At 38.2% G+C, this 144179-nt stretch overlaps 2 protein-coding genes and 1 long non-coding RNA gene across 7 annotated transcripts; 2 read left to right on the top strand and 1 right to left on the bottom strand.

Annotated features, from left to right (window-relative positions):
• The first annotated feature begins 37595 nt into the window (after positions 1–37595).
• TMEM196 (transmembrane protein 196) lies at positions 37596–88815 on the top strand. 4 transcript variants are annotated; one of them, XM_059171314.1, is made up of 5 exons: positions 37596–38696; positions 77466–77522; positions 81661–81915; positions 83067–83140; positions 85793–88815. In XM_059171314.1, exons 1-5 carry the CDS (start codon positions 38550–38552, stop codon positions 85797–85799), a joined length of 540 nt encoding a protein of 179 aa, XP_059027297.1. In that variant the 5' UTR covers positions 37596–38549; the 3' UTR covers positions 85800–88815. The 4 variants fall into 4 exon arrangements, with proteins under 4 accessions (XP_059027297.1, XP_059027296.1, XP_059027300.1 ...); XM_059171313.1 differs by having other exon boundaries at positions 37596–38714; XM_059171317.1 differs by lacking the exon at positions 83067–83140 and having other exon boundaries at positions 85793–88814.
• On the bottom strand, positions 68585–94123 carry LOC131829480 (uncharacterized). Its single transcript, XR_009352866.1, has 6 exons — positions 94067–94123; positions 93886–93965; positions 87255–87310; positions 86006–86113; positions 80477–80681; positions 68585–68713 (listed from the first exon to the last, which is right to left on the bottom strand). It is a non-coding gene; the product is annotated as an uncharacterized LOC131829480 (long non-coding RNA).
• A 3443-nt stretch (positions 94124–97566) lies between these two features.
• On the top strand, positions 97567–121863 carry POLR1F (RNA polymerase I subunit F). Of its 2 annotated transcripts, none has more exons than XM_059171312.1 (4): positions 97567–97743; positions 114959–115100; positions 118790–118998; positions 120076–121863. In XM_059171312.1, exons 1-4 carry the CDS (start codon positions 97664–97666, stop codon positions 120470–120472), a joined length of 828 nt encoding a protein of 275 aa, XP_059027295.1. In that variant the 5' UTR covers positions 97567–97663; the 3' UTR covers positions 120473–121863. The 2 variants fall into 2 exon arrangements, with proteins under 2 accessions (XP_059027295.1, XP_059027294.1); XM_059171311.1 differs by lacking the exon at positions 97567–97743 and adding an exon at positions 101381–101679.
• Positions 121864–144179: the final 22316 nt, after the last annotated feature.

Here is a 144179-nt window from a genome sequence, read left to right as displayed (position 1 = left end):
ATCCTTTGATGTCCTACATATTATCTAAAGCAAAATTTTTGCACCAAGGTACACTTTTTTTTGCTATGAAGTTCTCTGAGTTTTGACAGATGTCCAATGTCCTGTAGCCACCCATACAGTATCACACACAATACGTTTTTCCAGCAGCTTACTGATAGACTTCTGCTGCAATCCAGAATGCAGTCATCGGGAGCCACATCCCTTTAATGTACAGCTCTTCTTTGGTCTTGAGCCTGCCAGCTGTCAGACTGGAACTCACACCATTTGTTCTCTCAGTTCTCAGGCCTTTGGACTCCAACTTCACGTAAAGTTTGACTTTCCTGAGTCTCCAGCTTGCCTACTACAGGTCTTGGAATTTCTCAGACTCTATAATCACATGTACCAATCAATACCTTATAATATATGATTATATGCATATGATCATATAATAAGTCATATATAATTTATTATAAGGAAATATAATTCTATCTTATGTCTTCTAATTATATTTATACACATGTCTATCTCCTTCAATAAGATGATTGTTTATATCTTTTTTTTTTTAAAGATTTTATTTATTTATTTATTTGACAGAGAGAGATCACAAGTAGGCAGAGAGGCAGGCAGAGAGAGAGGAGGAAGCAGGCACCCTGCTGAGCAGAGAGCCCGACGTGGGATTCGATCCCAGGACTCTGAGATCATGACCTGAGCCGAAGGCAGCGGCTTAACCCACTGAGCCACCCAGGCACCCCCTGATTGTTTATATCTTTAACTGGGTTGTTTGTTTATCAGATATATGGTTTACAAACTTTTTTTTTAAAGATTTTTTTTATTCAGTTGAGAGAGGGTGGGGGAGGAAACATCAAAGGAAGAAAGAAAGAGAATCTCAAACAGACTCTGCTCTCAGCACAGAGCCCAATGCTGGGCTGGATCTCATGACCCTGAGATCACGAGCAGATCTGAAACCAAGAGTCAGACACTCAACCAACTGCACCACCCATGATTTACAATTTTTTTTACTCTTTTTTTTTTAATTAACATATAACATATTAATTGTTTCAGGGGTGCAAGTCTGTGATTCATCAGTCTTACACAATTCACAGGCTTCACCATAGCACATACCCTCCCCAATGTTCGTCACCCAGCCACCCCATCCTTACAATGTTGTTAACCCACAAAGTGCCTAAAGGAGAGTGATTCCAGGCCAAGTCAGATACTTTAGTAGGGGATGGAGGTTATGGTTTATTGGCCCTGGAAGAGAAGAAAAGGGCTTTTTCTGTTGATTCAGGATCATGTTCTATTCAGGTATCGCTAATGATACATAGAGAAGTCATTTGGATGTTATATTGGTGAAAATCATGGTAATGGGTTTTAAATGCAACATTTTAAATACTTCAGTGAGAGGGGTGCCTGGGTGGCTCAGTCAGTTAGGCCTCAACCCTTGATTCTGACTCAGGTCATAATCTCAAGGTTATTAGATCTATGCTGTGGACTCCACACTGGAATCCTGCTTGAGATTCTCTATTTCCCTCTTCCTCTGCCCCTCTCTCTCCCTACTCAGGTTTATGTGTGTGTGCACGCGCTCTCTCTCTCTCTCTCTCTCTCTCTCGCTCTCTCTAAAACAAAAAACAAAAAACACCCTGCTGTGAGAAAGAAAGACAGCCTTAGAGTCTCACTTTAAGCCTTAAATACATTTTTTTAAAATATTTTATTTATTTATTTGACAGACAGAGATCACAAGTAGGCAGAGAGGCAGGCAGAGAGAGAGGAGGAAACAGGCTTCCTGCTGAGCAGAGAGCCCAACGCGGGGCTCGATCCCAGGACCCCGGGATCATGACCTGAGCCGAAAGCAGAGGCTTTAACCCACTGAGCCACCCAGGCACCCCAAGCCTTAAATACATTTTGATCTTTCCCTGCTCTCAGGAAATAATGCAATAAGAATAATTTAGGGAGCTTCAGAACCACTATGAAGAAATACATCTCCAACAAGACACAAACTTTCTTTACCATCTCCATTCCCTGCCTGCACAAAGAATAAGAGTCATAACTCACTTTCAGACACACAGGCAAACCTATTACATATATATATAAAATATTCTCAGGGTGTAGGATTTTGTAGTGCCTCTGGAGGGATGGGGCCTAGACTCCTTACTGTCTTAAATGAAGGCAGGCATTCTTCCCCCCCAATATCCTTGAAGGTTTTACATTTAGATTATTGGAAACAAAATAGAATGGAAATTGTCTTTGCTCATATCTACCCAGACTTCCCATCCTCTAGAACTAATGAGGTGATAATCTCCATACTTTCACTGCCCCATCTGAGAAAACAACATCATTACTATGGTATAAATTATAACACAGTTAGAAACTAGGTAGCTCTTATTCATTCCCTATTCTCCACCTTTTCCTTATGAAATGCAAACCAAATCCATGATACCAGTCATTGCATTATTTAGAGACAGGTTTTCTGACTTAGAGCTGAAACCTCATGGGTAGATAGCCATGACACCTTCATTCATGGCTTATGTTTCTCTTTTTTATGGGACAAGTAGGGGAGAGGTGTTCTTTTTTGTAACAACAATGGAATAAAGCACTTCGTGCATTACTAGAATGCTTTCTGCCATTATATGTAATTTAATTATTAAACCCATCAAAAAAATAGCTTATGACAAAATACTGCCTTAACTAGAAACTGCTGTAAGAAGCTCAGTATTATGAAGTGTTTTCTAAGAAAATTGAAAATCAGTCAATACAAATAGCTAGAATACCGAAGACTAAATTATTCAAAATTCTCATCATAATATGCCCCCCCCCCAAATGCAGCTGAGTTAGCCAGATCTTGATGACACACAGGGGATTCCAGAGTCAGCACGCTCATGCTGTGTGAGTTTTCCCCAAATGCCCAAGCCTAAGCATCCAAGTCCAAACGAGGAAATTTGGAGTCTTCAGCGAAACTTCTCTCTGAGAGCTGCTGCTAGACCATTAAGATTTCATGTTTTTTCTTACGCATTCTGTGAATACTATTCACCAACTCTTCTTATATGACATGTTAGCAAAGTTTCCTTAGCACAGCAGAACTGTTTTGCTGAACAGAAAGGGGGAAATGCAAATCATGTGGAATGCAGAAACTAATTTTAAGACTGTCCAAGAAGGTCTCAAACTCCCAGGAGAGTACCAGCCATCTCCACACCTCGGTGTCATAAAATTTCATGTCATTGTTTATGCCAAGATGCAATCTGAGCTGAACGTGGGCATTTCAAGATTTAGCAGCCACCTGGGACAACACTGCTGTAAAGATAATTTTTGGAAACTGTGTTCACTGACTTTTTGCCACTGTCTTCTCACAAAACACCTGCCTGTGGCCACTACTTAAATGAGAACACCTTTAATTTAGTAGGAGGAAGTAGGTTCTACCATTGTTTTCAATATATGAAGTCTTTAATAAAGTGAAAAGAAAATTAAATAATCATCTTACGAATTCGAGCATAGTAGATATGAAAAACTCTGGCTAAACAGCACCTCCAAAGGGCTCAGTCGGAACATGTAACTTAATGGGTGGTTAAGTTTACTAACAACACTTGCCCAGCAAAAAAAAAGAATGTATGGGGGTGCCTGGGTGGCTCAGTGGGTTAAAGCCTCTGCCTTCGACTCAGGTCGTGATCCCAGCATCCTGGAATCAAGCCCCGCGTCGGGCTCTCTGCTCGGAAGGGAGCCTGCATACCCGTCTCTCTCTCTCTGACTCTCTGCCTACTTGTGATCTCTCTCTGTCAAATAAATAAATAAAATCTTAAAAAAAAAAAAACTTAAAAAAAAAAGAATGTATGTAAATAAGGGTTTACTTTCCAGTTTCACTCCCACATCCTCTGTATGACAATGTTTTCAACTTCGAAAAATGATTCCCTTCAGGGAAGCATCAGAACCTTGAAGAGGTGATATATAGCACATATAACCTATTCAATTAAATTATTCATTCCAATTAAATTATTATAATTTTGGAAAAAATAACTCTTGTTCTTTTGAATGCAAACAGATAGTAATTCTTTTTTTTTTAAAGATTTTATTTATTTATCAGAGAGGGTGGGGGGAGAGAGCGAGCACAGGCAGACAGAATGGCAGGCAGAGGCAGAGGGAGAAGCAGGCTCCCCGCCGAGCAAGGAGCCTGATGTGGGACTCAATCCCAGGACGCTGGGATCATGACCTGAGCCGAAGGCAGCTGCTTAACCAACTGAGCCACCCAGGCATCCCAAACAGATAGTAATTCTTAACAAAACATACCCTATTGCCTTCACAAGGGGATACTTAAAAATCTCCTGGGGGGAGAAACAGGGTATTTTTATATTATCATAATATACAGACAAGGGCTTAAAAAAATTTACTGCAAGGTATGACTGTTTTTAAATGGCACCTTTTAAAAATAGACATATCTCATTTTATGCATTTTCTTTTATATATATATTTTTTTATTTTATTTTTTATAAACATATATTTTTATCCCCAGGGATACAGGTCTGTGAATCGCCAGGTTTACACACTCCACAGCACTCAACCAAAGCACATACCCTCCCCAATGTCCATAATCCCACCCCCTTCTCTAAACCCCCCTCCCCCCAGCAACCCTCAGTTTGTTTTGTGAGATTAAGAGTCACTTATGGTTTGTCTCCCTCCCAATCCCATCTTGTTTCATTGATTCTTCTCCTACCCACTTAAGCCCCCATGTTGCATCACCACTTCCTCATATCAGGGAGATCATATGATAGTTGTCTTTCTCTGCTTGACTTATTTCGCTAAGCATGATACGCTCTAGTTCCATCCATGTTGTCACAAATGGCAAGATTTCATTTATTTTGATGGCTGCATAGTATTCCATTGTGTATATATACCACATCTTCTTGATCCATTCATCTGTTGATGGACATCTAGGTTCTTTCCATAGTTTGGCTATTGTGGACATTGCTGCTATAAACATTCGGGTGCATGTGTCCCTTTGGATCACTACATTTGTATCTTTAGGGTAAATACCCAGTAGTGCAATTGCTGGGTCATAGGGCAGTTCTATTTTCAACATTTTGAGGAACCTCCATGCTGTTTTCCAGAGTGGATGCACCAGCTTGCATTCCCACCAACAGTGTAGGAGGGTTCCCCTTTCTCTGCATCCTCGCCAGCATCTGTCATTTCCTGACTTGTTAATTTTAGCCATTCTGACTGGTGTGAGGTGATATCTCATTGTCGTTTTAATTTGTATTTCCCTGATGTCGAGTGATATGGAGCACTTTTTCATGTGTCTGTTGGCCACCTGGATGTCTTCTTTGCAGAAATGTCTGTTCATGTCCTCTGCCCATTTCTTGATTGGATTATTTGTTCTTTAGGTTTTGAGTTTGCTAAGTTCTTTATGGATTTTGGACACTAGTCCTTTATCTGATATGTTGTTTGCAAATATCTTCTCCCATTCTGTCAGTTGTCTTCTGATTTTGTTAACTGTTTCCTTTGCTGTGCAAAAGCTTTTGATCTTGATGAAATCCCAATAGTTCATTTTTGCCCTTGCTTCCCTTGCCTTTGGCGATGTTCCTAGGAAGATTTTGCTACGGCTGAGGTCGAAGAGGTTGCTGCCTGTGTTCTCCTCAAGGATTTTGATGGACTCCTTTCTCACATTGAGGTCCTTCATCCATTTTGAGTCTATTTTTGTGTGTGGTGTAAGGAAATGGTCTGATTTCATTTTTCTGCATGTGGCTATCCAATTTTCCCAACACCATTTATTGAGAGGCTGTCTTTTTTCCATTGGACATTCTTTCCTGCTTTGTCGAAGATTAGTTGACCATAGAGTTGAGGGTCTATTTCTGGGCTCTCTATTCTGTTCCATTGATCTATGTGTCTGTTTTTGTGCCAGTACCATGCTGTCTTGATGATGACAGCTTTGTAATAGAGCTTGAAGTCCGGAATTGTGATGCCACCAACTTTGGATTTCTTTTTCAATATCCCTTTGGCTATTCGAGGTCTTTCCTGGTTCCATATAAATTTTAGAATTATTTGTTCCATTTCTTTGAAAAAGATGGATGGTACTTTGATAGGAATTGCATTAAATGTGTAGATTGCTTTAGGTAGAATAGACATTTTCACAATATTTATTCTTCCAATCCAGGAGCATGGAACATTTTTCCATTTCTTTGTGTCTTCCTCAATTTCTTTCATGAGTACTTTATAGTTTTCTGAGTATAGACTCTGTGCCTCTTTGGTTAGGTTTATTCCTAGGTATCTTATGGTTTGGGGTGATCATTTTATGCATTTTCAAAAACCTTCAAAGTTTTCAAAGAACTATTACTTAAATGTTACTATTACAGTGTTGCTCAAAATATTTGGAAATTTTCTAATGTAACTGACAAGCAACACAAGAAAATCCATTGGTTTAATTTATAGTCATATGTACCTTTGTTCCGTATTTGTATAACTGTTCATAACCACCAGAATTGGCCCCACAGAATTCCATATGTTTACCAAATCATGCATTTTTAAAAGATTTTATTTATTTATTTATTTACTTACTTACTTACCTACCTACTTACTTACTTATTTATGTAGAGCGTGCAAGCAGGGGGAGAAAGAAAGGGAAAGAGACAGAATCTCAAGAAGGCTCCATTCCCATCATGGAGCCCATGGAGCTGGACCTCACAACGTTGAGATCTTGACCTGAGCTGAAATCAAGAGTCAGATTCTTAACTAACTGAGCCAGCCAGGCATCCCCCAAATCATCTTTTTTTTTTTTAATAAACATATAATACATTTTTATCCACAGGGGTACAGGTCTGTGAATCACCAGGTTTACACACTTCACAGCACTCACCACCCAAATCATCTTTTAATGCAGTAGTTTATTGAGAACCTGAAAAGCCTCCAAAAATGCAACCCCTGGGCCCTAACCTGAGAAATTCCTATTCATGTAGCCATATTAGATGATTCTGAGACAGCTTATGGGGAACCATATATTTTGATAAATATTCCATTAATGGATTAGAATCTCCTACCATTAAGGAGAGCTAAATGGACATACCAAAGGTTCTGAAGGTTTTTGCAAAAAAATTCCAAAAGGTTTTGGGTAATCACAACAATATTCCAATAAATGCATGGTCTCCCATCTTAACAACCTTCAAAGGCAAAATTTTCTTGAATCTATAAACTGTTACAAGTTTATTTTTCTAAGAAATCCACAGTGTTATCACTTATGTTATATTCTGGAGTATATGCTATTTCTGGCTAGCTTCTGGTTGCCTTTTTCCTCTCTGCCAGAAAACTTCCACACTTGGCTTGTCATCCCTATATGGACTATTGTCATCTTTGATTTTTGCTCTCTGCTCTCTGTCCAGCCTTCTTCCTCAGCTCTACAGGAATGATGGATTATTCCCCACCCCTGATTTGGAGTTTCCAAACTAGCATGAGTTAGATTACCATGAGCAATGTCCACCATCCTTTGAATAACAAGCAGGGGAGCAACTAAATAATAATCTTCCAGTACATGTCACCTCCTAATATAGCATGTTTCCTGGAAGTAGAAGAAAAGGAAGTAGTTCTAAGGATTTTGTCAGTCAAGCATTTGCATTAGATGTAGAAAAAAAAATATCTTGACACTAAAAAGTTGATGTGTAATAGCTTTCTCTGGAAGTTTCTAGGATGGTTAACACGAAATTCTGCTGGAAGTCAGAAAGATAATTAGGGTTGTGAGAGTTGTGTTTTCTTCTACTTATTTCCCTTTATCCATTGGGACTCATCTCTCCACCTGAACTTCTTTAACTTATCTCTAAAAGCCAAACATCCATAGGTCCCTTAAGTATGACAGTAAGGAATGAGAGAGAGAAGGTGAAGGATTGTGGTGTCTAAAATCCAAAATTTTATCAGACATCCCTGTGATCTTCAGGAACACCTAAAATGTAAACAGCCCTTCATTCAAGCCAGAATGTTTATACTTTTTAATGTACATTTTTGGGACATGTATATGGGACATATATAGGTACAAATGGATAAATTAATTTATCATTTTAATTTATATCATTGAGCTCAACAAAGTCATAATCTGAAATTGATTTTTAATTCTTCCCTCTACAGAATATTAAGTCAACAACCTCTAAAAATATTTGGGTTTTTGTTTACACAGAAAATAAGCATATTTGTTTATTTCTAGAAGTGTTTTAGAATATCAGCTTTGTGTGTTGCAAAATTATATCACCTTATTGCATTCCTTAGTTTAAAAATAAAGCTTTTATATTTCATACAATTTCACAGGTAACAACACATACTGAATTATTTCTAGCATCCTTTCTGCTAATTAACACACTCCTAATAACAATTTTCCTAATTATATTTATAGTTTGAAGAACCACCTTCAGAGTATTGACTCCTAATTAGGATAATTTGGATACTAAACACTACTCCTTGTGTTTAGATTCAAGTACACCAGCATGTTTATTCTGAAGCATTTTAAAATAAATCACTTTATAGACAATATAATACATCCTAAGAACATCAGCTAGTTAAACTTAAATTATAGAACAACAGCTATTTGATATTTTAAAATTTAAGTGTCACCATAGGCATCTTCAGATTATCAGATAATTAACTGAATATTACTGCTTGTATTTTGAGGTATGCATGATTGTCAATTTTAGTTAAATTATAAAGAGTGTTTTTTTTATTTACATTTAAATTATAAAGAATGTTTTTATAAAGAAGTAGAATGTGGGATGCCTGGGTGGCTCAGTTGGTTGGGCGGCTGACTTCGGCTCAGGTCATGATCCCGGCGTCCTGGGATCGAGTCCCACATCGGGCTCCTTGCTTGGCAGGGAGCCTGCTTCTCTCTCTGCCTCTGCCTACCACTCTGTCTGCCTGTGCTTGCTCTCTCTTCTCTCTCTATGATAAATAAATAAAATAAAATCTTAAAAAAAAAAAAGAAGAAGAAGTAGAATGTACCATTATAAACACATTTTCTTACTGGTAGTAGAGTTTAGTAAATAAATAAATAAATAAATAATACAGCTAAATAAATAAATAGAGTTTAATAAATAAACCACATATAATATATCCCTTGAATAATGTATTTTATTTAACCTTTCAATAGTTAACTGATGCCCACTGCATCCTTCTGAAGTACTTTTTTATATTTCCTTAAATGCCACCATATCCTCTCGGTTTTCCTTTCCTTAGGTTCCTGGCTTCTACTGCTCAATCTTCACTGTAGACAGTGCTTCCTCTGCCTGTTCATCGTGTATTGGCAATTCCCTGGGTTCTTTCTATCTAGGGCCGTCTTCTTTTATTGGACATTTCACCCATTTCTTAGTCTTCAGTTACAACATGACGCCCAAATCAAAATCCCCACACCCCCCTCCAAATGTAGGTGTATCCACCCAGCTCTCCATTAGTACACTTACTGGATTGTTCCATAGCAACTCAAAATCCTCATTTCCCAACCAGTCAGTCCTGTGCTCAGGGCACTGATATAGGCATTGTATTTAATTCTTTCTTCTCCTTCAACCCAATTTTCAACAATTTCCAAAATGCATTGATTCTAACTCTTAAACATAAACATCCATTCCCCCTTTCTGTTCTCAGATATTCTCTTAGTCCAGGGTTTCCATAGTATCCTTCTAAACAAGCCCCTGCATCCAATATAATCTTTCAAAATTATGCTACAATCCCAGTAAACTCACCAAGTAGAAATCTCATCCTGTCACTCTTGCACTTGGACCACTTTAACCAACTTTGAATAAAGTACTGAGGCTTAAGAGCCTTTATGATCTCACTCCTGCTTACTTCTCTAGCCTTGAGTATCTTTACTTCCTACTTGCATTTATTTAAAATTTTTTTCCAGCTTTATTGAGATATGATTGACTTATACTTTTCTGTTAGTTTAAGGTGTACAACATGATGTTTTGATATATGTATATATTGCAAAATGATTATACAGAAACATTTGTTAACATGTCCATCATCTCACATAATTACAATTTTTTGTGATGAGAATATGTAAGATTGACTCTCCTAGCAACTTTCAACTATATAATAGTTAACTAGAGTCACCGTGCTACAGATTAGATCCCCAAGACTTCTACATTCTTCACCTTGAAGTTTGTACCCTTTGATCAACATCTCCCAACCCCCAACCCCATCCCCAGCTCCCAGTAACCACTATTCCACTCTGTAAGTTTAGTTGTTTGTTTGTTTGTTTGTTTGTTTTTAGTTTGTTTTGATTCCACATGTAAGTGAGACCTTACAGTATCTTTCTCTAACTTACTTCACTCAGCATAATGTCTTCAAGGTCCATCCAGGGCTCGGTTGCTCTTTTCCATTTAGTGCCGAATGTTTCTCGTTGTTGCATATACTAAAGTTTATGTATCCATTTACCTACTGAAGGACATTTTGGCTGCTTTCATGTTTCAGCAATTATGAATAAAGGTACTAGAGGCATCATACAGGGGCTTTGATGTGGACAAAAGTTTCCCTCTCCCTTGGGTAAATACCAAGAGGCACAGTTGCTGCATCACATGGCAAGAGTGTGTGTAGTCTTGAAAGCAACTGCCAAACTGCCAGAGTTCCTGATGCTCTACATTCTTTCCAGCATTTGGTATTGTTAGTGCTCTAGATTTTGGACATTCTGATGGGTGTGTAGTGGAATAGTTCATTTTAAGTTTCATTTTACAATTCATAAAAGCTGCCTCTTTTCATGTGATAATAGCCTCTAAGTCATACACTCAACTTATAAATAGCAGCAAATACAGTTCTGTCTTAAGACTTGAAACTACCAAATAAATGAAAATATGTGATTTTATTCAATGTGAAGTATGTGCTTGTATGAGTATTCTATTTTTATAATCTTCACAGATTTTCAGATGAACATGTCAATTGTAAAAGCGTAATTTACTTGTATCAGAAGGGTAATGCATCACTAGTCTACTTAAAATACATAGGATTTGTCTTTAAGCACATTTATAACATATTCAAACATCCGATTTTTATCAAAGAATACTGAAAATATGTGTGAGGAAGAGATGGCAGTACAGGAAGTTTTAATGCTTGAAAGAAAAAAAATTTTAAAGGAACTTAGAATCTACAAAATTGTAAGTTATTTCTTATAATACCAAAAAACGTCTTAACTCCTAACATTATAAAACGGAAAACTCAGAGAACATAGGCAATAGCCAAAGTATCAAAGGCTTGAAAATTCTTCAATATCTGTTTAACTCAGGTGATAGTTGAAAAGTAAAGATGCCTCTTTAAGATTCTGTGGCATAGAAATGGCATACACTCTCTAAAAAGACAGAGTCCACACTTATTGCATATCCTGAGGGAAAGAGGTGACCTCAAAGTCCTAGAAATAAACTTAAATGGTAATGGATACAGTATGTACAATGAGACCTAGATAAAGTATTTCTCCAAGTTTTTGTTTATTTCGTGTATTGTATGCCGGCACTGTGTCAGGCATTGTGGGAGGACAAAAGTGAATCAGCTACAGATCTTCTTTTCTAGGTGCTAAAAATGTCTCACAGAGAAGCTAAAAATTCCTAAATATAATCTAATGAAGAAAGTGACAAACGTCATCAGAGGGATTAAAGACAAAGTACTGGAATAATTTAGAGCAGGAAGGGTTACTTCTGCTTGCAGGAAGTCTCTCTAGATCAGGGCTCAGGAGCAGGGCCTGTCAGCTTGGGTAGATGTAGATACAGACAGATTATGAGGAAGTTAGGTCAGGGAAAAGCAACAACTTAAGCAAAGTGAAAAGAATCAAGTGGGAAAGTGTGGGATGTGGATAGTGAAGAGCAAATAGTTCAGGAGATTTAGAGCATAGAATGACTGAAATGCAATAGGAGACAACATTTGGAAATACAGATTGGCTCCAATCTTTAGAGGACTTTGAATAGCATGGTAAATGTAGTTCTATTCTGAAACATTGGCTAAAATTTAAATCACATAATGAATTTGATTGAGAACTACTTTTAAGAGTGTGTGAGAATATAATATCACAGATCAGGATAAAGGATGGTTCTGGGTTAAAGATGTAATAGTCCTCTTCAAAAGAACTCCAAAGATTAATGCTTTTCAAGCCAGCATTGGAAGGGACCTGGGATATTTGCACATAACCCTTTGCTTTCATTTCCTGTTTCTCAGTTTACTAAAATAAGAATGTATCACCTCCAATTATTTGACATTTCTTCCCCTGTAAGAGGAATTTGTTTATATGGCCAAGCCAAAATTTGTCTTTCAAAAAAAATAATTTCATCTATTAATAATATGATAATAAAAGTATGATTCATAGAGTGTCTGTAATATCCCAGACACTATGACAAGCCTACTAAAATACATCATTTAATTCTCATAACAAGTCTACAATTACAGTATTATTGAACTAATTTTACACGTAATGAAACAGAGGATCTGAGAGACAAAATCACTTTCATTACCTTATAACTGCCATGTTAAGAAAGATAAGGTTTGAAAACAGATTCTTTGACTCCAAAATAAGCATAGTCTATCCACTATGATAATAATTGAAAATGTAATAAGTTCTACCTCTGATGTTTCTTGAATAAAAGCCCTATAGATTTTATTAGTATAGATTACATCAATCAGTTCTGTCTTTTGAATTTCCATAATAGAGATCTCAGACAAAATTTCTCCTCTCCTTTTTTTTCCTCTGCATATAACATGACTCTTTTCTATATTTCCCATGATTAATTATCGCAGACAGTACCTGACATGATATTCGTCGTTCCCACAGGAAATATTTAAAATACTTAATAACTAATACCACAGGGCAGCAGCCAATAAGAAGAGACCACCAATAAATCAGGCTCAGTCATAAAGAAAATGGCAGCTCCGATATAGGCCAACTGAAATATACTTCTTGTCAGTACCTCACTGGAATTGATAAACCGTATTGTCATCCAAACATATTCCTGGTTGGCGGCATCTCTCATCTTTTATGTACATTGTCATAGCAAATTCTGACTCTTGAAGTATTCATTCAAGGAGTAGTGGGCCAATTGTGAAGAAATCTGTGCTTCATGCTCCTTGCTTAAAGCTACATGCCCTTCTCTCTTACCTCTCTGTGTGTTTTCTCCTGTGGAAACAGTGGTCACAACACCTATTATTCAGACACTTACCAGGACTAAATTAACGTGTGCCTAGGGCCTCGTGGCTGCTGACACAGAGGAAACATGATCCTGGATACTGTCCTTCACTCCTCATGGCCCCTACATTGGTTCTCTTCCTACTGTTTCTCCACCCTCTCTTTCACGAATGAACTGATCTAAAGAAATGGTACAGAGTAAAAAGAAAATCTCTGTTCCAAAATGAACAGGAGAGCAATATATTTTTCTTTGTAAATTATTTTCTATTAACACTTTCTAAATCCTGTTTTCTGCTCTCCTTCTCTAAACTTCGCATTTGTGGCTGATTTTCATTGTTCTTATGTATCTTGATACCTCAAGAAAAGTCAGGACCTTCAGATGTCTTTAGATAACAGTCAGGACCTTCAGCCTTAAAAATTAAATCTGCAGTGGAATTCCATTGAAAAAATCTTTTATTTTCATAATACCTAGCTCTTATAGGATCATTCTTAGAGGATATGTTCTTAACCATCTTCTTTCCTCACTTCATACTCTTAATTCACACCCATAACTGCAAGGGAATATGTCCCAAATCTACATGTGCACCATGCTGTCTTCTGAGATCCATACCCGTGTCTCTCTTTACTGTTTATTTCATCCTGAATATCTCAACAGAATTGTTTCCCCTTCCATTAAACATTTCCAGAACTGTGTATCATCCCTCCCCCAAATCCTACTTTTAATATCCATCTAGTTACCAAATCAGAAACCTGGGAACCACACAAGATACCACTGTCTCTTACCACATCTGTTCCCAGGTAAACCTGTCCTTTTTCTCCTTTATTGAATCATTTACATATTCATTCATTCAGTTATTCAATGTGTATACACTGAGTAGCAAATATGTTCCAAATATATTGAGGAAAATAAGAGACAAAGACAGGCTTGGTCCCTGTTCTGAGGGAGAAAAGGGAAAAATCAAGGTAAAGGACCGGGTTATGTACTTAAATGATTCTTTTGTGAGACCCAGACTGGACAGATAAATAAAAATTGGGCAGCATTCTCTTCTGTCTTATGTTAGAATTAGTGGTATATATGTCTGTCTTTTTTATTCTCCAGATTACAAGTAAAAGAACCATGTGTTATTTATCTCAGCAGAGTGCCTTCCACTTGGCCCATGATTAGTAAATGTTCACTGAATTAAAAGGGTGTGATGGAGTGAATGGTGAGGTTCTAGTGACTTGATACAATTAATAATCTCCTTTGAGAAACATATATACAAACTTTCCACTTCAGGTGTTTAAAAGTAAATTGTAAATTATTAATAATCCATTTTGCTGCATTTCCAAGCATCCATAAATGGAGTCAAACAAAGATTTAATGACTCATGTTTCATTGAGGAAGAGTCGAGAATGGTGAGCTGAAATATACCTTGAAACAACACCTGGTTTGGGAAAGAGAAAATACTCCATTTCAGTACCCAAACTCTTCCCTGAATGGTTGGTTTTTTGTTTTTGTTTTTGTTTTTTGTTTTTGTTTTGTTTTAGGTATCTATTAATTTGAGAGAGAGAAGGGTGCATGGGTATAGGAGGGGCAGAAGGAGAGCGAGAGAGTCCCAAGCAGACTCTGCACTGAGCGTGAAGCCTAGTGCAGGGCTGGATCTCATGACCCTGAGATCATGACCTGAGCTAAAACCTAGAGTTGGACACTTAACCAACTGTGCCACCCAGGTGTCCCCTAAATGGGTTATTTTTAACAGACTCTCTCCCCTGTGATGTGTCCTGGATCTATTCCTGAAAGGCAGCATAGTCAGCAAGTAGCTGAGAGGAAGACTGGTAGCCTCTGTAGATCCCACAGTAATAGCCTCCTAGAAACATGGCATTCCAGACAATGGAAAGAAGCTACATCATTAATAGTCATAACAGGGTAAGGTTGTTATCTTCCCAAGCATAAGGTTCAAGCCTAAATCCAGAAAGGAATATTTAATGAGTTAAAAGAATCACTTTTGCATTCTTTGTACCTGTCAGGATATATTATAATTATGTTTCTATATATGAAGTATCAGTGTGGACAAAGCGTTGAAATAATGCCAAGAGAACAAATAATGTATGTGTTCCATTTCAGATCACTGCTGATTTGTAAACTGTTCTGTAACCTGCTTATTGCTTTCTGGACTGTTATAAAAATAGCACATTCAGTGTGTTCTCCCTCCTAAGGATACTGGAGGGTTTCAGTGAGAGTGAAGAGAATAGAATGAGAGATGAAATGTTTACCATGCAAAGTTCAACTCAACAAATAGTGTGATGTTTCTTCTCTTGACTAATTCACATTTTATGAGAGCTATTTTTGAATATGTGTCTCCTTCTCTATTGACTTTACCTATGCTCTAGGGAGTCTGCCACACACAGAAAACATATGTATTGAGATTTCTAAAATGAACTTGTTCATTCACTTGATAGAGTATTTCTAATTCATCCATATATGCTCTCTTAATATATAGCAACACTACTTTGATTAGATATCAAAGTATTAGATAATTGAGAAAGCTGCTCTGTCTCCTACTACACATAGGAACTTTATGATTGCTTATGGAAGGAGAGATATTTCCCATCTATGTTTCCTCTGTAAAGGAAGAATCGACTAAGCAAAGTTTGTTTTTAAAAATATAGGTCGGTGTACCAGGTGGTGGGTATTATAGAGGGCACGGATTGCATGGAGCACTGGGTGTGGTGCAAAAATAATGAATACTGTTATGCTGAAAATAAAAAATAAATTAAAAAAAATATGCATAGTGAAATAAGTAAGCCAGAGAAACACAAATACTATATAATCTCACTTACCTGTAGAATCTTAAAACAAAACAAAACAAAACCTCACAGATGCAGAGAACAGACTGGTGGTTGCAAGAGGTGGAGTCCGGGGGTTAGGGGTGGGCAAAATGGATGACAGTGGTCAAAAGATAGAAATTTCCAGTTATAACATAAATCAGTCCTGGGGATGTAATGTGCAGCTTGATTACTATAGTTAACAATACTGTATTGTATATTTGGAAGTTGCCAAGAGGGTAGACTTAGATGTTCTCATCACAAGAAAAAAAAAATTATAACTATGTGTGGTGATGGATGTTAACTAAACTTACTATAGTAGTCATTTCACAATATATGCAAATATCAAATCACTGTGTTGTACAATGTTATATGTCAATTACAATGCAACTAAAAAAACCTCTGACCTTAACCTGCTCTATAAGAATAATAATTTATACATAATGAATATAAATGTGGATGTTTACTATGAAATCTAGGTCTAAATGATACTCTTTTTTTTTTGGTAGTTTCAAGTTTTTATTTAAATTCCAGTTAGTTTCGGATGTAGAATTTAATGATTTGTCACATACATACAACACCCAGTGCTAATTACAAGTGCCCTCTTTAATACCCATTATCCGTTTAACCCATCCCTCTGCCTACCTCCCATCCAGCAACCCTTGGTTTGTTCTCTACAGTTTTATGGTTTGGCTCTTTCTTTTGCTTCTCCCCTATGTTCATCTGTTTTGTTTAAGTTCCACATATGAGTGAAATCATACAGTATTTTTTTTTAAAGATTTTATTTATTTATTTGACAGAGAGAGATTACAAGTAGGCAGAGAGGCAGGCAGAGAGAGAGAGGGAAGCAGACTTCCTGCTGAGCAGAGAGCCCGATGCGGGACTCAATCCCAGGACCCTGAGATCATGACCTGAGCCGAAGGCAGCGGCTTAACCCACTGAGCCACCCAGGCGCCCCAGTATTTGTTTTTGACTGACTTCTCTTAGTGTAATACTTCCTACCTCCATCCACATCATGTGTCTGAGTAATATTCCTCCGTGTGTGTGTGTGTGTATGTGTGTGTGTGCCCTATCTTCTTTGTCTTCATCAGTTGATGAACATTTGGGCTCTTTCCATAATTTGGATGTTGTTGATAATGCTGCTATAAACAATTGGGGTACATATGCACCTTCAAAGCTGTATTTTTGTATCCTTTAGGTCAATACCTACCAGTACAATTGCTGGGTGGTAGGGTAGTTCTATTTTCACCTTTTTAAGGGAATGCCATACTATTTTCCAGAGTGGCTAAACCAGTTGGCAGTTCTACCAACAATACAAGAGATTTTGCCTTTCTCCACATCCTTGCCAACACCCATTGTTTCCTGTGTTGTTAATTTTAACCAATCTGACAGCTTTGAGATAACATCTCATTGTAGTTTTGATTTATATTTTCCTAACAATGTGTGCTGTTGAGCATCTTATCATGTGGCTGTTAGCCATGTGGATGTTTTCTTTGGAAAATGTCTATTCATGTCTTTTGCCCATTTTTAAAAACTGGATTAGTTGTTTGAGTGTTGAGTTATATTAGTTCCATGTATATTTTGGATACTAACCCTTTATCAGGTATCTCATTTGCAAGATGTGTACCCTGAAAACTTTAAAACACTTATGAAAGAAATTGAAGATGACACAGAGATCTGGAAAAACATTCCATACTCATGGATTGGAAGAGCAATACTCTTAAAATGTCTGTACTACCCAAACCAATCTACACACTTAATGCAATCCCCATCAAAATACCATCAGCATTTTTCACAAACCTAGAACAAACAATCCTAAAATGCATATGGAACCACAAAGAATCCGAATAGCCAAAGCAGTCTTGAAAAAGGAAAGCAAAGATATAGTTATATTATAATGCTCTAGTGATCAAGACAGTATGGCACTGGCACAAAAACAGACACATAGATCAACTGAACAGAATAGGAAACCCAGAAATGGATCCACTACGATATGGTCAACTAATCTTCATCAAAGCAGGAAAGAATATCCAATGGAAAAAATCTCTTCAACAAATGGTGCTGGGAAAATTGGACAGAAACATGCAAAAGAATGAAACTGAGCTTGAACAATACACAAAAGTAAACTCAAAATGGATGAAAGACCTAAATGTGAGATAGGAAACCATCAAAATCATAAAGGAGAACATAGGCAGGAAACTCTTTGACATGAGCAATAGCAACTTCTTACTAGATTTGTCTCCTGAGGCAAGGGAAACAAAAGCAAAAATAAACTATTGGGAATAATCAAAATAAAAGCCTTCTGCACAGCAAAGGAAAAAATCAACAGAACAAAAGCCACTCTTCAGAATGGGAGAAGATATTTGCAAATGATATATCTAAAGCATATTCTTTAAGAGCCCAAATTTTGTATAGTCTTTTATAGGTGGATGAGTTAGAGCCTCTTTATATAAATTGGCTCTATTTCCTTCATTTGGGCTCGAAGCTCTTTGAATTAGCTAATCCTCATTTCTCAAGTTCATTTCTATTGGAAAACTTCTAAAGGCAAATTGTCAGGAAAGCTGGGTTATGAATCAAAAATTAATCATGAACAGATAGAAATCTAAGACTATATTTTACAGTGGTAATTGAATCAATTAAGAATAGAAAACTGCCAACTAGTTGTTTTTTGTCAGCCACCATAGTAACTGCTTTCACCCACTTATTTCTGCTTTACATGGGCACAACCCAAATCTCTTTACTATCAAAACTGCATATGATTAGATTTGAACTAGATGTTAGACCTCCTTACTGTAGGACTCTTGCTTGGCTAGCGTTAGTAATCCCTGCTCCATTTCTGGTCAGTTTTCCTTTAGAGAACCAATCTTCTCCCACTCTCAGTCTTTGTGATTGTAATTGGATTGACCTCATCTCCTAGCTTCATTGACCAGTTAGGGTAATAGTGACTGGTTCAGAATGAACATGCGATACAGCTTGGGCTCCAAAGTCCCACCCTAAACTTTCACTATTGGAAAAGGCGTCTCTCCTGAGGTTGCTAAACTTCTTGAAAATAAGTGAATTTTCCAAGGTCATTTCTTGGAGAGAGCTAACTTGAGAATAGATCCAATACAGAAAACACAGAAGTCAAGTATGGAGGAACAGATATTTTCCTGAAGTCATTGCTAAGTTCCTAGATCTACTTGTGACCAGTGCTGCAGAAACCTGTACAACTCTGATTTTAAAAATAACAGATTTAAATAGATGAAGAGATAGTGCATGAACATGGGCTGAAAGACTCAATCAATCTGAAGATTCAAGTGATTCAGAATCTTAGGTCCACACAAAAACTTGTACATGTGTTTATAATGGTGTTGTTTATGAGTGGCAGAAGATAGATGCAACCTCCAGTAGGTGAATGGATGAACAAACAGGGACATTTATGTAATGGAATGTTATTCAGTGATAAAAGAAGTGAGCTGTCAAGCCACAAAAAGACATGGTTGGATTTTAAATGCATATTGCTAAATATAAGAAGACTGAGAAGTTTTATGATTATATTATTAAATGATTACAGTTATATGACATGGAAAAGGCAAATTATAGAGGCAGTAAATAGGTCAGTGGTAGCTATAGGTTAGGGGGAGGGGAGAATTGAATAAATGAAAGGTGAGAGTTTATTGGGAGCAGTATACATATTCTGTATGATACTCTGATGGTAGATATGTAACATTGTGAATTGCTTGAAACCCACAGAACTTTATAGGAAAAAGAGTTAATAATGTTTAGGTTATAAAAACATTATAAAACATTATAAAAATCATTTAGGTTATTGGGTAATCCAAGAAGGAATGCCAATTGTGACAAGAAAATCTAACTGTATTACAAATATAGGAAACAACTTTACTCAAGGGGGTGGGGATAAAGTGCTGACCTAAGTAATTCAAAGTAAGTGGATTCTCCAAGAATAAGGGCAAAAGGAACTGTAAATAATCACTGTACTTTTGTTGATAAAGTTAATTCCCACAGGAGTATTGGTTAACATTTATGATACTGCTATAAATATATACTAAAACTGAACAATTAAGTAAGTAGAAAAATGGATGGTGAGAGTCCTGTTTTCTTAGGAATTTATGAATAAGGATAGGGAGAAGCCTAGAAAGATTTATGTGTGAATAGATTAGAGTTAAATATTAGTGTGAACTCATGTTTAGATTAATATTGACATTGAAGTCTACATATAGAAATATTTATAAATGTGTATATAAACTTGTTGGTATAAACACCATTTTTTTCCCTAAGAAAGCCTACAGCAATGACATCCCCATAGCAACCAGACACCAAATATCCAGAGCTTGGCTTCTAATACTATACTCTAATACCATACCATGCTCCATACATCCTTAGATAAATGGCTGATTCCTGGGCTGGAACCACTGAAAGAGCTCTTACTGGCCAAAGGGAGAACAATTTGAGCAAATTAAGTCATATTGTATTATCACCCAAAGTATAAAATAAATATCAATAAGGTTATACTGATACAAACGAATGACTGAATGAATGGATAAATAGGGGAAAAAAACCAATTTCTTTTTTTTTTTTAAGATTTTTTTTTTTTAATCAGAGAAAGAGAGGGGGAGAGAGCGAGCACAGGCAGACAGAATGGCAGGCAGAGGCAGAGGGAGAAGCAGGCTCCCCGCTGAGCAAGGAGCCCGATGTGGGACTCGATCCCAGGACGCTGGGATCATGACCTGAGCCGAAGGCAGCTGCTTAACCAACTGAGCCACCCAGGCGTCCCCAATTTCTTATACAGAATAATTTAAAGTATTTATGAAGGTAAGCCACCTTCAAAGAAGAGTATATACTCCAACTTCAAGGAGTATATGGATTATTATTGTATATATGTGTTGTTTATTATATGTATATATGTATGTATATATGTATGTATATACATATATGGTACTTACATATCGCATTGTTTGTATTTATATGCATTTATAATTATATTTCATCACATATGTTATATATGTTTATTATATATCATATAAATATTATATATACATATATATGATGTGTGTATGTATGTGTGTGTGTGTATATATATATATGTAGTGCTTAGCATAGTACTTGACTCATTCTCATTATTCAAAGACTAATGATGATGGTAGGAGTCTAACTCAAGAAATAATCAGTAATAGTAATTATTTAATAATAATAAAAGGCACTGGTCGAACCATTTTGGATACCTGTTGGACAGTATCTGCCAGAGTTGTATATTTGTATAACCTATGTCTCAACAATCTTATTCACAAAAGAGGTGCGTGTGTATGCATGTATGTATATGTGTGTATATGTGTGTGTGTATTTGAAATATGCACTTATTTCACCAAATGGCATATCCTAGAATATTTATAATATTACTGTTTGTAATATCTAAATGCCCATCAGCAGTAGAGTGGATAAGTAAGTTGTGGTATATTTACGATTTGTGGAATAGCAAACAGCAATTAGAAGAATAATATAGAACTATAAGCAAAAATATGGATGAATTGCACAAGCATAATATTATTAAAGAAGATAAATATAAAAGAGAGTATAATATATAATTCCACTGATAGAAATAGAAAAGCAGGCAAAAATATATATTGTTAGAAGTCAGGATTCTGGGGCACCTGGGTGGCTCAGTGGGTTGAGCCTCTGCCTTCGGCTCAGGTCATGATCCCAGGGTACTGGGATCGAGCCCCACATCGGGCTTTCTGCTCAGCAGGGAGCCTGCTTCCTCCCCTCTCTCTCTGCCTGCCTCTCTGCCTACTTGTGACCTCTGTCTGTCAAATAAATAAAAAAATTAAAAAAAAAAAAAAAAAAAAAAAAGAAGTCAGGATTCTGGTTAATCTTGGAGTGTGGTGGCCTGGCTAGTTAACTAAAAGTGGGCATGGGGAAATGTGTAAGACTCATGATCTGGTGCTAGTTACATGTGTTTAATTTGCAAAACCCCGTAAATCTATACACTTCATGCATTTTTTTGTTTCTTTATTACATGTCCTCTCAAAAGCAAAAACTCTGAAGTAAACCTGTGTTTGTAGACACCACATGTCGGTTTTGTTTTTTGTTTTCATTTCCTCTCTGCACCTCTTACCAGTTTATCCAACTTCTTTTCCCTACTCAAAAATAGATCAAGGCTGCAATGCAGCTGGTGCTGTTCACAGTAAAAAACAAAAACAAAAAATATCGCATAAAGTTCATTGAACTTATGGAAGCTGTCTGTAATTAGCTACAAGAGCCTGAGTTACTTAACTTCCGAAACGGAGTTTATCCAGTTACAGTATATCAGAGGGTTATCGTGAGGAGTAAGTAAAATCCAAGTATGTAAAATCATCACAAAAGAACTTAACAAGTATTGACCATACTTACTTATGTAATGGGTTTCAGACTACTGGATTGTCAGTATCACTGAAGGAGAAATGAGTGATGTACTCCTCATTTTCAGTTACTCTGTGTATTCTTTATCTAGAGTATGATTACCTCAAGCTCAGTCATCAAGGGGGTCCTATGTGAGCTTGTGTCACGTGGCATGAGTGCCAAGTGGATATAAAGTGAAATAAGATAATGCAAAATTTGCTTCCTCACAGTGTCGAAAGATGCCAATAGCTATTTTGGGCAGTGTATCATGGTAAGAGGATTATTATCACTTTCCCTATGACTGTGTTAAGTTTGCACCTGGAAAATGAGTTTTTTAATGTTTGGCTGCTCAAGAGTCTCCAGCAGTAGACTAAGTGGTGGGGAGCTTAGAAAGTAGTACAAAGAACCCGTGAAGATCTATGCCTGTAAGAAAAAGAAAAATGAGGGGCACTGGGTGGCTTAGTTGTTAAGCATCTGCCTTTGGCTTAGGTCATGAGTCCTAGATTGAACTCCCTGCATCAGGCTCCCTGCTTGGCGGGAGGCCTGCTTCTCCCTCTCCCATTCCCCCAGTTTGTGTTCCCCCTCTCACTATCTCTCTCTCTGTCAAATAAATACATAAATCTTGAATGAATGAAAGAAAGAAAAAAAGGAAGGAAGGAAGGAAGGAAGGAAGGAAGGAAGGAAGAAAGAAAGAAAGAAAGAAAGAAAGAAAGAAAGAAAGAAAGAAAGACAAAAGATGATAGGTTAAAAATGCACATTGTTTTGCTTTGTCGGTGAGAATGAACATAATAGCTCCTAGATAGGAGAAAGGTGTAAATTCTAAAATAAGAGAAGGATAAATGACTATAGTTGAGTGTAAGAAGGTATATCTATGAGTAGTAGACATCATTGTTTAAAATACAATTTAGGTTAAACATGAAAGAAAAGTCTCCTGAGAGTAATAACTATTCAGCTATGGAATACTCATTTCAGAGAAGCAATGCGAGCTCCATTTCTCAAGACGGTGCAAACAAAAGTAGTCTGAGCAGCTAGAGGGTGAGTTATGGGAGTAATGCTTTGCTGACAAGATTTGGTTTTGTTTAGCATCCAAAATATGAAAATTTGTCTCCATATATATTGGGTCTTAAAATATACTAAGAGTTAACTAACTTCAGATGCACAATTTTTCCTTTGTTTTTAGCTTGTTACCAGTTGTTTGTCTCTGAGTGGGTGGATAAGAAAGATAAAGGATCTGTTTTATGAAATATATTGATGTGTCTGTAATTTCATTAAAACTAATGATATTTTAAATTTTTTGAGCAAAAAAAAGAATAGATTTTTCCATTCTCAGCTCATAAAACAGTTCTTTGTAGGCAGGCAGTAAATATATTTTTGAATAAATAATAAAAAGATTGAACTCAAAGGAAAATGTCCATGCCCAAATTTGGCTTAGTATTTATATATAAAATGGACAAATTATTATGCTATGCCAAATCCAATTATTGGCACCATATTGAATCCAAATTCTATTAGGGTATTTAAGTGCTATGGAATAAGTTCAATCCTTACATATTTAGAAATCGATCATTTTATATTTTCTTATCCCTTAAAACTCTTCAAAGTTCAAAGAGTAGTACAGTATTACAATGAAGTTACAATAAGAATGTCTGAATCTGCCAAACTCTACTTACCAAATCTTTTGTATCATTGATCATATAGAACATTAAACAAAACCGTACTTGATGAAATGGTCAGGTTACTGTTTAGCTGGGATACCACTTTTCCTCACAGAGGAAGCCTGTTTCATCAGATTCTTCTCAATCTTCTCTAAGTGTTAAACATGTAATGCAAAATACAATGATAAGAGTCTTAGACTAAGCCGTACCTCTTGGGATGATCAAATTCTCATGAAAGCGGCATTTGTTCACTCTTCTGCTGTCTTCTGATTTATAATTGTTTATTACATAAAATTGGCATAAACATTCTCCTGAAAACATATATTATATGAAAAATCACATTGTTTTTAATTCAAATTTAAATTACTGATTTCAGAGTTTCTCATAAAAGTCAGTATGGTGGAGGGCCAGGGAGATATTTTCTCCACCCACGAATTGTTGTATAAGAGCTCAAGAGATCATACACAATCCAAAAAGTTGGAGAATAATTTTGTTCTGGATCCATCATGGTCTGTCCTGAGAGGGTTATTGTCCAACTCAGCCCTTCTCAACCAAGGGTTCCATAAGAGTTAAGCCCTACAGCCCTAAGGTATTCATTATATATAATGAATTATCTTTTCTCCTATGTTCTTAAAATAGTACTACCTACAAACCATCCTTGCTAAAATTGACAAAATATTCATTTCCTGTTAATTTTTTTTTTTTTTTTTTTTTTTTTTTTTTTGCAGAACCTTGGCTGGGAAAGGGTGGCCTAATTCATATGTGATCCATTTTAGGCCTATTCCTTGATGACTTAGTACTCTAAATGAATAGTATCCATTCATCTCCTCTCGGCTAGTGGGACTTTTTGACATCTCCAAGGATCTTTCCTGTACCAAGAATCAGATATAATAGCTCCATCAGATGTCCTTCCACCTCCCAAAATCCTGCATGAGCACAGGGACCAGATTTTATCACTCACAGGGAAATGACTTCCTCCAATTGTCCCTGAATTCTGGGAAATTCGGTCTTCCCTATCTTTTCTTTCAACCCTACCAAAGACCTCCAATTCTTTTCCTTCTACTAAAACAAAGCTTTTGGCTTTCTCTTGAAGCAAAGCAAGTCTCAAGATGAGTTTGCTCTTTTGAAAGAAAAGATATTACCCCAATTCTTTCTGAAAGAGCCTAAAAAGCAGTAGGGCCAGGTAAGTTCTCAGTTTATCTAGACATGAGCATCTGAATTATCTCCAGGTTCTTAACTGTTCCTTCCTGAGGTACAGTATTAAGTGAGTTTCCTGACCTTCCTCAAATCAAGGCACATAGAGAAGATGATGGAAGATGTATGGCCTACTGGGGAAAATTGGTGGGAATTTGGGGACATTCCTATGAGGTTTGATAAATCATTACATTTTCTTTAGATGGTATAATTACAATTAAAATTACATAAAGTATTAGAGAAAATATTACATTTTGAATTTGTATAAAATTTCCAAATATAAGGTCATAAAATTATGAAAATAAGATTATATCAAGTTTTTTCCCCATACATCATCCCTAATCAAAACTTTGTCAAAATGGTCTTTTCAAATTCTTGACAAGAATCTATATTTGGATCAGTAGTTGATAATAATTTTAGGTCATTACTATAAATCATCATAAGTAATATTTGAAATGTAAAAATTATAACACTATTTCTTTTCTGTAATTTATACATATACTTGTGAAATTTGTTATAGTAACATGAATATTCCTCAAATTCAAGAAGATATTTTTATATCAAGTGCTTCCTAATAACCATCTATAATTGCAAGACTGCTTGCAACTGGCCTACATGGAATTAAAAGGGCACAAGGGTCTTAAAACTTATTTTCCAATGGGGCACTTGGGTGTCTCAGTTGGTTAAGCACCCAACTTTTGATTTCAGCTCAGGTCATGATCTCACAGTCATGATCTTAGAGTCTGGGATCAAGCCCTTCATCAACCCCCATGTGGAGTCCCTCATGGAACCTCACATGAAGCCTCATTTTGGGCTCTGTTCTCAGTTGGGAGTCTGCTGGAGGTTCTCTCCCCCTGGCCCTCCCCTCTGTTCCCTCTGTCTCTCAAATAAATAAATAAATCTTTAAAAAAAAAATTTTTTTTTTTTCAGAGCACCTCAGTGGCTTCGGCTGCCTTCGGCTCAGGTCATGATACCAGGGTCCTGGGAAGGAGCCACCTTCAGGCTCCCTGCTCAGTGGGATGTCTGCTGTTCTGTCTCCCTCTGCCCTTCCCCATACTCATGCTCTCTCTGTCTCAAATAAATAAATTTTAAAATCTTCACAAAAATAATTTTTTCCAATATAAAATAAAGACACTACCTAAGGCTGTGCCCTCTAGAAGCTTTCATCTGGCCACCTATCCCCCTTCCCCTGACTCTGTCACCTTGTGCTGCTTCAGTGATCCTTAGGCACCAGTAATCCTTTGGGTCATCTCTTTAGCCACTTAATCCATGGAAAATGTTTGCACCTGACTACTGAAGTAGGTGCCCCAAAGAAAGAGTATCTCCTTGGCAATGTTCAGTATCACATATCATACCAGCAAGACCTGAAAGGTATTGAAGACTCTTCTGCCTATAGTGATTGCAAATTCATCCAGCTGTGAGACAAATCCATTGGTGGGTATGTCACCAATGAAGGTAAGGAGAAAGGACACTGTAAACAGTTGAATGCTCTTTTTTAAAAGATTTTTTTAAAAGATTTTATTTATTTATTTGACAGAGAGAGATCACAAGTAGGCAGAGAGGCAGGCAGAGAGAGAGAGAGAGGGAAGCAGGCTCCCTACTGAGCAGAGAGCCCGATTCGGGACTCGATCCCAGGACCCTGAGATCATGACCTGAGCCAAAGGCAGCGGCTTAACCCACTGGGCCACCCAGCACTCCCCCTTTTTTTTTTTTAAGATTTTACTTAAAAATAATCTCTACACCCAACATTGGGCTTTAACTCAATACTAAGATCAAGAGTTACATGCTCCACCAGCTGAGCCAACCAGGTGCCCCCTTGAATGCTCTATTTATTTTTTTAATTCATATTTTCTCCCTTCCACAATATTGTCAAAATGTCCTTTTCACCACCTACAGCACTACCTCTCTAGTTCCAGCCTTCATTTATAATATAGTAGATTCATACTTCTATTCCTACCCCATCCCTCAGTGGATTGTATCTGGAGTTAACAGATTCAGAAATAGAATTTTTTTTAAATATAAATCATCTTATGTCACTCGCCCTTAGAATTTATCAACTTAGAATTAAATACCAAATATTACCACAGTCAAGCTGCCTTAAGCAATCTAATCCCTGGCTACCTCTTTAACCTCATTTCCAGCTATTTTCTGCCTAACTCACTAGGCTTCAGCAATTATAGAAACATTCAGTGCCCATTTCTGCCCTTTGCCTGCTTTGCTTTTTCTCCAGCTCTTCGTCAGGTTCTCCCGCTCACTGCATTCAAGTTTCTCTGATCATGTGTCACCTACTGGACACTATCACTTCCTTCCCATACCTTAACAATTTACTTCACCATCTGAAATTATGTCATATAATCACGTATTGACTTGTTTGTTGTATGAATCTCCCACAGAGTGTAAACTCTTTAGGGCAGATATTCTGTCGTATTTATGGTCTATCTCCAGTAGCTAGAACAGTGTCTGGTGCACAGTAGGCATTCCATGATGTTTACTATTATTCATCGTCAGTATTTTCTCATGAACCAGTACTGCCCTATCCTGCTCAGAAAATGTTTCCAGGATCTGAGCCCATACACAGTCAAAATCTGTGTGGGGTTGTGGGTAAACTAATTACAATAATTGAGAAGAAAAATTAATTTAATCTAACTTGTTTTTGATATTACATAATTGTGTTCTTCCTAACTCCAGAAGCCCTTCAAAAGAGAGGTTGACCTACTTCTTTAAATCTTCTTCTGTAATGGCAATGCAACTGTCCAGTTAATTGGTAAACCTAAAATTTTTAACTGCTGTTTGCTATGTACAGAGTTCTGAACAAAGAACACTCCTAAGTTATCAATGAAATGGAAAAGCTGCTTTTATTCTTCAAGATCTTACTAATTGAAGAAGCAGGAAGTAAAATAAAATACTAATTTTATTTGTGTCTCAGTGACCTCAGAAAGTGAACCCAACTAATGATGTTTCTTACTTATTCCCAGCAACTGGCATACAAGCTAAGAAGATAGAGCGTCAGCTGAACAAAAAGTGTTTGCTTTGAATCTCAGAAACCTTATGCTTACTCAGTCCTTGTGGCATATGATCTACCACAGTTAGGGACTATCACTGGAAGAATAAACTCTTTCTTCTCATTGTAATTTCCCTATTCCCTTATTATTCCTTAAGGGCAGAAGAATGTATATTTATTTTAATTTTAAGATTTATGATTAAAAAAGTTATTTTTAAACTTCTGATTTCTTACCCTAGCTTCTTAAGCTGGGAATATTTAATATAACTTTAATTTTCAAACATTATCATTACCTTAGAATTTTAAACTAAATTTACATATAATGGCATTCTGTGGAGGGATTGAGATTCATAGATATTTTCCCACCCACATTAAGCAACCCCAGACTGCTGTGCTTTTTAGTTCCTGTTTCTCATTGTATAACTTTTTCTGATTAAAAATTAATACAAGTTTTTGTTCACAAATTGAAAAGTACAGAAAGTATAAGGGAGAGAATAAAAACATCTATAATCACCACCTAGAGCACTAATAAAATGTGTAATTCCTTGCAGTGTTCTTTATATTCATATTTGTTAAGAAAATTAGGATTGTTTTGTTTACGTACGTGACTTTTAAAGTGCAGTTTCAAGTCATTTATTGCTAGATAATATATTATTTTAAAATATAATTTTAATGACTAAATTATCCTATTTTATAACTTTATAGTTCTTTAGTTTTAGTCTTTAACTGGAAATTAAGCTGGTTTTAGCTTTTTTTTTTTTAAGATTTTATTTATTTATTTGACAGACAGAGATCACAAGTAGGCAGAGAGGCAGGCAGAGAGAGAGAGGGAAGCAGGCTCCCCGCTGAGCAGAGAGCCCGATGTGGGACTCGATCCTAGGACCCTGAGATCATGACCTGAGCCGAAGGCAGCGGCCCAACCCACTGCGCCACCCAGGCACCCTGGTTTTAGCTTTTTTCTTCAAATGATACTGTTATAAACATTTTCATATGTAATCCTTTTGATTATCAATAATTTACTAGAATAAAAATGCAAAAGTCAAATTACCAAGTCCTGAATTATATTACTAAATATCTTTTAAAATAGATAAAATGTATAAATATATTACTAAATACCTTTTAAAAATATTGTACCTATTTAGATCTCTACAGTATTTATGAAAATAGCCATTTAACTTCACCCCAACGACACTAATTATCATTTTTTTAAAAAAACTAGCCATTTGTTATATTTGTTTGAGTATGAACATGGTTTGTACATACACTGGACTTGTTCATACATTGTGGTATTTTCAATCAAGTTGCTTTCTTTATGGCTGGAAATAGCTATTTATATGTGAAGAATGAAACTGTCATAATTGTTTCTCACTTTTTTTCCAGGTCATTATTCACTTTTTACATTTTATTTTTAAATGAGTCAGTGAAGGAAGCAAGTAGAGGGATTACCATGTTGATTTGATTTTTTGTAATAAACATAAGTAGTTGAAGTTGTGGATAAAGTCCTGGAAAAATAACATCTCTCTGTTTTCAATCATTCTTTTTTTATTTTTATTTTTCATGTATTCAACAGATATTTGTTACATATTTATTCAGTGAGTTTATAAGCTAGTGTCATTCAAGATAGGGGAAACAAATATTGATCTAGTAAGATATATACCCAAATTTCTACAATTTATAAGAAAAGCCCCTAGCCAGATACTTCAGCTATCTGATAGCTGAACTGGACAGCAATCTCTTAAAACCAATCTGATTATAACTATAACTCCCCATTTAAGGGACAAGAAAAGGGTAAAAATCATTAAATCTTGAACCTGTCCAAGAACTATTCAGATAAGCATATATTTGAGGGAAATATGAAAAGCTGAAAGTTGGGATGTATACATGATGATAAAACCTAGAGTAGCCGAAATCTGGAAATAAAGAGCAAAGCAAAGCGTAAATGAGCAGAAGTTGTTAAAAATGCCAAAGACAACAAAAATGACATTTTTAGAAATGTTCAGAACAAGAAGAATGAGGCCAGAAGAGGCCCACTGCTTGGGGGCATATGACATATAATTCTGGAAGGACAAGCTAGTGCATGCCATGACAGAAAGAGCATTCAAAAAGATCCAAGCAAGAAAAATTTATGGGCCAAAGCCAACAAGATGAAATTAGATAGTGATAAATGAATGAACCTGCCCTTAGGTTAAAAAAAAAAAAAAAAATCAACTGTCTGAGTACAAGATTGGGGAAACAGGACAGTCCACTGGAAAAATAATCTGGAGTTTTAATTGGTTGAAAATTTGGCCTAAATCAATGGTTCAGAGGGCACATTTACAAAAATATAGAACTACTGAGAAAATTATCCTCCACTACTTGGTTCTTATTGGATGGTATGCACACGTTATTCTTCAAATATGTATTTTCACTTTAGAGAAACAGGAACAAGTTAAAACTCCCTATTATCAATGGTCTGGGTCATTTTTTAGTGATCTTGAAGGGACTTGGAAATTTCTCCTGTAAACACTAGATGTGACATAGTCATGAAAATTGAAAGATATTTGCATGATTATGACAATAAAAATAGTGTTTACTTGTTTTTTGTTATTCCAGAAGATAGAATTGAGTGCAGTGGATAGAATTCACAAAAATGTAAATGTTGGTTTAATATGCAGAATTTTTAAATTGTAATCTGTTCCTGGTGACAGGAAGAGTTGAGGAAGAAGTTAGGAATGTGGTAGAAAGGATCTAAATATAGAATGAAGTCGAACAAGAGGGTTTCTCAGGGTTCTATCACTTCTACCATTCTGTGCTAATCTACTTTTGTGTTTATTAGTGCAACCTAAGAGCTTGTTCTTATCAATTTCTTTGCCCCTGGAGTAATCATACAAATGGCCCCCAGTTGAGATATATATATCAGAAGTATTATATCTTATCACTCATTTTTTAAATATAAGAGTATCAGAAATTAGAAATGGGTGTAGGTTGAGAAAAATCGATATTAACTCTTCCTTCAGTGTTTGGTAGAATTCCCCTGTGAAGCCATCCAGCCCTGAACTTTTATTTGCTACAAGTTTCTTGTGTACTGATCCAGTTTCATTACTGATTATCAGTCTGTTCAAGTTTTCTAGTTTTCCTGTTTTGGTTTTGGTGGTTTATATGTTTATAGGAATTCATCCATTTCTTCCAGGTTTTCTGATTTGCTGACATACATAGTAGTGTTTCATAATATTCTCTTGTAATTGTATTTCTACGGTGTGAGTTATGATTTCTCCTCTCTCATTTGTGATATTATTTATTTGGGTCCTTTCTCCTTTCTTTTTAATAAGTCTGGCTAACGGGGGCGCCTGGGTGGCTCAGTGGGTTAAAGTCTCTGCCTTCAGCTCAGGTCATGATCCCAGGGTCTTGGGATCAATCCCCACATCAGGCTCTCTGCTCAGTGAGGAGCCTGCTTCCTCCTCTCTCTCTGCCTGCCTCTCTGCCTGCTTGTCATCTCTCTCTGTCAGATAAATAAAAATAAAATCTTTAAAAAAAATAAGTCTGGCTAAAGGTTTATCAATTGTATTAATTTTTTCAAAAAACCAGACCCTGGTTTCATTGATTTGTTTTATTGTTTTTAGCTTCTGTATCATTTAATTCCACTCTAATCTTTATTATTTCCTTCCTTCTGCTGGCTTTAGGTTCTATTTGTTCTTTTTCTATCTCCCTTAGGTATAAGGTTAGGTTGTTTATTTATAAAGAACTAATAAAGCTCAACACCCCAAAATCAAATAACCCAATTAGAAAATGGGCAGAGGACATGAATACACATTTCTCCAAGGACATCCAGATGGCCAATAGACACATGAAAAGATGCTCAATATCACTCATCATCAGGGAAATACAAATCAAATCTACATGAGATGTCACCTCACACCTGTCAGACTGGCTAAAATTAACAACACAGAAAACAACAAGTATTGGCAAGGATGTGGAGAAAGGTGAAACCTCTTGCATTGTTGGTAGGAATGCCAACTGGTGCAGCCACTCTGGAAAACAATATGGCATTCCCTTAAAAAGTCAAGAATAGAAATACCCCATAATCCAGCCAACTGTACTAGTAGGTATTTACCCAACGAATACAAAAATACTAATTCAAAGGGATACATGCATCCCAATATTTATAACAGCATTGTCAACAATAGCCAAAGTATGGAAACAGCCCAAGTGTCCATCAATAGATGAACAGATAAAGAAGAAGTGGTATATTTAGAAAAAATATAATATTACTAAGTCAATATAAAAGAATGAAATTTTGCCATTTGCAATGACAAGAATGGAGCTAGAGAGTATTATGCCAAGTGGAATAAGTCAGGGAAAGACAAATTTCATATCATTTCATCATATGGAGAATTTAAGAAACAAAACAAATGAGCAAAGGGGGGGAGGAGAGAAATAAACCAAAAAACAGATTTTTAACTGTAGAGAACAAACTGCTGGTTTCCAGAGGGTAAGAGGGTGGAGGGATGGGTGAAATAGGTAATGAGAATTAAAGAGGGCACTTATTATCATAAGCACCAGGTGTTGTGTGGAAGTGTTGAATCACTATATTGTACACATGAAACTAATATTACCCTATATTGTAACTAACTGGAATTTAAATGAAAACAAAATAAAAAAGAAAGGACGTGGTGTGAAACCTGCATCTTTTCTGGCTGCAAGAATTTGGGCCTTCTCCTTTGTTTTAGCTGTTAATTTTCCTGGCTGTGCTAGAATTGGAAACTGTATCTTGCATGGCATCTCTGGTCTTGATTACAGAAGCAATGCAAAAACACTGCTTCTGGTTACCAACATATCTACCATTATGATGCGCAGTATTCCTTTGTATAGACCCAAGTTTCCTTCTGGCATATTTTATAATTCTGCTTGAAGAATATTTCTTTTAGTATTTCTTATGGTGAATATCTTATGTCTTTATTAAATAAATTTACTAAGTAAATTCTTTCAGCATTTGGTCTGAATGAATCTGTTTTCCTTTCATTTTTAAAGCATTTTTCTGTGCATAAAATTCTGGGTTAATAGAGGATTTTTTGTTTTTAAATTTCAGTACTTTAAAATGTCATTCTTTTGTCCTCTGGATTGAATAATTTTAGATGAGAAGTCTGGAATTCCTGCATCTTTTCCTCTGTACATATTTGTCCTTTTTCCTCTGACTGCTTCTAATTGTTAATCCTTATCACTGATTTCCAGCAATTTGATTGTAATTTGCCATGTTGTGTTATCCTACTTGTGGTTTATTAAACTTCTTGGATATGTGAGTGTGTAGTTTTCACCACATTTGGAAAATAATAAGCCAGTATTACTTCAAGTATTTTTGCTTGCCTCTTCTTCTAGAATTTATATTACATCTGTGCCTCACTTCTTGTATTCCCCTACATGTTAATGAGTCTCTCTCTCTCTCTCTTTCATTTTTAGTTTTTCGGTGATTAATTTATATTGTGGGTTTGGGTTTTTTGTTTGGGGTTTTTTTTGGCTGTAATTCTAATTTCTGTTGTTGTATCTTAATGTTCACTGATATTTTCTTCTTTAGTGTCTAGTCTGCTATTACTTTCAAATGTACTTTTTTAAAATTTCAGATATAGTTTTTCATCTGTAGAAGCTGTACTTTGTTGTTATATCTTCAATTTATATAGTATCACATTAATGTTTTCCTCTTCATTTCTGAACATATTTCTAATATTTATAATAGAGATTTTAAAGTGTTATCTAATTTTATCATCTCTGATATCTCAGTTATTGATCACATTTTCCAACTTTTTTTGTATTTCAGATAACTGGATGGTGTATACTCTGACTCTTACACTGTTGAGTGATGGTTTATCATTTTCTTTATGATGTGTTAAACTTTATTAAGTTACTTACAGAATAGACCGATACTTTAGAGGCCTGTTTTGAAGTATTTTCAGGTCAGATATAGAGTTGCCTTTACTCCAGGTGTAGGTTAGCCCTATTACCTATGTGTGCCCCACCTGAGTTCCACTGAAGCCTGAGTGTTTAACGAAGAGTCTTGTTGGCTGCTATAAATCTCAATGTTCTGTGACATCTTGTAAGCTTCAGATTTTAGTTCTCTAATCATTCTGCTTGAGGGCTTATGGAGTTGTATCCCGTGACTGTGTGGCTAAGAATTTAACAGCGGACTCAAGTGATCCCTATGGAGATCTATTTCTCCATGAAATACCCTCCTTTCTAATACTTTGTCCTGGAAATAGCCTCCAGAAACTCTGCTATATGCCCCAGAAATTCAGTAAGACCACCATGTTCTGCTTGGTACTCCTTTTCTCATAGAAAGACCAGAACAGAAAACCTTGCTTATTTCTCCATTCCTGGAGATTACAGTGCTGTACTGCTTGTCATACAGTATCTGAAGTTTATTTGAATACATTGTATATAGTAGGGAAGTAGTCCAATCCATTTACCCTGTAATGGCCAGGAGTAGAAATACCCACCCATACTTTATTAAGAGTAGAAATACTGTGAAATACACCATTTGGGGGATTTTTCATGATAACAGTTGTTAGTAATCAAAGAATATTTCAGACATAAATGAAAAATTGTGTTATAGTACTAAGTACTACTGTGCTTTCTCTAATTTTTGTAAGCACTGACAATACTATTAGATAATGACTTCTAAGATCTACGATCTTAGTAGGTAATAGAAAAGAAAAGACAAAATCACCTTTAATTATCTCTGCTTCCTAATATTTGAATAAGAAAAAGTATCTTCAAAATATTGTTTTCTTTTCCCCCTTTTTAGCAGTCTCTATATCAAGTCCTAAGTCTTTAGATACAATCATTTCTAACAACATTGACTCTAGAGTATTAAGATACAGACTTGTAACACTTAAAAACTGCTAAATTGTTTGTAATGATTTTGTGTTTTGTTTTCTCTTTTCCTTAATCTTTAGACTTCATTAGTCATTCAGTCTAGTGCTTGGGTCACCATATAAATTTAGTTTATAAAAGCTTGAACAATTTAAATCAGATTCCAAAGCTGATCAGTTTAAAATTTTGACCTTTCAGTTACTAAATCTGTATTAGTGATTGAGTTGCTTATTTCATCTACTTGATTCATTATATTAAGACAGGTGGTATTTTTTTTACCAACTCTTATAATTTCTGTTACCCATATATTAAAATTTCAATAGGTCTTATTTGGGAAGATGAAGGCACGAGTTTCTCAGAACTCTTAAATACTTATTGGCAGAACGTAGGTCCTTAAAGAGGGTGATTATGAAGGATTTTTTTTCTGATTAGCTAATAAGTTTAATAAGAATTATTTTAAGTTGCCTACACATTCATGTTCACTGTATCATAAACAAGCCAGCAGGTGGCAAACTTGAGATATTTCAAACTATGGCTTTTATTAAAAATGTGCAAGTATTGAGCCTTGTATCGCTGGATCTCATGAATAACTCTTATGGTGTAACATGACATTAAAAAAAAAATGAAACGTTTTTATTGTAGAGCCCTTGGTATTTGCATAACAATGTACCCTATTTATGCATATATTTATTTAGTCTTAATTCGATTTGCTGTTTTATCCTATAATTCTTTCTCTAACAAATAGTTTTGCATGATTATGAGTAAATTTTAGTGTTCCTTTTGTTTACTTTTATATCATTTAAAAAGGTATGCAAAATAGACTTTTTCCCCCAGAACAGGTAATATTCTCTTAAAAGACTAATAATATCGATCCCATGTTTTTAAACACAAAACATAACTTCCTATGGATAATTATTATTTTTCATTTTATTCCTAGAAATGTTTCTGTTTAAGTGTGACTCACTTGTAAGTATTGGTAAGTGAAGATGGCTATAGTTTTTTCCATATGTTTTTGATTTTCATATGGTTTGGGCTTTGCATTAATGACCCAGGATCACTCAAGGTTAGTTATATTCAGGCATATAACTAGGCTTTGGGGTATTTAAGTAAACATATTTCTAGCCATCACATTCAGGGATATTCAAACATAATATGTGACTTACTCATTTCTTTCTCTCTTTGAAATCCACCTATTGTTAACACTACCTGTATGTTTCCTATAAAATTAATTTCCCTTCCTATAAGTTACACTCCTCCCAAATGTCTGCATTAACCAATCTGTTTTAGTAATTACTGTAGCTTGTTATTCTCTTTCAAATGGTGAAGAATTTGAAAAAAAATAAAAAAGGAAAAGATATAACTAAAGGCAGACCAAAATTAGGCAACCTAGATACTTCATTATTTCTACATATAAATTGGACCATTTCGATGACTTCTACAAGATTTAAATAATATCAATTGTACTTCATTAAAACCCAAAAAATATTTGAAGGATTCTAACAATTGGCTGTCTGGCAGACTGAGTTTTCAAGATATGGAAAATGAATTCATTAATTAGCATAAATGTTTAAGTTCCCCAAATTTCACAAAACCTGAAGACTCTTTAAGGCCTAATAAGTTATAATTCTTCCTGCTTTTATATTTTTAAGAGAAGAGAGAACTCAAGTTTTTTAAAATGTAGAGTATAAATATAAAGAAAGTATATTATAGTATAGAATTGAATTTAAACTATTAAACAAACCCTGAACCAAATTTTAAGAAAGCTGAAATTGGCACTTATGCTGTATAGATTGTATATCACTCAGCTTTAGTGATCTCAGCATTGAGGCTTTAAAAAAAGAAACTTCTAATCAGAGAGATGTCTGCATTCCACTAGTTTGCATGTATTCAGAGGTAAAGATGTCCTGGTTTTGTAAAATGTTTCTTAACTCAACCATCCTTTCTTCTATTTTCCTTCAATTTATCTCCAACTGTGAAACCCAGTTTTTGAGAAGGATGGCTCATACCCCCAAAACACCTTCTCATCTCCCTGCTTCCTGAGTCTCCCTGATGAACTACCTTGCGATTTTTCAGCAATTCCTAGACTTCTGGAGTCCCATATGCATCAGACTACAACACAAAACACCCAAGCTAGTGTTGGCTCCTGCCCTAATGATTCTGAATGACTGTCAGTTGTTCAATGAGCCAGATTTTTGTTTTTAATAATGCCCTTTCCAATGAAATACCTAAATGTATACATTTCTTGAATTCAAAAACACAGGGTCCCAGTTGTGCTCAGTCTGATAAAGTATCCCAAACGTGGAGCATTGCTGCTGGGTAAGAGTAAGGGTCTGCCGGTTGGAGAGGCACAGCGACCAATATCCCCACAGAAGACTGTCCCTCCAGTTGCGTCTCCACACCATTCTGCCACTGACACACAAGGGACAGGTCGTGACAACGGAGAGTAGGCGCTCCTTAGGAACAGGCTTGAGTCTCGCTCTTTAGAAAGAGACGTTCCTGGGTGAGAGTCCTTAGGAGTCCTAGGGAATTTAGGAGTCTGGCCTTTCTCCACCTCACTGCTCTTTCTGCCTTTCTTTGCCCAGGGCGCCCCCACCCTACCCCGTGTGCACGCAGAAGAAAGTTTCACACAGAATGAGCCCCACGTTGACGTAGGCATCCCTCCCCTTCTATCTGGATAAAAGCCCCGTAAGGGCGCGAGTAGGGGAGATGAAGAGGTAGGGATCCTTTGGATCACTGTGGTCAGGGTCCCGAGGCGGGGCTGCTCAGGAGCCAGCCAAGAGTAGACCCACATCAGCTTTTCCTGCCTCCATCAACCTCTCAAATCCCAATGAGGTCACTGAAATGAAAGAGAATAGGACTAAGAGAGAGAGGGAGGAAGAGGACGACGACGAGGGAGAAGAAACCCAGACGGGAAAAGGCCATCAGACAAGGTCGCTTTTTCTGGCGACACAGCAACAGCGAGGAGCGTGGTACTGAATATATCCGCCCGCTCAGCCTGGGGACCGAAGGACTCGCAGAAGCACTTTGTATTACCACGAAAACAAAGGAGAGGAGACGAGGAGGAGAGAGCGGGAGAGAGAGAGGGGGAGAGAGAGAAGCTCTGAGCAGTTCCGCTTTGGATCTCCGGGAAGCAAGGTTCATCTCCTCCGCCAGGAAAGAAAGGGGAGCCTGAGGGGTCTGGGAGGTTAGAAGGGAGCAGGTTTCCTGCGGAGACTTGGGAAGCGGCAGAACTCTGGACAGCGCCTCGCGAGCGGGGCTCCTGGCTCCTGGCTCCTCCAGGTTTCTGGCTGCCTCTTGAAAGCCCTTCTATCGGTGCATTCTCTTCTCCTGGACTCCGACCTCCAAACCCAGGAAAATTCTACGATTCCTACCTGAACGTGCCAGGGGGTGGAACGACTCTTTTTTGCTCTGGCCCAGTCCGGGAAGAGGGTCTCCGGTTCTGGAAATCTAGTCCTTGTGGATAATGCTTCGCTGGTGAAGAAAGAAAAGTTTTGGGGTCTGGTAGGGGGCGGAAGGGGTAAGGAGGATAGTGGAAGGAAGAAGGTGGATGGTTGGTTTCCCTCTCTGATCTGGAAGGAATGATGACCGAGGAAGGATGTGCACCAGCGGCCAGATTATTGGGAGCCTCTTGGTGCTCTCTGTGCTGGAGATAGGGCTGGGGGTATCCAGCGTGGCCGTGGGGGCGGTCAGCTTCAGCCTGGCCCTCCGAGAGCACAAGCCGCAGCTCGGAGACTCGTCCCCGGTATGGAGCGGGGTGTGTGTACGTTGAGCCATTTCACTCTCTCTTTACCTCTTTACGGTGATGGTCAGTGTGCGTGCGTTAGTCACTCCCTCCCTGGGGAAGAAAATCATAAATCTCCTCTGGCTTGCATGTGGGTTCTTGTTGGCAGACTCTGCCTCTTTATGTTGTCCTTTTATTTACTAATTGGTATTTTTTTCTCTTACCTTGGCTTAAGACCAAATTAAATGGCTTTGTTTAAAGTTGGGGGCGGGGGATGGGAGTTTCCACTAGCTGAAGCTGCATAAGGCTGCCTAGTGGTGCTGATTAGGGAGTCACACCTGTCAAGGGCAGACTCACTTAGCCTGTTTCTTTTACAAGGAATAACCAAAATGAACGTGTTACATCATTTTCTTGTATCAGAAACAAGCAAGGGTAGATTTATGCATTTATTTCTGGGCAACAGTGTCCAAGGTACACTAAAGGCAACACTGATAGAACAAAAATGTGTGAGTGTAAAAGGAGTATTTTATCCCAGAAAACATTGCTCTTAATCTCTCTTTGCTAGCTTTCTGATACTTCACATCTAAAAACTCTTTTGTAACTTCTAGGCAGTAAGTTGAACAATGAATGCTATGATATGTAACAACATTCTAATTGGAAAATAACTCAGCTTAAAGAGTACCTAATGCTCAGAGAAAAGGTCATTAATTTCCTCTAGGTCAGGTGTCAGACCCAATGACCTTCTTGTTTGCTTTGGGGGAATCTCCAGGAAAGACTCAGAGACCCAATTCTTCCACCAACAATAAATAAAATAACTGTATTATTCCTAGTGTGGGCCTAATAGTGAAAATAATTTTTTCTTCTCCTTTAAGTTCTATAGCTGGTTTCTTGGTTTCTAGCTTGTTTTCAGTTTCCAAGATAATTTAATAGGATGCTTTCTGTCACCGATGATCAATAGGTGTAATTAACAATCATGGTTTGGTTATTTGTGCTTTGAGTCACTGAGAGGGAAAAATGACTAAGTTTAAGAAAATCCTTTTGAAGTAATTCATTCCTGAAGGAAGTTCTAGCATTTAAAAAACCGGTACAATTGTGCTGTGGAAAAATAGTTTTTTTTTATTTTAATTTTTCAAAATGAGGCAAATGTTTTTAAATTGCAAAAGTTAAAAGGAAAAGTAAAGGTGGTACTCATTTTTAACACTGAGTTTTTCCCTAAGAATCCTTGTTCTGAATTCAGTAAGTTACTATAACCTGCAAATAATTGCCCTTTTCTTTATTATGTAATTTTTATCAATATACACTTTAAATATGAAAGGCTAAAAGGCAAACCTTAAATTTGGTCATTCTATATCTTATGGTTATTATTATTTAAACAGAAATAGACTTCAAAACTTCTGTGAGACAATTGTCAAATTAAAATATAATATCAAAATTTAAAACAAAGGTGAGAAAAAGTGACCTTTTGATGGCTTGCAAGAGAGGAGACACAAATAACTCTTCAAATCACTTCCCCTCTTAAATGTGAGAAATTGGGTGAATAAACGAAGGTTGTCTGTAAATGGTATTAAAGTATCCATTTTATCTCCAAGAATTAAAAAAGTGGTTATATTTGCTTGGCATATTTAAGAAAAACAATTATTTTTTTTCTTCCCAGAGAATTTACCATTATCAAAATGAGTCAACATATGTATTTGTACAAAAAAAATTAATTTTTGAATCAGCTCCATAAAAAGCAAGTAAAAAATTAATTTTTGAATCAGCTCAATAAAAAACAAGTAAAAAATAAATTTTTGAATCAGCTCAATAAAAAGCAAATAAAAGCAAGTCGTGATAATGACTGTATATATAGTCATTACCATGAAGAATTAGTTCCATTTTCAACTGGTTCTTTAGAGTAACCAAAATTCCCCTAGGATCCTTGAACAATGTTTTGAATTCTGTTTAAAAAAATTTTTTAAACGTATATAATTGAATGAATGAATTTTGAAACTGGGATGCCCAAATGGATCACTTCTTGATCATTCTTATAAACTTAAGTTAAAAAATCAAATTTGTGAAGAAATACTCAGTCTTGATCATTACTTATTACATTATAGATGTGCTAAATTGATTTTTTTAAATTGTTTTTCAGAGGTCATTTTTGATATAGTCTGAATTATCTCATATCTGTCAATGATGAATTCACTTAACCATATCAGTAAAGGGCTTACCATTGCACATTTACTCTTTGACACAAAGACTATTAAGATGAATCAAAATACCTAGTGGAGGAAATGAGAGGCGTGCATCACTAACTTTATCAGTGGTGAGAAATTAAGGTTTGACTCAGAGAGATACAGGGGCAGATATAGTGGAGAGAAGTTGGGGAAGTCAGTGAAATATCCATGGGAGAGCAATTGTTTTCTCTAGACCTTGACAGTTTACTGGGACTTGTAATTTATGTATCACAGTGTTAATGCATCACAGGTGAAATCTGAAGTCTACCTGGGTGCAGATCCCAGATCTGTCATTTACTATCTGGATGACTACCAAAGTTTCTCATATTCTGTAAAATAGGGTGGTTAAAGGCACAAATGAAATAATGCTCTTAGTAAATGCATTGTGCGTAGTAAGCATTGAATGAATGCAAGCCACTAATACTGGCTGCTCAGACTGACAGTGAAGGGCATGAGAAATGAGAGCCTTTCAGGTAGCCTGGATGAAGGCATGAACTGGGATGGTATGGGTTATATTCCAGATGGAATAGGCTCCTCTATTTTTCTGGTGCGTATGTGTGAGGGGAAGATAAAATGGAAGGAATGGTTGGGGACAGACCACAAGAGGCTATGTGCCAGTTGGAGGCAACAGATTTATTTCCTCAGCCTTTTAATAATAATAATAATAATAATAATAATTATGCCAGTTCTCACTTCCCAGAAACATTCAAGGAAATGCAAAGGAAAACTAGATCAACATTATTGATCTCTTTGGTATTTTAAGAATTTAAAAATCTGTATTATCTATGAACACTAGATGGGATTCTATAATAATTAACCTGTCATGATAACCACAGTCTATAATCAGTGTGTTTTGATTGGTGTCATGAAGTGTTTTTCAGCACATTATTGCCATTATTATAAGATCTTTGAATTAAATTTTTGAAGTCAAATAAAAGTGTACTATGAAGGTATTACTTTTTATGTATGTATTCTGACATCATAAGCTTTCTATCTAGGTCAAGTGCACTAAGAATTCAGGCAACTATTTTGATCTTTGAACCCAAATACACACATTTTTTTAAATGTGGCTTAAAAATAAAATAGTAAAATAAAATAAAGAGCTTAAAAATCCATGGGATGGGTGCTTATATTTCCAGTCACTATTTCATAGTCAGGCAAGGGTGCTCCCTGTGATCAGTTAAAGGTGTGGACAATTAGGAAAAAAAAAATTATTTCACTGAAATTTTATAGAGAAAGAAAGCCGTGAATGCCTTACAGGGTTTTAGCTTCTTCTTAGTCACTTGTTATAGCTAATAGAGTCACCTGTTGGAAGCCTAAAGGAAGAAAATACTTTCAGATAACAATGAGGGAACCATTGGGTCAACTGCTTTGGAAAAGACAGTCATGTAAAATATAATTGATGTGTAAGATTTATTGACAGAGTTAAACAGACAGGGCTGTTTCCAAGTTACTATGCAATAGTCACTTTTCTCTGTCTCCAGTGCATCATCTCTCATGGAAATGGACTATAGTTAGTGGTACACAGATTAATGGTTCCAAGAGGATAGATTCTTTTTGTTGTTCTAGATTGACACTTAGAAATATAGAGATTCAGATTGTTGTGTCCAGAACAACATCTGGTGCTAAGTTGTATTTGATATCTACCATCCCAAATTCCATCCATCTATATCTAATAATTATTCTATAAATTAAATGTGTTAAAAGGAAGTGTTCTCTTAAAGATTTTATTTATTTACTTGTCAGAGAGAGAGAGAGCACAAGCAGGGGAAGCAACAGGCAGAGGGAGAAACGGGCTCCTTGATGAGCAAGTTGCCCAATGCAGAACTCGATCCCAGGACTCTGAGATCATGACCTGAGCTGAAGGCAGACACTTAACCGACTGAGCCGCCCAGGTACCCCTCAGAGGAACCTTTCTTTTCTTTCTTTCTTTCTTTTTTTTTTTAAGATTTTGTTTATTTATTTTACAGACAGAGATCACAAATAGGCAGAGAGGCTGACAGAGAGAGGAGGAAGCAGACTCCCCATGGAGCAGAGAGCCTGATGCGGGGCTTGATCCCAGAACCCTGTGATCATGACCTGAACTGAAGGCAGAGGCTTTAACCCACTGAGCCACCTAGGCGCCCCATCAAAGGAACTTTTCTAAGCCTAGTTTACCCCACATATAAACATGGTCTTCTTAAATAATAATCAAAAAAATACCTAAATCATATAAAGTTTGAATGATTTTTATTGCTTATTTTTCTAGACAATACTTTATTTGTATATTATAGCTTTCTCCACTTAAGAAATCTGATACTTTAGGTAAGTGAAATTTATAGCATAATCAAGACCACCTGTTATGTGGATTCCTGGTTCACCATGGCAACAACCCAGCCATTTGTAGGTTTGTGTTGAAATCCATCTACTGTACATTCTGATCCATACTATAGCAATATAAGAGAGGTGTTATACATAAATGAGAGCTGCCTCAAAGTATTCATTTTAATGAGTAAATCTAGTCCAACTCATTTAAGGAATAACATACACAACAAGGTCAAAGAAACCTCTCAAACATTTGACATTACTTCAAATATATAAAATTTGAAGTTAATATGTCTCTAACCAGATGGTATATCACTTTTTTCCAGATTCAAAATATATAACATAAAAGGTTCATATTTCCTAGCATGAGATGAAATCATTGCCCCATCTTCATAAAATATTACAAATATACATTTATAACCAATTTTGGAGTTAGTTTTAGTCATATGCTATTCATGCACAAATACTCATTTCAAAGGGTAAAAAGAATCAAAACTAAAAAGAATCAAAACTAAAGTTCTCTACCACCTCATCAAAATTAGTCACCATTATAAATTTAGTGTGTAATTGCACAGATACTTCCCCACATAGAAATAGTATCATTTGAACATACAGATCAATTTTAAATTCTTGGTTATATTAAAGCCCATTTGTGGACTCTGTAGACCCCAGATAAAGAATCTTCCTTATCTGATTCATACTGTTATTCTTCAGTGCCACTTTTATCTACTGGGGTTAAGGCTATTAAATACTTGGCAATTAAATCAGTTAGACAAGCCAAACTACTAGGAAGTGTAGTTATTATTCAAGAAACTATATTGTGTGCCAAAGAAATACATGTAAAATGTCTATATCTGATATCGATTGGTAATGCTATAAAAGAAGAAAAATGGTCACTTCTGCCATTATCTGATAAGATGTGGTTTTGTTTTAGTCTGTATTTCATCCACATATAAGTGACATGTGTTTGAATTTCTGTCTAGAGCCTATGACAAATTCTGTCTCAGGATTTTGGCTGGTATTCAAGGGTATAACTGATCTTGAAGACTTTGGCATAGAACTATTAGGGAATAACTGATAATAATTGCTTGGTCACCCAGTTGTTGACAAATTGCTTGATAGAAACATGATCTGAAGAGTCACATCCCTTTATTTGTATGATTTTCCTAAAATACTCACGTTGGCTTTTAAATATTATCAATATTTAAACACACATCATCCAATGTGTGTTTCAAATATGGCCAAGAAATTTAACTTTTTGTATATTCACTTAGCCCTCAGATAATATTTAATTCTGTGGTTAGATGGGAAGCATAGCCCAGCTATCCAAACGGAAATGCTTGTCTTCAAAATCCCACAAAAACTAGAATAGAGTTTGGTGAATATGTGTGTATACACCCACTGAAGGGGAGAAAACCCCAATAATTTTATGTCCAAATGATATTGGATCATTTACTTGTGAATTCAACAAAACTTCATTCTACTACTGTACTATATATATCTTTATGTAATCTTATTCATTTAAATGTCATTTTGATGTATGAATAACTAAGGTCAGAGTCTTCAAATATATTTGACTTTACTGTTTTGGTAATTTAGTAAAATTACCAGGTGGTCACTCTGCAGATAGATGTTTATTTCAACATGCCAAGTGGACAATTCCAGAATAAATGTATGATAGACCCTCATTCAGCATATTTCTAGGAGAGAGAAAGAGAGGAAATTGTCTGACTGCTTTCTTCTGTGATATAGGATACTATGTAGTTCTTCTCATGAATGTAGATCTAATCTATATATACTTTATTCAAATTGAATGACAGATTGGATTCATATATCTCACTCCATATAACTGTGGTACTGGATCACTTATGTTTCTTCATGAAGTCCAGGAGAGAAACACAAGTACCAGTTTCATGGGTTACTCTCAGTACCAAGCCTGGCATAGAGTGTTCAGTGAGCATTTGTTGCTTCTTCTCTCTACTGTCATGTTGTCCTATGTCTGCCTGGGACCTAGACCACACTAGTACTGGTTCTAAACATTTCTCTAGCACCCTCAATCAACTCTACTCTAACTCATCTTTTTAACTCCTCAAAGTATGTGTCATTTGCTTTTGATTTAATTCATGTATATATGTTGGCAACTACAAAAATGCACCAAAATATCTACACTTGAGAGGTCATGTAAAATATTCAGCTTAAAACTGAATGGGGAAACAGCTGCTGCTATAAGACACATAAAAATATTCAATAATGAGATAAATTAGATAATTATCTAAGTTAGGCAAGTCAAAAAGTGGGGATATAGGAACCACTATTTATGGCACAAACAAAGTCCTTGAAAACATTTAAACTATAGGAGCTCTTGTCATTAGTCAAAATAAAAATACAAATTAATACTTTTAATAAAGATACTTAATATCTTGGAGACTTCTAAGTTTTGCTTAAACTATCCAAGTACTTTTGAAGCAATGTTTATTACATGTTGTATTATTAACAGATGCATCAATGAAATATCTAGATTTCAACAATAGTTCTTATAACATTAATTAGTGCTCATGGTTTTTAGCATCAGTATCAGAAATCATAAGTTCTATTAGTTCATGATCTATTATTAAATACTGAACAAAATTATGTGGTCAAGACGAAAGAAAATATTAGCAGTTAAGAAGACCACCGTGGGAGACAGAGTGCCTTGAGCTATTTCTCCTATAGGAATAATACAAGATGTGATTTATTATTAGTTAACTGTGTTCCAGATGCTTTTATATACATTATTTTTTCCAGCCTTAATAACTCTATGAAGAATGTAATATCTTATAAAATTTATGAAGGGAAAGGGATTTACCTAGAACCCACTATTGTTTAATCAGCTGAGTTAGTATTTAAAGCTGACAGTCTTATTTTAAATCTGTACTTTTTCTATTGCATTGTGTGGAACAAGGAAAATTGTCATGAAAAATTCATTCACTGAGGTCTGACCTCATTATTTGCTTTCACCCTGAATATATAAATCAGGTAAAATGGCATAAAGACAAATCCCTATCACTGTTTGTCTCTGTTTCCCAGAAGAGAATGGCATAGTCAGCTGATCAACAAGCACAACCTTCATATCCCCGAAGAGTGTGAAATATTAGACTAAATTGTTCCTACCTTTAGAGCTTAGGCTTTAACCTTAAAAAGTAAAACAAAATTATGCATCTCAAATGATCATTAAATATTATGAGAGCAAGTCAGGAAGATAAAACAACATATGTAAACATAGTTCAAGATGAGAGTTATCCGTGAGGGACCAGGGTTGACTCCCATATGGAGGGAGATCTTTATCCAGCCCTTGGAGATTGGGCAGCTTTCCAGTGGGCAGAGGAGAGAAGATGTGCTAATCAGAGCTATTAACATGTGTAAAGTCATGGAAGGAATAATAAAATGGAGAATTTGTGGAGTATTGAGGAGACGGGACTTGTTAAAGCAAAGATACGTTCACATAATAACTGGCGAGTGAAGATCTAATTCGTCGAAATGCAATGTGACCAGTTTTTTTAAATGTCCTAAAAGAGTAAGACTCTTCTGCCCTTGATTCCTAACTAAACTTGGTGAATTCTGCAGGGTAGAACTTGGTGATCAGGAGGCCAATGCGGTTGGGCTAGGCATTGCTGCTCAAATTCAAGGCAAAACACCAGCCGATGATTCCACAATGGGTGTATTCTTTCAAAGGAAAGACTTGGAAATCTTGGGACTTGAGGGAAGTGTAAATCAACCATCACAATCCTAACACCATTTCAAGTGACTTTCCTCTTGATGGTGCATTTGTAAGATCATAATTTCCTTGTGTTGAATTATTCTTACAGCTGCCTGACATATAAAAATAATAATGTATTTATTTAATTGGAGAAATCAGCATGACATTAAGAAATGAAAATAGATTTTGAAGATATAAAGACTTGGGTTCAAATTCTAACTCTAGCATTTGATAGTTGCTTTAAGTTTGAGTGAGTTACATTTCCTCCCTGAGCAATCAGCTAACTTATCTGCAAAATAGCCATACTACTATCTATCTCATGGAGTTCAAAAATTTAAAAAGTAATATTTATATAAAAGGCTTTATACATATCAAGTGTTTAATAACCATGACTAGCCCACAGCAATGACTACATGCTAGTGCTGTATTTCTGGAAAATCAATTTTCTGTATGTGGTTTCTATTTGTATATTAATAGACATTTTATTTTTATACATTTCTGAGGGAGAGCTTCTTGTAAGGCCATTGATGAGATTGATCTTGGACTTAAGGCTTGGTAACAGTTAAGTCATATACCCTGTCTTAGAAAATATGTAATTTTCATAACCAATTTTGAACATTAATAGTTGTGATTTAGTGTGCATGTCCCAGGGTCCTAGAAATATTTTCTAGGTCAATATTGGGATAAAAAGGTATACTTTTTTTTGTTCTACCAAATGAAGATGTGTATTCATTATTTTTGGCTGGGCTGTTGGAATTCCTAGTTATTTCTACTTGTTTCCAACCAACTATTTTTGTATATCGTTTACACTGAGGAATTAAAATAATAATGATAATAATGATATTAATCATAGTAACAATGGCAGTCTATATTCACAATATACTACATCACCTAAAAATTCCAACTGCTTTGTTGTACCATTTATCTCAGCAGATGAATTTCTTCACTTAAGGGATGAGAACCTGAAGGGTTTAGGATTTAGCGATCAAAATCACCTGCAGAAAGAGTGCATTCATGTGTTTGTGTGTGCGTGTGTGTGCACATGCATGTGCTCTTATGTGTGTGCAGGGGAGATGAAGAGATAAGAAACTCATACAAGGAAGTTGGTAATTGTCACTGATATGCAACGTATGCTGCATGTAGGCTTTTGTTTTCCTGATTTGGGCACAAGTTCATGATGTTGTGATCCTCTATGAGTTACAACTTATTTCCATTACTGGCTGGCTTTCAGAAACTGCCAGGCATGTTGGATGGACATTCTTCTGTGCTGTTGACAATTCTTGGGAAGAGCATAACTTCTACCCTCTAGTCCCCTGGAGTCCCTGGCTGTTTTCAATTCTATGAGAACAGGTCACAAATCATAGACTCAAAGCTGGCACATACCCAAGGGAATACTTATTTTGGTTTCATCCTCACCAAATTCATCTTCTACATTATAAACTTTGTTGTTTTCCACATGTATCAAGTTGTGGGTGTTATATTTGGAGTATTGTCCAAATATAATACAGCATCTACATTAATTTTACTTAGAAGAGATAAGAATTCTTAAACATATAAATAGAAATAATGCAAATTGGTATAACCCATACTAGGTTAAATTATCTTAAACCATATACAAGTACTTACTACATTATTACCATGAAATAGATCGTAAAGAGGTCCTGTATAATATATATAAACTAAATGTATATATATACATAAAGTATATGTGTATAATATATAATATACATATTATATATACATACATATTATATATATACATATAATAATATACATATTATATATATATATATAAAGTTGTCTTAATAAACAGAATGTTATTGACAATATTTCCATAGTTGGGTGTTCAGTATTGATTGCATCTTTTGCTTCCCTCCAGAAATAATCATTTCTTAAATTTTTTATTAGTTTTAATTTTAAAATTCATTTATTTATCACAATTGGCTAAAATAACAGAAATTTGGGCTCAGGAAACAAACTCCTCGGATTTTGTTACTGAAATCTATGAGATGGTTTTGTCTCATTTTAAAGATTAGCATGAGTAATGACTATACATAAAAATTATTTGGACAATTGACACTTAAATGTACTGCAGATTCAAAGTCCTTCTGACCCCAAATTCACAAGTTTAGCTAAAATTCCCCTTTAGTTAAAATTTCCTCCTATTTTTGGAGCAGAAACAGCTCTAACATTAAAAAGCCTTATTGACTCAGCATACTCAAAATAGTCAACAAATTATTTTTTTTTAAAGGAAAGACTGTCACAAAGCAGAGGTGAATAGAACACAATGTATAATGCATTAGATACAAGAGAGACTGCATTTCACAAATATTGAAAGAGAGATGTAAAGGAATGGCATTCTGAGAATTAAGGCTTTTTTGTTTTTGTTTTTGTTTCCTGTACACTGAAAGAATTGGGTACTGGGGCTGTGGGAAGTTTCTTAGGTTTTTGAACTTGGATTCATGTAGAAGAGTTTGACATGCCAATCAGCTACATACGATGTTTGATGATATCTTCTGGGATTCATTCTCGGGATTGTTGGTTTCATTCAGTTGCTTTACAGTCTCTGAAAAAGGTTTCTCTCACTACCTGCTGTGCATTCCCATTTACCACTGTGGGGTTTTTCTTTCCATCTCTCCCCTGAGTGCCTTTGGTTTAGTTTCTTTATTCACTATGGTTGTCTCTTATGCCATGCTATCTGTTAAGCCACCAAGATGGCCTGATGCTTATCACAACAGTATATCTATTGTACATCTTAGCCTCTTGGTTTTTTGTTTGTTTGTTTGTTTGTTTTTTATTGAGAAGATAATCATATTTGTGAGAGGTCATGGCTTTATTGATAAAAATGTACATTTACCAAGTTGAATTTTTGAAATATTGAACATTTCAACATTTTCTGCAGTAGAGGAAGTATGGTATTACAGATCTATGTGCCTTGCTTTTTTCAGTGCTCCGTTTTGGGGTGGCAAATAAGAAATTAGTTCTAGCTTAAGGGAAAAAATAACACTGCATAATTAGCAGGGTTTTCCATGGACTAAGAAAAGAAAGAAATATAAATAGGAAAGTGGAAAAGTGACTTCTTTAAAAGATGAGCACTATGCTAAAAATGCAAAAGAAATCGGGAGAGGGGAACGCCAAGGCCATTGAGATCTGTAAATCTAAAAAAGGCAGAGAAATCTCAGGGAGCAGTGTTGTGGGAGAGCATAGCTCAGGGCCTGGGATCCCTAGGGGTTAGGCTTATGGAGATGTTGTTGAGATCGGTGGTAAAGACACTTAATGGGCCTGAGCAACGCTGGGTTGGGATGAGTCAAGAGGAGGAATGACAATGTAGTGTGAAGAAAGTGCCACAGTAAATCAGAAGAGTCCTAATTCAATTCTCATGAGTCAGACGCTCATTCTCCTGAGTTCTCTTTCCTATAAGATTTAGTCAACAAATACTGATTCTACAGCTACAGCATTTTACGGTCTGAGTAAGGTTTGGAGGATCTAGCTAGGAATAAAATAATCATGATCCCTGAACTTCTGAAACTTAATCTTGAAAAATATATAGACAATGAACAAATAATGCACAGATTAATAATTACAGGTTGTGACATGTTAAACAGGAGAAATGTCGGCTTGTGAAGAATATAACTTAATAATAATGGGAGAATTAAAAAAATAATGGGTGAATCAGCAAAAACATCGCTGAAGAAGCAAAATCTTATAAAGGATACTGAGGCACTATCCAGATGAAGCTGGGGGGAAATATTGTTCAAACTGGAGGAAATAGCATAGGTAGAGACCCTCAGACAAGAAAGGTTTGATGTGTTTGAAAATCTGAAAGAAGGCCAGGGTGACTGGTTTATGGCAAATGAACAGGAGGAGACAGAAGGTCCTCACTGAGGTGAAGGGACAAATAGGGGGAGAAATCACTTAAGGCTTTATATACAAGCTACAGTGCTTTGATCCCCCCTTAATTATAACAGGAGCCTATTAAAAGTAATACAATTTAGGCAGACAAGTGACAAGATTATATTGGCACTTAAAGAAGCTCGCTTGGGGCTGCATAAGTCTCAGCTGCCTCGGTGGCTCAATCAATTAAGCATCTGCCTTCAGATCAGGTCATGATCCTGGGGTCCTGGGATCAAGTCCCACATCAGGATGCTTCTCCCCCTGCCTGCCACTCTCCCTGCTTGTGCATGCTCTTTCTCTCTCTCTCTTCCTGACAAATAAAATCTTTAGGAAAAAAAAATGAAAAAAGAATGAGTCTCAGATTTGGGAACTAAGCAACTGATAGGATCCCATGTATTCTTTGGAGAATTAGATGATTAGAAAAGGAAAACCTGTGTGTGTGTGTGTGTGTGTGTGTGTGTGTGTGTGTGTGTGTGTCTGTGTGTTGATGCATCTGTGTGTCTGTGTAGGATACAGTTGTGTAGGGTAGGAAGGGTGGGAAGAGATCAAGAATCTACTTGTGATCTGTTAAGTTAAAGTCACCTGTGAGATTGGAGACATACTGTGAACTATCAGATGGGTCTACAGTCCAGAACACAAGACTGTGCTAGAAAGCTAAACAAGGGAGTAGTCTGTTAATACATTAAGCACATTTAAAGATATTTTTAAAGCCACATTACTGGTTGAAATCACCCAAAACAAAACCTTTAATATAAAATTCAGAAGCTGGATCCTGATGAAGAGGTAGAAAAGAGAGACTGAGAAGTTGTGATCAGAGAAATGTGTGGAAAACCAGGAGACTATGGTGTCAGAGAAGTCCAAAGGAGAGAGCTTCCATGTAAGATGAGGGTTGTAACGTGGAAGTCATTGCAGATCTTAGCGAAAGCAGTTGAAGTCATGGACATATACTCCAGTGTGAAGTCTGCTAAAGATAGAGTGAGAAGTAAGAATATGGAAACAGTAAGTAAGGTGGTGAAGGGTATGTGTAAACAGAGCAATTGATATAAAAGGATTTAGAGTCAAGGAAGGTTTTTGTTTTGAAGGGAGATTTTGGAACACTTTTCCTTGCTGAGGTCAATAATGGAGGAGAAAATCTGAGTAGATGAAGGGTGATTGAATTTAGAGATGAAGTGCAGGTTTTGTGTTGTTAAATTTTATTTTTGTATATTAAGAAAAGAAAGCAAGATGACTATGACTGAAGATACAGTTTGTCACACTTAATGGCAAACAGTGAGTGGAATGTCTGATGGCTCTTGTGTTTTCTATCTCATCTGAGTAGCATAGCTAAGGGTAAAGAAGAGAACACCATTAAAATGTTTCCTCATTCGGTTGAGAATTATAATTAAGTCACACAGTATAAACTGGATGGAAACATAGAAATAATTCATCCTTTTATAGATAAGTAAACTAAAGCTCAGAGAGTTAGCCCTGCTGTCTGACTGTAGAACCAGGACAGTAGGGCAAGTCATCTAATTTTTACAGATGCCTCAAAATAATAAGTAATCCCTAAGAAAAATGCTCAACCAAAAGGAAAATGCAGTTATTCGGTCACTGCCTCATACTGAACAGGAATGATCTCAAATTATTGGCACTGCTCAACTATCATGAGGATATAAGGATTTTAACAAATTTTAAGGGACTCCTCCCAGTTGGGAGTTTCAAGGAAACAGTTTTCTTCAGAAACTTTGGCATGTTCTCTCTGGTGCTTTTCCAAAGCAACAGGGAAACTGAAGGTAATTTTTAAAGGTTAGCTAGTATTTCTAAACCCACAAGAGCTATTCATCAATTAGGTAAGCAAGCAAGAGATTCCAAAGCTCATTTATCAAACTATACACATTTGAAGAGCTTGGACAGGGAATGTCAAGGTCCTGTTGTTCTGAATATTTTCTGTCTGAGGGTTTACTTTTTAATTTGAACATATAGAAATCCTAATTAACAATCGTATTTAGTACATAATTTGCCTGAAGCAAGTAGGAACAAATGTGTGTGTGTGTGTAGTATGCCTTCATCCAATACTGTTTTTAAAAATTGTCAAAATATTTTATAAAAATAGATGACTTTTAAAAGGCTGTATTAACCTATACCCCTGAAGCAAATAATACCTTATGTGTTAATTAAAAAGGCCATATTAAAAAAGGTACACTTTTCCATAAATGCATCCTTGACTATAGTTATAGCAGAGTGTATTTACTAGTGATAGGGCAAGCTGAATTTTCTATTGTGACGTTAAGACATTTTCCTTCTTATGAAAGAAAATCAGTATTCACCACCTTTATACCCTAATCACTTATAAAGTAAATGGTTTTCTCAAAGGGACAGTTTTTTTTGAGAAAGAAATATAACTTTAACTGATTTTGCTAATGTCTTTTCAGCTGTAGCTGGAGGTATCACCAAACATCTTAGGGACACAGACATGCAAAATAGTCTTGGATATATGAAGAGTTAAGGAAGTTTCAAGGTAAAAGTATTAGATGAGGTAAAAGATAGAAGTTTGGCAGACATCCCCCAATGACTTATCAGGAAAGCCAGGCCCTTGAAAGTAAATTGCCTCTAGAGCTCACACATAACTGAAATTAACTAATTTAGGAAGACTTCCTGTCTTCTGGGTGATTAGATATTTGGGAGGGAGGAGTGCCTGAGTAGCTCAGTTGGTTAAGCCTCAGACTCTTGATTTTGGTTCAGGTCATGATTTCAAAGCCCTGGGATCAAGCCCCATGTCGGCCTCTATGCTCAGTGAATGAAGAATTTGCTTGAAGGTTCTCTATCTCCCTCTGCCCCATTCCTCTGTTCACAGGCTCGCTTGCTCGCTCTCTCCCTCTCTCTTAAAAAAAGAAAGAAAAAGATACTTAGGGTGGAAACTGTCTTCTTCAACTTGTGACCATAACTAGAATTAGGTATCATCTAGATTTGCACAAATAGAGTAGCCATTAGCCACATATATCTGTTAACCACTTTATTTTTTTTTTTTTAAAGATTTTATTTATTTATTTGACAGAGAGAAATTACAAGTACACTGAGAGGCAGGCAGAGAGAGAGAGAGAGAGAAGGAAGCAGGCTCCCTGCTGAGCAGAGAGCCCGATGCGGGACTCGATCCCAGGACCCTGAGATCATGACCTGAGCCGAAGGCAGCGGCTTAACCCACTGAGCCACCCAGGCGCCCCCGTGTTAACCACTTTAAATGTAGCTGATCTAAGTTGAGATGTCCCATAAGTATAAAATACACACTTGGATTTCAAGGATTGAGTATGGAAAAAAGAACTATTAAATATTTCAGTTGTTTAATGTTGAGTCCATGGAGAAATGGTAATAACTTGAATATATTGAGTTGAATAAAATATATTATTTTTCATCTTTTTCTTTTTTTAAGGTAACTATAAGAAACTGCAAAGTTGTATAAGAGACTCAAATCTTTGGCTTATGTTAGATTTCTAATTTCTCTCATCTAGATACATTTTTCCTATGAAGAGAAGTAATTATCTAGTCAGAAAATCTTCATGCTTTGTTTATCTAAGATGGATGAGGAAAGCCTTCAAGACAATTTGAGTTATTAGTGAACTGGAAGGCTAAACTGAGTTAGTTGACCAGTAGAGACAGCAGAAACTGCTAAGCTTTCCATTGGTATTTCCCAAAATGGACACCCAAGTTACTTGCCCCCATGACAAAGTGTTTCAGTCTCTCTTGTTGAAATGGTGAAATCCAAGTCTGCGGGTGACTTTTCATTAAGAAGATTACAGGTATCATTTGCCAAGTACCAAAAGTGTTTTGATAGAAGAGAGGCTTTTCCCACTTCTTCTACTAACTGGAAATTCAATCATTCATTCATCCATTCATCAGCAAGTATTCATTGAGCTTTTTGTACGTGTGAGGTCCTGTGTTAGTGCTAAAGTTTTTAAAGATTACAAATCTGACTAACAGTTCAGAACCTTTTGGAATGACAGATGGGTAGTGAATAATTACCATAGAATATGATCAGTACATCAGTATTACAAGAGACTTGAATATAATATATTTTGTTAGGTTCTGACTAGGAGTGCATTGAGGGGTTGAAAAGGCTTCACCGACCAACTTAATATATTTACAGGATCTTGAGGTTTAAGAAAAAAAATTCCAATTAGGGGGAGAATATAAACTTTTATCGGCACCCACCATGTACCATAGGAAGAGCACTTTCACCTGGACTGTTTCTTTTGATCCATAACCGTATGATATTAGTATTAGTCTCCTCATTTCTGTAAAGGGAATGGAGAATATCATTTCATTACAAATGGCATATTCTGTGTCAGAGAACTGTGATAGTGTCATGGTAGATACTTAAGAAATACCTCATAAATACTGGGAAATGTCTGCTAAAAATGAGTGGAGGGAGAAAACAGGGCCACTTAGATTAGTGATCAGAGAGTGTCAGAGCAAGAAGGAACGCAGGAATCCCATCTAATCCAACTCCCTCACTTTAAAGGTTAAGCCCAGGAGAATTCAGTTGAGTTGCCTAATGCAGTTAAAATGACAAAGGAGGACTGAATGGGAGCATAGGGTTCTGTTCTAAAGTACAGATTTTTCTCAAGAGTGTCTGATCATAGCCTCTCAGCCTGGGAATTACAAAGAAGAGTTCCATCAAAAGATGCACTTTGGTAACAACACTTACCAAGCCCTACTATCATTTACTTTAAGTCTTCAGCTTCTTTATATAGTATTCCTTTGTGTATTCTCCTGTTTAGAATTGCAATTACAATATTTTTGATAATGTTTTCACATCATCTCCCCTTTTTAAAAATTCTAATAATTCTCCCTAACCTTTCCTTGCTTTCCTAAATATTTGCTACTTTAACAAGACCTTTAACAGGATCTTCTTGAGGCAGTTGTGGTAATACAAAGCCTCAAGATATACAGGACCCTAGAGCTTCCCAATTAATCAATTTGACAATTACTGGTTTTACTTTAAATGAAGCACTTTGTTGATAATTTGGAGGTAGAGATAATTGTCTGTACTCTGGATCCAGGAGCTTTATAGCCGGTAGCACAGACGTATACAAACAAAACAAAACAAAACAAAATAAAGAAACAGATATTGAACATTTAAATTTTCTAAGTGCTTTGCCCCAATTGTTTTATCCAGTTATTTACAGCAGTTCTATGAAGTATGTTCTCTTACGCATTCAATTAAAGAGAAAACTGTGGCACATAATTTAAGAAAATTCCTCAAAGTCACACAGATTGAAAATGATGAAACCATGATTCAAACTCAGCCCATTTGACTATAGAGAAGCCATTCTTATCCCTAAACTATATTGTCTCCTACTAAATCCAAATAAATATGGCTAAATACAGAATGCAGTGTAGGAATATCCTGTGGATACACAAAGGAAAGAGAGACAGAAGACTTCATGGAGGATGTGCCTTTGGTGGCACGTCTGAAAAAATAAAGTAGTGACCGCTTATTGGGAAGGGAAGAAGGAAAGGCATTCCAGACTGGCCCAGACATGATGCACAGAGAGCTTGAGAATGGTTAAAAGCATGTTGGCTTCAGAACATACAATATGCAGAAAGAAGAGAGTATAGAGAGGTAGGCTTGACCTAACTGTAGGGAACTTGAGGAATACAGAGTATACTATGGAATTTGTATTGCATACTTTTTAAGAAATAGATGGTTCTAAGAATGTTTTAAAGGTTCTGAGGATAGAAGTAACATGAGTCAACATGTATTTTAGGAATAATCACCTAGGCAGCAGTGTGAAGAATTAGAGCCAGGGGGATTATGTACATCTTTCAGGTTAAAATTTAGAATCAGAAGGAAGCTTACTTTAGGCACAATGGAAATAAAAAGGGCATACATGAGAAATTTTATGGAGGCAGATTCAAGATGACTTGGTGGGAAACAGCTATGAAAAATAAGAGTTGAAGAGATTGGAAATTAAGGCTGACTCTCTGCCCTGGTTAAAGAGAATGAGAGTATACTGTGCTCAGAAAAACAAAAACAGAGGCAGGTCTGTAGGGCAAGAAAACAAATTAAGTTTAGACAAGTTGTGCATCTTTGATTCATTTATTCATGAAATATTCATCCATCAATTTATAATAGACCTTATGTTATATTCTAGAGTTACTGTAAAGAACAAGAAGATAATGTTCCTGCCTTCAAGACACAGTCTGTGGTAGGGATGCAAACATTAAACAAATAAATATACAAGCAAGTATTTAATCATGATGCTACAAAGGGAAAAAGTCAGAGTGCTGTAAGAGCTTAAAATGGGAACTCAGTCAGACAGTTAAGAGGGGGTCATCTATGAAGAAGTAGTATTTAGGTAATATTAAAATTGGAATAATAGTTAGCCAGTCATAGATGAATAGTAGTATTTCAGGCTATGAAAACACCAGATGTCAAGTCTTTGAGGGAGAAGAAATTTGATGAGTTCCAAGAAGTTAAGAGAGAAATCAATGAAGACTGAGGCTGTAGAGGAAAGCAGATTATGAAACACTTCGTAGACCTTGTAAAGATTTTGAGTTTTTTCTTAAAGACAATGGAATAAAATTGAAATATTTGAAATGTGGAAGTAACAAGTTCAGAGAAAAGTGGGTTTGATGAAGGCAAGGATGAAAAACAAACTTGGAAGCTTTTGCTCTAATACAGTTGAGAGATGATAGTGGTTTAGAGCAGAGTGAAAGCAATGGGAGTGAACAGAAGCAGATCTGTTTCAGCTATATTCTGAAGACAAAAAGAATACTGTGTGGTTAACTGACATACATGAGAGTTTGAATGAGGTGTCATTAAGGAGTCCCAGATGTCAAGAGTGAGAACTCAGTGGATGGCTATGCTATTTCCAGAATTGAGAAGTTTTGGAGAGGGATAATATCTTCAGGGGGATGATAACAGTATTTTCAGGAGAATATTTTCACAGTATCTTCAAGAAATGATTAGGACGTTCTGAATGCCAAGTATTTTTGTGAGGCACCTCAGTGCCTGATTTTTTCTGGTTGACTAGCAGTTCTTGGATCACACCATCACCATGCCTAAGCCAGTGGAAAAGATAGTCTGCTTCCCTGAATGACGAAATAAAATTTCTAGAATTTATTCTCATTCCCTCTGGTTGGCCTTACTTGTATCTTGTGGTCATCTCTGAAGCAATCACTGTGACGAGGAGGACAGAACATCCAATTCATTAAAGCTGGTTCACAGGGCTGTGGGAGGTAGGAAACACATGACTGGAAGTGAGGGAGAGTGACTTCCTCAGCAGAAAAAAGAGGTAGGATTGCCAGAAAATGGGTAAATAAATTACAAAGACCAAAATAATGGCCTTCTGCCACCAAATATAATAACTGAAGCAGTAGAAGTTGAATAAAGAAAGATAAAAATGTGTAGTTTGATATTGGGGGAGGGCATCTTTGTGAAAAATACAGTTAGAACTCTGTTTCTGAGTTCAGATGGAGGCCAGTACTTGATGTATAAATGTGAGTTTTTGGCAGAAAAGTAGTAGTGAAAGCTGCGTAGAGTACAGAGTGAGAACTGACCCTTCAGCAATACCAGCAGAGAGTAAGGGTAGGAGAAAATGAACCCAACGGTGGGACTGATGACTGAAGGACAGAAAAGAGAGAGGGCAGTCAGGGGTGTGGAATGGAACCCTGTGCAGAGACTATTCCAAAAATAAAAGAATAGTCAGTAGAGTATCATTGATAATCTTGGAATGAGCAATTTTACTGAAGGTAGGAATAAAAACTGTATGTATTACTTTATTCAACAAACAATTAGTGAGAACCTACTGCTTGATAAGCACCATGATCAAAGACCTTCCTCTTCCATTCCAACAATTTCCTAAGTGTGTACTGTGTGTACTGTACACCAGGGACCATTCTAAGTATTCTATTTGGGAGCAGGGTCTTGGTGGTAGTTATAAATATGAAAAACATCTCTCAAGGAGCTTAATGTCTAGTGATACAGGTAATAAACATGAAAATAACTGAGTCAAAATGTAACAAGGTCCAAAAAGATGCACACAAGATGCTATGAGAAATCAGGAAAAAAGATGGAATCACATCTGGTCAGAAAACTTGAGATGGGCCCTGGAGAATAGGTAAGAATAAGAACAAAATTTTGTAAGTGGAAAAGTGGATATAAGCAAAGATGATACAGTGAATATATAGAAGAATTATTAAATCCAGTTTGGCTGTAGGCTATCAGCAGGGGACCAGTTTGCAAACTGTATTGGAACTAGCCATCTAGGCTCTGATAACGAGCCAAGACATTTGATGAGTCATTTAAAAAAAAATTTTATGAAGGAGTGAGATACTAAAAATCATGCTTAGAATGGACTTCAGATGATGTTCCAGAAAGAGAGGCAGAGAGGCTCTCTAGAAAGCTCTTAGATAATCCAGGGGATTATCTGGCTGGCGAGGGCCTGAATGAAATAAGAGGTCCACTGTGGGTGTGGAATTCATGGCACACAGTTACTGGAATGGTAGAAATGATACAGAAAGGGAGGGAATCAAAAGTACCTCTGAGTTTTGTGAAAATAGTAGTTAGAGTGATAGAAACAAGAGAGGAATGAGGGGAAGCAGATTTGAAACTCCTATTTTGTGAGCGTAATCTCCCTGCTGGATCTCTTTTGTTGACTCCCATGCATCTGGCTGTGAGCACACTGAGCTGTAGAATGATTGTAGGCTGAGCTAAAAATAGATGACGCTTTCATGGTGACCAACATCCTGTATTATTCTCTGGTCTCTTGGAACATGGACCCACTTTAGACATGACATTTTGCTTTGAAATACCACGTTCAGCAGCAAACATTATTGGGAACACTTAGAAGACTTTCTCTACATCAAATAGAAATTAATACATCTGATAATTACTTTCTAAAAGATACTCCACTAGTAAGCCTTAAAATCTTGTTAATTGCTGCTCATCATATCACTGCTGGAAATTAGAGAAAATAATAGTGCATACATCAGTGGGTACATACTCATTTGATATGGAACAACCCACCTCCATGAGGGAGGGAACAAGAGCAAGTTACACACAGTTTTTGGCCCATGGCAAGATTCTGTGAATGAGAACAAAACAAAACAAAACAAAGAATGAATATCTAAAATATGTTTTTATAATTCCTATCAGGAATTCAGATACTGGTCTGTACTTATCAGAAACTATATATATATATATATATATATATATATATATATATATATAATTTTAATAATTTTATTAATAACTTCACTTATTTGTGGTATATTGGGTACTAGAAATTATACCAAGTGTATCATAAACATCATAAACATCATTTCATTAATCCTTTTAATAGCACTGCAAGGTAAGTTTTAAGATACTTGTAGCAGTGTGCCTATTTTACAGATGGGGAAGTTGAGATTCAGAGAGTTTAGTAGATGCTAGAAATCCCACTAATATGTGTGGCATAGCAAAATTTAAAGCCCATGTTTTCCTTACTCCAAAGTCTGTACTCTGAACTGTTATGCTATATATATAAAGATACGCAGTGTCTTAAGCTCTGCCCATAAAGAACAGTACTGATTCTAAATCCCAGACCCTAGTTGACAGCACCCACCAACTAATCTATCCCCAGATTGAGAAATGTCCTGGGGCCTACATATGACTCCTCTAATGTTCCAGAGTACCCAGCAAATTCAATATGAAAAGCCATCACAAATGCCTTTTTCCTACTTGTAATCTCATTCTGCCAGCTGATGCATAACCATCACACTATCTATCTTGTCAGGGCAAAGGGGTTATTTTCTCTCCCAATATATGTGTTTCCTCTTCATGCTATTTAGCAGAAAAATCATGCCAACCCCTTTCTTCCTACTTCTGCACTAAAACCCAAAATAACCGTAATATCCCTTTTATCTAATCGGATGTTCTTACTGTTTCCCCCTGAAATCAGAGTAAATCTTAAAATCACGTTACATTTTAACCAGTCCCTTCAGCGTGTTCCAGCCACTGTAGTTACTCCTCACAGACACCTTCGGGAACAAAACACTATTCACGGAAACGAGCATTATGAAATTGTAATCTTTAAAACAAATATTTGAAAAGACATAGTACATGATTGTTCCTCCTTCACAGATCCTGAAGCTGTATTTTGGTTACAAATTGTGCAAGCCTCACTTTATTTCTGAGGGAATGATGTTATTTCTTTTGGGCTCTGTAAATTATAGAACTGCTCATAAAGGAAAGGAAATGGATAGTGGATGGTGTTTGTTTATAGACTTCTAAACGTTGTAGACCCGGTATATTTTAATCTGTGTTGTGCTTTCCGAGAGTACAAAATGGCTGGCAACTGGTCTAGAACACCAGAGGGCCAGCGCTTACAAGTGTCTCCCACTCGACAGCCAGTCTTGGTAGGTAAGGGCTGATGCGTGTTGGATCTGGTAAGATGAAGATACCAGCAGGGAGGGCAAATGTTATGGGCCAGAAGTAATAATGGTTAAGAACATCAAAGAGCTAGAAATTTGTTAGAAAGAAATCTCCTGGCTAAAAGAAGAAGGTCTGCCAATTTATTGATTGGCTTACCAGGCAATTCCATGGCTGGCATTTTTTTTCTTAAAGAGACACAGAGACAGTGGGATACTGGGGTGGCTCGAGTCAGTTAAGTCCGACTTTTTGTTTTTTTTTTTTTTTACTTTTTTTTTAAAGATTTTATTTATTTGACAGACAGAGATCACAAGTAGGCAGAGAGGCAGGCAGAGAGAGAGAGTTAGCAGGCTCCCCGCAGAGCAGAGAGCCCCACGCGGGGCTCGATCCCAGGACCCTGGGATCATGACCTGAGCCAAAGGCCGAGGCTTTAACCCACTGAGCCACCCAGGCGCCCCAAGTCCGACTTTTGATGGCAGCTCAGGTCTTGATCTCAGGGTTATGAGTTTAAGGCCCGCACCGGGCGCCATGCTGGGTGTGGAACCTGCTTAAAAAAATAAAAAGCGATAGAGAGAAAGGGAGAGGGAGAATCAACAGAAGGTGTAAGAAAGAATGGTCATGAAGATGGCTGAGAAACCGAGGCATGCTTGCCCTAGAGAAAACAAGGTTAAATGGTATATTTGTCATATGCGGGGGGGGGGGGGGGGTGTAGTGGGTGGGTATCACAGGCATAAAGGCTTCAGGCTTAATGAAAGAAAAAACTTTCTGACAATCAGAATGACTTTAAGTTGAAAAATCCCGCCTCCCTTAGTGAAAGAGATCAATCATAAATTGAAAAGACTCTTGTCAAGTCAGAATTGCAAATAATATTGATGCTGGACACCTTAGGATTCACTGGCATTCTAGTTTCCAACACAACAGATGGAGCTTAGCTCTGAACCTGTAAAGTTGAATGGAGGAAACTGGAAACTTTTCTATTGTCTTTACCTGTGACCTTTATTCTAAAGGGAAATCCACAGAACTGATGTCCAAGACAATAATTAATAATAGTAATAATAAATATATTTATTTATTGGAAATAAATGTATTACATGAAAAGGTTAATTGAAAGGAGAAATTTTTTTAAAGAACTGCTCCCATATAGAAGACCACGATTGAAGTTAACTTGAAAAACAGGGCTGTGAATTAATTGGTAGCTACTGCCACCAAGTGGTAGGAGAATACTTCTTTAAAGACTAGGATCCAGTAGCCTTTAGGGGGAAAAGTTCCCTTATCACAATTTGGTAATTTATCTGTGGACCTTCCTTCATCTGTTCCCATTGCATCACTACCCTAACAAAGAGTTGGCGTAAAATTATTATTAGAAAATCCTAAATTAGTTCAGCTGCTAGAGTTAGAAAGGCCAGTGTTGGAATACCACTTGTACCAAATGCCAGCGGTATGCTATGAAAAATTTGTCTGAGGATCCATTTTCTCAACTGAATATGTGACTTAAATTAGGTGATGTGTTTAAAATGTTTAGCCCAGAGCCTGATATCTAGCAAGGGCTCAACAAATGTTATCTCTTATCTTTTTGATAATGGCCATCCTAATGAGCATGAGGTAGTATCTCATTATGGCTTTAATTTGCATTTCCTTAATGACTAGTAATAATGAGCATCTTTTCACGTACATGTTGTCCTTATAGAAATGTCGATTCAGGTCCTTTGCCTGTTTTTTAATTGTTTTGTTTTGCTTTGTTTTACTTTTTAATATATTGAATTGTATGTGTTTTTTAATATATTTTGGTTATATATTTAGATATTCTGGATATTAATCCCTTATCAGATATATGATTGCAAGTTTTTTTCCCCATTCTGTAGGTTGTCTTTTCACTTTGTTGACAGTTTCTTTTGCTGTGCAGTTGCCTTTTTAGTTTGATCTAGTCCCATGTGTTTGTTTTTTATTTTGTTGTAGGTGCTTTAAGTGTCATATTCAAAAAATCATTATCAAGATCCATGTTAAACAGCTTTCTTCCTATACTTTCTTCTAGGAGTTTCATGGTTTTAGGTTTTACATTGAAATCTTTAATGCATTTTGAGTTAATTTTTGTGAGTGGTGTAAGATAGTTTCATTCTTTTACATGTGAATATCCAATTATCTCAGCACCATTTATTTCTCTGTTGATCATCTTGTCAAATATTAGTTGAGTGTATATGCATCAGCTTATTCCTGGGCTCATGAGTCTATTCTATCGTTCTATCACTTTATAGTACCTGCAGAATTCAGGAAATGTGATGCCTCCTGCTTTGTCCTTTTTATCTCAGGATTTGTTTGGCTATTTGGAGTCTTTTTAGGTATCAGTTATAATGTCTCTCTCTCTCTCTCTCTTTTTTTTTTTTTTTATTTATAATTTGTTTATTGGGTCCTTTCTCTTTTTTCCTTGATTAGTCTAAGTAAGGGTTTATCTATTTTGTTTATCTTTTCAAAGAACCAATTCTTAGTTCGGTTCATCTTTTCTATTGCTTTTCCATTCTCTCCTACATTTGTTTCTGCTCTAATCTCTATTATATCCTTTCTTCTGCTGACTTTGGGCTCCACATCTGGTACTAGCTTTGCTCTAGGGGCATTCAGCTCTGCCTTCCTGCTCTCTGCTTGAGTGCCACTGGGCTGTACAGCTTCAGGGCTTGTTGCCAGCCGTTCTGGTCAGATGGACCCAGAAAACACTCCCCACAGCAGGGAAGGCTGTGAATCAGCTCTCTCCCTGGGCATGGGCAAATCGGGCTCTAGGGCCAGCAGAACTCCTCACTGGGTATCTGAATCAGGCATATCTGCACCCTGTTGAGTTCCCTGGTTAGTTTGTATGTGCCCCTGACCTGGTTCTACAGGAGGACAGAGATGCTGGTTGGGTTCCCTTGGGCAATACCAGCTCAGGTACAAATTCAGTCTACTGAGATCCGTGTGCTGGTGGTTGCAAACCTCTCCCCTGCTTCTCTATCACAGTCACATTCCTGATGGTTAAATCCCATAGATTCCCCTTTAATTCCCATGGTATGAGGTCAGAGTAGGGGCTACCACAAAATGACCCACAGTGCCGGTAGGGTTGGTTATCCCTCCTGGGTTCTCTTTTTTCTCGCTGGAGGAACCAGAGGCTCATGCAAGAATTTGCTTCACGGTGACGCGTGGTCTCGGGGAGGGGCAATGTGGTCAATATGTCGCTGCCTTTCTTAGCCTACAAATACAGTCTATCTTGGTCTCTGTGGGGCCGTGGGGTGCTTCAGTCTCACCCCTGTGTTCCACGGTTCTTTCAGTGGGATCTTCTTGAATAGCTGTTACTTCTTCTCATGAGGGGGAGCAAAGTCAGGAACAATCTATATCACCATCTTGATCACGTCACCCTAAGTTCTAAATCTAGATCTGGCTGTAGTTCCTTCCTGCTGAGGTTCTAGGCAAAGTATTAAAGTCCCCCAACTCCCACAGCAGTATAAAGAATATAAATTAACTAATGTTTTGGCAAATGGCCTAAACTATAAAATCTGTCTGTGGATGCCAGTTTTAATTTTATACACTGGGAACCGTAAAGAGTCATCTATTATTAACCTTAAATAAAAAGAAAGGTAAAAATAGCACGGCTGTTTCTGCACTTACAGTAAATTGTTACCTGGCTTTCTATATTCGGTAGTGGCAATTAACCATACCTGTATACATTGTCCTGGCTAATTTATGGTCACAACAGCAAATAGCCCAAGACACTGAGGAGCCAGAAATGTCTTCTGTTGCATCAGAGGTAGATTGCGGTGCCACTTCTGGTCACTACACTCCACTTCTTTGAAAATGGATCCTGTAGCCATGTGGTAAATCTCAATCAGAATGTCAGTATATTTCATAGAATCCTACTTCAATCTCTTCTTAGAACTGTACTCTGCACCCTCAGAGGTGGCCATTCAGTCACTCTCCAAACATTCCCGGAGGGACCTCATTCCTGTTCTGAGGAAGCCCAGGCTACATTGTGGACATCTACTCATAAGAAAAATGCTCCTGGTAATGAGTGGAAATCTCCCTCTGTCTAACTCCTAGCCATTATGCTTGATTACAACACTTCAATCCAGAAATTATAGGCAACACTTTCAACCAACCCCATTTCCCAGATACTCCAATGAACAGAATTTTTGATAGTCCTGTTCCAACCTATGAATATGCATGTCCTGCAGGACCGAATGTACCTGTTCTTTATGATTTATCTTTCCTCAATCAGCTAATCTCATAGATAGGCATTTTTATGGTCTCGGTACTTTAAAATGAATAAAAATAAAGGTCCTCAGAGTTATTTCATGAAATCTGGATAGAAATCAGAATGAAGGGCACCTGGGTGGCTCAGTGGGTAAAGCCTCTGCCTTTGGCTCAGGTCATGATCTCAGGGTCCTTGGGATCAAGCCCTGAATCGGCCTCTCTGCTCAGCAGGGAGCCTGCTTCCTCCTCTCTCTCTCTGCCTGCCTCTCGGCCTACTTGTGATCTCTCTCTGTCAAATAAATAAATAAAATCTTAAAAAAAAGAAAAAAGAAAGAAAAAAATCAGAATGAAATGCAAAAAAAAAAAAATCATCATTTTTATCAAATTAACTCATAGAATCCTCAAAAGAATACATTTTTTAAAGATTTATTTATTTATTTATTTGACAGAGAGAAATCACAAGTAGATGGAGAGGCAGGGAGAGAGAGAGAGAGGGAAGCAGGCTCCCCACTGAGCAGAGAGCCCGACGTGGGACTCGTTCCCAGAACCCTGAGATCACGACCCGAGCCGAAGGCAGCGGCTCAACCCATTGAGCCACCCAGGCGCCCCTCAAAAGAATAATTTTAATTGGGTGACGTTGAACCCAAAAGTGGCCCCTTGACACTTTCTCTCCAGAAGTTTGGTATCCTCTTGGAATCATCGGTCCTGGGTCCTTCAGATGGGACGTGGGATGGCCCAGGGCCTTCACAGCTGACAAGCTATGCATCAGGAAGGGGACCACTGCTATGTGTCTCACAATTCCTTCCTTAATGTTGCTCTTGTACCCTCTTTGATTTTTTTTTATCAAGTTCTTTTTAAAATATCGGCTTATTTTAGTTATGGTAAGGTGATAGACAGGGACTTAACTTACTTTAGGTTATATCCACAGCTGAGGCCAAGAATGATAGTGACTATGAGGAAAAAGAGAACACAAATTCCAAAGTTTAAAACTAAGGGGATAGTCATGCTTTTTTTTTTTTAATTTTTAAATTTTTTTATTAATATATAATGTATTGTTTGCCCCAAAGGGTACAGGGTACAAAGAACATATTTTTTGACAAGGTGTTTCTAATTTACTTAGAGCTAACATGAAATGGGGTATAATGCACAATAAGTAATAATTTGGGAACCCCCATGTTCTGCTCTCATTGAACTTCTGCCACTGACTTACTGTATGATTTTTTTGGCTTCTTAATTCCTCTCCCCACAAAGTGGAAATAGTAGAGTGGTTGTTTTAGCCTTCCCAGAAATACTGGGAGAGAGAACCCAGATAGTAAGTGTTGTGAACTTCTGAAAAAGTAAACTTTGGAAATTTGAGAATTTATCCCATCAGAATACTTGAGAAAGTGTATCCATTTGGGGTCCTTTAACAGGAATCAAACTAAAAGAACTGGAAGATGAGGGTAAAGGTCCATCTGCTAAGATATCTTGTAAACTTTATTCCAGTAAGGCAAATAATCTTTGTGCTGAAGGATCTTGCTGGAGAGTGCAGCATTTAATATTTTCTCCAGAGCCCATTACCCATGTCTGTTTTTTAATGCTCCCAAATTGTTTCTTTTTTCTACTTTATTATTTCTTCCTACAATCTTTGTGGGTTTTTCGGTAAAAGCACACCTTAATTCTAGGAAATGGAAAATATGTCAGGCTTAATCTTTTTGCCCCTTTAAGAGCCAGTACCTAATGTCTGGCTCTCTGACGTAACATTTTCTTATTCACTGTAGTATCACCTTTTAACACTATGAAGACTGTCCATGCAACTTCACTGGGATAATACAGCTGCTGAATAATAAAGAAATGAATCAGTGGGAGGTTGGAAGGAGGGCTCAAAATTATGTTATGATGGTCCTCTTTATCCAGAGAAAGCTGAAAGCCATCACATCAATAACATAAATCATTGAGGCTCAGAAACCACCATTCAGAACTGTTCTGAAACAATTCAGAAACTCAGCATGTTCCCTGGGTCCTTTATTAACTTAAGTTTATAAATCTCCTGCACCATTATTGTACTTCAATTAAATGATTCCTTCCCAAATTTGGTCCTCAATAGCCTCACTCTCCAGAGTCGCTTACCAGAATCTGTTAGTGTTAACAGCCTAATTTGTGTTCTTAAGAGATATTATTTTAGATCTTTTAAGGCAATGAGGAATTTTTAATCAGCTCTCAGTTTTATAAATTTTCCACTAACCTCTTTTGAGGATTGATTTACAAGTTTCCCTGTTTACCTTGCTTGAAGGCTCTCTGGCAGTCAGATTGAATGAGGTTACAGGAAAGATGTCATGCATGTTTGGCATTATTTAAAATCAGTTTGAAGTTAACTAAATAGGGAAGTGAAGAGAAAGGACACTTGCACTGCTAGTAAATTTCAGGTGTGTTAAAAATAGTGCTCTGCAGCTGTGATTACCCATGGAGTTTGGAAACATACTAACTTACTCTTTCCAGCCTAATGGTTTTCACAGTCCAATTATGTATGCTGACAGTCTCTGGCATAAATACATTCAGGAAGAAAACTATTATTTCCTACCCGATCCAAAATATTCGTTATGAGAACTGTAGCTTAGCTAAGTCATATAAACTATAATACTGAACCACAGAGTGGGAGTAAAATTCTTCTCTGTGTTAACTTTTGCAAGACTCCCAGATGCTCTTAAAAGAGAGAGGGAGACAGACAACAATAAAGAGAAAAAGTTGGGCAAGAAAACTTCCCTTTGTTAATGTCCTTTAAAGAACCAGTTCTCTTCCTTAGAGGCTCTCTGTGGAGCACGGAGAGCTCCACTTTTGCTTTAGTCTAGGTGTTCTGATCACCAGAAGTGATTTATCACCGGGGAAATGGGGTGGGGGAGGAGAAAAAAGCATAAAGACCTTAAAAGCCACTATTCTTTGATGGGGGACGTGAACCTGTCAAAGAGAAGGTAGGTAAAACTTGCCATGCAAGTGCATAAAATGTCTACAGTAGGATCCAGAGAAGACAACATCAATTTCCTTCCCTACCCTCCCAATCATGGTTGATAGAAATATGAATGAGCAAAACACCCTTACTTCTCCTGGGTTGCTTCTGATAACTATCTTTGCCCCTGGGAATGAAGAGACAAATACTCTGTTAAATCCTTCAGGAAAGAGAACCTTCATTCATCATAAGCCTAGGGAGTCTCTGGAGTCTGGTATTAGACATCCATCCATCGCTCCTCCCTTCAGGCCTTCTACTCCCATGGTGGGTCCCACATGTGGTCAGCTCCGGGTGGTGTCAGCTCACCTAAACCAAACGGGAGAAATAAATCAGCCCTGCGATTCTATACCTAAGGTTCTCCTATTCTAAGGAGCATCACAGTTACTGCGGAATTTATCCAAGATGCAGATTCTGGGACCCCACCCCACCAAAATTTGATTCAGTGGGGGCCCATGACTGTGCATTTATAACAGATATCCCCATGTCATTCTGATAAAAATGGTTCACAGAGGCAATTACTTGAAAAATTCTTGTCAAGGCTACTTAACTGAGGCATATAATCTGAATTGGGTCTAATCATGAAGGCAGCCAAAAGTGTTTTCTCGGATTATCTGGTTGTTGAGGGAAATCTTGGTACTTGAAACTGGATAAATATTCAGATAGAATTACTGTATGAGACATCTGCCCTCAACTGGGAAGAGATCCCTTCACTTTGAGATCTTACAAAAGATTTCAAGGAGGATTCATGTGGTCTGGGTTGTTATAATTGTAACATAAGCTCTAAAGTTTAATGAAGTTGTTTTTAGGGACCCTACTCTGCCTACCATAGTATTCTCTTTTTCCTCAGAGGGAACACGTATAGATGGTAGTTACCTGCCTTTAGTTATGGTCCATCCAGGAACAGGCCATGGCTTATAATTATAAAATGAGGAACTCTTCTTTTTCCTTTAGAATCTCTGCTTTCAGGCAGAAAGGCTTGCCAGCTATAGTACCCAAGGGCTTAAAAGAACCCCAGAGTAACAGACCAATTGATCTCACGTTTTAACAAATTATATTCTGATTTTTTTAATGTCCTGAAGCTTTTGGTGATACCTGTTGACTGGTTTTTACATTGATCTTGACTAAATGACAAGTATCTGATTTCTTCCAGGAGCAAGTTTCTGAATGTGACTGGGATAGTGTGTGCATCAAGGGACAGTGTCTGTATAAAGGGGAGATTGAATTATAATCAGTCAGAGCTGTTTACAGAACAGACTAGGTGATAGTAAGTAACAGCATTCAGTTGAGAGTGTTGAGACACTGCCCAATTTCTAGTTACACCAAGGGGAAATACCTATCCTTTGTCTATTGAGAGAAAATAAATCAACTGCTGGGATATATAATCATAGGGCCCTTTCCCAAGCCATTTTCTGTCTCACATAATTAAGAATACAAACTAATATAATGTTATATGTCAACTATACATCAATAAAGGTTTTTAAAAGATTACAACCTTTTTTAGTTTGGGAAGTTACTCACATTTAAAAAGAATCTTCTGGCAGTTACCATTCAGTGTCAAGGTAATATTTTGTTCAGCAATTTTTTTAAAAAGATTTTTATTTATTTATTTGACAGAGATTACAAGTAGGCAGAGGAGATAGGCAGAGAGAGAGGAGGAAGCAGGCTCCCCGACGAGCAGAGAGCCTGATGTGGGGCTTCATCCCAGGACCTGGGACCATGTCCTCAATTAAAGGCACAGGCTTTAACCCACTGAGCCACCCAGGCACCCCAACAATTTTTTTTTTTTTTTAATAGAAAGGTCTACTCATGCTGACATCTCAAGGACATCTGAGGTTTGGGAAGGAAACTTTTGAAACCCACAAAGCTAGGATTGTGACACTTAAAAGGTCAATACCATCCAAATTATTTTCAAATGCCACCATTGAGAAGAGAATTAACCTAATCTGACCAATCATGAGTGTTTCAGGAAAACAAAAAAGAAGTTAATGCGATTTGATTCAATGAAAAGAACAATTGCACCCAGTTATGTATCGGTAATTGGCTAAATCTGATTAGTTCCTGCCCCTCCCCTTGTATCCTGTGATACATTCATCCACCCATCTACCAATTCATTCATTCAGTTTGAAATTCCATCGTGTTATCTAGAATCTTCTTTTCAACAGCATAGCTGTGGCAAAGTTGGATATAAAAATAGATAATCTCTCACCCTAACAGTACCAGTAATGGCAAATGAAATAACACATTCAATTGCACTTTTACATAGCATGAGGTTCAAAACTCTTTCTTTGCTCCATAATTTCTTTTCTTCACTTCCTTGCCCATCGTGAAAGAAAATTCCCCTTTTCAATACATTTTTTCCCCAGAGAATTGAGAGACAATCAAAATGCTTTGCAACATAAATACTGTATTTCAGCCACTACTATGACTGTGTTGAACTGAAAAAAAGTTTCCAAGTAAAAATGCAATGTGATGGTCATGGAAGCTACCTCAACTTTATGCAGTGGCTTATAATTCATTATATTTAATTGATAATAAAACTACTCATCCTGATAAGGACAGCCAGAAAATCACTATCACATCAGCAACAATATCAGGGAAAATATGAACTACATTAGCACAGTAGTGTTTTGTGTGCTAAGCTACAAAATAATTCTTTAAGAGACTCCAGTTATCATACTTGAACAGGTGATTGAAGTAGAATAAAAATATACAAGAACGGGTGGTAGCAAAGCAAATCATCAAACTTTCAATCCATGTACAAGGAGAGATACACAGTTTAACCAGAAATAGATTTCTTTCCAATCAGTCTCTCAAAATTTAATATTTGTTTTCTTGATCATGTTTTTCTGTCTTTTAAAGAAACCATTAATTTTCACAAAATTATATAAATCATTAAAGCTGATCAAAGTATTTTTTTAAAGATTTTATTTATTTATTTGACAGATCACAAGTAGGCAGAGAGGCAGGCAGAGGTGGGGGTGTGGGGGCGGGTGTGCTCCCTGCTGAGCAGAGAGCCTGGATCCCAGGACCCTGAGATCATGACCTAAGCCAAAGGCAGAGGCTTTAACCCACTGAGCCACCCAGGTGTCCCAAAGCTTATCAAAGTTTTAAGTTCAATTTGTGGTTCAGCTCATTATGTTGACGGGGAAGTAGCCTTGTTTCTACTTTCTAGTATGTATCTTGTGTAATGGGCAGTGAATTTCAGTGAAGATTGTTTCATCTGAGATGGTTCAATGTGATGTGGCAAAAATTTTAATAGCTCTCTTAAAATAAGATTGGCCCACTGTCTTTCATAATCCCTTCACCTAACACTTCCTTGTTCTTCTGGTCCCTGTTTTTATCTGCTTCCATTACAACCACGGTTTCAACATTTTCCATTATATAATTTAAAATTGAGAAATTCTACAAGATCCTTTTTTTTACTCGAAGTCTTTTCCCAGAATAAACCTTTCTTGGACAGAAAGAAATACTCCATAAAGTATTCATTAACAAGCATCTAAGTCAGAGAGAAACGAAACAGAGAGGCAGACTGAGACAGAAAGGCAGAAGGAACGAAGAGGTTTTCATTCATTTGTTCATTTTAGGGATCTTTTAGCAAATCCCTTTCTTTCTTTACCTAGTGGACTTTTTTTCCCTTCCATTTCCCTCTTATGAGGAAAACTGAATGCATTCACATTTAGTCTGATTGCTTACACTACTGAATTACTTACTCCAGCTTATTTTATAGTTTCACTTTATTTCCTTTCCCTTTTTAAAACTTTCCTGACATCTGTCGGTTCAGTCTTTACTATCAAATTGTATTTTTCTCTTTATTTTTATTTTCTCAGTCTCTGTATTTCAAGGCACAGATTTAAAGTTGTACTTTCCTGCTGTGAAGTGTGTAAACTCGGCGATTCAATGACCTGTATCCCTGGGGATAAAAATATATTAAATAAAAATTTAAAAATATATTAAATAAAATAAAAATATATTAAAAAAATTTTTTAAAAGCCACTTAAATGCCTGAAAATATATAAAAGTAAAATATTTGTAAAAACGCTTGCACTTTAGTTGTCAAAGCAAACTTTTATTATTTGTAGGTATTAAGAGAGCCACCAGTAAATCAAAATCAAATTGTTTCCCTACCTTGAATTTCCTAGAGCAAAATTAAAGACTTACAAGATGCAAAAAAATAAAATAAAATAAAGTTGTACTTTCCATCAATATCTAGAACTAGTTAGCTATTCTAGTTATTATTACGTATTATAATTATTATGTTATTCTGCTAAATAATAAGAGTCTTTGAACTCTCTTTACATCCTCTTTACCCCACCTCACCCTGTCTCAGGCCAGAATCGCCTGTGATATCCATTCTAAACAGATGCTAATTTTTCCAATCAATACTTTTGAATGTAAAAGATTTATTGTTTTGGGATGCCTGGGTGGCTCAGTTGGTTAAGACGCTGCCTTCGGCTCAGGTCATGATCCCAGCGTCCTGGGATCGAGTCCCACATCGGGCTCCTTGCTCGGCAGGGAGCCTGCTTCTCCCTCTGCCTCTGCCTGCCTCTCTGTCTGCCTGTGCTCGCTCTCTCCCTCTCTCTCTGACAAATATAAATAAATAAAATCTTTAAAAAAAAAAAAAAGATTTATTGTTTTGTTTTCTTTTATGTTTTTCTCCTACATTTCTTTCTTATCTCATGGTTTTCCCTGCTTGTTTTCCTTAGCAACTTCTAGTAATTCTTGTAGAGTGTGTCGTGTCCAGTGTTTTGGAGCCTGTATTAGCCTATTCCTGCTGGAACAAACTACCATAAACTTAGTGGCTTAAAACAACAGAAATTTATTCTCTCGCAGTTCTTGGGGGCCAGAAATCTAAAATAGGTCTGTGGGGCTAGATTCCTTCTGGAGGCTGCAGGAAAGGATCCATTTCCAGCTCACAGAGGCTGCCTACATCCTGGGCCTCACAGTCCTCCTCCTCCTCACAGCCAGCAGTGTGGACTCTTCACATCTCCTTCCCTGTGTCTCTGTGTCTTCTTGGAACCTTCTGTCTCTTTCTGCCTTCTCTTCCTCTTAAAGGACCCTTGTGATGATATTTAGGGCCTACCTGGACAATCCACAAGAATTTCAAAATATCTGCAAAGGTTTTGTTGTTGTTGTTGTATAAGGTAACATTCATGGATTCTGGGGGATTAGGACAATACATCTCTCGGAAGAGCCATAATTCAGCCCACCACAGTGCTTTTGCCCAAATGATCCTGTCTTTTTTGTAATCTCTTGTGTGAAAGAGAATTTGACTGGATGTCAAAAGTTCAAATGTACTTTTTTTTTTCAGAATCTTGTCCATATTTTTTCTTCATATATTCTCCTAGGCTGTTAGTGCAAAAAGGCAGTCATTCTAGTTGGGAATTGATTGTGCTATTAGAGTGATTATCTTTGGTGCATTTATCTTTTTCTATAATTCCTCTAGTTAGAGTTGCAATCTGTATTTGCATAAATCCTGGAAATGATAAGCTTTGCGACCCTTTGCCAGGGGCTTAAAGCATTTGCTTTAAGGACAGAGCCTAAGGACAGAGCCAAGCTTTGCTCCGCCTCCCCCTCCCTCACCCACACCCACTTATGCGACCACCCACATCCTCTTCTCCTGTCTCTGCAACAAAAGACACAGTGTGTGCTCAGAATTTCCTTCCAGGGCCTTATTCTTCTTTGAATTGCAGGTATTTCATTGCCTTGGACTTCAGCATTCTGATGGGCTCTCAAAGTTACCCCTGTCTTTGTTTTTTGGCTTTTTCTTATTGTTTACATGGGAATGACATCTTTGTTCTTTTTCCATCCTAAGCAAAAGCAGAAGGCTCTGCATGAAGAGCATCCACTCAAAATACAGAATGCTATTTCCATTACAGCTCCATTTCATCCTACAATGAATCACAACCTTAGTCATCTATTGAATTTAATCTAAGTTAGAATCAGATGAATTCTGCTCAGAGGGCTAACGAGCTTCATTACAGAGTTGCACTCCCTGTCATTAGATCATTTAATTTATATAACTTTATAGTAAAAGCAAAGCAAATAACTCTCCCTGGGTTTACATAGCCCATTTCCTCAGAAATACAATTATTTGTCTCATGTAAAAGTGTGTCTCTAATTCAGATATACATGTTTCCAGCTGTCAATTTTATTTTTTTAAACAGATCTGTTTTTCACTTGTTTCATAATGTGGTGTGAGTGCTTTGCACCCTTGATAAAGTTATATTGAGCAAAAAAAAAAAAAAAAAAAGTATTTTGAAATATAACAAATTCCCTATATAATAAGGTTTGCTTAATTGTAGACTGTTTTATGACTGATCTTATAATCATTCTTATTACAACAAAAATTAACAACAGGAAGGGCAAAGAGAGCAATTATAGATGACCAGGTGTTCATTGAATACTTCTGGTTGGATTTGCTAGTATGATGCCCTGTACTAGCACTGAAAAATCCTTTTGAAGAGTATTTCATTACATTATTAGAAATAAATTAACTCAGACACTTATAAAAGCCTTAGATTACATGGGTGATTTGTGACCTTGATGAGTGACCTTGAGCAAGTCACCAAGCCTGTGTGGACCTGTACTTCCCCATGTGTGCAAACTGCAAGGACTAAGTTAAGTCATCTTTTAAGATCCATTCCAGCGTTCTGATTTGGGGTTACAGACTGCCCGTGAAATGGAAAGATCGTTTACTGCTTTCTTGTGCTGTTTTTATACTTCTCTATAAACTGTGATGGCTAAATTTCAGCTAACATCCCTTAAAGCCTCCTCATAAATTTCATGATTTTATATACCGCCCATTACATGTGTAGATGTTTTCTCAGATTACAAGTTTCCTCCAGGGAATGAGGATTTTAGATACCCTGACAGAAGTAACTATCGGGAAGTATTTATTCTCCAGGCCTGATTGGGAGTAGAAACATATTGTTTGATTCCCCTTATATTCTACCTCCCCTACACCCCCAAGCCCAGACCTTCCTTCCTTAGTGGACCATAGAAGGAAGTAATTTTATTGCCACTTAGATGTTCTAACCAAGTGGCTGGGAAGAGGCACTGGGCCTGAACTCCTGAGGTCCCTCGAGCTTGGCTGTGAATAAATAATGGCAATGTTTACAGATTTCAGAAGAGATCCAAGGAACACAAAACTATATTGCTTTCATATTACTTCAGGAATGAGTTCTGGGTGAGTGGACTTTCAACGTGAGTAATGGGTTAGTCAGGCAAACAAGGACAAGGGGATGCTGAGGGTTTGATCTGAAGCTTGGAAGCACCGAGGGGTACAAAGTGGAATGGCTTGAGCACAGCCTTAATAGACATGAGACAGGATCGGTAAGGAAGTGTCCTAAGGACTCTTAAGGACAAGGCCATTTGGACCCAAGACACAAAGGTGGGGGGTGACAAATGGTTACTCAGAAGTAGCTTTTTAAAACTTCTGAAAGCTATACGAGTATTCAAGTTTTATAAAGTTCTGAATTTTTATGTTCTCGTGGTTTCAGGTATTAAAATTACTTTATTAAATTAATAATATGTCAACCCTTGTTTGTCATAGGCTTTCTAAATATGATCCCAATTTATTTTTTGCTTTTGAGAGGTGTATTATTTTTTACTACCAAAAATATATTTTTATGTATTAATATTTATAAGTACTTTCCATTTTGGTCTGTGACTTTGCTGTTATGTTATATAAATCCTTCTTACTCCTCTAAAATTACATTAATATTTAACTTTGCTGAATGTTACTATACTTTTTTTTTATACATTTACATATTCAAACTGTTTCATAGATGTTTTGTGTATTATGTTAGGGAAAGTTTGTAAACTGCCCTAATTCCATTGTATCTTGATCTTTTTGCCATTAGTTTGAAAGATCATCTATGTTTTAAGCAAATCCTTATATATCCTTGTGCTCTGATCTGTCTTGCTGCATCATTGCCTGCTTTATAATTATTTTGTTCCCTTATGTGGAAAGATCCCTGCAAAGGGAAACTTCAGTAACTTATTATTTCTTTTCCCAATTTTGATGATGTTTCTCACAAGCATTTTATTTATTTTAGATAATTCTTAGAATATTTTTATGTATATATTTATAAAGTCTACTGATGTGTGAAACCCAATTAAAACCACTTACATTATTAGTTCTGACTTGAGATAGAACAATTTAAAAGAAGATCAAAAGGAAAAACTTAACTGCCCTGCAAGCTTTATTTGCTAGTCTGAAAGCCCTTGGTGGGCTTATTATTTATTAATGACTGTATTATTTTATCTATATGGTTTGCTTCCAGCCAGATGTATGTATAAATGCACATTCAAATGGCTCTAAATGTTTCTAACCGAGTTAAATGATTTACCATTTTCCGATAACCAAAGTATCTAATAGTGTGTCCTTGGTAGACTATTGGATGCTTCTTCTTTGCAAAGCAATTAGGTCACCAATGTGCTTATTTGCAAGAAATGACATGCCACCTACAGCTTCATGTCCTTGAGTTCTAACAGCGTATGCACAAGGACCATATTTCTGGTAGAATGAGGTCACCATTTTATCTGACATAGTTTGAGAGGTATAAAGAATGTCCCTAAAGGACATCTCCCGTTCTGATGCCTTCTCTTCTTGTTTGTGTGAGATTCACCTGTAGTAGAGCCCATTGATTTGTAAGTGCTTAGAAATCAATTATGAATGAATGTATCCCACCACTTCTCTCCCTGAGAAAATAGAAAGGGATAAGAAGACAATGAAAGAAAATAGGAGGAACAAAACTCCAAATTTATTTATTTCCTAATTTTGCCTGATATAAAACTGACTTCAGTTTTGCTTAAGTACCAGGATTACCTATATCAACTTGGCAAAGAACAAATTTTCACTAAAGTTAGCCTTTTTATCTCTTACTCTTCTAGAATGAGGTATTTTTCCTTTCCAGCTTTTGATGGGAATGTAAAATTTTCATTCTTCCCTGGAGCAAGTGTCATGAGTGAGCTATAAGCTAAAAAATAAAATAAAATAAAATAGAGGTTTTCTTATCTTTGACTATAGAATAATTGCTGTTCTTTTCCCTTCCAGTTCCTTCTTTGTGGCATATGTGGAATATTGTGCGCCAAAAAAAAATCTGGACTTGTCGTAAGTTTCTGCCCTGTTTGTGTTTTGCATTGACGTATTTGAAATGTAGGAACCCGAAAATGGAAATGATGACAAGCCAACTTTCACGTACTGAATATTACTCATTTAGGGTGAACAGAGGACTGACAAATAAATAGTGGCTTTTTCATTTAAAAAAAAAAAAAAAAAGCCCATCAAGAATATTAGAGACTATGACAAAAAAGAAAGAAAAGCTTTGCGATACTCTTTAAATGCATGAATATGGAACCCATAATGACTGTTGTGGTTGACAGTCTCCACTTTTCCAGTTTATAGACGCCTAGACACTCAGATACATGAATCTTTCAATAAGCTAAAAGAGACATGGCTTGAGTTCACGGGAAATTTAACTGTTTAAATGTGGAACTGGGCCTACGGATTACTGGCTTTGTGAAGTCAATTTTGCAATGCAGCAAAACAGCTGTGTTGTTAGAGTTACAGTTACTTCCCAATGATTTTTTTATTTAATTTTATTTTATTACTGTGAATGCAAACGTAAGTGTTTTCAGATGTTTTACAGTCCTATCATGGGTTTCCGGGGTATGGAACATGCTCCCAGTTAACTCTGATAATGGCTGGAAGAGAACTTCTGTATGCTGAACTGCTGAAGTGGGGATTCCCCCCTTCCCTCCATGATGTTTTTTTGGACAGTTCAAAGAGGGGAAAAAGCATTTTTTATTTTTTTGTGTGCAATAGGAAAGATCAGAGACCGTTGTGAAGTTAGCAAAATTAATACTACACTTGGACCCTAGAAAGTGGTCTTTGATCCTAAAAGGAGGTTTCCAGGGGGAGGCCAGTTATCTCAGGAGGGCAGGGACATGAGTATTAGTTATTTTTGTTTAACTACTTTTTCAAATCACATATTTTGTGTGTGTGTGTGTGTGTGTGTGTGTACCTCTTGTGACCATAAAAATGAAGCCCCTATTGCTTTAGCCATGTGAGATGTAATTTTTTAAAATTACCTAAAGGGAAAGTGTTAGATACAAATTTTTGGAGGCTTGTAGTTTGCATCTATGATTCTCCCATGACTTGTTAAACATGACCTTCATTCTCTCCCGACTTTTATTTTACCGGAGTCTTTATGGCTCTATAATAACAATTTCTTGGGATTTGGAAGAAAGAAAGAGAAAAAGGGAGAGAGAGAAGGAGAGGAAAGAGAGAAGGAAGGGAAGGAGGGAGGGAGACACGGTGAAAGGAAGGAATGAGGAGAGGGAGAGAGAGAGGAAGGATGGAAGGAAGGAAGGAAGGAAGGAAGGAATGAATAAAAGAAAGGGGGAGAGAAAGAGGAAGAGAAAGGAAGAAAAGGGCAAAGACAGAAAGAGGAAGGGAGAGGAAAAATAGGGCGGGGCAGAGGAGAAGGAACAGGGGAAGGAAAAGGAGGAGAGATGTCTTCATCTATTTGGGCTGTGATAACAAAGAACTGTAGCCTGGGTGGCTTATGAACAACAGTACTCTCTTTCTCAGGGGTCTGGAGGCTGGACCCAGATTAGGGACCCGGATTAGTGTAGTTGGGTTCTGGTAAGATTCTCTTCCAGGTTGCAAATGTTTGACTGTGTCCTCATTTGGCAAAAGGGGAAAGAGAACTCTCTAGAATCTCTTTTATAAAGACACTGACCTTAATTAGGAGGACTCCACCTTCCTGACCTAATTATCTTGCAAGAGTATCTTCCTGACCAAATTATCTTCCCCCCTTCAGATACTATGGTATTAGGGATTAGCCTTCAACAGTTGAATTTGGAGGGACACAAATACTCAATTCATAGGAGAAGGGAAAAGAAGGAATTTTTAAAAAGGCACTAGTGTCTTTTTTCTGTTTTTCTAAATTCTCTTAAGAGTTATAAAAAATTCATTAGAGCTGAACTTTTTATAAACCACCATTCACTTTAACCTCTTTTACTCTTGGATATTCCCATAGATGACATTTAGCTATCAAGGATTCTCTACCCTTCAATCAAATTGCATGATAATTTCTCCACTCCAAATATCTCTGGAGTCTAAATTGTCTAGTCTGGTGAGGTTTGAAAATCATGTGTGGTTATAAATATAGGTATAGATTTTAATATTTTAATTCCTAGGTGAGAATGTTCTGTTGGCACGTGTTAATGAAATGTCATGACTTTCAAGACTGAATGAGACTAATAGCAGAAGAGATTACATATTTTCTTATAATAGTCAAGTAATTTGTCATTTACTTTCTTAATTAACAGTATTCATTATTTGAAGGCTAGAGTGTAACATCTTCCTGTATTTTCTGAGAATGAGCCAACACCAAAGTATTTCCTAAGAAACTGCATACTGTCTGAATATACTTTAAAGCTAGTATATTGATTCTATATGAAACTGGGAGCAATAGGTTCCCACTTGGGATGATTCAATTATTTGGTCATTGATACTCAATATTATATTTAATCCACCGTAAAAATATACTCATCCATCATTGATTTGCAGTCTTGGAGATAGATACTGCGAAACAGACACAATAAGGATGCTGAATTAAGTTAGAGTTACAAGTTGCAAAGTGCTTATAATTCTTTCTGCCCATCATGCTATTTCACTAAGCTATTTCAGATATCTGGGGTCTTATCCTTTTCTGGGAACTGTATGCCCTTAGTTTAGATCACATGTTATCAGGGAAGCTTTGTCTGAAGCTCGTGGTTGGGCTACGTTCTCTTCCTCCTCATTCCAAGGGCAACCAATTCATCCATCTTTCTTAATATTTGCCATGCCAGGTTGAAATGTTGGATCTCTCTCACATAAGACCCCAGAATACTCAAGGGCAATAACTATGAGTTATTCTTTTTTTAATAATGCCAGCAGCTGCCTCACTCAGGGCCTAAAAGATGCTAGTGCTCAATAAATGCATTTTAAACTCAGCTCACATCAACAGCAAATAATTCCTGATACTGTAAAATTAAATGTTATATTATGTTACATACCTGTTTGCCCAATGGAATTTTGCCAAAGGAGGAGAGCAGCAAATCCAGGAAGGCTTTCTGAAGAAGTTAGGACTGCCTTTGGGTCTTCCATCTAGGAGTCCAAGAAAGAAGCGACATCACTTCCAGGAAATGGAAAATGTCATTGAGATGGGAATGAACAGGCTGTAGGATTGGCAAGGCAGAGGACTGGAGTGAAGACCATGTTCTGGAGAAAAATGGAAATAAATGTGGATAATTAAATTAGCATCACACCATAAAGTGTAAGGAGAGCCGATGGGGGAATTTGAACTAAATGCTAATATAAAATAAAATCATTAAAGCTTTTGGAATATTCAGTTAAATTTATGATATTTAGGTCGAATCAAACCCCCAACGTCTCCTAACAGAGATCCAGATCAAACCAGTAATAGGATCAAAAGCAAAGCCCCATCCTGTGTTTCCCCCAAAACAACCAGACAGTATTTTTGGAATGTCTATTGTGTATTCTTCACTGCACAGAGTAACAAAAAAAAAATTGTAATATTAAGGGCCAGTTTACAGGGAGTCCCTAAACTATCATTTGGGGAGACAGACACACAATAAAACTCCCAGGAATGAAAAAGAGAAGGAAGCAAACTCCCCACACCCACACTGCTAGAGAAGTATCAAGATCTGAAGTTTGGTGGGACTCCTGACTGTTCAATGAGAAGATATTTCTATATTTTAGGGGGATTAACATAGTGAAACTAGGTTTAGAGTCAGAAAATCTGGATTCCGTCCCTAAACTTGAGTGTTACCTGCTCACCATTCATATTCCAAAATGTCTATTACAATTTCTCTCAGAGGTTTGCTGGGTGAGATAGTATCTGTTCAGGTTCCTCGCATAGGAAGCACATAGTAACTAAATATGATTTAAGTCTGAATCTACCTTGAAGACAAATTTTGCTTACTTCAGGGTTTTCAAAAGATGTATCCTTAGCCTTTATACAGTCAGCTGTCCTGAAACACTGCGGTCTGTGCTCTCCCCACTGAGTCCGCTTGCACTGAAACGTGGTGAAGGGAGAGCGCCTGCCCTCCGAGAAGCACCAAAGCCCCGTCCCTTGACTGTAGCTCAGACATCCTTGAGGTGCAGCAGGACAAGGCACTGTGTTCCGGGTCTGCCTGGCTCCCTCAACTTTGACACTCCCTTTCTTTTTTCTTCCCAGATGATCCTTTTCTCTGCCTGCTGCATCTGTGGACTCATTGGGGGCATCCTGAATGTTCAGTTCCTTCGGGCAGTGACAAAGAAGACCTCGTCCCTCTATCCTCTACATCTTGCCTCCATGTCCCTTGCGTGCATCGGGATCGGCGGCTGCACCCTCTCTTCCTGGCTAACTTGTCGACTAGCCAGTTACGAACAGAGGAGGATGTTCTCGGAGAGGGAGCACTCGCTGCACCACTCTCATGAAATGGCTGAGAAAGTAAGTTTTGTGCCTCTTCTGCTCACCGCTAGCATGTGACGGAGACTGCAGTCAAATCTTGGTCAGTCAACTGGCAGCTTTAGACGAGAATTTGAGAAATTGGATTTTCTACAACTTTGGCCCTATTGGGCTAAGAATAGAAATTTTGTATTATTTTTTTTCTCTGCTATTTTGGGCACACCTATTTTCAACAGTTTCATAGCTCTCTAGCTATACCAAAACACAGTTCCTAAAATAGCATTTCATAAAATAGTGAATGGCTTATAAATATGGATTTTTGTGTATTATACTGAGGAAAAACACATAAAACTAAATACCCTCTCAACAATGCCAGTTTTAGAAATCTGATGAATTCCCCCTTCTAGCTCACCTCTTGTGCTTGTAAGTAGATGCATCTGATTATGTAAATTAGATTTTGAAGCATAAAAGGACCTTTTAATAAGGCAACAAAAAGCCTTGCCTGCCAGTGCAGATAGTACAGTCCACATAAGGCAACATTAAATTCTCATCTAAACTTCATGCATATTTGGGTAGCTTTGCCTATATTTTAAATAATATTCTTGCCTAATTGTTTCATAAAACTCATTCAAACAGGAAGTAATAACATTTATTGCTTAAAGGACAGATGATATAGTGAGCTGTGTTTCTGTTGCATTTTGCACGTATTTCTTAATTCAGTTCCTGTTATTGGATCTATGAAGGAAAAGCTAAAACATCTGTAAACTAAACTGGCTAAGATAATATTTCACTTGATATCATGGAAATAAAACCACAGAATAGAAGACAGAGTAAGCAAGAGTTACTACCTCATATTCCTTCGTAATGTGATTCTGAAGAAAAAAATATGTATTCCATAGTTTTAAGTGTTTCTATTTTGTATGCAATCAACACATTCAAATAAAGAGAGTAGATATTCTTAAATTGCTCCATGAAAAAAGCGATTTGGAACTGATGTACACATGTTCTTTAAAAAAACTATGGTATAATTAGCAGGACTGATAATTTAAAGAAATGGGTTGTTAAAAATAGATTACCGTTAAGTATTTGGATAGTAGCTCATTTGTGCTCTATTTTTATACTACTGTGATTTAGTTTTTGTGTGTGTGTATGTTTGTACAATATTTATTATATGATTGTTATATTTATATTAGAGATTGAGGGCTATTGAAATAACCGACTTGCCCAGCTGCCCGGTGGTGCCCCCGACACCAGAGTTACCTACAAGGTACGCTGATTTCTAGGGAGTTACCATGTTGTAATGTCACCGCAGGAAGCGATGCCTCTTTCTAGGAAGCCATGATGTCAGCAGATCAGTCTGGACTGATGCTGTGATGTTTGTTGCTCCTCAAAGTATCACTGTCAGAACTACTTTGAGAACCCAACAGAAACCTACATGGCAGAGTCTTGCAGCTTGAAAGTTGGTTGAGTATTTAAAATATTCAGCCTCCTATAAGCATCCAAACACACTCCTGTTTGGATGATTCATGACTCCTTTATTTTCTGCTACATCATGATTCTGACTCAATACTATCATTCACAGACCCGAGTTCTGTTTTTAATAATAGGTGTATCTGATAACGACAAACAGTATCTCCTTCATGCCAAAGTGGCATGAGCAAATGACATAAGTTTGACGCTAATACAGTAAAAATGCTGTGCGAGACCTGTCTTTTGACAAAATTATCTGTTGTGATATATTTCACATTTATATCCTATACTTTCGGTTGCTAAAAAGAAATAGTTGTCATTCTCGCTTTGGTTAAGTGATATAAGTGGAAATCCAGAAAGTCTCATTGATACTATGGCCCAATGGTAGAGAGTATATCCACTTGCAAATAGTCACATTTGGTCCTGCCCAAATTTAGAACATATTCTTCTTACCAAATTGGACATGCCTACTTTTTGCTCTTTTCTCCTACCCTTGATATTACAGTGTCCACATTAATATGAATTTAGTTAGGAAAACGCTTTTCATTTTAAGCTTTTTGAAAACTGGATTTTTTTTCTTAATGCTGCAATTAAATATTCTACATTAGATTAGTTTTTATGGTTTCTAAGCTACTGTTCTGAATGCAAATTCATTTAGAGAGAAGAAGCACCTAAGAATTTTACTTTTATCAGTTCATTATGAAATTATTTTTGTACTCGTATGCGGAATAGAAAAAGCCGTATGAGTAAATTTTGTTAAAGATCATTTTTGAAGAATCGCTTCTATTTAACTTGCCACCCACAGTGAGTTTTTGAATGAAGCCTCAAATCAGGTTTCCTGCTGATGAACTTAATCTCAGCCCAACAACCCCACTGTGTTTCCACGCCTGCTTTTACCATCTGCACGCCCAGTGAGCCAGTCACTGAACCATCACCAGGCCACAGAAATAGGCTGCTGGCGCCAAAGAACCTTCTTCACTTTCTGTCAGAGTCTTCATCCTAAAAGAGTTTGAGTTTCTTGGCTTTTTTCTAGTATTTTCTTGGCACTTTACCAGGGAGATATAGTGTATAGCCAGCCAGGTACGAGATTACTCCTTCGAACCTGGAAGAGGCCAGGCACTTTGCCTGGAGAAACAGAGCTTGATGTGATAGTAGGACACATCCCCAGTGCCTCTTGTCTCCTTTCTCCCAATTTTCTTGGAAGAAGTTCTACCACATCTTTCAAAACAACAAAGTTTTCAAAAGCAAAGTTCAAAAGCCAGGCCGATTCCTACCTTCCCGTCCCTCACAGATCCTCTCCCTGAGCGACTTTCCAAACCAGCCAAAGCAAGAAGCAAGTATCTTTATTCTATTTCATCTCCTATATTGAATTTTCTAAGAGAAGAGAGTCAAAATAGGGCCTGGATACCTTTTCATTTTTCAAATAAATATTGGGAAGAATTTCTAAAGTTTACAAAAGTACACATTTCTAATTCTCCCCCAAATGTCAATCAAATATAAACGGATAGGCTTAAGGTAAATGAACAAGAATTTGGATTTGAATTTTCCTTACTACACTTTTGCAAATAGGCTTGTTCACATGTGGAAAGATTTTTAGATTATTTTTGCTTAAATATTCCTTATAATATGGCACACTAACCATTATACATGTGAATGGGCTTCGCATCTCATTACCTTCTCATATTTAGGGAGGAGTTTAATGTTCAATGATAAGTATGAGTTCAAAACATCTAAATTTTTTTTAAATTAACATTTTCTCAAATTGCAAATGGAACTTAACGTTAGTTCATCCTTTCTAAGTTTTCATTTGCCTTCCATGTAGTTTTCCTTATTAGCGTCCTCGTAATTGATCTCTTAAGAAACATATTAAGAAGTTTTACTATTTGTTTGGTTGGGCTTTCTTTATTTTTTTTTTTTTAACTGTATGAATGATAGTGTCATGAAAGCCAATCTTCCCCACTGTGATCCACTGCTGCATATAAGCAATAATCCCCCTGTGGACCTATTTCAGTTCTTTGCAAAAAGGCCACACATTTTTCTATAGAATGAGGTAACCCCTACGCTATGTGGGCACTTTGCTGACACGCTCAGCAGAGAAGCCAATGCAAGGGGTAAGTGTAGGCATTTAACCATCTTCTTTCTAGGTGAGGTCTTTCCAAAATAAAGTTGAGAAAGAAAAGGAGAGACTCAGGGCACTGGGGACAGACTGAAGTGTTTTTGTGCATTGAAGACTTTGGTCTAACAGACTATCATTTCAGCATTTTCATGTGCTCCAAGATGCCATGAAATTTCGTTTTCTCAAATGCAACAACAGTATCAATCCTTGCCCTTCCCCAAAACTCGGGAAGTTTTTCAGTGGCTTGAAATTTCTGTTTTGCAAACCCATTAGCCAAATCAATATCTTACTCTGAAACTAAATTTTAACTAATTCATCTTATTTTCCTAACAGGAAATGACAGACAACATGAGCAATGGAGGACCACAACTGATATTTAACGGAAGAGTATAATCAATGTTTTAAAGAACTGAACATTTTTTAGGATTTTCATGAGGAAAGGAGATACCAAAGGAGTAGGGGATAAAATTAAAGCAGTTCCTGTATTTGCTGTTTTCCCTCATGGGCACCCAGTATAATCATTCTCCCTCAGTTTGCCTCACTTACTTCTTCAGCTTTTTTTTTTCTTTTTTTTTTTTTTTCTTTTTGGGTGAGAATCTTCCAGAAATGTTCTGGTGCAGTAATTTGAACAGACATTCCAGATTGTTCTAAAGACTTTTCAGGAAAAAAAAAAAAGGAATAAACAGAAAGAAAAATTCATATTCTACAAAAACACTATTTGACTAGCATGAGTATTAAATTTGTAATGACATATTTCATATAAATAATCAAAGTACAAATATCAAGAAATAACAATAAGTTATTTATGTCTTTGTTTTGAAAGACAGTGGCTTCAAGAATACCACAATTCAAAACCTCAGTAATGCCTTGTTGTAAAAACATTAAAATTATTTCCAATTTGTGAATGAACTATATTTCATAATTTATTTATAAATGACAAAAAACCCTAAAGCATAAAGAAGAAAATTTTTTTAGAGAGAGACCATACTAATCTGTATGATATTTTTGCATTTTTGCACAAGGGTGAAAAGTTATAAATGAATATCATTTAAGGAAAATAAATATGTTTTGATTATACTGTGCAGATTGATCTGCATGTTCATGAATGAGCCTAAGAATAAAATAACACATGTGTGTATGTGTGTGTATATATACTGTAAATATAGAAAATATATACAGCATATATTTATAGCATACATGAATGTAAATAGATAATCAAAAAGAAATTGTAATGCTGTTGGGGTATTATCAGGATTCTATTCCCAAAGAGATGGGAAAGCAATTTTTCAAGGCTTTTCTATGCCCACAAAAATCACGTTTGATTTCTACTAAGTTTGTTCATTTTTATTCTTTTTATTATGTCTGCTGTGTGTAAATATCATTGTGACTGATATTTATGGAGTTGAGTGATCTGAATAGTGTAGTATAAAGATAGATTACTTATCTGGCTATTTTACTATTAATGGCATTTCTGTAATAACGATGATTAATACTGATTTATAAACATAACAACTTTAAATCATATACTTCCACATTTATTAATGTAGATACAATGACATGTGATTTTCATGATACTTATATTTCAAACACTTTGCAGCCCAATTAAATTATATAAAAGGACAGATGATGTATGCCCAAAAGGTAAAGTTAAAATTTGCTTTGCTAGAATTTAATTTAGATCTTTTAAAAATTTTATAATTTATGAAAATAATATAAACAGAACATTTTTAAGAATATGTATATCCAAAGAACCTGAAAGAGTTCTTTGTAGAAGGAAATAGAAAGATAGGCTTACATTTATGTAGTTAGATTCAGTCCTTCTTTTCCACAGGGAAATGTTAAAATAGCCACCTGTGACAATATGAATAGGCAACAAAATAGCACAGTCTTTGAAAATATTTATGAGAACACAACCTCTGATAACAGATAAAGAAATCTAATATTTTAAAATATGTGGTTTTCATTGTATTGGATACTTTCATTTTTCCCCAAAGCTAATCAATTTTCAGGTCATTTGTATGAGTTACTTATTGAACCACAGGTAAATTCAACCTTTAACACTCAGGATGAGAACATGTTATCATTTAGAAACAAAATACGGATTTTAATTATGATAACAAAATAATAACTCCAGTTAATGGAAATCTGAAGGTCTTCTAGTTTTAGAGTATTGTGATCATCACCTACCCTATTTAAGTTGACTCATAAAAAAAATTCTGACTGTAGATAGTCACATGAAATAGCTGGGCTATGGTTGTTTGCTGTAGTGCTTGAAGGCTCCTAACTCATATGAATAACTTCAATATCCAGTAAATTACAGAAGTTGCCCATAAATGCAACCTCAAATAGTGAATTAACATTATCACTGTTCTTTTGATGCCATCAACAGGCATAAGATTTATCACTGAAAATCTAAACTATAGATGCAGATATTTTATATATATGTGGCTCTACTGAATTTACTCAAGGATGTAGTTTTGTACTGACTGAAGGAATAACCACTGACTCTAGGTGGCATTTCTTTGTAGACATATTTGTATAATACAGAGTTCTAGTACATCAGTAAGATGTTTTAATGCCCTTTGAAATAATTTATGAAATCACCCATTAAAGGACAAAGTAGGCATATCACTGCTTCAATATAGACTTAAGAAGAGATGCAATCATGACAGTTACCCAAATAGGCTACCATGTATATAACCAGACATAGATACGTCTTTAAATGTAGTTCTTTTAACCCAATATTTTCAGGGCTCGGTTATTTAGAGGGATTTATTTGGGATGTAGAGTGATTAGGGGACGTTAGGAAGACATTGTTCAAGTACTTGAAAATTCAACTTTTACAATAAATTGATCTATGAACTAGAATACTTTAAGTGACTACATTATAGTTTTAGTGTGAGCCTACCCTTGGGGGAAAGTAAATGAAGAAACAAAATATGTGACACTAGTGTGGTGGTGTGCTGTAGAAACTAGCTACAAAAAGGTGAAGTTATTGTAAGCATAAAAGGATAAAAGTGGATTCTGCTTGGAAACTTAAACGTGTGTTTGTTTAAACACACACACACATCTACAGTTGTTTAGAAGTGGAACATGGTATGATGACTCTATTGATGTGTCTATGTAATAAAATGGTGTGCTTTGAAACTGCATATGGTGTGAACTTTCTTTTCATCATAATAGAAAAAATAGTTTCCCCCACTAGGTTCTGGGGGACAGGATTGTCCCCTAGATTGGCAGAGGACAGGGTGCTGTGAATGAAGAGAGAGAGTCCCAGCTAGTCGATATGGAATTCAGAGAGGGTATTTTCTGAGATGGGAAATGTAGAGGAGGAGTGGTTGAAGATGCAGAACAAATGACCATAAGAAAGTGAGGTCCCCTGGAGGCAGGCATTGATAAGATACTCATTGTAGGAGACAGACTTAGCTATAGATAGGACTGAAATTGCAGGGGATCTCACAGATGAAATCATAATATTCAGAGAACTCTGCTGACCTGGTGCTTGTTGAATTGTTGCTACTGGCTTTTGGAGTGGACAGTAATTGTGTAAACTGCCTTTTACATTTTAAGCCATTAAGCATCTCTGGTCCCCCATCTAGTAAATGTCAGAAGGATACCCCAGGACAAACAAAAATGTCCTAACAAATTTTCACTTCTCTCTTTGGCAGGTAAGTATTGCCTGCTAATTGAGAGCCACTGAGAAAAACCCTAGAACACAATCCAAAGCAGCGATGTTAATGCTACGTAGAAATGTAGACGTGAATTGCTCAGGGTCATAAACTCACTTTTCTAAGGTCTACCTATATTCTTTGATAGTGTAGCCACTAACCTAACCATGTGTGATTAAATGTATATATAAATTAATCAAAACAAAATTAAGTATTCAGTTTCTCTGCTGAATAGAGCTAGCCACATTCCGGGTACTTGATAACCACACAGGGTAAACATCACCTCAGAAAGTCTTATCAGTCAATGCTAGTCAAAACCACAGTCCTTATCATTAAAATAAAATGTAAAAAAAAAACTGGTAAACTCTCCATGAAATTTGAAGTTGATGGACCAGTTAAGTCCATAGACCAAGAACAAGGAAAAATACAGTGTAGGCCAAATCCATAATAAAGTCTAAAAGTTGCTTGAGTTTTCATGTTTAAAAAAAAAAAATTCTGGTAATAGAAATATTCCTATAAATAACTAAATATTTTGTGTTTGACAGGTAAAATGAGATGTTGTGTAACTTCTATTTTTGAAGAAATTTACTCAGCCTATTACCATGCATCAATGAAAAATTCTGCATTTCTTATGCTTGGGAAGGTGAGAACAACAATCTGTGGTCCTCTACTCTTTTCACTGACTTAAGCTCAAAAGTGGCATGTTTAGAAACCGTATGTCCAAGGCTGCATTTTCAAAGATTATTTAGCAAACATGTTTCAGAAATTTAGATAGAGCATCTTAAGTACCATTTGGTTAGAACACGGTTTCCAAATAAAGTTTCAGAACTTGGCATCACTTCACTCTTGTCTTCCTTAAATCATTTTCCTGGAAACATATGTAATACTTCTTACTCAAAGTATGTGACAGCCAAGAAATTCAATTATTCCAAAACCATAAATCACAGGTTGTGAGTTACTCAGAGTAGAGGAAACCAATTCAGAAATTGCTTGAAATGTGGATGCCTAGTAAAATTATACAAAAGTGTTTTTTTTTATTATTCTTTATGCCAGTAAAAATATTTACTGAATATAAGGGTCTTTTACTAGGAATGTATTTCCCAGGAAATGTATTATAAAAAGCCAAACTCTAGATCTAAACAGATTGATTTCAATATTTTAATAGTTCAACATTGTCTATATTAACTAGTTATAAGGACATAGCCTTCATTTAACTAGAAATCCTTAAGAACTAGGTTCCATCTTTAAACTTTCCTTCACATCAGCTAGGGACTTTTGATTTCAAAGTTTTCTCTTCATTAACCCCCAGAGGCTCTACTCCCTTAGCCACATAATATATTGCAAGCCCTACCCCAAAAGCCAAAATGTACTATGCTGCTGAAAATTGCCAGAGAGACTAGAATTGGGCTGGAGCTTCACAGAAAATTCTAAAATCTTGTCAAATTTGCCTCAAGTGTTTCGCTAACCTCAAGGAATCAGGACTCATGACTGTTCCTTGTTACTAATCAATCAGGATATTCGCCCTCCCTTCCTCACTAAGACGGGGGTCCTCCAATGTCATTTCACAACATCTTGATGGAGGACTGGAAGATATCCCTTGGGCTCTCCAAGATCATTGCTCAGGAAAGAAAAGCTATAGTTCCCATTGTGGGAGGTTCTACCATCCCTCACTCTGTCCCTCATTGTCCATCAGCCAAGGAAAGAGGTGATATTCAGCCTTACTCATACATAAGTCCTTGAAGTGTACGAATGCTGTCTAGATGTGCACTTCACTCCCTAATATCTAAAATATCTTTTGAGATTTGGACTTCTCTGTCTTTTCTATCTTCTAATTATATCAATACTTTTACATTGATCTTTGAGAAGAAAATTTTAAACTTATTAAGAAGGTTCTAGGTCTTCTAAGATAAAACAAATTGCTAGAAAGAATGTTGTTTCCAAGACACAACAGAGTGAGTAGTGATAATACTAGCCTAGTGCTATCTATCAACAAAAAGGATGGTAGTACAGCAGGTGAAAACCATTTATCAAGGGTTATGATAATGTGCATCAACTATAAATGTGAATATTCCTCAATCATATTAATATAATTTATCTAACATGAAATGTGGATAACGTGGTAAGACATTATTAATATTTCACCTGAAAGGTAAGGTCATTTCTTGCTGTACCCATGAATCTTAGAGCCATTCACTCATGTCATGTAACTTATGTACTCTCAAGTCCATAAAACCATAACTCCATCCCCTTGGAACCACGACCCTGTATTTGTTCAGCTTCTTCTGATTTCAGATCCAAATTTCTGGTTCTGTGGCAGACAGGCATGTGCTCCAGCTGGAGACATGAATGCCAAAGAAGGATCCTAAAGGACAACTCAAGAGAAAACAGGAGCTGTCCATATCTTGAATGTAAAGAGGATGGAAAATCTATGAGGTCATTGGAGACAGGCAGGAAGCCATAAGTGAGAAACTGAGGCAAGATTATTTTCCCCCTGGGTTTCTTGAGGGGATAGGATCAGCAAGCTGTAGAAAAAAACTAATCTTGTCATGACCCAAATTTTGCCTTTATTTACCAGGTAAGTTCATTGCTTGTCATGTCTGTCATTTTCTTCTTTTAAATCTCTAGCTTAGCCTACTCATCTGTGCCAAGAACATTGGAGGAAGAGGTTTTGTTCAAGGGAGCTGACACTTTATCTAGTGTTTGTCTAAAGCCAATATGTGCATGACAGCAGGAGTCACAAGAAACATCAAGGGAAAGTGAGACACAAGGGAAGCTTTCATTAGTCATTGGTCCTTCTCAACGAGGAACACTCCTTTCAGTGTGAATATTGGAGGTCTAGATTTTTATTTTATTGAAAAATTGTGGTTTTTATGTAATATCTTCCCTTAAAAAGTTCTACTCACTGTTGCATTCTTTCACAACTGGGAAAGTCCCCTTTGCCAGTTGAATTCATTATTGTAATAATTTCCAAAGTGCAGAATTATTAAGAGTCCCCTGTGGCCATAAGAGGGAGTCTGGATATGATCCATTAATATGCATTTTGTTTAATAACTTGAGAGTAAATTGTGTATCAAAATACATCGTGTCTAATTTTCATTTTTATCTACTTTCCACCCTCAAACTTTCCATATCACATTCTTCGGAATGTATTTAGTGTCAAGGAGCTGTGAATTCATGCCCACACAGACTCTGCAGGCAGCAGGTGGTTTATTTAAGGTAATGGTTTTAAAAAATAAAAAAAAAAGGAAATGGTTTTCTATTTTTGTTCTGCAGTGAGCTAAAGGCAGATGGAACTAAATGAGAATGTCCAAAGGTATTCTTGAAAGCACCATGGTTAATATTACTGCTAATTCCTTGGATTTGAAAACCTTTCAAAAGATGTTGAAACTTTGTTGCAGTAGAATCTAGTTGGGGGGCACCTGGGTGGCTCAGTGTGTTAAGCCTCTGTCTTCAGCTCAGATCATGATCCCAGGGTCCTGGATAGAGCCCAGCATTAGGCTCCCTGCTCAGTGGAGTATGCTTCTTCCTTTCCCTCTGTCTGCAGCGCCCCCTGCTTGTGCTCTCTCTCTTTCACGAACTCTCTCTATGTGTCAAATAAATAAATAAAATCCTTTTTTTAAGAAAAGTCCATTTGGAAAGGAACTAGGGCCTTAGAAGAAATACCAGCCTCACCTACCTACAACCTAACAGCCATAGGCCTCATAAAAGGACAGTAAATCATATAAAGAGGACATCATAGCTCCAGAAAGGAGCCCCACCACCCATCTTATACCTCCTTTACTCCTCCCCAACCAATAGTGGTTCTCAAGACTACACACATACACACACAAAGTTTACTATTTTTTCTTTCTTTTTTAAAAAAATTTCATTCCAGTACAGTTAAGACACAGTGTTAAAGTGTTTCCGGGTTTACAACCAAGTGATTCAACAACTGCGTACATCACAGACAACACCCAGGGCTCACCCTCATAAGCGCACTCTCTAACCCCATCACCTATTCCCCCCCGCCCCCCGCCCCCCCCCACCTCCCATCTGGTAACCATCAGTTTGTTCTCTATGGTCGAGTCTGTTTCTTGTTTTCTCTTTCTCTCTCTCTCAAATCTCTCTCTCTCCTTTGCTCATTTGTTTTGTTTCTTAGATTCCACGTGTGAGTGAAATGATACGGCATTTGTCTTTCTCTGACTGACTTATTTCACGAATTGAGCTACGGGGTATTTATCCCAAAGTACAAAAACACGAGTTCAAAGGCATACATGCCCTCCTACGTTTACAGCAGTATTATTTACAATAGCCAAATTAGGGAAGTAACCCAAGTGTCCATCAATAGATGATTAGATAAAGATAAAGATGATTAGATGAATAGATAAGGAAGATGTGGTATACGGTCTTTGTCATTGCCTTTCTGTTAATAATCGATACCTACATAGGTACTTGCAACCTCAGGTTGAAAATTAATATGATTTTATATTCTCAGGAGTTGAAAATTAATATGATTTTATATTCTAGGTAATAATCAGAGCATCTAAACTATAGCCAAGAGATAAAATCCAAGCATACAGATCAAGGTATTTAAACATTATTGTATTTTGTTACCACAAAAGTGAGAAAGATACAATTCCATTGTTAGAGAATGAGAATACAACGACTATTTGTGGTCTTTTGCTCTTGTTATTTCCCCCATAAGTACCTACTATGATTTACAAATACATTAATTAACACTGTAAAAACTATTTATACATTACGAATAAAAGAGGTCACCTCTAGACTGAAGAAGTTGAGCAAACACTGCCTTTTCATGGGATCCGGTGCTTTATATGTGTTCTTGGAGAAATTCTGAACTAAAACAAAAATTAATAAAACATTTTTCAGGTAGGAAGGTAATTGAGGCAAAGCAGTGTTTAAGATAAAATGATGACAGTGATAAAGAATTTTTGCATACCTCCTTCTTTTTACAGAAGAAAATGTGGCTTATTTGTTGTTAATTTAAATGGTTGTGGGGCGCCTGGGTGGCTCAGTGGATTAAGCCGCTGCCTTCGGCTCAGGTCATGATCTCGGGGTCCTGGGATCAAGCCCCGCATCGGGCTCTCTGCTCGGCAGGGAGCCTGCTTCCCCCTCTGTCTCTGCCTGCCTCTCTGCCTACTTGTGATCTCTCTCTCTGTCAAATAAAATAAAATAAAATCTTAAAAAAAAAAAAAAAAAAAAAAAAAAAAAAATTTGTAAATGGTTGTGCCTCCTATTTCAGCAATGGAATTGAAGGAAGATTTAATGATGCCTGAGAGAGAATGGAATATGCACACATGTTAATACAAATAAGAATAACACTTGTTTTATAGGGAATTGTTTTCCTTGCTTCCTGAAGATTGTTCTATACTCCTTGGAAATAATCATATTTTGATTTAATTTTGTTAGTTAAGTTCCAACGTACAATTTACCATAATCTATCCCTTTCAGTACCATCTAGAAGGATACATAAACTGAAGTTTTTCATTCAGTTTACGAAATGTGTGGAAATTAACCACTGGCATTCTATCTCTGAGTCTATGTAAATTGTATACTCTTTTATGCTACTTATTTTGCAAACTCTACTGTGTGTGCTAAATCACTTGAAAGAAATAATCAGCTACATTGTTAATTATACTGCATTTATGTCAATTATACCTGAATAAAAATGATCAGTTCAGAACCTCTCTCCTGCATTTCAAGATGTTTTGAGGCACTGGTTCCCAAAGTTCTCAGGTATTACAATCGCCTGGAGGGCTTGGTAAACAGATTGCTGAGCTCCATTCAGAGAGTTCTGATTCAGGAAGCCTAGGGTGGGGCCTGAGGATTTGCATTTCTAACCACATTTCAGGCGGTGCTGATGACAACCAGGGACCTGACGTTAAGGATGAGTGCAACCAAACCCAAATCCGTCTTCCTGATGGACACAGAGTAAAACCAGTCACTGGGACATCAGGTATGTAGCAAGGAAAAGGTTTATTTGAGAGGGAGTAAACCAGGAAACCAGAGGACAAGTCTCAAATCCACTTGCCTGAAGGGGAAGAGAACAAGTTTGGTTTTTGTTTGTTTGTTTGTTTGTTTAAGATTTTATTTATTTATTTGACAGAGATCACAAGTTGGCTGAGAGGCAGGCAGAGAGAGAAGAGGGAAGCAGGCTCCCTGCTGAGCAGAGAGTCTGATGCGGGGCTCGATTCCAGGACCCCAGGATCATGACTGAGCTGAAGGCAGAGGCTTTAACCCACTGAGCCACCCAGGCACCCCTGAAAACAAGTTTTTTATAATAATGGGGGTTGAGATTATATACATGTTGATGAAAAGGGCAGGAAAACGGATGACTATTCATGAAGAAAGATGGAGCACGTGCACTGAGCAAAAAATATATGTAACAGACATCCCACGTTCACTTTGGGCTGGAGACTTAACACTGGTGAAGCGAAATTTAGCCCCTGAGGTCAGAAAGTTATGTTAGGACAAGGAGAAAGGACTGTGGGCATGCTCCGAGAGCCAGTATAAAATGGTGGGTTCTTGGGCTCCTTATCTCTGGTAAGGAATGCAGGGTGCTGCATAGTCACAGGCTGGAGCTAGATCGGTTGACCTGGAGTCCAGGCTTCTGCAGAGACAGTTACTGAGTTTGTTAGTGGAGTCTGAAAAGACACAATAGCTTAATGGGAGGAAACCGTTCTCTGGAAAACAAGCTTTCTACTGCTGGCTTCAACCTCATTAATCCTATGGGGCATGATTTCACTACCAATAAAACATTACCTTATTAAATAAAGCAGCTGGGTTTTAACTTACGGACAGATACATCTGGATGACTTTATTTCTATGGATTTTCAGCAATAGCTACAGTTCGCAAAAATGTAAAATCTTGTATATCCGCTAAAATATAATGTACTCTCATTGTTTTTCCTTAGTGTAAGCATGGTGCACATGTTAGTTCAGCAATATAATAAGCATGTAGGAAGAACATTCAGAGTTAAAAATTGATGCCAGGTCCTTTTTTTTTGAAGGATTGATTCTTGCCACTCCGAAGTACTTTGGGCTAAAGCTAAACTTTAGAAACTCAAAGCTCACAGTTGCCATCTGCTGACATATTTGTGAATTACATGTAGTTAGCATCAACCAGCAGCTGCTTGATACATTAGTATCCTGTTCAGACTTTTTTTAGTGTAATTTCCAAAACCCATTAGGCAAATTTTATTTTTAAAAAATATTTTATTTATTTATTTATTTGACAGATCACAAGTAGGCAGAGAGAAAGAGAGGGGAGGAAGCAGGCTCCCTGCTGAGCAGAGATCCCGATGCGGGCCTCCATGCCAGGACCCTAAGATCATGACCTGAGCTGAAGGCAGAGGCTTTAACCCACAGAGCCACCCAGGCGCCCCTCATTAGGCAAATTTTAAACATGTATTTCCTGCGCCCCCAAAACTATTCTCAAACTAAGCATATTTATTTCAAACAACTGGTTTGTACTGAAGATACTTTATTTCTACTGACAAATGAAATTTCAAGGGTGCATGGAGGGCTCAGATAGTTAAGCATCAGACTCTTTTTTTTTTTTTTAAAGATTTTATTTATTTATTTGACAGAGAGAGATCAGAAGCAGGCAAAGAGGCAGGCAGAGAGAGAGAGAAGGAAGCAGGCTCCTGGCTGAGCAGAGAGCCCGATGTAGGGCTCGATTACAGGACCCTGCGATCATGACCCGAGCTGAAGGCAGCAGCTTAACCCACTGAGCCACCCAGGTGCCCCAAGCATCAGACTCTTGATTGTGGCTTGGGTCATGATCTCAGGGTGGTGGTATCAAACCTCCCATAGAGGTCCACACTCAGCTGGAATCTGTTTGAGATTCTTTTCTTCCTCACCCTCTACCCCTCCCCCCACTAGCCTGTTCTTTCTAAAATAAATACATAAATCTTTTTTAAAAAACTTTCAAAATTGCACATTTTTATCTCAGTAAACATAGTTCATAGCTATAGTGAATTTTATCAATAAAATATTTAAAGAGGACACTATATTGAAATCCTTGTTTTAAGCTGAAATGTTTATGTATATGAATTGCTTGTATGGGTAGTACCTTGAAGAGGAGCTGAAATTAATCATATTAGTAACACCAGAACAAAACAAAAAATTCATTCCCAGATGGGGCGCCTGGGTAACTCAGTGGATTAAAGCTTCTGCCTTTGGCTTGGGTTGTGATCCTGGGGTCCTGGGATCAAACCCCACGTCAGACTCTCTGCTCAGCAGGGAGCCTGCTCCCCCCCCCCCCCGCCACTTGTGATCTCTGTCTGTCAAATAAATAAAATCTTAAAAAGAATTCATTCCCAGAGATGGGACCAAGTTATTCTCCAACATTTATTCAAACTTTTATATGAATGTTCCTTGTAGGTCCAGGACTCTGCTTTGCTCTTCATTCAAGGAAGTTATAAGCTCCTGCTCCCAAGTTCAGCTTTACAGCCTTCTTCAGGCTAAAACAGGCATATTATAACTGATGAGTTGACCATGGACTCCTAAAAGTCTTGATCAAAAACATGCACGGATGCAAGGAAAGCAAACCTACTCTAGCCTACTAGAGAATGAGACCCATGGAGTTGCCCACACCTGCCTACAGATGCTTGAGTGAGTCCCGCTAAGCCCAGGCCAGATTTGTATTCATAGAATCACAAATTGAATTAGTGATAGCTCTTAAAGCCACCAGATTTGAGAATGGTTTGTTATGCAGCAAAACCCAACTGATGCAATGCCATTTTACCTGCACTGTCCTTCATCTGAAACTATTTTGGGTAAACCTTTCTACATCAACCTTTCTAATTCCATTTTTTCAGTAAAGTCTCTTCTAATAATTTCAGATTTTTTTTTTTCTGGAAAAAAGAACTTGCCTAATAATGTTACACACCAAGTAAGTGGCAGAGCCAGGATTCAGGCTCACACAATGTGGTTTTAGCCCCAGGCTCCTCACCTCACACTATATTAAACTGTCTAAGAATTGGCGATATCTTGTAACAAACCAAATTGCCAACAATAGGAATCCGTTCCTTCATTGTTTCTCCTTTAAGAAATATAAAACAATGCACACTCATTACAATGAAAATTCATACTTTAAAAAGTCATTAACTCACCCTTAAGAGATAACTAATATTAACACATAGTGTTTACACATCCAAATTCTCTTCTAATCATGTAAGTGTGCATATTTTCCATAAAAATCAGAACACATGCAACAAGTTCCTTTATAACTTATTCCAGCAAACTACAGATGATTGCACATTTATATTGCTCCAGGGATTCGTTGATTGTGAGAAATAGAAACGCACTAACGTCATATAGTGTGTATGTGTGCATGTTGGAGTGGGGGGGAGGTCGATGGTAAAAAGAAAAAAATCCAGAGAGTTGCAGGAATACTGATATCTCTCTTTTTTGGTGGGGTGGGGGGTTTCAGTGGACATGGATACTAAGTCACATCCAATCTTCTCTCTTATAGAAAAGGGCTTATCTTCGCGCATGCTTGACTTTGACTTGACAGGGCTTTTCATGAGACAGAGACCAGCAATGCCTGACTTCCTGGGCCATTTTGATCAAATTTTAATCAAAAAATAGTACAGTCCGGGGCACTGGGGTGGCTCAGTGGGTTAAAGCCTCTGCCTTCAGCTCTGGTCATGATCCCAGGGTCCTGGGATTGAGCCCCACATCGGGCTCTCTGCTTGGCAGGGAGCCTGCTTCTTCCTCTCTCTCTCTGCCTGCCTCTCAGCCTACTTGTGATCTCTGTCTGTCAAATAAATAAATCATATCTTAAAAAAAAATAGTACAGTCCAACTATAGTCCCTTGGTCAAATAAACCTTGTGAACTTGTGTGGGATGGGAGGTACGTGGGAGGAATCTCATTGTACTTTTTTTTCTTCTCTGGGTAGTAGATGAAACAGGTTACTTTGGTAAATTAACTCCATAATGGTGAACATTTATATGTATTCTTTTATTCTTTTAAATCTTGCAGATTGTGGATAGCAGCTAACAATCAAGCCAGAATTTTAAAAAACTAAAAACTAGAAAACAATTTTCAAAACCAAACAAGTCAATTTCTTAAGCGCACACAAAGGGTTATAAAACTACCTATTATTTAAAATTTGTGCAAAATCATTGCTGGGATAGTTTAAGTAAGTTTTGTTTTGGCTCTATTGTCCTGATGTCCAGCTTATTGTTTTTACTACGTTGCTTTGGACAAACTGTTTTCATTCAATTCACCTGCAGAGAATCTACATGCATCTTGGCTCCAAGGAGAATTTTTTATTTAACTGGTCTGGGGATGTTGTTAAGGCATCAAATTCTGGTTTGTTTGTTTGGTTGGCTGGTTATTTATTTTTTTATTATTATCTTCAATTAGCCAGCATATAGTAGTACATCACTAGTTTTTGATGTAGTATTCAAGGATTCATTAGTTGTGTGTAACACCCAGTTCTCTTCACCACAAGAAAGTCATCATCAGATTTTAAAGCTCCTCAGGTGATCTTAATGAGTAGCCAAAGCTGAAAACACTGAACAAAGGGGTCCTGCTTAGGGCTCTTGAAGAACTTTCCAATTAAATCCAGGTAAAGGCTGTTAAATTTCCTATTCATGGACTTGTGTTTATCATTGGGCTTTGGGAGTAGTTTCATTGCAGTAATATCTCCTGCTGAATTTGAAATCAAAGAATACTAGAGAGAGAGTTTTTCAATTATCTTATTTGAACTTCCTACCATTTCTTTAATGAGCAGGGTAGGTACATTATTTTTATCCCCATTTTACAGGCATAAATGTGAATTGAGAGGTTTAGAGGCTTTTGCAGTACCTAGGGGAGGTGGAGATATGTTAGAAGTCACGCCACTAAATGCTATGTATTTCTCTTGGCACTTACACAGTGTAATCCTGTTGTATATTTATGTTTAAATCCTATTTCCTTATTTGACTCTGAGCTTTTTGTCACCTGCTATTTCTTTCTTTCATTCATTCATTCATTCATTCATTCCTATGCATTTGGCTGTTTTATTTTGAGTCACAGAGGGTTGCAGAGGTGAAAAAGACTCTTATCATGGTCCCTGCCCTAAGTGAGCTTTGGAGTCTAGGAAGGAACAGTCAGAAAAGTACTCAACTGACATAACATTAACATAAAAAGAAATGCTTGATGGTGGTCATTTACAAAAGTGGGGAAACAATCCCCTATCTTGAATTAGATGGGGATAGGGGAAGAGGGATAGGATGGTAGTACACTGCAGAGGAAGAGAATGCAAAAACCTAAGCTAAAATTTGACATATGAGTAGAGTGTTCCAATTTGAGAAAAGTTACTATATTCCCAGGTAGCAGGAGCTGGTGAAAAAGGGAGCAAGATGAAAGTAAATCAATGTGGGGCGGGGGGAGGCTAACAGATAACGTAAAGTGGGGAGTGTGATGAATGAAACTACTGCTGGGCTGGCAGCAGCCTTAATACGGTCTTGTAAGTAACTTAAGAGCCATATTACGGAGTTTGTGCTATCCTGAGGAAACTGGGGTTCCTATGTGGACAAGTCATAGTTATATTTGTATTTCAGAGAAGGTGCTCCAGAGGATCCCCTTGACCACAGGGTTAAACTTCCACAGGCACTTCTGTAGTTCTGAAAGAGAGGACAGATGTAAGTATCTGAATAGACTAATATTTCCGCTTTGGACCCCGCAAGCCTTGGGGCTGATTTGATATTTAACAGTACAAGAGAGGCTCCAAGGATAACAGCTGAACTGAGCCATTTGGGAAGTGGTGGTAAGATTTACTGAATGAGTTGTCACAGAGTGAGCAGAGAGTCCAGACGGGAGAAAGGGTTTATTTTAGGATATGTTGTGTTTGAGGCATCTGAGCTGTTTTTTGGGATTGGATTCCCCGCAGAAAATATATTCCCTAAAATTTTAAAGTTTATTACTGTATTTTCCACACTTGTAAAACTTACCAGACCACCTTACTACTGGAAATTATCAAAGTGTAAACCCCTATTAAACCCACGTACTAAATCCAAAGAGGACATTTGCGAAAATAAAAGCTTGCCCGCCTTCAATAGAGGACCGGGTGGCTGGTCTTTTTCCCGGCATGCTCAATATCTAAGCTCAGGCTCCTAGCTCCTCCAGTCGTCTCAAGCGCGAAAAAGTTGCTGCCCCCTGCTGGTCAGATGTGCGTAAGGCAACTCAAGGAGAGAAATGTCCTAGGGGCGTGTCCGCTGGTGGATGACGTAGAAAGCCGGCGTCCTGAGATAGCCAGTTATACCTGCGTCAGCTGTGCTCGCCGCGGGAAACCTGACAAGCCGCATGGCTGCGGGTTGTTCAGAGGCTCCGCCGCCAAAGGCGGCTTCTGAGGGGCCCGTGGTAGGACAGGCCGGCGTCTTGCCTTGCCTGGAGCTGCCGACTTATGCTGCCGCTTGCGCGCTGGTGAGTAGCCGCTACTCTTGCCTGGTGGCGGGCCCGCACCGAAGACACATCGCGCTGTCGCCGCGCTACCTCAACCGGAAACGCACCGGTATCCGGGAACAGCTAGATGCGGAGCTCCTGCGCTATTCCGAGAGGTACCAGTCTCAGTCTTTGCCTCCGCCGAGCGGACAGCGCCGTAAAGCAGCCTGCCACCCCTTCTTTCAGGCCCAGGAGGGGGCGGCGGGAAGAGGTGCTGATGGCGTAGCAGAAAAGGGGTGAATGGGGAAGAAAGCACCGGCCACCTGGAGCTTAGGCTGGAGGCGGTCTGGAGTCTTCATGCGGCCCCAAAGGCCCCTATCGCCCTAGGTGGGGTCGTACGGGGTCCACTTCGCAGGCAAGAAGGGAAGCGCAAAGGTGACGTGGATTGTGTCGGCGGAGCGGGTGGAGAAGCTTGTAGAACTGGCGTGTAGGGGTAAGACTAGTCCAGGACTCTAGAGACCCGGTAGGCCCCGTTCTCTGTATTTTCCCATTTGACGTTGGAAGTTTCGGATACAGTACTTAAATAGTCTCTCATTCTGTAGAAAAGTGCTTATAAAGCATTAGTACGGTCGTTTATTTGTAAGCCGTGAAAGAGTTTCTGTTGTTTATTTTGGCTTTGGTACTTGCGCTGGGTTCTTTTGTCTTGGACCTGATCATGGATGAGGAAAGTACACATTTTGTTTTGGTTTTTAAAAACAGTTTAATTTGTCTAACTGGCCTGTCTGTTGGGTTTGAGGGTGAAAAAAACCTTTGTGGTCCATTTAATATATTCAGATAAAAACTTGGAATTACAAAAGTGGAGGGTCAGAGGGGGGGGCATGTGTACTTTAATATTGCAGTAGACGGCTTTGCCTCAAGAGCAAGGGTTCTAAAACTAGGACGAGTGGGATCTCTACCGATTTCTTACTGCTCTTCATGAATTCCACGACTTCCCCTTCCCTCCCCTCTGGGAAATTTGCAGTCTGTTTTCTTGGGCAAAGTATCCAAAGTGTTCACTTTCTCAAGGGATCCTGAGAAGGTTAAGAATCAAACAAGTCTAGAATGTACAGCTTACTCCGAACACCAACACACTGGTTGTGTGCCTATTTTGGATACCAGGGTCTTGGGATTAAGAACAAACAAAATCCCTGTTTCAAGAAACTGTAAGCTCTAACAAAGACAGAAAGGTAAGCCAGATAAATCCAATAAAGTGTTAAAATATGACAAATCTAAGGTAAATTACATTAAGAGGAAGAGTAGTGAATTTTATATTAGACCTTTGAGAACAACCTAACAGGAGAAGGGTTGAGATGGTAGTATTTAAAGCAAAAAAGTGTGGCATAAACAAATGGATAGCAGATGTAAAGTAGACTGCTGTGGCCAGAGGATTGTAAGTACTATGTATGGGGAGCAAGGTTTATGTTAGGGGAAAGGTACTGCATGCCGCTGGAGAGGAGGGCAAAACAGAGGTGGAGGGGTGGAGGCAGTGGCAACTCAGGATGGACATTTTTCTTCTTCCTGTCCGCCAGTTGGGTTTTTTTTGTTTGTTTTTGTTTTTCTTTTTCTTTTTCTTTTTCTTTTTCTCTTTGCTTAAGCAGGCTTAGCACTTCATCCTCTTGGTGCCCTCCAACTCTGAAATATGGTGCGCTCTGGAGAGAGGAGTGCATAGGTGGTCTCTGGAACAATCAGATACACAGTTTAAGAAACCACACTTGGTAGCATTTGCCAGTGGCTTAAGGAGAGTGAGACTGGAGACGTGGAGACCAATTAAGGATTGTTACGGTTGTCCAAGAAAAGATGACTAGAATGTGGATTTGAGAGATTTAAGGATATAAAAATGGTTGCAAAATCTGGAAAGAGGCAGTGTTTGAAGTATTTTACCTCTTTGGAACCAATCAGTGCCTCTGCTTGACAGGCTAGGGGGAAGCCACCTGGAGTGTCTCGTCAGAGCCATTACACCAGAGATATAAGGAACTGACTGAATGATAATTTCTGTAACTGAATGGAACATTGTGGCCATGTGGAGCAGGTTGCACTATGAACAGATGAGGACTGCCCACTCTGCACCCTCCTCTCCCCCGACTCCTGTTACCACATTGGGGCATCCCACTAACCCTGTGGGGGTTGACTTACTCAGTGCAAATAAAGCAGCACACATCGAACTATGCATTTCTAATTAGGGACCACTCATTGAATATTATCAAGATATGTAATGTCAGTCAGCCATTTATCCTGTATAGGTAGGTTTACAGACTTTGGGGCCATCCTGTAGAATTAGGAGGACTTACTTCACTTTAAGAAATGAGGAAAAGGGGGTGTTGGGAAGTGGAGGAGGTACAATAAAGTATCCCTGAAACTTAGAAGGCACTTTGAGATTGGAAAACAAAGTGGGGGACTCCATACAGTTGACACTGAGTTTCATTCTGGGTAATTTACAGCGGTGGGGGGGGGGGGGGGTTGGGCAGGTGATGATCCAGGCAGCTACATAGCTATGCTCCACAGTGCTGGACCCTAGTTCACATTTAGAGTGGGAAGGAATGTGCAGAGGGCATTGTAGTGAGGTCAGAGATCTGACACTTAACAGACTTCATGGGGCCACATGTCCTCCAGAAGAGCGGGGAGGAAAGGATGTTACCACTACTAGTTATCTCCCTTCGGCAGCACATATACCACTACTAGTTATCTAAATAACTTCAGGGAAGATCAGAAGGAGCCTTCACCTATTCTGGTCGGGACACTTTCACCTCCAGGGAACCTGGAACCCATACCCCTGAGGGAGGTCATCACTTGGAAATGAACAAGATGGAGGGCCAAACATGGGGTCAGTATTCGTGCACTCTACCTCCGACGTCTTTATGGCCTGTATGGTGTGTATGGCATGTACAGCTTATGTGCCATTCTTCTGTGATGACCCTAGAGCCAGATACTGGGAGTTGGGCTGCATACCTGTGGCAGTAATATAAGCAGCAACATGAGGTTAATATACCTGTAAGACAAAAGAAAATATAGTATAGTTTCTCAATGACCTGGTACAGAGGTGAGTCATCAACTGAAGGCATCAGCAAAAGTGATCCTTTCCACAAACCCAGCCATCAAAGCAATTGTTAATTTTAGCATAAGTGGTGCCCCCGACTGTTAATTCCAACCTTTGTCGTAACTATACATTCTTTGCACATTATTCTTTTTTCACATTATTCCTGCAACTTTTTTTTTTTTTTTATATTTTATTTATTTATTTGACAGAGATCACAAGTAGGCAGAGAGGCAGACAGAGAGAGAGGAGGAAGCAGGCTCTCCGCCGAGCAGAGAGCCCGACGTGGGGCTCGATCCCAGGACCCCGGGATCATGACCTGAGCCAAAGGCGTAGGCTTTAACCCACTGAGCCACCCAGGCGCCCCTATTCCTGCAACTTTTAAAAATTTATTTCTTTTTTTACATTAAGATTTTCTCCTGTTTTCCCCTCTTTAAATGAGTGTCTTACTTTAGGACAAATTACTATCCCCCCCCCCCCCAACAAAAATATATTCCCATTTCTCATACTTTCTTACTCAAAGCACATATCTTATTTTCTTTACATACACAGTTGCTTTCCTCATTATTTCCACTAGTCTTTTTAAATAATTTATTTTATTTTGAGAGAGAGCAGGCCTGTGCGGGAAAGAGAGGCAGAGGGAGAGGGGGAGAGAAAATCCCAAGCAATCCCAAATTCTGAGTGCAGAGCCCAACTCAGGGCTCAGTCCCATAACCCTGAGATCACGACCTGAGCTGAAATCATGAGTTGGATGCTTAATTGACTGAGCCACCCAGCTGCCCCTCTAGTAGTCTTAATGACGTTTTTAGAATTCTTTTTTTTTTTTTTCCTTAAGATTTTAAGATTTTATTTACTTACTTGACAGAGAGCACAAGTGGTGGGGAATGGCAGAGGGAGAGGGAGAAGCAGGCTTCCCACTATTGTTGGAGAGCGGTGAGGGATTCTATCCAAGGACTCTGGGATCCTGACCTGAGCCACCCAGGCACCCAACATTGGTTAGAATTCTTAATGCTTAGAAACTTTACTTTCTAGTGAAAACTAAGTAGTAAGCAGTATTGTTTACAGGTGTACAATATAATGATTCAACATTTCTATACGTTCCTCAGTGCTCATCATAGTAAGTGCACTCTAAATCCCCTTTACCTGTTTCACCCATCTCCTCACCCACTTCCCCTGTGGTAACTCTCAGCTTGTCCTTTTTCATTAAGAGTCTGTTTCTTGGCTTGTGTCTTTTTTCTTTGTTCGTTTGTGTTGTTTCCTAAATTCCACATTTGACCAAATCATATGGTATTTGTGTTTCTGTGAGTGGCTCTTTTCACTTAGTGTTATACCCTGCATTTATCCATGTTGTTGCAAATGGCAAGATTTCATTCTTTTTTTTTTTTTTTTAAAGATTTTATTTATTTATCAGAGAGAGAGAGGGAGAGAGCGAGCACAGGCAGACAGAATGGCAGGCAGAGGCAGAGGGAGAAGCAGGCTCCCTGCTGAGCAAGGAGCCTGATGTGGGACTCAATCCCAGGACGCTGGGATCATGACCTGAGCTGAAGGCAGCTGCTTAACCAACTGAGCCACCCTTATGGCTTAGTAATCTATTGTATGTAGACATACCACTTCTTTATCATTTCATCTGTTAATGGACACTTAGGCTACTTTTATAATTTGGCTGTTGTAAATAATGCTGTAATAGACATAAAGATGCATATATCTTTTTAAATTAGTGTTTCTGTATTCTTTGGGTAAACACCTCTGATAGTGGAATTACGAGATCATATGATAATTCTATTTTAATTTTTGACAGAACTTCCATACTGGTTTTCACAGTTGCTGCACCTGTTTGATTTCCAACAAAAGTGCAAAAGGGTTCCCTTTTCTCCACATTTGCCAAGACTTGTTGCTTGTATTTTTGATTTTGACCATTGTGACAGGTGTGAGGTGATAGCCCATTGTGGTTTTGATTTGCATTTCGCTAATGAGTGATGATGAGCATCTTTTCATGTATCTGTGGGCCATCAGTATGTCTTTGGAAAAACGTTCATGCTTTCCCCCCATTTTTAAATTGGATTATTTGGGGTTTTTTTGGTGTTGGCTTATGTAAGTTATTTGTATCTTTTGGATATTAATTCTTTACCAGATATGTCATTTGCAAATACTGTCTCCCATTTGGTAGGTTGCCTTTTAGTTTTGATGATTGTTTCCTTTGCTATGCAGAAGCTTTCGATTTTGATGTAGTCCTGGTAGTTTTATTCTTAGTTTCTCTTGCCTCGGGAGACATAGCTAGAAAAAGTGTGGCTAGGGTTGATGTCAGAGAAATCACTGCCTGTGCTCTCTTCTAGGATTTTTATGGTTTCAAGTCTCCCAGTTAGGTCTTCAGTCCATTTTGAGTTTATTTTTGTGTATGGTAAGAAAGTGGTCTAATTTTGGGCGCCTGGGTGGCTCAGTGGGTTAGGCCGCTGCCTTCGGCTCAGGTCATGGTCTCAGGGTCCTGGGATCGAGTCCCGCATCGGGCTCTCTGCTCAGCGGGGAGCCTGCTTCCCTCTCTCTCTCTCTGCCTGCCTCTCCATCTACTTGTGATTTCTCTCTGTCAAATAAATAAATAAAATCTTTAAAAAAAAAAAAAAAAAGAAAGTGGTCTAATTTCATTATTTCACATGTAGTTGTCCAGTTTTCCCAACACCATTTGTTGAAGAGAATGTCTTTTTCCCATTGGACATTCTTGGCTCCTTTGTTGCACACTAATTGAGCTTATATTCATGGGTGTGTTTCATGGGCTGTTATGTTCCATTGATCTTATGTGTCTATTTTGCCCCCCTACCATATTGTTTTTATTATTATAACTTTATAGTATAACTTGAAATCTGGGATTGTCACATTTCTGGTTTTGTTCTTTTTCAAGATTGTTTTGGCTATTCGGGGTGTTTTGTGGTTCCTTAGAAATTTTAGGATTATCTGTTCAGGTTCTGTGAAAAATTCTGTTAGGATTTTGATAGGGATTGCATTAAAGTTCTATATTGCTTTGGATACTGTGGGTATTTTAACAGTATTGGTTCTTCCAATTCATGAGCATGGAATATCGTTCCATCTGTTTGCATTGTCTTAAGTTTCTTTAAAATTTTAGAGAAATGGGGGGGGGGGGGGCGCCAAAGGAAGAAGGGGAGAGAAACTGAAGCAGACTCCATGCTGAGTGTGGAGTGCGATGTGGGGCTTAATCTCATGACCCTGAGATCACAACTTAAACTGAAACCAAGACTCAGATGCTTAACCAACTGTGCCATCCAGGCACCCTGTCTTCAATTTTTCATCAGTGTTTTATAGTCTTCAGAGAACGGGTATTTCACCTCCTTACTTCAGTTCATTCTTTTTTTTTTTTTTTAAGATTATATTTTGTTTATTTGAGGGAGAGAGAGAATGAGAGTGAGAACATGAAAGGGGAAAGGTCAGAGGAAGAAGCAGGCTGGTGAGCAGGGAGCCTGATGTGGGACTCCAGGATCATGACCTGAGCCAAAGGCAGTCGCCCAACCAACTGAGCCCCCAGTTAAGTTCATTCTTTAGCATTTTACTATTTTTGGTGTATTTGTAAGTGGGATTGTTTTCTTAATTTTTTTCTGCTACATTATTAGTGTATAAAAGTGCAATGGATTTCTGTATGTTGATTTTGTATTCTGTGACCTTACCAAATTCATGTATCAGTTCTAGTAGTTATTTGGTGGATCTAGTAGTTATTTGTATGTAGTATACAGTATCTAGTAGTTATTTGGCTTTTCTTTCTTTGTTTGTTTCTTTTTTTTTTTTTAAGATTTTATTTATTTGAGAGAGAGCAGGAGAAAGAGCACCAGGAGAGGGGAGGGGAAGAAGCATACTCCCTGCTCAGCAGGGAGCCAGACTTGGGGCTAGATCGCAGATCCCTGGGATCATGAGGTGAACCAAAGGCAGATGCTTAACTAACTGAGCCGCCCAGTCTCCCCAAGTCTTTCAGGTTTTTCATATATAGTATTATGTCATGTACAGTGAATGAAATTTTTGTTTCTTCCTCGCCAATTTGGATGCCTTTTGTTTCTTTTCATTGTATGATTGCTGTGGCTGGCACTTCCAGAACTCTGTTGAATAAAAGTGGTGAGAGTGGACATTTTTTATTTTGTTCCTGTTCTTTGGGGGAGAGCTCTCAGTTTTTCACTATCAAGTATGATGTTAGCTGTGGGTTTTTCATATATGACCTTTATTATATTAAGGTATGTTCCCTCTAACCTAGATTATTGAGGGTTTTCATCCTGAATGGCTGTAGCACTTAATTAAATGCCTCTTCTACCTCATTTGAAATTAGGGGGGTATTTTTGTTTTTTGTTTGTTTAAGATTTTATTTATCCAGGGAGCCTGAGTGGCTCAGTCAGTTAAATATCTGCCTTCAGCTCAGGTCATGATCCCAGGTCCTGGAATTGAATCCTGCATGGGGCTCCCTTCTCAGCAGGGAGTCTACTTCTCCCTTTTTGTCTGCCTGCTGCTTATGCTCTTTGCCTCTCTCTAAAATTAATTAATTAATTAGTTAGTTACTTTAAAAAAAGATTTTATTTATCCATTGAGAGAGACCATGCACATGTGCACAAGCCAGGGCAAGGGGCAAAGGGCGAGGGAGAAGCAGACTCCACTGTGTAGGGATCCCGACTTGGGGCTCCATCCCAGGACCATGAGATCATGGCCTGAGCCAAAGCAGATATGCCTAACCAACTGAGCCACCCAGCTGCCCTGAAATGACAGTTTTTAGTCTGTTTTTGATGTGGTATATCACATTGATTTGCAAGTATTGAACCTTTCTTGCTTCACAGAAAGAAATCCCACCTGTTCATAGGGATAATTTATTTAACATATTTTTTTTTTTTAAATATTTTATTTATTTATTTGACAGACAAAGATCACAAGTAGGCAGAGAGGCATGCAGAGAGAGAGGAGGAAACAGGCTTCCTGCTGAGCAGAGAGCCCGATGCGGGGCTCGATCCCAGGACCCTGGGATCATGACCTGAGCCGAAAGCAGAGGCTTTAACCCACTGAGCCACCCAGGCGCCCCTTATTTAACATATTGATGGATTTATTTTGTTGAGGAATTTTGTATCTATGTTCATCAGAAATATTGGCCTGTGGTTCTTTTTTGTGTGTTTCTTTTGGTATCAGAATAATGCTGGCTTCGGAATGAATATGGACGCTTTTTTTTTTTTTTAACTCTTCTGTTTTTTAGGACACTTTGAAAATAAGTATTTAAACGTGTGGTAGAATTTACCTCTGAAGTGATTTGGCCCTGGACTGTTATTTTTGAGCATTTTTAGGTTATTTATTCAATTTCATTGCTGGTAATCAGTCTGTTCAAATTTTCTGTTTCTCTTTTATTTGGTTTTGGATGGTTCTCAGTTTCTAGGCAATTATCCAATTCTTCTAGGTTGTCTAATTTGTTGGTATATAATTTTTAATAATGTCTTAAAATGTTTTGTATTTCTCTGATGGTTATTTCTCCTCTTTCAATTCTGATTTTGTTTGAGTTTTCTCTCTTGATGAGTATGGCTAAGATTTATCAATTTTGTTAATCTGTGATTTGGAGACTATTCTGTGCGCATTTGAAAAGAATGTATTTTATGCTCTAGAATGGTATGTTCTGTGTATATCTGTTAGATCCATCTGTTCGGATGTGTCATTCAGAGTCACTGTTGTGTTGATTTTTCTGTTTGGATGATCTCTCTATTGATGGAGGTGGGGTATTAAAGTCTCTGCTATTACATTACTGTTGATTACTTCCTTGTTTGTTATTGTGTTTAATGGTGATGAGTTCCTTTAACTTTTTGTCTGAGAAATCCTTTATCTCTCCAATTCTGAATAATAGCCTTGCTGGATAGAGTATCCTTATGGGTTTTTTTCTTTGAATATATCAAGCCACTCCTTGCTGCTGAAAACTCCACTGAAGCCTTAAGGAGTTTCCTTTATGTAACTGTTTTCTTTTCTCTTGATGCTTTTAAAATTCTCTTTTTATCATTTTTTTTTTTTTTTAATATTTTCATTACTCTGTGTCTTGGTGTGGACATCTTTGGGTTGCTTTTGTCTGGAGACCTCTGTGCTTCCTAGATCTAGATGTCTAGTTCCTTCCCCAGACTTAGGAAGTTTTTAGCTGTTATTTCTTCAAATAAATTTTCTGCTCCCATTTCTTTTTTCCTTCTGGGATCCTCATAATGCAAATGTTAATAAACTTGATAGTGTCCTGAGTTCCTTTAATCCATTTTCATTTTTTATGATCTGTTTCTTTCTCCTGTTCATCTTGATTGCTTTCTATTACACTGTCCTTGAGGTCGCTGATCCATTCTTCTGCATCCTCCAGCTATGATTTATTCCCTCTAGTATATTTTTAATTTCACTTATTGAGTTCTTCATATCTAAATTGTTTCTTGTATGTTTTGTATTTCTTTGTTGAGGGCCTCACTGATATCCTCCACTCTTTTCTCAAATACAGTGATCATCTTTATGATCACTACTTTCTCTATTAGGTATATTACTTACTCCTTCTCATTTTGTCTAATTCTTTGTTAGGAAAGTCATCTGCTCTTGCAAGTAATGCCCTAATAAACAAGAGGTCGTGTAATGCCCTGCAGTGCAGTGTTTCCTATTCACCAGAACCTGGCATTTCAGGGGTGTCTCTTATGTGTGTTGTGTATGCCCTGCTTTTGTGGCTGAGCCATGTTTTCCTTCAGGCTAGTCACCTTCAATGGCTCTCTCTGCCTGGGTGGGCAGGGTTTGATCCTTGTGTTGTTAGTAGGCTGGTCTGGGGCCACCTTGGGCTTGGATGGAGCCAGAGCAGTTTTTTGCCAGAGCTGTGTTAGCACCAAAGTCAAGAGTGCTTTCCCTGTGTGGTCATCTGAAGTTTCTGTTGGTGGGCTGGGTCTGCAGTTAGACCAGATGTCTGTCTCCAGTCCACTGCTGGGGCTGCTGTTGCACTGGTGTGTGCTGTAATTTTCCCTCTCCCAGGGGCAGGTGTCACTTTAGAGTGGTGCTGGCCCCTGTTGGGGCTACAGGCACAGTGCAAGGCTTGCAGCACTACTTTGGATGGGCTTCAGACAAGATCTACAAGGAGAACGGGGGAGCTGGGTGTGCTACACACAGTGTGAGCAAGATTGACTACATTGGTCTGCTGTAGGGGAGGAGATAGAGCAGCCTGGGAAAACTCCTTCAGAGGACTGGAGGGAGTAGATCCACACAAATGTGTGGCTGGGGCATGCTTTAAAAAGCAAACTAAGTGGGGCGCCTGGGTGGCTCAGTGGGTTGAGCCGCTGCCTTCGGCTCAGGTCATGATCTCAGAGTCCTGGGATCGAGTCCCGCATCGGGCTCTCTGCTCAGCAGAGAGCCTGCTTCCCTCTCTCTCTCTCTGCCTGCCTCTCTATCTACTTGTGATTTCTCTCTGTCAAATAAATAAATAAAACCTTTTAAAAAAAAAAAAAAAAAAAGCAAACTAAGTGGAGGTTGTAGTGTTGTGTTGGGTCCTGCAGCTGTCCCTGTATTCAGGATGGGTTGGGTACTGGGGAGGAAAGTGGTGCCCACCAGCTCTTTTGTTATTGAAGAAATCTCCCCAAGTTCCCTGCCTCTCCATCCCATGCTCTGAGATTATTAAATAAATCTCCTTCCTGTGTACCCGAGGTATTTTTCAAACCGCTGTATCTCAGCTGGGCTGTTTGTTGTGCTGTCTCTTCAAGGGCAGGGACTCTGTTTTCTTTTTTTTTTTTTTTTTTTTTTTTTAAGATTTTATTTATTTATTTGGCAGACAGAGATCACAAGTAGGCAGAAAGGCAGGCAGAGAGAGAGGAGGAAGCAGGCTCCCTGCAGAGCAGAGAGCCTGATGTGGGGCTCGATCCCAGGACCCTGGGATCATGACCTGAGCCAAAAGCAGAGGTTTTAACCCACTGAGCCACCCAGGTGCCCCAGGGACTCCGTTTTCTATTCCCCTCCTACTTCTTAAGGTATTGAGGCTATTGATTTGTAAATCAATATTTATTTAAAAACAAAATAACATGTTGATTATTTATTTTAAAACAAAACAAAAAACAAAATAAGGAGAAGCCAGGGCCCTCCGGTTTTCAAAGCCAAATGTTACAGGGATTTGTCTTGTCAGTGCAGCCCACCAACCTGGGGAGAGGTCTTCTTTCCCCTCTCTGCCCTCAAGGAGTCCCTCCCACCCAGGGTCATTCCTCCTCTCTGGTGCAGTCTTTCAATAAGCATAAAACATGTTTATGAACAGATCCAAATTTATCCTTATTTTTTCTGTAATAAGACAAAAGTAGACAAACCTATGTTTAGCAATCAATATTTTCAGTATTTTATTTGGAAAAAAATTTGTATGTCCAAAGCTCTGTTACGAAGGTAGATTGATGCAGAGGTTTTGAGTTGACAACCCAGAAAAAATACAGTCTCTCCATTGGTGAAATGCTTTTCTGAAGTAGTGAGTAGTTCTCAATAGAGTTTCCTATTTAATCTACCCTTGAATTTGCTACTTCTTTCCTGGAAATTTTAATGTATACTGAAATGATGCAAATATGACTTGATGCTGATATGTTATATATGTGTGTGTGCATGTGTGTATATATAAATATATAAAGTATATATGTATTAACACACATACACATTTAGATACATGTGTATATATATATAAAGAAGTGTGTATATGTATATATATGTATATATGCATGTATATACACATATATTTAAAAGTGTGTATATGTATAAGTGTGAATACGTATATATATGTATATATGCACATATATATATAGTATTTAGAATTAGATTCAGTGTCCACCTATTTATAAGTCCATTTATTACCTCTTCCAGAGGTCATGTAGACTTCTGGGTTTTTTGTGCCTTGATGACTGTCCTGGTGATGTAGTTCCTGCTTGGGAAAACACATGCTGAAATTAACAGTTGAAAAAAATGCTTTCTGGGGCGCCTGGGTGGCTCAGTGGGTTAAGCCGCTGCCTTCGGCTTAGGTCATGATCTCAGGGTCCTGGGATGGAGTCCCGCATCGGGCTCTCTGCTCAGCAGGGAGCCTGCTTCCCTCTCTCTCTCTCTCTCTGCCTGCCTCTCCATCTACTTGTGATTTCTCTCTGTCAAATAAATGAATAAAATCTTTAAAAAAAAAAAAAAAGAAAGAAAGAAAAAAATGCTTTCTGGAGTAAGCCTTTTGAGTTTTTGGTCTTGATTTGATAGTTATTAAAGTTCCTTTCCAGTGGTTTCTGGCTGTTTTATTTAAGCAACAGCTGTTAGGGATAAATTCTTTCTCTTATGCTATGTGAGTAGTTTTAGAAATTTAGTAGAGTTCGACAAAAATGTTCTGTGCTCTCAAGGATCTTACAGTAGTGTGTGGAATGCAAATATACACAAATAGTCAATAAAATGAGATTAAGTTCAGTGTGATGTTGTGGCACTGTGTCTTTTAAAGATTTTATTTGTTCGACAGAGTGACAAGGAGAGAGGGAACACAAACAGGGAGTGGAAGAGGGAGAAGCAGACCTACTGCCGAGCAAAGAGCCCGAAGTGGGGCTCCATCCCAGGACCCTGGGACCATGACCTGAGCTGAAGGCAGATGCCTAATGACTGAGCCACCCAGGCACCCCGTCACTCTGTCTTTTAGAGGAGGAGTGATTTCAGCCTTGCCTTGGAGAGTCTGGGAAGTTTTCTTGAACAAAGTATTGGGTGTGGTAGTGAAGCCACCAGGTGTACCTCCTTAGTAATTAAAATTTCTTAAATACTTGGAAATGACATTTAGACATAGTAATTGCCCCCAGTCCTGTCATACTGTGTAGACTAAGTGGCAAAATCAGGTCTTAATAAGTAAAACTATGTATTTCATTTATTAGCATTTCTATTTATTACTAACAGTTGCAGTTTGAGGATTTTTCTCCCTTAAGTCATTGGCTTTAATATTCAGGAACTTCACCTGTGACTCTAATACTTCTCTTACTGAGGGTCATCTGTGCAGAAATTCATTTATGGTAGATAATACCAAAATTACCTTGATTCAGTTATACTCAGAAATAGAGAAATTTTTCTTGCAAGTCTTTTTTTTCCTCTCATTCTCGCATGACTGGAATTCAAGTGCATAGCTAATAGATTCAACCTACTGCTCATGTAGAATTGGACATTTTGTTTCTGGGTACTTATTTTGAGTAATCATTTTTAACTTCATCAGTATATCTGAAACCCTTTGGTGAAATTGAATTACTCAAGTTGTTAGGGATTAATCATATGCTGTTGTGTTTTGGCATATGAGGTTATGTTTAAGAGGTATATAATTTTTAGACTCAGTATATTTAATCAGTATGATAATGGCTTAGTTTAAGAGAAGATTAAAATTTTATTTTCTTTTTTAATAGCCTTTTAGGTGTCCCCATTGCATATGACAACATCAAAGTAGTGGGTGAACTGGGAGATATTTATGATGATCAAGGACACATTCATCTTAACATAGAAGCAGATTTTGTTATTTTCTGTCCTGAACCGGGACAAAAGCTTATGGTATGTATGTATTTATATATATATATATATATATATATATATATATATATATATATTCTTTTTTCCCCCTAAGCTTTCTTTGTATAGTTGTATAATAGTGTAATATGAAAAATTTTAAGAGACTTGGGAAGCAAATAGATTGGTGTTGTTGGTTCCTAAAAAATTTACCATCAGTTCAACACTGGTAAGTTTTTAAAAACTCCATTCTTCTAAAACTCCTTGAATGTGCAGAGAGTGTGTCTCAGAATTTATTCTCTTCTTTGGATAGCACCAGAATGATCTTAAGCAGTGGAAAAAAAAAATAACAATGAAGTTTATTATTTCTTAATTATACACAAATAGTTTCTTTATAAAGGATTCAAATCATATAGTAGTGTATCAAAGAGGAGTTGAAAATTCAGAGTGTTGTGGGAGCAGGTAATGAAATGTGAATGAAGGATGAGGTCAGGGCACCTATAATGTGCCATGGCCCTGTGGGGTAGGTCTTTTAGTTTTTCAGGAGAAGCAGGAAATACATAGATTGATGTGAAGTTGACTGAACTATACCCCATTATGCTCTGCATTTGTCTTTCTCATCTACCAGCACTTCCTGTGTGTTTGCACTTTTACATACACATACATTTTTTTAATGAAAAATGTTATAGGAATTGCTTAATCATTTAAGAACTATTAACACTTTATTGCTACTAAAATACAGGTCAAATTTTACTGTCAGAATCTATAAGACATTTTTAATTTTAAGAAGTTGTTCATTATTAAAGTGGTAGAGTATTGTGGGCCTGCCCAGCTGGGATCCTACAACCAGCCTCCATAACAGTTATATGGCTATAGTATAGCTTTTCTTCTCTAATAAAATTGGCAGTAGATTTGTACTTAAAAATTCCCACATGTATCTGCTTTGTGTAAGTTACTGTAAATGTACACATGGAAATACTATACAGAAAGTATGAAATAAAAAAATCAGTCCTTTTACTTTCCTACAATAAGTTCCAGTCTTTAAATAAATTTAGACAGTTCATTTTTTTTTTTTAATATCAGGAATAATTTACATACAACAAAATGCACAGATCAGAGTGCAGTTCAGTCATTTCTGTGAAGAGCATATATACCATTCTATTTTGGAAAGAGCCTCATGCCCTTTCCGGTTCAGTCCTCTCTCTTCTAGATACAATCATTGTTCTGAATGCATTTATTATAAAATTAGTTTTACTCATTCTTGAATTTAATGATAATGGAATTTTCATTACACAGTGTTTGAAAATCTGACCTCTTTTGCTCTACGTGTTTTTGCATTTCATCCATGCTGTTTGGTGTATTGGTAGTTTATTTCTTTTTGTTATTCATAGTATTTGGTTATATGATTGTATCGTAATTTAATTGCCCATCTTTATTGATTGACATTTGGGTTGCTTCCAGTACGAAGCTATTATGAATAAAGCTGTGAATGTACATTTTCATTTCTCCTAAGTCAGAGGGTAGGTATTTTTTTTACCTTTACGAAAAACAGGCTAATTTCCCATTTAGTACTACTAGTTGTTCTGCATCCTTGACAGCATTTGGTTTTGTCAGTCTTTTAATTTTACTTAGGGGCATATACTAGTTTCTCATTATGATTTTAATTTGCATTTCTTCTGTGAGCTCTTTTTCATGTGTTTCAGTAAGGGGCCTATTCAAGTAATTTGCCCATTTTTTTTTTTTTTTAAGATTTTATTATTTATTTGTCAGAGAGAGAGGGAGAGAGAGCGAGCGAGCACAGGCAGACAGAGAGGCAGGCAGAGGCAGAGGGAGAAGCAGGCTCCCCGCCGAGCAAGGAGCCGCATGCAGGACTCGATCCCAGGACCCCGGGATCATGACCTGAGCCGAAGACAGCTGCTTAACCAACTGCAGCTGCAGGCGTCCCAATTTGCCCATTTTTAATTGGGTTTTTGTATTATTGAGGTTTTGAGTAGTTCTGTTTATAGTCTTTCTACAAATCCTCTTCAGATAAATGTATTGTGAGTACTTTCCCCCAGTCTGGGACTTGTCTCTTAACTTGTAATGGTATCATTTCATAAACGGAAGTTTTTAATATTGATGAGGTCCAATATGTCCTATTTTTATGGTTACTGCTTTCTGGATCCTATTTAAGAAACTTGCCTACTCTTAGATTGTGAAGATAGTTTCTGTAAGCCTTGTAGAATTTTTTAGTTTTAGGTTTTCCATTTAGATCTATAACCCATCTTTAATTTTTGTGTGTAGTGTGAAGTAGGCCCTTGAAATCCATTTTCTTATTCATATGGTTATTTAGTTGTTTCAGAACTCTAAATTGAAGAGTTTACTTTTGTGTTATTTCTTAAATTGATAGACTTTATTCTTTTACAGCAGTTTTAGATTTACAGAAAAAGTGAGTTGAAAAAGAATACCTCTCTTCGCTCTCCCACTACAGCACACAGTTACTCCTATCACTGACATCTTACGTTAGTGGGAATACATTGGTTACGGTTAAGCTGATATCACTACATTAATTCTAGACTTTTAAAATAAATAGTTTTCTCTGTTGTACCTCCTAAAACCCATGGAATGTACAACACAATGACATGTGTCCCCTGTTCCTGTAGTTTATTGAATAATTGGGCACGGCTCTAAAAATTCTGTGTATTTTATCTGTTTATCCCTCTCCCTCCTTCCATCCTCTTGAATCCTGGCAACTATTGATCTTCTTTACTGTCTCCATAGTTTACCTTCTCTGGAATTTCATATAGTTGGAATCCTATTGTATGTAGCCTTTTCAGCTTGCTGCCTCTGACTTAGCAGTATGCATTTCTTTTCATGGCTTGATAGGTTTGTTTTGTTTTGTTTTACTGTTGAATAAGTACTCCATTGCATAACTGCAGTTTGTCCGTACCATCCAGCATGTGCCATTGGGAACACCAGCCCTTGATAATGACAGCCAAAGAATTTTCTATGTTGCTAACATTAAACAAGGCTGTATACATGTTAGCGTCAAAGTTTAAAACATGATTTTAGAAAAGCATTTCAGATGTTCATTTATGTATGTTACATATGTTGATTCTTAGGGGAAGAAAACTAAGGCTTTTTAAAAAACTTTGAGCTTAAAATCATATAGCATGTATTTTAAAGCTTCTAAAAATGCTATTGTGATTCAAAGTAGCCCTGCTCAGGATCTACATAGGAAGGGTAAACTGTCTTCTGATACATTGCTGAAGTTAAGGAAGAAGCGAAATAAGGTTCTTTAAGCTTTGAAACTCAGACTGTTTATAGAAATATAATATGGCTCCCAGTTATAGAAAGCATATGCTTCCTGCTTTGAGGTCTTTTCACATTTAGGTTATATCAAAGAGTATTTTCTGCTTGGTTTCAGTATGGTTATAATCTATTCCCCAGGGAATCCTGTAGTGGGAGCTAAGGAGTTTGGTTTGTTTTTGCTTCTTTAGGGGTAGGAAGAATAGTTTTTTATTCAGTTAGTAAGTAATTGCATATCAACTGCCTAAGTTTGGGCTTTCTAAAAACTAGTATTCTAAAATGATTGTTTAGTATAACGTAAATTTTAAAAACTTTTCCTATATCAAATTACAGCATATTTTGGATGTTTTCTCTTTGAAGATCAGTTTGAAGCTTAAGAAGTTTTCACTTATTTTTAAAGTCTTTGGATTTCTTGATTTTTATTTTTTTTCCTCCTTTCTTCCCAGGGTACAGTTAATAAAGTGTCCTCCAGCCACATTGGCTGTTTAGTACATGGGTGTTTCAATGCCTCCATCCCTAAACCTGAGCATATGCCTGCTGAACAGTGGCAGAACCTGGAGATAAACGTGGGTGATGAACTAGAATTTGAAGTATTTCGTTTGGACTCAGATGCTGCTGGAGTATTCTGCATTCGGGGAAAATTAAATATCACTAGGTCAGTTCCTAATCAGATTATTTTAATTTTGATACTTAGTAATTTCTGTTTAATTCTGAATAATATAAGCCCCTCATTTAAAATAAATTTTATTAGAATTTCCATGCTTCTAAACCATAAAATCAATGTAAATAGGAATCTTAAGTGCTGTTGCAAAGCACTGAATATTCCGAAGCTCTACACATCTAGCTAACTCTTCTGTATTTTACTAACTCGGTCTTACTATTTTCTAGTTTAATTTGTTAACCAAAAGCTTGATCATATTGCATAGCTCTTAGGCTTCTATTTTTACACAGCTTAAACAAAAAAATTTGATTGTCATTATGCCAGGTAGATAATTTAATTTTCTGGTATTGAAATTCTTGTAAGAACTATTGTCATCTTGAGAATGGAGTGAAGAGGAAAAAATAGCTTTGGGAGTATTGTTGGTGTTAATAATTTTTTTTTTTTTCCCTTGATTATTAAAAGTATGGGTTAACGTTTTAGAACTGTTGTCCAATAGAACTTTCTGTGATGATAGAAATGTGTGGTGTATTTGTGTAGTATCTTATATGTAGCTAATATTACTACATAGGACTCTGCAGTTCCAGAGGGCTACTGCATTGATCCTTGTTTTTATTTTAGTGTTAACTCATAACTTTGAAAGTAATATCGCTTCAAGCACTATTAAGAGAAAAAAATGAAATGAGGATTGATAGAGTAGATGAACTCCATTTATTTCATAGATGATGGAACTATATTTTATCACTGGTCAGATATGTGGCTCTTAAGCCACACATGGTAGGGTAAGGTTTATTGTAACCAATTTTTTCTAACCAAACCTAAATTTAGAAGCTACTTTTGATAAAATTTGCCATTTCTGTGTATGAAAACAATCCGGAAGAAGTACTTTGGAAAAAATTGTAACCTTTCTCAGACATTTTAATGGGCTAAGGGATAACAGAATATTAGAAATTTATGCCATACTTTATCTTGTCCTGCTGTCATTTAGGAAAAAAAAAAACACTTAGTATATTCTTGATTTCATCTTACTCCTTTTGTTTATTGCTCTGTAAATTTTTTCAACTGTTAATTCAGTTTACAGACCAAGTGCTCTGGAGTTTCTGAAGAAATAACAGAAACTGGCCCTGAAGAAATTACTGTAAAACCTCTCAAGAAGAAAAAGAAAAAAAAGAAAGACCCAGAGTCATATGAAGTGGAAAGTGGTAATAGAGAGCTAGCAGATTATGCTGATGCCACAATGAACAAAGAGACAGACCTGCAGATTGATAATGACCTCTGGAAGGATGCACCAAAGAAGAAGAAGAAGAAAAAGCACCAGGAAGATCAGGACCAGGATCCTGTTTTCCAAGGCAGTGACTCCAGCGGTTACCAGAGTGACCATAAAAAGAAAAAAAAGAAAAGAAAACACAGTGAGGAAGCTGAATTTACCCCACTTTTGGAACACTCACCTAAAAAGAAAAGAGAAAAGTAATTTTCTTTAATGAATTTTAAATATTCAGCTTTTTAAAGATTTAGATAAAAGATGGATTAAATGTGGGAATAGTATGAAATGCTGGTATATTCCTGTAGTCTACAAAACAGGAAACATTTGATTAGGAGTTTTTGGTGCTTAAATTATTAAATGATCATTACTGTGGGAAACACCAATATTATTAAACAGCCATTTTATTGTATACAAAATAAAAAGGTAAGAGTTATTCTTTCAAATCTTAACATTTTCCCAGTTTTTACATTTCAAATAAAATTATTTCTATACTCTGAAGACTGGCAAAAGGACTTTGTAATATAGTGTTATTCATAATCATTTAAGAATGAGTTGGAGCTTTTTTTTTTTTTTTTTTTTTTCTTTTTAATGGGTTTGACCTTTAGTCATGATTTTTAGATTGGGGGAGTGGGTGCAGGTCATGGCTACTACCATGTTTCTGGGCTCAAGTTAGAATGGTTTGCCAAAGGAGTTCCTGAAGTCTCCAGAGCTCTTAAGAACCATGCCACTATTAACAGTTGACTATTCTTGCCTTCCAGATGGAGGGAGGTTGATAGAGAAGGCTGTTTCCTTATATTATTCTGCTTTTGCTGTGTTTGGAGCCGTAGAGTCTGATTAAGACATGATAAATGCTATTGGTCCAAGTGGGAATTTCTCAACTACTTAATGATTAAGAAAAAATTCCATTGAGAAAATGTGGACTTTTTTAACTACTAGAAAACACTGAGTAATGAAATGACAAGCTGTTTCAAGCTAATAATCAAAGCATGGCCACATTCATTGAATTAACAGTACCTGACCATATGGCTGTGTGTAACACATCTAAGGAAAGATGTAGTTCCTTCCATTATGGAGTGTCAGAGGAGATACAGATGCGCACACATACGTGAGTAAATACAGAGAATTAGTAATTCTGATAAGTACTAACAAGACTGACTATTCATGTTAGCTGTGTTAATATCTCTAAGAGGATGGGTAGATGAAATGAACTTCACATGGCAACTATTCTGTTTTTTTCTAGTATCTGATATTGCACTGGTTTCACATGGTTTAATTTTAATATTTAAATTCTGCTAGTAGTATATCTTGATCCAAATCTGTAATGATAGAATATAGAATTTGGGGAGTAGTATTCACATGTTTGTCCCCAAGTAAATTAGTAAGACCAAACAATGCAAAGACACAGACCAGTTTCTTTTCCTACAATTTAATGTGGGTATTGAGCCCTTAAAATATGGCTAATACAAATTAACATGTGCTATCAGTATAAAGTCCAAGATTCTGAAGATGTACAAATAATGTAAAATATCTCAATTTTGTATATTGGTGAAATTCTATTTTTGGTATATAGTATGTTAAATAAAATTTATATTCAGTTTTTTGTTTTTGTCTTTTTGCAGGTAAAAGATTTAAAATGGAATGTGAGGCTCATTAGTATTTTTTTGAGGATTTCTGTATTTAGGTTCATCAGAGATAATGGCCTGTAGGCTTTTGGGTTTTTTTTTTATTGGTAGTATTTATATATGTTTTTTGGTATCAGATTAATCCTCAACAAAACATTAGCAAACAATATCCAACAATACATACAATACGTTAAATACAGCAGTACGTTAAAATCATTCATCACAATCAAGGGATTTACTCCAGGGTTGCAGCTGTGGCTCAGTATTGGCAAATCCATCAGTCATGGGCTATATCACATTGAGAGAAAGGATAAAAACCACATGATCTCAGTAGATTCAGAAAAATCACTTTGCAAATACAACACCATTTGTAATAAAAACTCAACAATACAGGTTTACACGCAACATACCTCACCATAATAAAGACTATATGAAAAAACACAAAGCTAATCTCATACTCAGTAGTGAAAGGCTGAATTTTTCCTCTGACATCAGGAACAAGACAAGGATGTCCACTTTCACCACTTATATTCTACATAGTACTGAATCGGGCCTCATGTTCTTACACCATACCAATACAGAAGACCAACTGAAGACAGAAAAGTGAGAACTAAGACAAAACTCCTGGAAGAAAACAGGCATTAATTTTTTGACATTAGCTCTAATACCATTTTTCTAGGGGTATCTTCTCAGGCAAGGAAACACATTAAGCAAGTGAGACTCCAGGGAAATGATGGCTTTTGCACAGCAAAGGAAGCCAACAAACAAAAAGGCAAGCTACTGCATAGGAGAAGGTTTTTGCAAATGATATATCCAATAAAGGGTTAACATCTACACTATATATAAAGTACTTACACATCTCAACACCAAAAGCAAACCCCAAATAATCTAATTTTAAAAATGGGTAGAGGACCTGAATAGACACTTTTTCCAAAGAAGACATACAGATGGCTGGCCAACAGACATGAAAATATGGTCACCATCACTAATGATCAGGAATATGCAAATCAAAACCACAATGAGATTATCACTATACACAGGTCAGAGTGATTAGAATCAAAAAGACAAGGAACAAGTGTTGATGAGGATGTGGCAAAAAGGGAAATTCTTGCACTGTTGGGAATATAAACTAGTGAAGCCACTGTAGAAACTATATGGAAACTAATTTTTGGAGTGGTGGGGTGGGGGGGGGGCAGCAAAAGACTTCAGGGAAGACGGTGGAATTAGGAAGATCCTGAACTCACCTCTTCCAAGGGACACACTGAGATAAGTCACATGAGTGAGCTCAGAAAATGACCAGCAGAACAGAGTTCCCACAATTCATGGTGGATAAGAGGCCACAGCTAAAAGAGTAGGAGGGGGTGGGGAGCCTGGGTGGCTCAGTGGGTTAAGCCACTGCCTTCGGCTCAGGTCATGATCTCAGGGTCCTGGGATGGAGTCCCTCATCGGGCTCTCTGCTCAGCAGGGAGCCTGCTTCCCTCTCTCTCTCTCTGCCTGCTTCTCCATCTACTTGTGATTTCTCTCTGTCAAATAAAAAATAAATAAATAAATAAATAAATAAATAAATAAAAATAAAGAGTAGGAGGGGGGTGGAGACATGATTGAGAATTAAACCCTCATTGAGACACAGGGGACCTGCACCAGGAAGACAAGTCCCCTTAACATTTGTCTTTGAAAACCAAAGGTGCTTAACTTTGTTAGTTTTGCAATCATCAGGGCATAACACTGAGTACTTAAAATTTACATACTTAGTTTCAGGAGAGCTGAGGGCCATAGGAAACTGATTCTCTATGGGCCCTTAAAGGCCCATAACCTGCCTGAGTTATAGCATGGAAGCAGCAATTTGAAAAGTGCCTAGGGTATACATGAATATTGACTAATACCTATTTATGCTAGAGGGGAAGGGACAGAAGAGTTCTCCAAGAACAAAATATTTGACAGGTACCATTTCCCTCCATCCACAGGCTGGATAAGTAGACACTTGGTAGAACAAGCATACTCCATCTATCTTGCCTAAGACTTTATGCTCCACCCCCATGCTCTGCGTATCTGACCCATCCAACTCACAAATCGGCAGGTGTCTGCAATGTAGCTTCTGTCTCAACACACCCTACAAGCAGCAGCAGGAACTGGCACCATTCCAAAGTGACTCCTACCTCAAGGAGAGGGGAAGATCTCTCTCTCTCTCACACACACACACACACACACACACACACACTCACCTTCGTACCCACAGTCCCAGCAGACAGGCTGAGAGCAGGCATTGGGCCTGACTGAAGGCCCTGGCCTACCAGCAGAAGTCCCCTGGGACAAGGAAGTCAGAATGCTTTGCAGGTCCATGAGACTACAACTCTGGCAGACATGTGGGGGTAGGCATGGGTCTGACTGCTGACAGCATCCAACTATAGGACCGTTGTGCCCCCTGCACTGGCCCCTTAACGGCACAGGGACCAAACCAGTGTACCCACAATAGGCTTAGTAGCCTATTGCAACTGAAAGCAAACATGAGTCACAACAGTAGGGCACAAACAACTCACATAGGAGACAGCTCTGAAGCACCTGGTCCTGCTGAACAGGGGGTTTGTGCTATAGGGCACCCGAGGAACTTTTCTTCCAAAGGCTACTTCAAGAGCAGGAGAAGTACCTGACTTCCCTAATACTTAGAAACAGACTGAATAAAGGAATAAACCAAATGAAAGACAAGCAGAAAACCACAGCAAAAGAGCTGAATGAAGCGGAGACAAGCAATACACCTGAGAGAATTTAAAGTAACGGTCCACAAAGCTACTCAATGGACTTGAGAGGAAGTGTGTAAGATCTCAGTGCAATGTTCAGCAAAGAGATAGAAAATATAAAAAATAAACATGAAGAACTCAATAACTGAAGTTAAAAATACACTAGAGGGAATTAGCAGACTGGAGGAAGCATAATGGATCAGTGATGTAGAAGAGAGAATAATGGAAATCAGCCAAGCTAAAGAGAAAAAGTAATAAAAACTGATTAAGGAATCTCAGCAACTTCATCAAGCATAACAATAGTTGCATTGTAGGGATCTCAGAAGGAGAATAGAGAGAGATATATAAGCAGTAAAATTTGAAGTAATAGCTGAAAACTTTCCTAACCTGGGAAAGGTAGCAGACATCCAGATCCAGGAGGCATGGAGAACCCCAACCAACCTAACCCAAGGAGATCTACACCAAAGCATATAGTAATTACAATAGCAGAAAGTACCGATAAAGAGAATTTTAAAGTTACAAGAGAAAAGTTACATACAAGCAAAACCCCATAAAGCTAATAGATAAGTTTTCAGCACAAAATCTACAGACCAGAAGGAGTGCCATGATGCATTCAAAGTACTGAAAAGAGGGGCGCCTGGGTGGCTCAGTGGGTTAAAGCCTCTGCCTTCGGCTCAGGTCATGATCCCGGAGTCCTGGGATCGAGCCCCACATCGGGCTCTCTGCTTGGCAGAGAGCTTGCTTCCTCCTCTCTCTCTGCCCGCCTCTCTGCCTACTTGTGATCTCTGTCTGTCAAATAAATAAATAAACAAAATCTTTAAAAAAAATAAAAAAAAAATAAAAAAAAAAAAAATAAAAATAAAAAAAAAAAAAAAAACAAAGTACTGAAAAGAAAAAATGCAACCAAGAACACACTACTCACCAAAGGTCTCTATTAGAATATATGTAGAAATGGTTCCCCAGACCAACGAAAGTTAAAGAGAATTCTTGGGGAGGCAAAGCCATAATCAGGAGTAAAATAATTATGAAATTAAAAAATTTCACAGCTAAATCCAAATAAAAGTAGATTATTCTCTTAACAAAACTGGTATGGAGGTTAAAGCACATATGCAGGAAAATAAATTTTATCTACGTAAATCAGTCAAGAATTTCACAAAATAAGAGGATGTCAAGTATGGCATATACATAAAATGTGAGGAATGAGTAAAAAATGCAACCCATGAGAAAGGGTTTAAACTTAAGCATCAACTTAAAAGAGACTGCTATAAACCTAAGTTGTTTATGAACAACAACAAATTGAAAATCTGTAGTAAGAAGAAAGAAAAGGGAATCCAGGACAGGGTAAGATGGCAGCAGAGCAAGGCTCACCTCAACCCACAAATATCAGTAACTACAAAATCATCCCCAATACCCCAGAAACGGACCTGAAGACTGACAACAAAATCCACAACTAAAGGGAGACAAGAGGCCATAACAAAGAAGGTAGCTACTACAGAGATGTGGCGTGGCAGATAAATGGATCCTGGCTGCTACAGTGGGGAGGGAAACCCTGTCACAGAAAAGGGAGAGACAGAATAACATGCAAGGGAGCGCAGGGGAAAACTAATCCCCACAGCAATTAGCTTGGAAAGCCTCTGATAGGGGCTGAATTTCTGGAGTTCCTGCAAGTAGTACAGTTTAAAGCTTTGAGTTCTAAAGTTCAGTACACTTGTTCCCATAGACCCTAAAAGTCGCTGCACTGCTCTTGGAGAAAAGACATGGCCCACAGCCCACACACATATATGTGGAAACAGTGATCTGAAGAGTGAGCCTGGGACACAGTGGGAGGTTTTTGATTCCAATACTGTGTGTACCTGACGGGCATTCACCTGAGGGCACCGCTACAATTAGTGACTCCCTGGACACAAACCCGGAGCCTGATACTCACCCTGACCCATATCCTAAACTCAGCTTTTAGGAAAGCTCACCTCAGCACACACACAGGCCTCAGCGGGCCTACGACACCCCTAGGTTCTAACCCTAACCCTAAGCAGGGTATTCAGGCTTCTGCCTGCAGAGGCCTGTTACCAAAGCCTATAGATTGGGGACACCTGAGCCATAACAGAAGACTTTGCCTGCCACCCAGAAGGAAATGTGACACTTGGAATTCCAAGGACTCAGAGCAGGAGAAATCTGCTTATGCCCACCTGAGGCCACCCCTATATCTAGAGGATGTCTGGACATCCAGAAGATGCCATGACACTCTGACCCATGCCCTCAACTCAGCCCCCTGGGGAGCTAAGCTCAGAGCCAGCAGATTGGGACAGCTGTGTCCTTAGGCTTCTCTCCCCGGAGGCCTGTCATCAAAGCCCTATAAATTGTGGGCACCTGAGCCATACCAGAAGACTCCACCAGCCAATCAGAACGAAATTGTGCCATTTGGATCTCTACAAAGGACTGAGAGCAAGACACCTGCCATGACTACTTGAACACCCACACATTCTGTGGCCCCATAGACAAAAACCTGGACACTGACCCACATGCTGAACCAAGCCCTTATCTCAGTTCCCCGGAGAGCTTGCCTTAATGCAAGGAGTTTGGGAATGCTGTGCCCCTAAGAGATCACAAGTAGGCAGAGAGGCAGGCAGAAAGAGAGGGGGAAACAGGCTCCCTGCCAAGCAGAGAACATAAGGTGGGGCTCGATCCCAGGACTCTGAGATCATGACCTGAGCCAAAGGCAGAGGCTTTAACCCACTGAGCCACCCAGGCGTCCCATGTGCCCCTAAGTTCTAACACTAACCCTAGGTTGGGTTTTCAGGGTTCTGTCCCCAGACACCTGAAGCACAAGCCTTACAGACTAGGGACTAGTGACACCAGAGTCATAGCAAAAGACTCCCAACTGCCACCAAGAAGGAAGCAATGCCAATTGGAACTTCGCAAAGGATTCAGAGCAGGAGAAATCAGCTACACCCACCAAAGGCAAACCCCATGCTAAGTGGCCCCAGGGACAGAAATGCCCAGCCTGACACACACCCTGACCTACGCCCTCAACTCAGCCCACTTCACTCTCTTCAGCACCTGCAGATTGGGCATGCCATGCTCCAAACCCTAACCCTAACCTTAGGTTGAGTTTTCAGGCTTCTGTCCCCAGAGCTCTGGCACCCAAGTGCTACAAATTGGAGACACATGAGTGATAGCAGTGCATTCAGCCTGCCACCTAGAAAGAGACTATGCCATTTGGAAGTCCGCAAGCAATTTTAGCTGGGGAAAACTGTGATGCACACCTGAGGTGACTCCCATGTTCAATGGACCCGGGGACACAAACCTGGAGATTTACACTAACTCTGACCCACACCCTCAACTCAGCCTCCCGAGGAGCTCGCATCAGTGCCCGCAGATTGGCCATGCCATATCCCTAGTCCCTAACACTAACCTTAAGTTGGGTATATAGGCTTCTGTGCCCAGGAGCCTGGTACCTAAGCCCTACAGTTTGGGTACACCTGAACCATACCAGAAGACATCACCCACAACCCACAAGGAAACCATGCCATTTAAGGCTCTGCAATAGATTCAGAGGAGGAGAAATCTGTTCTGCCCACCGGAGGGCACCCCCAAGTTTAGTGCCTCCCTAGACACAAACCTGAAGCTTGAACTCACGCTCACCCAAGTCCTCAACTTAGGGCCCTGGGAGCTCACCTCAGTGCCACCAGATCAGACCTGCCATGCCCCTAGGCCCTAACTGTAACCCTAAGTTGGGTATTCAGGCTTCCGTCCTAGTACCCCAGCCACACAAACTGGGGACACCTGAGCCATACCAGAGGACTCAGCCTGCCACTCAGAATGAAATCATGCCATTTGGATCTCAGGAAAGGATTGAGAGCAGGAGCCATCTGCAATGTCCCCTTGAAGTCAACCCCCATGTTCAGTAGATCCCTGGACAAAAACCTGGATCTTGACACATACACCGACCCATGCCCTCAACAGTCCCAGGGGGAGCTCACATCAGCTCCCCGAGTTCGGTAGGGAGAGAGAGAGAGGGAGGCAGGCAGAGAGATGGGGGGAAGCAGGCTCCCTGCCGAGCAGAGAACACAATGCAGGGCTTGATCTCGGGATCCTGAGATCATGACCTGAGCTGAAGGCAGAGGCTTTAACCCACTGAGTCACCCAGGTGCCCCCATGTGCCCCTAAGCCCTAACCATGGGGTTTCTGGTTAGGGTTTCTGGCTTCTGTCCCAGAGGCCTAGTACCTAAGCCCTACAGATTGGGGACACCAGAGCCAAACCAGAGGACTCTGACTGCCACCCAGAAGGAAACCATGCCACTTGGAACTCGACAAATGATTCATAACAGGAAAAATCTGCTATGCCCACCCAGGCCACCCCCATGTTTGGAGTCCACAGGGAAAGAAACACCCTGTCTGACACACACCCTGACCCATACCCGCAACTCAGCCCCCAGGAGAGCTCACTTCAGTGTCCGCATATTGACCCTAACCCTAATCCTAGGTTGGGTTTATAGGCTTCTATCCCCAGAGCCCCGGCCCCCAAGTGCTATAGATAGGGGACCCATGAATTATACACCAGTGCATTCCACTGCCGTGCCACTATGACCTACCCCTACCTGCGGGTTGGGTATACAGACTTCTGTGCTCAGAGGCTGGCACTCAAGACCTATAGACTGGTGACACCCGAGTGATACCAAAAGACTTTGCCTGCCACCCGCAAGGAAACTGTGCCATTAGGACCCTGCAATAGATTCAGAGCAGGAGAAATTTCGTATTCCCTCCCGAGGCCACCTCCATGTTTAGCGGTCCCCTGGACACAAACTCAGAGCTTGACACTCATCCTGACCCCCGTCCTCAACTCAGGTCCCAGGGGACCTTGCTTCAACGCCACCATATTGGGCCTGCCATTCCCCTAGGCCCTAATCCTAGGACTGGCATTCAGGTTTCTGTTCCCCCAAGCCCTATAGATTGGGGACACCTGCGCCATACCAGGGGACACTGTCTGCCACCTAGAATGAAACTGTGCCACTGGGATCTCCACAAATAAATGAGACCAGGAGAAATCTGTGATGCCCACCTGAGGCCACACCCCATTCAGCGGACCCCTGGACAAGAAACTGGAACCCGACACAGTGATTCATGCCCTCAGCTCACCTGCCCAGGGACTTGGCCTCCATGCCAGCAGTTCCGGAATGCCGTGCCCCTAAGCCCTAACCCTAACCCTAGGTTGGGGATTCAGGATTCTGTCCCCAGAGGCCTGGCACCCAAGCCCTACGGACGGGACACCAGAGCCATAGCAAAGGACTCTGACTGCCATCCAGAAGGAAATTGTGCCACTTGAAATTCTGGATGGGATTCAGAGCAGGAGAAATTTGCTATGCCCACCTGAGGCCACCCCCATGTTCAGTGGCCCCAGGGACACAAACCCCCAGTCTTACACCCACCCTGACCTATCCCCTTAACTCAGGCCCCAGGGGAGCTCACTTCAGCATCTGCAGATTGAACCTGCTGTGCCCCTAGGCCCTAACTGTAACCCTAGGTTGGATATTCAGGCTTCTGTCCCCACAGGCTAGTACCCAAGCCCTATAGACTAGGGACACCTGAGCCATACAAAAGACCTTTCCCGTTGGAACTCTGCAATAGATTCAGAGCAGTAGAGATCGGCTATGCCCCCATGTTTAGTGGCACCCTGGACACAAACCCAGACCTTGATACTCACCCTTGACCTACCCCTTCAACTCAGGTTCCAGGAGAACTCGCCTCAGCCCACAGATTGGGCCTGCCATATACCTAAGCCCTAATCATAACCCTAGGTTGGGTTTTCAGGCTTCTCTCCCCAAAGCCCCAGCACCCAAGTGCTACCGATTGGGGACCCATGAACTATACCAGTGCATTCAGCCTGCTACCCAGAAAGAAACCGTGCCATTTGGAAGTACACAAATGATTCATAACAGGAGAAATATGCTATGCCTACCTAAGGCCACCCTCATGTTCAGAGGTCCCAGGGAGAGAACTACACACTCTAACCCACGCCCTCAATGCAACCCCCAGGATAACTGCCTTCAGTGTCTGAAAATCGGGCATGCCATGCTCTTAAACCCTAACCCTAGCTTGGGTTTACCGGCTTCTGTCCCCAGAGCCCCAGCACCCAAGTGCCACAGACCGGGGACCCTTAAGGTATACCAGCATTCTGCCTGCCACCCAGAAAGAAACCATGCCATTTGGAAGTATGCTAATGATTCCTAACAGGAGATAACTGCGATGCCCACCTGAGACCACTCCCATGTTCAGTGGCCTCCGGGACACAAATCCGCAGCCTGACACAGCCTGACCTTGCCCTCAACTCAGCCTCCTGGGGAGCTCTCTTCAGCGTCCACAGATTGGGCCTGCCATGCTCCTAAACCTAAGCCAGGGTTGTGCTTATAGGCTTCTCTCCCCGGAGCCTCAGCATCCAAGTGCCACAGACTGGGGACACCTGAGTCATACCAGAAAACTTCACCTGCCACTCACATGGAAACCATGCCATTTGGAGCTCTGCAATAGATTGAGAGCAGTAGAAATCTATGGCCACCTGAGGCCACCCCCATGTTTAGCGGCCCCCTGGACAAAAACCTGGAACTTGACACTCACTGTGACCCATGTCCTCAACTCGGGCCCCAGGGGCGCTCACCTCAGCACCCACAGATTGGGTCTTGAGTGCCACTAAGTCCTTACCCTATCCCGAGGTTGGGTTTTCAGGCTTCTATCCCCAGAGCCCTGGCCCCAAGCGCTACAGATTGGGAATCCTTGAGCTATACCAGTGCATTCTGCCTACCACCCAGAAAGAAACCGTGCCATTTGGAAGTCCGCAAATGATTCATAACAGGAAAAACCGTGGTGCCCAACTGAGGCCACTACCATTTTCAGTGGCCCCAGGTGTTGCCCTTGACCCGCAAGGACGACAAGAAGCCTGGTATGGTGTTAATGCTTCATTCCCATTTATTTCGTCAACTTCCCTAGCTTATATGCAGCAGGGTGACCAATAAGGGGCCAAGCAATGGGGAGAGCCAATCAGAGTCCTGTTACTATGCTGTTTAAATTTGAAACAGCCAATGACTATGTCCTCCTTTAGGCGGGCTTCACCAGAAAGTTCGTTGTTTACTTGCAGCGTATTTTGCTGGCAGTGAGCCAAGTGCCATCTTGTAATGGCGGCGACTTTCCCGGCCGGAGGCGGTCCCCGACATCTCCCCCTTTTTTGTTTTATGGCAGAGATCGTGTCTGTCTTAGGTCGTCAGTAGCAGAAAACATCCTTACCCGTCATCAGACACAAGATATTGATGATCTCTGTCCTGTCTTAGGTTGGTATGTTTCTCTACTGATCTGACCCATCTTTGACTACTGATCTGGCATGCTTAGTCATATCTGGGGAGATGTCCCAGCCTCTATTGACATAAGGGCTTGTACTATAGCTCGGCTCTGCTCTCGCTGCTGTGTTCTCCATTGGCGAACTTTTCTGAATAGAAGCAGAATGCCAATAAGAAGGAGGACAAGAAGACCAATTGTACCAGCCCATTGTTTGGTGAACTGGAACATATTGCTGAATGTTGGAAATAGCTCTGGGAGGGAAGCTGGTTGCACCCGCATACTATTTCGTCAGACCAAGCACCCTGCAAATACTGGGAGAGCTGTTGGGAGGAATTGCTAATCTGACTAAGGTTAGAGAATTTTATAGGGGTAACACAGAGCGCAGAAAAACGAACAATAGAGCCAACACTCAGTAATTAGTTAAAGGTAAAGGATAGGGCCAAGCCTTCAGAATAGCCCATAATTCACGTGTCGCCGTCGGGGTAATTAGGAATATCAGAGTCCCCCACGACAGTAGGAGGATCACGGCTTCCTCTGTCCTCATCCTCTTTCTCAGGGACCTTCCAGACCAATCTCTCTGGAATCCAAATCGGCACTTCTTTGTCCTGTGGGAAAACACAAACGGAACCTCTGCTCCAGATTAATACAGGATCCAGGCCTTTCCATTGTCCCATAAAGATATCCTTCCAAAGAACTAAGGGCTTGGGGGAAGAATCCATACGGGCTGAATGTCTTTCAGCTGCTGCTTGACCGTTTTTATCCTAGCAGTTTTCGTTTTTAACGGTGTGCCATTGGCCTTTAGAAGGTCCTTTAGGGAACCCTCTAACCTCGACTTTGACAGTCCAGACCCCATAATTAGAACCCCAACCTAATGGCTGTTCCACGTATACTCGCCGCTAAATCCCGGCTCTAAGGCCGCCCTGCTTCTTATTGCAGACTCGCTAAATCCCGGCTCTAAGGCCGCCTCGCTTCTTATTGCAGACTTGTACAAGTTTCCCACCCCACTTACCTGCGGACTTCTCCCTTGCAAGGTTTTTCTATTTTTCTTAATATTTCCTGGGTTTCGGCACCATTTGTCGCCCTCAACCCGCAAGGACAACAAGAAGCCTGGTATGGTGTTAATGCTTCATTCCCGTTTATTTCGTCAACTTCCTTAGCTTATATGCAGCAGGGTGATCAATAAGGGGCCAAGCAATGGGGAAAGCCAATCAGAGTCCTGTTACTATGCTGATTAAATTTGAAACAGCCAATGACTATGTCCTCCTTTAGGCGGGCTTCACCAGAAAGTTTGTTGTTTACTTGCAGCGTATTTTGCTGGCAGTGAGCCGAGCGCCATCTTGTAATGGCGGGGACTTTCCCTGCCGGAGGCGGTCCCCGACACCAGGGACACAAACTGGGAGCCTGACACCCACCCTGACTCTCAACTCAGCCCCCCTGGGCAGCTCATCTCATCCTGGCAGATTGGGCCTGTTGTGCCCCTAAGACCCTATCCTTAACACTAGGTTGGGTTTTCAGGATTCTGTCCCCAGGGGCCTGGCACCAAAGTCCTACAGATTTGGGATACCTGAGCTATACCGGAGGATTCAGCCTCCCACTCCAAAGGAAACTGTACCATTTGCAAGTCCAGAAAGGATTCAGAGCCAAGAAATCTGCAAAGCCCACCTGAGGCCACCCCCATGTTCAGTGGCCCCTGGACCCAAACCCAGAGACACCCTGACCCACGTCCTCAAGTCTGCCCCGCTTCCCCATGGATCTTACCCCAGCAACAAAAGATTGGGCTTGCCATGACCCTAAGCCCTGACTTTAATCCTAGGCTGGGTTTTCAGGCTTTTGTATCCAGAGGCTTGGCCCCCAAGTTTTACAGATTGTGGACACCTGAGCCACACCAGAGGACTCCCCCTGCCACCCAGAAGGAAACTGTGCCATTTGGAAGTCCACAACTGATTCAGAGCACCGCAAATCTGCCCCCCTGAAGAAATCCCCAAGTTAAGCAGCCCCCTGGAAACAAACCCAGATCCTGACCCTCTGACCCTCAACTCTGCCCCCAGGGCAGCTCACCTCAGTGACAGCAGATTGGGTGTGTCGTGTCCCTAGGTCCTAACTCTAACCCTAGGCTGGGTTTTCAGACTTCTGTCCCCAGAGGCTTGGTACCCAAGTTCTATAGATTGTGGACACCTGAGACACACCAGAGGACTCCGCCTGCCCCCCAGATGGAAACGATGCCACTTGGAACTCTGCAAAGGACGCAGAATATTTGAAATAACCCATGCCCACCTGATGCCACCCCTATGTTCATGGAGAGAATCTTCTAGGGAAAAAGGGACTGGCCAGTGCCATTTTCCTTTCCCACCACTTAGCAGCAGCATAGGCCACTTGGGGCTTGTTCCATCCCTTGCTACCAAACGTGGTTACACCAAGTCATAGTCTCCCATTCTTTAGTGAAACTGGCCTTCTTAGTCATACATGCCTCAGTCCCAGTTGGGTGGTTGGGGGGTGGTCCCTTGCCCCACCAGAGGATGAATGTAAATCTCTGCCAACACTACATTTCCCAGCTGTGAGTTCTGCAGGGCCTTGGATCTGGTGGCAGTGGTTAGAGGTCTTATTTCAGACAAAGACCAGAGCATACCTAGTTACAATGTGCCAAATTAGGCCAGGGACCAAACACAACCCACAAGAAGGCAGCACAGCCTCTGCAGAGGACAGGCTTAAGGGATAAGCCAGCCAAGACAAAACAGCAGAGCACATGCCACAGATATTTGAGACAATGCCAGAAGCACCAGGCCCAAGAGAACAGGAGTCCCTGCATAGCAGGACACTATAGGACCTCTTCTTCATAAGGCCATTACCTTCAAGAACAGGAGACATAGTTGACTTTCCTAACACAAACAGACATAGAGACTTGGACAAAATGTTGAGATAGAGAAATATGTCCCAAATTAAAGAATAGGACAAGGCCACAACCAGAGACCCAAGTGAAGCACAGGTAAGTAATATGCATGAGGGTGTACTTCAGCAAGGATCATAAGGATACTCACTGGACTGGAGGAAGGAATGTAAGACATCAGGGAAACCCTTGGCAGAAAGATAAAAAATGAACCAATCAGAAACAAAGAGCAATAAAGGAGACCAGAAACATGCTTGATGCAATAAACAGCAAGATCAAAGAGGCAGATAAATGAATTAATGGCCTAGAAGATAGTAATACAAAGTAATTAAGCTGAGCAAAAGAGAGAAAAGAAAGACTAAATGAGAATAGACTTAGGGAACTCAGTGACCCCATCGAACATAGTCACATCTGCATTATAGGAGTCCCAGAAGAAGAGAGAAATTTTTTTGAAGAGATAATACCTGAAAACTGCTATAACAGGGGAAGAGATGCAGGAGGCAGAGAACCCCCAGCAAAATCAACAAAAGGAGACCTATACCAACCCATAATTAAAATAACAAAATCAAATGATAAAAAATTTTTAACCCCCCATAAGGCTTTTAGCAGATTTCTTTTTTAGCAGAAGTTTCAATCCAGAAAGGACCGACAGGATATATTCAAAGGGCTGAAAGCAAAAAAATCTGCAGCCCAGAATACTCTCTAGCCAGCAGGGTTATCATTCAGAATAGGAGAGACCGACTTGTCCAGACAAACAAAAACTAAAGGAGTTCATGACCACTAAACCAGCCCTGCAAGAAATAATAAAGAGTACTGTGAGTGGAAAGGAAAGTCCAAAAGTGATAGTATGAAGGTAGGAAACACAAGAGCAGTAAAAATGAGTATTTCTTTAATCAGTAAAGGAGCTCACAAAATAAAAGGATATAAAATAGAGCATAGACCTAAAATGTGGGGAGGGGAGGAGTAAAGAATGAGTTTAAACATAAATGCCCATTAACTTAATATAGACTGTTGTCATACAAATGGATGCCAAAAGAAAGCCAGGTTTTTGAAAAGATAAAATTAGTTACACTGTAGCCAGACTCCAAGAAAAAGGAGAGAGGACTCAAATTCAGAAATGAAGGAGAAGAAATAATAACTGACAGCAAAGAAATACAAAGGATTGCAATGGATTATTATGAAAAATTATATGCCAACAAACTGGATAACCTAGAAGAAATGGGTACATTCTTAGAAATATCTAAAAAACTATGAGAGATAGAAAATGTAAACTGACTGATTACCTCTGAATGGAATTGGATCAGTAATCTAAAAACTCCCAAAAAACCAAAGTGTAGGACCAGATGGCTTCTCAGGTGAAATGTACCAAACAGATAATACCTATTCTCAAACTCTACCAAAAAATAAAGGAGTAAGGAAAGCATCCAAATTCATTCTATGAAGTCAACAATACCTTGATACCAAAACTGGATAAAGACACCTCACAACAAATACAGGCTATTATCTTTGATAAACATAAATGCTAAAGTACTCAACAAAATATTATCAAACCAAATCCAACAGTACATTTACCAAAAAAAAAAAAAAAGAATCATTCACCACAATCAAGAGGGATTTATTTGAGAAATGCAAATCGGTTAATGTGTAAGTCACATTATGAAGAGAAAGGATAAAAACCATTATGATCAGAGAGCCTGGGTGGCTCAGTCGTTAAGCGTCTGCTGTTGACTCAGGTCATGATCCCACGCTCGGCAGGAAGCCTGCTTCTCCCTCTCCCACTCCCCCTACTTGTGTTCCCTCTCTCACTGTATCTCTCTCTGTCAAATAAATAAGAGAAATCCTAGAAAAAAGAGAACCATTATTATCATCTCAAGAGATGCAGAAAAATCATTTGACAAATACCACATCTATTCATAAAAACTCTCAACAATGTAGGTGTAGGGAGAACTAAGTGTAATAAAGGTCACATATGAAAACCCTACAGCTAACATCACATACAATGGTGAAAAACTGATAGCTTTTCCTCTAAGATCAGGAACAAGGCAAGAAGGTCCACTTTCACCACTTCTATACAACACAGTACTGCAAGTTCTAGCCATAGCTTCAGGTAAGAAGAAGAAAACATATCCAGATTGGTAAGGAAGAAGTAAAACTTTGACTACTTGCAAGTCACATGATACTTTATATAGAAAACAATATAAATACTCCAACAAAAAGCTACCAGAATTGATAAATGAATTCAGCAAACTCACAGGATGTAAAATTAATATACAGAAATCATCTGCAGATCTATACACCAATAATGAAGTAGCATCATGAGAAATTAAGAAAATTCCATTTATAGTTGCACCAAAAATAATCTAATACCTAGAAATAAACTTAACCAAGGAGGTAAAAGAGCTTACTTCAAAAACTAAAATTTTGCTAAAAGAAATGGAAATGACACAAGATTTTCCATGCTCATGGACTGATTGGAAGAACCAACATTGTTAGAATGTCCATACTACCCAAAGTAATCTACAAATTGCACTCCCTACCAAAACACCAACATTTTTCCATAGTTAGAAAAAAATAATCCTAAACTTTCTATCACACAACAGAAGACTCTGTATAGCCAAAGAAATCCCAGGAAAGAACTTGGAGTTCTCAAAATTCCATATTTCAAGATACACAAAGCTGTACTAATCACAACAGTATAATACTGGCATAAAAATAGATATATATACACCAACGGAACAGAGCAGGGAGCCCAGAAGTAACCTCATGCTTACAATAATATTCTATGTTAAAGGAGACCAGAGTGTACAATGGGGGAAAAACCAGTTTCTTCAACAAATGGTGCTGGGAAAACTGGAGAACTACATACAAAAGAATGAAACCAGACCACTTTCCTACACCATACACAAGAATTAACTCAAGATGGATTAAAGACCTAAATATAAGAGCTAAAACCAGGAAACTCCTGGAAGAAAACATAATCATTAATTTTTGACATTGACCGTAGCAATATTTTTCTAGGGATGCCTCCTCAAGCAAGGGAAACAAAAGCAAAATTAAACTAATGGGACTACATGAGAATGAAAGGCTTTTGCACAGCAAAGGAAGCCAACAAAACAAAAAGGCAAGCTACTGCATGGGAAAAGATATTTGCAAATGATATATCCAATAAAGGGTAATATCCAAAATATAGAAAGAACTTCCACAACTCAATACAAAGAAAACCCACCCAATAATCTGGTTTAAAAATGAACAGAGGAAGATGGTGGAGTAGCAGGGGGAAGCAGGTAACCCTGAGCTTGCCTCATTCCTCTAATACAGTTAGATCAACATCTATTTGAATGACTAGGAATACAATGTGGCTTAAGAAAACAATCTGCACAGCTGGAGAGAATATGGCAGATGGGAGGTTTGGAGCCATGAACTGGGGCAGAGAAAAGCTGCAGAACAAAGTTAGGGAGAGGGAGAGAGAAAGGGAGAGTGGCAAAGAGAGCAGTGGGCAGGGGCTGCACAATCAGCCGAGGTGAGGAGATCTCTGGGCAGCACTAGGAGAAACTGCTCTCCTGCCTGGACTATATTTGGAAGAGCATATTTTGCCTCTCTACGGACAAAAGGCCAGCTGGGAGCCACTGAGCAGCACTCAACAGCAGGGACAGAGGTGGGCACAGAGGGCAGATAACCTTGTAGCTACTTGCTGTGAGCCACAATAGATTTAAACCACCACCTGCACACAAAGCAGCTGCTTTTCTCAGACAGAACTGAGCAGAGGGGAGAGACACGGGCAGACCGTAGATAACCTGGTTGCTGCTTTTCACGGTCTTCATTAATTGACTCCAGCCTCTGTGCGACTGCTTTTCTGGGACAGAAAGTAGTTGCATGCAGAGCAAATAACCTGGTTCCAGGTTTTTACTGCGCATTGCGGTAAGTTCTAGCCTCCGTGTGCGTACTGTGTGACAGCTTTGTGGGGACAAGACGGTGGTGGGCGCACTGTGAGTCTCTCCTTCAGGGGAGAGGAGTGGGTCTGCATCTTGTCAGGCCCTTTAAAACTCGGAATTTTGAATTGCAGCCACTGGCCAGAGATAAAATACAGATCTGTGGCTCTTGGCAGGCCAGAAGCCCAGGCACAGACACGTTAAGGGTAGGAAAGTGATGAAAGCCTAGGACACAAGAGATTGTTAGCTTTTCCGTGAGGGCTTCCCGAACAGATGTCCTGGATTGCCCTCCCTGGAAGAGAGCACAGGTGATATTGTCTTCCTCCTCCACCAGCCCTCCACACCCTGCCCTCCAGCACAGCTGGATTTCAGAAACATAATGCCTCCGGTTGAGGCCGCAGTCCCTTATACTAAAGCCCATCCCCCTGTGCCTGGCAGGGGCATCTTTACAAGGGCAAGTCAGCCTGTGAGCCAGCCCAGCAGGCCTCTCCTTCAGAAGACCAATACAGGCCCCCTGCATGTAACAAGTTTACCCGTTAAACAATGCTCCAAAATGTCAGCTTCTGGGAGAAAGAAGACCAGGTTTACTTTTTTTATTTTTTAATTAAAAAATTTTTTTTTAGTATTTTATATATATATATTTTTTCTTCATCTTTTTTTGGTATCAGGCTTTTAATTTTTTGTTCATGTATTGATTTGTTTGTTTCCTTCTCTTATTTTTCATATCAGGCTTTTTTCCTTCTCTCCTCCTCCTTCTTTACTTTTTTCCTTCTTTCTTGTTCTTTGGAATTAGGCTTATAGTTTTTTATTTGCCTATTTGTTTGCATTTTTGTTCCTTTTCCTTTTTTCTTGTGTTGGATCAGGCTTACCTCTACAGACAAAACAAAACAGACCTAGTTAAAGGTCCAAGGACTCCCTACGATAAGCAAGGAGGAACTAACTCTGTACAGGATGGACCCATAGGAAAGAGCAGCAAAACCCGAGGGCAGAGGGTTCTAGCATATACCAGAAACACTTAAGTTTTGTTGTTGTTTTCTTTTTCTTCCTTTCTTTTCTAGACAAAAATGCAAGGAGGAAAAGTCACCCGAAAAAAACAGGAGGTAGTACTCATAGCCAGGGACTTAATCAAAATGGATATAAGGAAGATGCTTAACTAGAATTTAAAACAACAGTAATAAAGATATTAGCTGGGCTTGACAAAAGCATAGAAGACACTAGTGAATTTCTTACTATAGAGACAAAAGAACTAAAAATCTCATCGGGCTGGAATTAAAGATGCTGTAATCAAGATGCAGTCTTAAATGGAGGCCATAAAAATAAGGATGAATGAAGAAGAGTGAGTCATTGATACATAAGAGAAAATTATGGAAAATACCGAAGCTGAAAATAATAGGGAAAGAAAACTATTAGATCATGAAGGTAGACTTAAGGGACTCTCTGATTCCATAAAGAGAAATAATATCTGTATTACAGGAATCCCAGAAGAGGGGGGGGAGTTTATTTGAATAAATTATAGATGAGAACTTCCTTAATCTGGGAAAGGAAAGAGTCACTCAAGTCCAAGAGGCACAGAGAACTCCCCTCAAAAATCAACAAAAATAGGTCAATACCATGACATATTATAGTGTAACCTGCAAATTACAAAAATTAAGAGAAAGTCCTGAGAGCAGCTTGGGACAAGAGGTCCTTAACAAAGGTAGGCACATAAGGCTAGCAGCAGAACTATTCACAGAGATCTGGCAGGCCAGAAAGGACTGGCATGATATATTCAACATGCTAAATGGGAAAACTATGCAGCCAGGAATACTTTATCCACCAAGGCTGTCATTCAGAATAGCAAGAGAGATAAAGAGTTTCCAAGACAAGCAAAAAATAAAGGAATTCATGAACACTAAGCCAGCTCTGCAAGAAATATTAAAGGGGAGACCAAAAGTAACTAATACCAGAAAGGAACAGAGACAATCTACAAAAATAGTGATTTTACAGGTAACACAGTGGCACTAAATTCGTATCTTTCAATAATTACTCTGAATGTAAATGGATTCAATGCTTAAATCAAAAGACAAAGGGTATCAGAATGGATAAAAAACAAACAAACCTGAATCTCTTCAGGTTACAAGAGATTCACTTAGATCCAAAGATACCTCCAGCCTTAAAGTGAGGGGAGAACCACTTATCATGCTAATAATGGGCATTGAAAGAAAGCTACATAGCCATCCTTATATCAAACAAACTAGATTTTAAATGAAAGACTGTGATTAAAGATGAAGAAGGACATTATAGCATAATAACATGGTCTATCCAATAAGATCTAAAAAACTAAATACTTATGCTCCTAACTTGTGAGCAGCCCAATATATAAATCAATAACAAGAGTAAAGAAACTCAGGGCTAATAATAAAATAACAGTAGGGGACTTTAACCCCCAACTCACAGCAATGGATACATCATCTAAGTAGATTAACAAGGAAAGAGGGCTTTGAATTACACACTTTACTAGATGGACTTAACAAACATATTGAGAACATTTCATCCTAATGTAGTAGAATACACATACTTTTTGGGTGCACATGGAACATTCTCCAGAATAGATAATATACTAGGTCACAAAACAGAACTCAAACAATACAAGGCTGAGATAATATCTTGCATATTTTCAGACAACAATGTTATGAAACTTGAAGTCAACCATAAGAAAAAAATTGGAATGACCACAAATACATGGAGGTAAAAGAGTATTCTACTTAAGAATAAATGGATCAACCAGGAAATTAAAGAAGAATTTTAAAAATACATGGAAACAAAGGAAAATGAAAATATGACAGTTCAAAATCTTTGGGTTACAGCAAAGGTGGTCCTAAGAGAGAAGTATTTTGCAATACAGGCCTTCATTAAGAAGCAAGTCTCAAATACACAACCTAAACTTATACCTAAAGAAGCTGGGAAAAGAACAGCAAATAAAGCCTAGAGGCTTTATATATCCAGCAGGAGAAGGGAAGTAATAAAGATCACATCACAAATCAATGATATAGAAATTTTAAAAAACAGATCAATGAAAGTAGGTGTTAGTTCTTTGAAAGAATTAGCAAGATTGATAAACCCCTAGCCAGACTTATCAAAAAGAAAAGATAAAGGACCCAAATAAATAGGATCATGGATGAAAGAGGAGAGATCACAACCAAAACTGTAGAAATACATACAATTATAAGACCATATTATGAGTAATTATATGCCAACAATTAGGTAATCTAGAAGAAATGGATAAATTCCTAGAAACATGTAAAGTACCAAAACTGAAATAAAAATAGAAAATCTGAACAGACCCATAATCTGCAAATAAATTGAGTCATTAATCAAAAATCTCCCACCAAACAGAAATCTAGGGCCAAACAGCTTCTCAGGGGGAATTCTACCAAACATCTGAAGAAGAATTAACACCTGTTGTTCCAAACTGTTCCAAAAAATAAAAATGGAAGGAAAACCTACAAACTCATTCTATGAACCCAGCATTACCTTGGTCCTAAAATGAGACAAAGACCCCACTAAAAGGGAGAATTACAGACCAGTATCTCTGATAAACATGGACACAAAAATCCTCGACAAGATACTAGCTGATAGGATCCAAAAGTACATGGAAAGGTTTATTTACCATGACCAATTGGGATGTATTCCTGGGCTGCAGGGCTGGTTCAACATCACAAACCCATCAACTTGATACATCATACTAATAAAAGAAAGTAAGAACTGTATGATTTTCTCAATAGATGCAGAAGAAGCATCTGACAAAATACAGCATGCTGTCTTGATAAAAACTCTCCACAATGTAGGGATAGAGGGAACACACCTCAACATCATAAAAGCTATATATGAAAGACTCACAGCAAATATCATCTTCAATGCGGAAGAGCAAGTATCAACCCCAATGGAGAGTTCCCCTCCCCCAACGTCAGGAACACAGCAGGAATGTTCACTATCACAACTGTTATTCAACGTAGTACTAGAAGTCCCAGCATTAGCAACCAACCAACAGAAATAAAAGGTAACAAAATCACCAAAGAAGAAATCAAACTTCACTCTTCACAGACATGATATTCTATGTATAATACCTGAAAGACTCCACCCAGAAATTGCTAGAACTGATACAGGAACTCATCAAAGTTGCAGGATATAAAATCAATGCACAGAGGTCTGTTGCATTTCTATTCACTAACAATGAAGCAGTAGAAAGGGAAATTAAGGAGCTGATCTCATTTACAATTGTACCCAAGAGCATAAAATACCAAGGAACAAATCTAACCAAAGAGGGAAAGGATGTCTACTCAGAAAACTATAGAATACTCATGAAAGAAATTGAGGAAGACACGAAGAAATGTAAAAATGTCCCATGCTCATGGATCGGAAGGACAAAAATTGTGAAAATATCTATGATACCTAGAGCAATCTACACAGCAGTCCCTATTAAAATACCATCAACTTTTTTTTCACAGAACTAGAACAATAATCCTAAACTTTGTATTGAACCATAAAAGACCCCAAATAGTGATAGAAATGTTGAAAAAGAAAACCAAAGCTGGTGGCATCACAATTCCAGACTTCAAGCTCTATTAAAAAGCTATAATCACCAACACAATATGGCACTGGCACAAACACAGACACACAGATCAATGGAACACAGAGAACTCAGAAATGGACCCTCAACTCTGGTCAACTAATCTTTGACAAAGCAGAGAATAATATCCAATGGAAAAAAGACAGTTTCTTCAAATGGTGTTGGAAAAACTGGACTGCCACACAAAGAAGAATGAAACTGGACCACTTTCTTACACCATACAAAAAAATAAACTCAAAATGGATGAAAGACTTAAATGTGAGACAGGAATCCATCAAAATCCTAGAGGAGGACATAGCAACCTCTGACCCCAGCCACAGCAACTTCTCGCTAGATAGGCCTTCAAGAGCAAGGGAAACAAAAGCAAAAATGAACCAGTGGCATTACAATAAGATAAAACAAACAAATAAAAACAACTTCTGCACAGTGAAGGAAACATTCAAAAAAACAAAAAGGCAATCTACAGAATGGAAACAGGTATTTGCAAATAACATATTAGGTAAAGGGCTTGTATCCAAAATCTATAAAGAACTTACCAGATTCAACACCCCCCCCCCCAAAACCCAAATAATCCAGTCAAGAAATGGGCAGAAGACACAAATAGACATTTCTCCAAAGGAGACATACAAATGGCCAACAGACACATGAAAAAATGTTCCACATCACTCGGCATCACAGAAATACCAATCAAAACCACAATGAGATACCACCTCACACAAGTCAGAATGGCTAAAATTAACAAATCAAGAAATAGCAGATGTTGGTGAGGACAGGGAGAATGGGAACCCTCTTAACGCTGTTGGTGGGAA

The sequence above is a fragment of the Mustela lutreola genome, chromosome 4 (genome assembly GCF_030435805.1).
Source record: "Mustela lutreola isolate mMusLut2 chromosome 4, mMusLut2.pri, whole genome shotgun sequence".
NCBI lineage: Eukaryota > Metazoa > Chordata > Mammalia > Carnivora > Mustelidae > Mustela > Mustela lutreola.
The sequence above is the reverse complement of the archived record's forward strand: the minus strand, read 5'-3'. Positions and strand labels throughout refer to the sequence as shown.

Excerpts from the sequence above, each read along its gene's own strand:
- TMEM196 (XM_059171313.1), top strand. The coding sequence starts at position 38,550 with ATGTGCACCAGCGGCCAGATTATTGGGAGCCTCTTGGTGCTCTCTGTG. Across the intron at positions 38,715-77,465 it reads CGGTATGGAGCGGGGTGTGT|TTCCTTCTTTGTGGCATATG; the intron begins GTACGTTGAGCC and ends TTTCCCTTCCAG. Across the intron at positions 77,523-81,660 it reads AAAAAAAATCTGGACTTGTC|ATGATCCTTTTCTCTGCCTG; the intron begins GTAAGTTTCTGC and ends TTTTCTTCCCAG.
- POLR1F (XM_059171311.1), top strand. The coding sequence starts at position 101,426 with ATGGCTGCGGGTTGTTCAGAGGCTCCGCCGCCAAAGGCGGCTTCTGAG. Across the intron at positions 115,101-118,789 it reads AACCGGGACAAAAGCTTATG|GGTACAGTTAATAAAGTGTC; the intron begins GTATGTATGTAT and ends CTTTCTTCCCAG. Across the intron at positions 118,999-120,075 it reads GGAAAATTAAATATCACTAG|TTTACAGACCAAGTGCTCTG; the intron begins GTCAGTTCCTAA and ends CTGTTAATTCAG.